Genomic DNA, 140,377 nt, shown 5'->3' on the forward strand with positions numbered 1-140,377 from the left:
TTCATATTTAACCTAAGCAATGTTTTTTGCTGTTATTAATGTTATTTATAATATTTGTCACAGGAATTCTCCACACCCAAGCATAATGGAGCCATCAGTCATAAATGACAACAATCCATTTTTAAGGTATGGTGGTAAAATCCCTTCTAATGTAATATAGCTAGTAATGGGCATAATTTTTGTTATTATCGTTTCATCAAAGCAGTATTAATTGGTATATTATTATTGTCAATGTTATTTAAAAATTACGTCTCATGCAGTGCCTTGTAATGAGTAGTGTTTTTGTATTGCTATTATTGTTATTTTTTTATCAAATATGTGTACATTCTATATAGCATAGTTCATCTAAACATTGTTTATTGTTATTCTTGTTACTGTCATTTATGAATTTTATCATAGGAGTTTATAAATGAGAACAATCTACCACTAATCTAAGCAGTTGGTATATCAAGTCTCATTTAATGCTTGTAATTGTTGTTGTTGTTTTATCCAAACCTACGCATATTCTCCATTGCATTCATATCAACAGTGGTTATTGTTGCTAATAAGTAGTATACTATAATATTTATATATTTTATTATAGGAGTCCTCAACATTTTAACATGGTGGAACCATCAGTTGTAAATGAGAACAATATACCTTTAAGGTAAGCATTTGGTAAATTTTGTCTCTTTGTAAATCGTAGTAATAGCTTGATTGCTTTTACTACAAATGTTAGTAATTTTATTTATACATTTTGTCATAGGAGTTCTCAAAATCAAAACACAGTGGACCCATTAGTAAATGAAAACAATCTAAGGTAAGCACTTATTTATTGATTCAAGAAATTAGGGTTTATAATTGGATATTGAAATTTAGTAGGAGTATGTTAATTCTGGATAGTTGTTTCCCTTTTATGCTAAAAAAAACGTTTTTTGTTACAGGGAGGCTGGAGATCCGGAGATAAACGAGAATAACTTACAGTTGAGTCACTTAATCAATTCACGCACACACACACACTCAACATGAAGATTAAAATCTGATAGCTTAATTAATAATTTTATTATTTCATCTTGTAATTATTTAATAGGCAATGGAACCGGAGGGAGAAGATCATCCGCGCATTGAACTATTTAAGATTCCGACGGCTATCGAATGCGTCGGTTGAGAGCCGAGAGAGCAGGGTTGAGAGGGGCACGGTTATTCCCTCATCTGTTCTACTCCTTGTGTTAGCCTTCCTTATGGTTGGATCCATGCGTTTTGTTTTGTACAATCAATTGTTTTTATTTGGTTGAGGGCACGCAATTGATTAAATTTGTTCATCATGTAGTAATAATAGTACTCCTAAGTTTTGTGGGTTTGCATTGGATAATCATGTGGCACAATTTGTGTGAATGTAATTTGTAATAATAGCGACGAATAACGTCTACGCATGTTATTTGGACTTGGTTTGTTGGACCTATTTTTTACTACTATTATTATTGTTGAAAGAACAATGTACATCTATTAAAAATAGGTATATTTTTTTATCATTTTGGGATATCATAAAAAATAGTTTTATTTTTAAAAATAGAATGTTTCTTTTTATACGGCTTTTTCTCCTCTCTCATACTTTACTCAACTTTTTTTCAATCTTTTTTACTTTATCCGCTTCTTTTTTTCATTTATCTTACTTTACCAATTTCTTATTAAAACTCGTATCGTCCATAAATGAGACTATTTTTTGTGGACGGATAGAGCATTGCATCACCCCAATTTAAGCACTAAAATATAAACTTTTTTAGCCTAATTTGAGCAAATTGGACTGAAGAATATTTCGGGTTCAGGTGCTCCAATTTGTAGGCCTAAATCTAGACTTCTTTTCTAAAGGAATGATTAAGGAATTAAAACAAAATAAAGTATATGTATACCGATTTAGTAGAAATAGAAATTGTCATTTGGCACAGAACTTCGCCACTTAACACTAAGATATGTTCAAATTCATCAGATTTTTTATTAAGATTCCAATAATTTTAGAAGAAGAAATTTAGAAGCAAATCCTAATTGTTCTTGTCAAGTAAATTTATGTAGAGAGACCCCAATGCCAGCTAATTAAAGTAGTGATTTAAATATGTTAATCAAGTACACAAAAGAAGACGGGTTTGTTTAAACAAATCGAGAAATTTGATTATGTTTAGCAAGATATCATTTTGTAAACTAAATTCGTTAGTGTGTAGTATATATATTTGCGGCTTAAATTCCTAATTTCTCTCCAACAATACAATATTTGCCTTCTAAACACAAGTATATATGAGAAACTCAATTCTCCCCTTCTTCATTCCCAATTCTCCCTTTCTTTAGAATTCTATTGATAATGTTTTTCAAGACTAGGTTGGTCAACAAAACCGATCAACTGATCGATTTTGATGTTGAACACGGGTACTGTCCACTCGTAGCTATGCCCGCGGGTGAATCTCAGAGGGTGGCAGTCCACGTTGTACTCAACATCAACTTCAATAGACCAACGTCACCGATCCGTGTACTGATCAATGGCCGGTTTCACGGCATGTGGTTGCATCCGTATCGAATCGCAAAGATGACGCAGATTGTCTTTAAATATCAACACGGTTTGCTGATTGCAGAAGGATCAATCGAGTCTTACTTTGACCGTTTCTTTGGTTGCTGCATCAAGTTAATATACTCTATATAGATACTACACTTTGGCTTTTCTTTTTCAAAGTATATATTGATTAAAGTTTTTAGCAAAATTTATTTGGAATCTGATTAATGTTACTATTGTTGCAGCTGGGACAATAGAACCTAAAGTTGATTGTACATCTACATCTAGTTCTACATCTACATTGGGAACTAGTATTAGGTATATATAATATATAGTACATGTTTAATTAGTTTGATGTATCAAACAAAATTATTATCTATCTCATGCTGCAGCTTTTTTTTGTAAATTATTATACATGTTATATTTTTAAATTCTGAACATATTGTTAATGTTTATCTATCTAACTAAGTATGGAGTATATAAATTGCTTGAATAGTTTATGGAAATTTTCTCATCTTAGCAGTAATGATTCAACAAATTTGATTAGATCTTGATATATGTGCAAAATCTAGATTGTCTTTCCCGACTACTCTAAAACGATTGTGTTTTTTTTTTTCACGAGTCTGGCTTAGAAACAAAACCTTCGGAGAACAACCTCCAGTTGAGCCAACTTATTTAATTACTCTGATCAAGATCTTGATAATTATTAATATTCCTTTACTTATTAAGTTGTCTAACTATATAGGCCCGTGTTACGAGTGCGTATACCAGCACAGCAAATGGCCCAACTCGAACCACAACTGAAATTACCTGATCAACCGACCCCTTCAGAGATTAGGGTTTCCCTTGAACTCCCATGTAATACTATGAATAATGTCCCAAACCAGCCCTAAACATAATGTTTGGGGTGTGCTGAACTTATCAATTTGGTCTATGTTTAGTCAATTTTTTAAATGGAATTATTATGTTTTGTCAAATTTTTAATGGAATTATCAAATATTAACGGTTAACCAATTTTTGACCAAATTAGTGCACGAATCAGCTCTCTAGAGCAATAGAAATTCCATACAATTAATTATACTATAATCTACTAATAATATAAGTTTCTTATAATAGATATTTATTATTATAAAGACATATTAGAGAATATGGCCTGTTTGAATAATAGTAAAGGAATAACTCGGAAACAAGAATATTAAAAAGAGGAATGGTAGTTGAACGCCCTCCAAATTTGTTGGGTGGGAAGAAGAAAAATTGGAACAAGAATACAAGATAAATGGTAGAAATTGAAACTAGAAATGTGGAATAAAGGATCATTAAGTGAGCAGAAAATGGATTATTTAGCAGTCAAAATAAAGTCCATCACATTTGTTGCAGTTTGCACGCTATAATTCCTTGTACACAATATTTAATAAAACTCAACACCTTCGGAAAGATCTTTCGGAGTATACAAAAACACATAAACTAATCAATTGTTTGGAAATTCGATACATGGCTAATCTTGTACTAGTAATTAATTAATTTAATTTATTAAAAAACCAACATGCTGCATATATAATTATCCTATTTATATTTAACATTACATGTATCAATACAAAAAATAAGCGCTTCAATAAGAGTTTGAATGGTGGAAGCTTGAAATGATCAACAATACAATGTGACAATAACATTTTTTGTTTTCATCATACTCTATTGCGCCTCTATTTGTAAAGACATGTACTACAAGCCTACAATTTACATGCTTAAGTACAACTCCAAATAATTTCAATACACTTTCTATGTAAAAGAAATTTCATTTTAATTGAATACTACTATATTAAACATATCTATTTATCATGAATGAAATATCTATTTAATTTTAATATTACTATTAAATATATATTAAATTTATTTTAGAACAGTGTTGTTAAACGGCAAGCAAACTGCAAAGAGAGTTGTTCATTTACCGGCGGCTAACGGCTCTATATTACAACAAAAAATATCTAGAAAGAAGAAACAGAGCAACAATGTTGAGTTCTCCCGCGCCTCCCTCAACATCACCTTCTTCCCCAATTTCATCGACGCCGCAGCTTCCACGGTGAGTAGCCCTACACAATTGCGATCTGATTCACATATAATTAAAATCAATTCATCTAATTTCTAATCGAATTGCTACAATCAACGCAGCTCTCCGTGGAGGAATCGATGCGTGCTAGGCTTGACGTGCGCGATAATCGGCCTCGACGGCGGCGATTTCGCGGTGGTCGGGGAGCAGGAGAGAGCTGTGGCGGTGGATATGCGATCGTCGATGACGGCTCCGAGATGGAGCGACAAGAGAGCTTGCCTGCCGTGGCGGATCAATTCGCTTGAAACGATCGTGCCGGAGAATCTGCCGCGGCGGCGGTGGGAGGCCACTGGCTTCTCTGAGACGGTTAGGGCTGCGGTGAAATCAGGCGCCAAGGGTTGTTTTAGTATGTGATTAACCATGTGTAGAAAATGGTGAATTTTTATACTGTGAATATCAACAAATATAAACCCATTATTTAAATTAATTACTACTGTATTAGTTCCTTTTTTTTATTTAATTGGAACATAAATGATCATATAGCAAGCATCTAATATGTTCCATTGAAAATGAAACATTTTTCTTTTTGAATTGTTCTATTAAAAATAAAATATTTTTCTAAAATTATCTGACTTTATTCTCGTTCATTTACTAATAACATAAAAATATATAAAATTATGTAAATGATAAATTCACAGAATTGGAGCATCAATTACTTTGTAAATAAATATAAATATCATGGAATAAATAAATCCATGGGGTCGAAGTAGTAGTACATTTTTGTAGATGCAGTACAAGACACGTTAGTGAATTAGAATGGGCCGTTGTCTTATGTATACATGAAGCCCATTACATAAATAAACCAGAATTATAGGCCCATAATTGTGGTTCTTATCTTCTTGTTTAACACGTGAGAGATGCCCAAATTTGTGAACTAATAATATCAAAGTTGTTCCATTCAAATCTGTTTCCAACTAAATAAAAATAATTACGAACGATTTAATTTAATTTACAAATATAGATCTGAACTAATATCCATTTTCATGTAAGTTACTTAGATAATCTTAGACGTATGTGTTAGGAATAAGTAATAAGGGGGGCCATGGTGGACCTATTAATTTCTTTTTGATCTTCCATGTACTTAATGGACCTCTTGAACCCTTTGCACCCTGTAAACTGTCATTGTTGATAGGCTTCAAAAATTTTGAATGCTTGAGTTTTTGACTTCAATTTGAATAATGTATCAAGTATATAAAAAAACAATACTTATATTGTTGAATGCATTTAAAATGGTACAAATAGTAAGATTTGAAATGAAATACTACTATAATAACTTTATAATTATAAGTTGAGAATATTTGAAGATATTATATAAATAATTAAGTACTTTCTAAGTTGGGGGAAATTAATTCGGAATAGGGATGGAAGAATTATTTGATCAAAGATATCTAAAGACATAATTTTCGGACCGACTATATATTAGCTATAGCTGATTAATAACGATCACAGTGGTCATAATTAATTAAGTCTTGTTGATAGGAAATAATCAAGGAGAATAAATTAAAACTGAGTTATTTTAGTCTTTGTGGAAGTTTAACCGTTGACTATAGGTTAACCAACAACCCCTCAAAGAAGCAAAAAGGTACAATTATTTCTAATGCTTTTAGAATTATTCAGAGACGCATGGACATATATATACTACTACATGTTTCAAGGTGGGTTGCACACCATTCTGCATTTTCGTTGTTGTCGTCGTCGTCTATTGTCTCTGGCTGAATAAGCAATTTTTCTATTTATGACAGCAGCAGCAGGCCTGATCCGAAGCTTCTATCGACACCAACGAGGCGCGGATGAAGCCACCGAAAAGAGAAGAGTGTGATGGCGAAGATGGTACGTCCCAATGGAGCGGAAGATTATGGACGTGACAAATGCTAACTACATTATTAAAACGCAAATATTCCCGCTAGGCATGTCAACAATTCCTTACACAAATTAATTCAAATACATAAACACACCACACGACAACGTCAAAGCATTTGTATTTGAGCATTTAAGAGATCTTAACCCGAAGGTCCGTCGAGGATCGGAGGTGGAATGGATGTACATGTTGCACTTAGGGCGGAGGCAGAGCTAACGTGAGGTTTGAAATATACAAAAGTTGTATGTTTCAAATAAGGAAGGAAATTGTTTTATCCTAATGAGCAGTGACTAGACTATATTATTACATCATAGTAATTGGATAAGCGCAAATGTAAATTAAAAATCATTGATATCGCAATTGTATAAGAAGTTTATAGATCAAACCTGCTCTATTTCATGACCTTTTAAGACGAATTCTTCTATTCAAATTTAAAACAAAAATAGTACTCATAATCGTAACATATTTTAATTTGGTTTATTCTAATTTCTAAATTGTAATAGAGTTGACATGCTTACCTGGATACACGTAATTAAAAATTTAACCATATCCATAATAATATAATATACACAAATTTAGCTAAAAAATCCCCAACAGTTGCAATATTTTTCATCGAATCAGTTTCTAGTTTCTTTTTACTGCATTTTCTTTCTACATATAGCTATGAGTAATTAAAATTACTAAACACTTCACTCCCACGTGTGATGGAACTTCCTTTATTCTTTCGCAAAATTACTCTCGAATTTGATTGCATTTACTCATGGGCGGCCCGTTTGGCGATCTAAAGACTAGGTTGGTCAACAAAATCGGTCAACCGATCGGTTTCGAAGTTGATGGCGGGAGTTGTCCGCTCCGAGGCCTGCCACCTGGCAAATCTCGGAGCGTGTCACTCTCTCGCATGATCAAGCTATGTAAAGAGCGCGGATCGGCCGAATGGCCAATCCGCGTACTGATCAATGGCCGTTTTCACGGCATGTGCTTGCATCCGAGTCATATCTTGAAGATGACGCGGATTGTGTTCCGATATAAATTCAGAGATGACGGTTCGAGCGTGCCGATTGCTGAGGGAATCGGCGAGACTTTCTTTAACCGTGTATTTGGTTGCTGCATTAGGTTAGTAGTATTCATTTTGTTCATTAAATTAGAGAAAAGCATTTAATTTCTGGAATTATTAAAATTATTTTATTTGGAATCTTATTATGGCTGTTTTTGGTAGCAGCTGGGGCAAGAGAACCTATGTTGAAATAGCCGAAGCTGATTCAACAAGGAGAAGGCTAATTACGTATGTTTTGAATTTTGATGTATTGAATTTTTATATTATTATGAATTATTTATATTTATAATTTGTTACAGGAGAAGGTCTCAACGTCCGAACATAATCGCACCACCAGTCATAAATGGGAACAATTTACCATTAAGGTAACCACTCTGTAAATCTTGTCTTCTTATAAAGTTTTTTTGTTATTATTGTTGTTTATCTAATCATAAATTGCAAACTTCATCTAATTACTCATCTCATCATTGATGATTTTCAAATTAGGACATTTAATTAGATATTGATAATCATATTTGTGTAAAACTCTGATCCGACATTTCCTTTTAAACTAAAAAAGATCATTTTTTTTGTTACAGCAGGGTTCGAGATCCTGAGACAAAGCCACTCGAAAATAGGCTCCAATTGAGGCAAATTAATAATTCCCCAACTTATCAAAATACACACTCAACATGAAGACCAAACCTTCATATTTATTTAATACTATTATTTTTTCATATTTGTCATTATGTACTAATAGGCAAGAAAGCTGGAGGAAGAAGTTCATCCTTGCATTTCCATCAAGGAATATCAGATTCCGATTGCTGTGGAATGGTGGCGGAGTGGTGGCCGGTGGGAAAAGAAGCTGCGAAAACTCGAATTTGTCGGCTGAGAGTCGGAAGAAGAAGCTTCACCGGCTGTTTTCTATTCGAAGAAGGGATAAGTGTAATCGATCCATCCTCTTAGTGCTGGCCTTCCTTTTGGTTGGTTCCGTGCATTTGTTGTACAATTAATTATTTTACTTGATTAAGGGTATGTAATTAAACATAAGATCATGGCTTAGGATTGATGTATAATATCTGTTATAATATATTGATAAATTTAATATTGCATCTATCAGTTTAATTCGATCAAAAGCTCAATAAAATCATCCTATATACTTATCAAATATATAGTGACAGTGTGTGATTTTTATAAGGTACACTGAAAACTTGGCTTTTCATACTCACAAAATGGTGAGGAATTTTACATTTTATTTTATAAAATATAGGGTACGACTTTACTCAAACAATCAATCGTACACGGCTTCGCCGAATGGAACAGCTGAATTATCAAAGATACTAAAAAAACGTTAATTGCATTGACTATTACATATAGCTGATAATTACAATTAACTAATCTTATGAGTCATGGATGATGGGTAATATAATGACATTAGATATAAGATTGAATATTTTTTTTATTAATTTGTGTATTAATAAAAAACATCAATCCCTTCAACGCGGCTAAAAGGCACTTTGACAATTATTCGACATCTCCATTGAGAAACTGAGGGCAAATGGCAAATTCAATTTCTACGAGATTGGTATGCATTTCATTCATTTTATTTCTGGTTTTCAATGTTTCATGTCGGTTATGTAAGGCAACTATTATGGAATTTATGGACCAAATAAATTTCTTTATATTCATAGACCATAGTCCCTTGAGGTGTGTTACTCCCTCTAAAAAAATAGTTTCATTTATGGTAGACACGAGTTTTAATGAGAAATTAGTAAGTATAGATAGGAGAAAAAGTGGATAAAGTATGAAAGTGGAACTTTCTAAAAATAGAAATGAGACTATTTTTCATAGACATTCCAAATAACAAAATGAGACTGTTTTTCATGGACAGAGGATTATTATATAACCAGTGAGGCCATCCACAACGATGTTGCTATACCGTTCCTTAAACTACTATTTGCGGGCCCCACTGTACTTTTTAACTCCATTTCTTAACTAAGGAACGGAACCTGCAACCCTACGTTCCTTAATCGTCTCTTAACCGTTCCTTAAATTACTATTAATTCAATTTCATTTTTTATTTTTATTTCCAACCCAATTCAATTAAAATAAACACATTTCATTAAATAAAATAAACTTACAACATAAAATTCGTAAAAAAAATATAGTTGATTTGAAATGAAAATTGGGGTGGAATTAGAGAGGATTTGAGAGGAATAGATGCGTGTTTGTGAGTGAAATGAGTATGAAATAGGAGTATTTTATAGAGTAAAGAAATAAAAAAAATTGAAAAACGGCTATAAATGGTAACATTGCCGTTTACAAAAAAAAATTATTTTTTTTAACATTCGAATTTTAAAAAAATATATATTTATTGCGTCATCGTGACGACGTCCACTCGCGGGCCGGCGAGTGGGCGTCATGGCCTGGGAGCTCGCCACGTCGCCTCGACGCGTAGCGAGACGTCTCGTGGTGGCGGGTCTCGGGACGGGCTGGGGACGGAACGACCGGCTGCAACGCGTTTCTCCGCGGTTTCGTTCCTCCGGCACGGAACGTGGGCCGGTTACGCCACGCGTTGTGGATGCTCTGACAGATTTAAAATTTGAAAAAGGAAAGAAAAGGAGTATCATAACAAGATTCAAGAGAGAGGGTAGGGTTCGTGTGGTGATAGATTTTTGGTGGTGTTCGCCGAAAATTTGGAGTGTGGAAGGAGTGATTATTTTGCAGATAGTAAAAATGAGTTTTACGGGGGTTTTGATGGGTTGTTTTTCTGCATGTTTGGAAAATTATTGTATCTATATAATTATACATTTATAATAAAACATATAAAATGTCAATAAAATTTAATTTAATTTAAAATAAAAATATGAAAACAACATAATTAAAATAGCAAATGTTGGGTTTTATCTTTTGTTGGGCTTATTTATAGTATTATTATTCCTGGAAGCCCATGTATTTAAACACTTAGAAACCCAGCCCAAATTAAAGAAATTGTTAAACTTCTTACTCCATTACTAAAGAATAAGAAGGCCCTTTTAGCACGCAACTTTCTAAACCACCGATGTGATTAAATCTGTCTCCTAAATTTCCTTGGCGCTATGAAATTTTTACCTTTTCTTAAAATCCCCCAATTTGGTTTAAACTAATTCATAGTATATAAATTCTGTATTGTCAATAGTAGAATTTATTTGAATTAATTTGTGATAAAATCCAACAAATTATGCATTTCCTTTCAATTATGTATACTACATTAATCACAATGCGCATGTTATATCAACAAATATAGTTGTACTTGGAGATTTGAAATTTATTTATTACTTATATGCTATTTTTTACTTTATGTATACAAATGAAATTTTGTAATTTTATAATCATGAAGAATAACACTAACTAAATATCAACAACCTTTGATAGTTTCACTACTGCAAAAGTCAAGCTAGGCGGCACCAGCCACGCCACCACTTTATGAAACATGAGCTTATATCTTACTATTTAGGAACACAAACCCTAGAGAATCCCATCACCAACAAGTTTCTTACTCTTCTTTCTACTTATCAATTTCTTCTGAATTTGATCATGAGTGTGTCTAGCTTGTTCAAGACTAGGTTGTCCAACGCAACCGGTCATCAAATCAGTTTCGAAATCGAAGGTAGGAGGGAATGTGAATGTCCACTCCGAGCCATGGCCGCAGGCGAATCCCAGAAAGTGCGACTCTCCCGCATACTGAAGCTCGATGATGGCACGCTGTTCCGAGTGCTGATCAACGGCAGCTTCCACGGAATGGTTCTCTCACGTGATGACATCTTGAAGATGACGCGTATTGTGTTTAGAGTGGCTGAATCGTCGCTGTTTGCTGAAGGAATAGTGGAGACTCATATCAACCGTTTATTTGGCAGCTGCATCAAGTTAAGAGCTACCCACTTTTTGTCTTTCTTTTCTCAATTTATTGAGTTTGTTCGTTAAATTTCAGAAATACATCTAATTTATGGAATCTTGTTGTCTTTTTTTGGTGGCAGCTGGGGTAAGAGAATCCACCATGAATTACCACAGTGGTTGTATACTTTAGTTTGCATACTTAGTCTCTAAGCAGTGTTTATTGTTATGATTATTTATTTTGTTAAATCAGTTCTCAACATCTGGTGCAACCATCAACCATAACTGACAACAATCAATCTTCAAAGTAAGCACTTGGTGCAACCATCTAATGATTCAAAGTAAGCACTTGGTGCAACCACTGCAGAGAGCCACGAACGGTGGCTGAGGGCCGAGAGCCGAGAGGGAGCCGCGGCGGCGGCCTTCAAGCGGCTGAGCCGTGTGTTCCGCGGCCCACCACTGCAGCGGGTCGCGTTTCGTGGCCCAGCCACCGAATTTTTTTATTTTTGCTTCTTTTTTTTATAAATACACACCATTTTTCCTCCATTTTTCTACCACAATTCAAACACCACTCTTTCCAATCTTTCCAATCTATTTTAATTCAACTTCTGAAATATGGATTCCGACGATGAACGGTACTAAGAAGCGGTAGATCTGGAGTTCCAAAACCTGGTTGCAGCGGTGCAACATGAAGCTGATGAGGCGGAGGTGGCGGCAGAGGCGGTGGCAGTCCCTCGGCCGTTCTATCATCGGCGGTATATCGACTGTGACCATGCCGGGGCTGACCGCCGTTTGATGGAAGACTGCTTCAGCGAGAACTCCCGTTATCCGCCAGAGATTTTCCGTCGGCGATTCAGAATGTCGCAACAACTCTTCGTCCATATAGCGACGTGTTTGGCGCAGCGGTTCAAGTGCTTCAACTTGCGATATGATGCCACCGGCCGACCCGACTTGTCAACGTATCAGAAGTGTACGGTGGCAATTAGGCAGCTTGCCTATGCCGGGCCCACTGACATGTTCGACGAATACCTACAGATTGGCGAAGAGACTGCCCTACAGACGTTGAGGCAGATTTGTAGGGGCATTAAGAATATCTTCAAAGGGGAGTATCTACAGAAGCCAACGGCCGATGATTGCCAAAGTCTGATTGATATGCACGGGACTGTACATCATTTTCCAGGGATGTTGGGGAGCATCGATTGCATGCACTGGGAGTGGAGGAATTGCCCGGTGGCTTGGAAGGGGCAGTTCACTTCTGGTTTCAAAGGCCGACATCCCACGATGATCCTGGAAGCCGTTGCTGACTACCGCTTGCGAATCTGGCATGCGTATTTTGGTGTCGCTGGGTCGAACAACGACATCAACGTTCTACGATCATCCCACCTGTTCAATGACGAGTGGCGGGGTGAGGGTTCGCAAGTTAGATTCATGGCCAACGGCACGCAGTACAACATGGGATACTATTTGGCCGATGGGATATACCCTCGCTGGCCCGTGTTTGTGAAGTCGATCCGACAACCCGTTGGGCAGAGGCAAACCTACTTCGCGAAAAAACAAGAGGGTGCTATGAAGGATATTTGAGCGAGCTTTTGGTGTCCTCCAAACGCGATGGGCCATTATACGGTGCCCGGTTCGATAATGGCACGAAAATGGTGTCTTAGACATCATGACTGCATGTATCATATTGCACAATATGATAATAGCTGACGAAGGATCTGCTGCAGAGCGATGGGCACCGGAAGATGGTGCTAGTTCGAGCTCGGGTATTGTCATGGAGCCCCTGCAAATGGGTGTACCACGTACAAATGAATACTTGATCCAGCGGTACACTGATATGCGGAGCCCAATATCGCATACAACACTGCAGGCTGATTTGGTTGAAGAGGTCTGGAACCGTAGAAGGAGCGCCGCAGAGTGATATGGGTTTTCGGGTTGTTGTTTTTAAACTAGAAAATTTTCGTTGTATAATTTTCCCATTTTAATATAATACAACGAAGTTCTTGTTAAACTTTTTTTTGGTTAGGTTGTGAAAATTTTTTTATTTACAATCCAAATTATTTTATTTTAATTAAAATTATAAATATCATAAATTATAGTCTAATAAAATTTATTGTAGTTAAATTAAAAAATATCATTAAAAAAAGCAAACAAATTAATTTTTATTTTGGAGAGGGCCACATTTCGTGATCCTTGTTATTTTTGGGTTTTACCATTGTGGAGGACCATTGAGAGCCACATTTGGTGGCCGGACCAACTTTGGTGGCCCTTGAATGGACACTCTTAGTATGTGATTAATCATGTGTAGAAAATGGTGAATTTTTATACTGCGAATATCAACAAATATAAACTGATTATTTAAATTATTTACTACTGTCTTAGTTACTTTTTTTATTTAATTGTAACATAAATGATCATATAGCAACCAATAACATTTCCATGTAATAAGTTCCATTGAAAATGAAACATATTTCTTTTTGAATTGTTCCATTAAAAATAAAACATTTCCTAAAAGAGAAATACCATTATCTTTAATTTTTATGTCTCTTACTTTATTTTCTCCGTTAATTAACAAAATAAAATTATATAAAATCTCATATGATAAAAAATAAATATTTGATAAGTAGTGATAGTAATTAATCGGACAAAAGGAGTATTAAATTCCAATGATTGGCTTGTCACAATGATAAAAGTTGGTTCTTATTAGATTACTAACTTGTGTAGGATGATATGGAGCATTAATTTTACAGAATTGGAGCATCAATTACTTTGTAAATAAATATAAATAATTAAATATCATGGAATAAATAAATCCAACGGATCGAAGTAGTAGTACATTTTTGTACATGCAGTACAAGAAACGTTAGTGAATTAGAATGGGCCATTGCTTAGTGTGTAAGAAGCCCATTATATAAATGGGCCAGAACTTTAGGCCCATAATTGTTGGTAATCTTCTTGATTTAACACGTGAGAGATGCCCAAATTTGTGAACTTAATATCAAAGGTGTTCCATTCAAATCTGTTTCCAACTAAATAAAAATAATTACGAACGATTTAAATTAATTTCCAAATATAGATCTGAACTAATATCCATTTTCATGTAAGTTACTTAGATAATCTAAGACGTATGTGTTAGGAATAAGAATAAGGGGGGCCATGGTGGACCTGTCAATTACAACATGCATTACATTATTGTTTGACCAAATATAAAAGTAATCTTGAACTATTTGGATGGATTGATTAACGTTAAAATAGGAGTATTACTGAAATGCATTAATAATGGAGTACAAAATGTGAGATTTGGATTGTAATATAAAAACAATTGTAGTATACCCTAAAATTACAAACTGAGTTTTGTGGCTTTGATTATGTCAATCCTATAATTTGTTTTCTTCTAATTTGCTTGTTTTCGACTGATAGAATTCAGAATTTTAATAATATGATTTTCCTTTTATTTTTCAAGAATCTCGAAATTTGTTTAACGTGTCGATTTCAGTCAGGAACCAATAAAATATTCTATAAATATTTAGCGTGGAGTTAATGACTTACGTGGCAGTTACATATGGAAGATGGGGCCGTCGTGGAGCTGTCACAATTTTGTATAGTACACCTATTTAATATTGCACTTTTAAAAATAAAATAGAGTATCCCAAAATACTTAAATTGCCGTTATTATTCCTGTATAATGAATTTATTGGAACTATATCAAAATAATTCGATTATATAAGTTACATTTACTCCATTTATCTCAATTTTAAAGTCTGTTTATAAATTGCAAACCTTATATCATCTCATGGAGTAATAAATTAGTTATACTCCGTATTAAATAAATAAGTATACTTTTTTTATGGCTTCCTAGGCTATATTTCTGCTTTCACTACTCATCAAGTTTTGATTCCTTAACTATTCATCTGATGATATGATTAACTAAATTACGGAAGATTTTTCAGGAAAGCAATTTAACGTGAAATTTATTTCGATTATTCAAACACAAAAATCTACTCCCTTATGAATACATGCATCACTTGATTCGAATCACAATATAATTGAAATTTTTATATTTTCAGTGTATATTCTTATGAAACGGAAAATGAGGAAGTATCTTTTTCATGATATTAGTTCGTGTATGAATTTAATTTTATATACTACATCTTCTTCAATGAATGTAGGTTTGTAATCAAAAGTCTAGAATACATATTTATCATTCCAGTCTTTAAACTAACTACAGTAAAAAATTAGCATAATGAGATTCCGTTGTAAAAAAATTATCTTGAGTTTAATTATTCTTTTTCTATATGACGACGTTGTCACTTGTCAACCAAACAAATTTTATTCAATATGATTGTTTCACAGCCCAATAGCTTTCAACCTAAATATCTGAAATAAAAACTGAAATTGAACAGCTTTACAAGAGAGTGGCAGAGAGAGATGAACACATAACAATCAAAAGAGCAATCGAGCATGGCCAAGTAAAGGGCAGCCGTTGGATGAAGAAGATCGACGGCAGAGAGGCGCCGGTGAATCTCATCACCATTTTCAGACACGCAAGGAAAGGGAACATAGCTAAAAAAGGTAATATGATAGGCAAAAGGGGTTTCGACACGTGTCGGCATGAGACAGTGCGCAAACGTGCGTCAACTCAATCACTAGTTTCACTTGCAGTTTCGGTTACATTTTGGTTCATTGCAATTTTCACCTTTAGCCCTTTCTTTTATAACAAAGGTACTCAGAGGAATCCATCAATTCTAAAGCCCTATACATGTCTATTTCATTGCAATTATATAATAGGGCGAAATGCAAGAAAAAATATACTCCATCCGTCCACTCATTAAACGTCACACTTTGACCAGACATGAATTTTCAGAAATGTACTAGAAAATGCACTAAAATATTAATAGAATTTGGGTCATATTTTTATACTAATTACTAGTATTAATTTTTTAATAAAATGTGAGAATAATGAATCAGTGGAATATGAAGGTCAATACTAAAAGTAATAAAAAATAAATATAACAAGTATTGACGGACGGACTAAAAAAGAAACTAATAATAAATAATAAGTTTACGGCTCATTCAAATAATGAATAAATAATGGCGGATGGAGGGAATAATGATTAGTCAAATTATTCTTCTTTAATTTTGAAAATTAGTTGGAAAATAATTAACTTTGATGCTCTAGTGAGCCGGAAAGCTTTAATATGGCCTATGGGGGAGTGACATTGCCGGCCAATGCATTATCTAAATCAAAATCCTCCGTAGAGGAAAATATGATAGAATAATAAACATTGTTGTATAGTTTTACCCCTTTTTATGTATATACACCCTATCAATAAACTTTTTTTTTTGAGATCGTCCACAAAAAATTTGCCAATCAATTGTTTTGATTAATTATCTGTCAAATGAGGCAATGCACCCTAGAGAAAATACAACTAACTCGGGTGAAAAAGAATTTGGGTATTGATGGATAAGAACAATATCTAAAACATAGATATTGCATTAGATATTGGTCAAGGAAAAATAATAAATTACACGTAAGTAGCTGGCAGGGGATGAGGTCACGTGACATCAAATTTGAACGTTGGTGTGCGCCAACGCCCAAAAAACTGACGCTTACTGACTATGCTCTTTCGTACCATTATTATTATCACTTCTTCCAACTAATCATTTCTCATCGCACTGCTAAAACATCTCATATATAGGACATTTCGATTTTGCCTTTTTTCCACTATTATTTTACATAAAGATTTCACAATGATAAAGGCTCATTTTTGTCCTTAACATATTACAATTTTTTGATTTTGTTCCAAAATATTATCTTTTGAATTATTTAGTCTCTCACAAATAAAAATGGGCCACATTTGGTCCATTTTGAAAGATTTCGTCAAATATTTGACGGAAACCCTAGGGTGGAAACCAAATTCTCGCAATATGTTGACGTGGTACACGCTGCTGTAGGTGGAATCGATGAAATTCCCCAAATAAACAACTAGGGTTTGGTTTGTGGAGAGCAGAGAGGAGTACCTCGTGACGTCCTTCTTCACCGTCCAGATAATGTCGGCAGCGGATGGCTCGGCGGTGCAGCTGCCGAGGCCTTCGGCGCCGCCGATCCAGACGCCGAAGATGCGGTCGAATTGCCTGCCCTTGCACGTCGCCGTCCACTCGAGGACAATTTTGGCGAAGCTTGAGGAGGGGGAGTGCGGCGGCGGTGTGTAGGCGGCGAGGACCGGTTTTTATTTGTGAGTGACCGAATAAATCAAAAGATAATGATTTGGAATAAAATCAAAAAATCGCAATATGTTAAGGACCAAAATGGACCTTTAGTCCTTCATGATTATCGACAAGAACCAATGATGATTTCTAATCATTCTCCAATTATATTTGTGGCTCTTTTGACTTTTGACTTGTGGAAACTCTTTCTACTAAATTTTCTATACTGCATAATCTACAATTATACTCCCTTCATTCCATGTTAATAGAGTCATTTTTCTACTTTGGGAAGTTCCAAGTTAATTGAGTCATTTCTATTTTTGGCAAAAAGTAATTCTTCCTTTTACTTTATTCTCTCTTCATCTCTCTTACTTTCTTCTCTCTTACTTTTTCACTATTCATTTAACACACTATTATTAAACTCCGTGCCAAAAGGAAATGTCTCTATTAACAAGGAACGGAAGGAGTATACTCCTATTAATTAGAATCATTTTTATTTTTTCTAGGATTATGTGCTTGGAAATTAGTAAATGAATACATTTCCACATCCAAAAGCAAACACTTGGTACTAGAAGAATGAGGTCTTAAGAGCACCCGCAACGCGTGCCGAAACCGTTCCGCGTGCCGTTCCGCCGGAACGGTTTCGCCGCGGAACGCGTTGCGGCGCTGCATTCCGCTCCCGTCTCGTTCCCATTCCGTGCCGGGTGCCGACGGCACGTAACGCGGCACGGAACAAGCCGCCACGCGCCTGGGCGACGTGGCCGATCCCCGTGCGTGCGTGCTTCCCACTCGCCGGCCCGCGAGTGGGACACGTCAGCAATGACGCAATAATTATTTTTTTTATAAAAATCGAATTTTAAAAAAAAAAAATTTTTTTTTTAAACGGTAACATTACCGTTTTTTTAACTTTTTCTTAATTTTTTTAATTTTTATTTTTATTTTCTTATTCTATAAATACACCTAATTCATTCATTTTATACACAACTACACATCTATTCTTCCTACATCAACATCAATTTCTCTCCAATTTTCATATTCTATCTCTTCAAAAAATGTCCGGCGACGGCAATTACGGTGGTGGCGGCGCCGGAGGGTGGGATCTCAACGCGTTCGGCGATTGGGAGACCATGTACAACACACTTGGTGGTTCTGGGTCATCGACGCCGGGCACGCAGGGGTCGGCGACGCCGGGTGGGTACCAACCACCCACTTTCGATGTGGATGCCTACGCTCGAGGCTCCGGCTCGCGGCTTTCCCAGGGTTTGTCCCAGATTCGGGAGGATATCCCCGTTGAACCCACTCAGGGAGGAGGCCGAGGCGGTGGAAGCTACAGGGCTGCGTCTGAGGCACCCGAGGAGGATGAGGAGGAGGAGCCGGAGGATCTGGGCCGGCATCCCTACACCAACGAAGAAACAAAGGCGGTGTACACCGCCTGGCTCACCGTCTCATATGATCCCATCGTCGGCAACCAACAAGCCGCCAAGTGCTTCTGGGAAAAGGTCCGTGATGTCTACCACGAGACTAAGCCGAAAGGGGCCCGGAAGCGCAAATATACAATGCTTCGTGCTCACTTTGGCCGAGTCGATTTACAGGTCAAAAAATTCTGCGGGATCTACTCCACCGAAGCGGCGCACTACCAAAGCGGAGCTTCGGGCGCCGACATACTGAGGGCGGCTATGCGCGCCTTCCATCAGGACACCGGTATACAGTTCAAATATGTTGATATTTGGCAGCTCGTCAAGGACGAGGAAAGGTGGGCCGGTGGTGTCCGCTCCAGCTCGGGATCAACCTCAAAGCGGACGAAGCACACGACGAGCGGCCAGTACTCGTCTGGTGACACCGATGCGCCCAGTGATCGTGGCACGCAGGAGGTTGGGGTTACGGCCGCCGAGTACGAGGGATCTAGCCGTGGGCGCCGTCGTCCGCAAGGGACGAAGGCGGCGAAAGCGGCTAGAGCGAGGAAGGGCCGAGGAGAATCAAGCCAGTCGGCCTCGGGATCGGGCTCACAAGGAGGCTCGAACACACTTATGGTGGCGTACATAACCGCCACAATGGCGGACACTTCCCGCTTCTCGTACGCCCAATACACGGCCTGGTGGAACGGAATTGTGCATATGGCAGGACTACTTGGTCTTCCCCCTCCCCCTAAACCTCAACCGCCTCCGGAGGATGATTCGCCGGCGGAGTAGTTTTTTTATTTTCCCACGTTTAAGTTGTAATTTTTTTTAATATTGTGTGTTTTTTAATGAAGTATGTTTGTTTTTTAATAAAGTATGTTTGTTTTTTAATAAAGTGTGTTTATTTAATTTAATTTAGTTGGAAATAAAAATAAAAATTGAAATAGAATGAATAGTAATTTAAGGAACGGTTAAGGAACGGTTAAGGAACGGAGGGTTGCAGGTTCCGTTCCTTAGTTAAGGAATGGAGTAAAAAAGTACAGTGGGGCCCTCAAATAGTGGTTTAAGGAACGGTATAGGAACGGTATAGGAACAGCGTTATGGATGGCCTAAATATTGCGGTTTTCAAGTGAGTGAAAACAATCCAAAAACCATTCAAAAGGCATTAAAAATTGGCTACGAGATTTTTCAAAAGAGCAAAATCAATTAAGTAATTAATGACTTTCACATAAAAAGAAGGGAAAATATTAAATCGTGATATGATAGATGTAGATGGTATGGAAAAAATGCTAGTAACAGGTAGTGAAGTGGGATCCAACTCGTACTGTGGTAGCTCAAATATTATTCTAAATCGATTTAGTATTATTTATACGTCATTCACCTATCACTAGCTAGCCATACACTCACTATACATATACTACTCCATATTCTCTTCATTGCAGGTCAACCAAATATTCTTACATGGAGTAGTATTATTGCATCATATCTAAGTCTATAGGTAACATTAATATTCTTGAGTAGGTTGTTGACATTCTAATCTTTATAAGCGATCACTATTGTTATTCGTGCCTATTTTTGTCCATCTTTGAGTTCATGCATAGCTTAAAAAAATCATGAAAGAAAAGTTAACCAGCTACGATAGTAGCGATCCAACTTGGGTTTATATTATGTATCAAGTCTCAAACCACTTTATGTCTAGGGTTAGTAGTAATTTACTACTTTCGCCTATATATATATATATCTCCTCTCTCATTACTTCTAATTGTTTTCGAAAATCATACGGTAAAATTACAGACTAGGCATTCCCTTAAGATGTAAATACACATTATATCAAATTGGATAAATAATTAATTTATAAATCTTCTATATTTATAATTAATGATGTCTTCATTAATTTCCCAACGTCCTAATCTCACTATCCATCGTATATTCATATTTGTATGGATGATCCACTGATTAACATATATAAAGTGTACCCATTCCAACTACTCCATCCCTCGCATGATTCTCATCCTCACATTACACAAAATAATATTATTATTATTATTATTAATTAGTACTATATTATTTACATGCAAAAACAAAAACAAAAATAATACTCCCACTCCAGCAAATAGAAAAAGCGCGTGCCGTACAACTCAAATTCCTCATCAAAATCCATGCGCCGATAAATGCCGGATCGCCGTAGCAAGAGAGTACAACACCTCAAAGCACAGCCACTCTCTCTCTCTCTCTCTCTCTCTATCTCTCTCTCTCTCTCTGCTGAGAAGAAGAAACCTTGAGCAATAGAAAACCAAATCATTTCCTTACCCAAATGGAGCAACTCAAGTGCGTGTTCCAAGACGGCCCGATCATCGTAGGCGCCGGGCCCTCTGGCCTCGCCGCCGCCGCCTGCCTCCACCGCAGCGGCGTCCCCTCCCTCCTACTCGAGCGCAGCGACTGCATCGCATCTCTATGGCAGCACCGCACCTACGATCGCCTCAAGCTTCACCTCCCCCGCCAATTCTGCGAGCTTCCATTCCTCAATTTCCCTAATTATTTCCCCAAATACCCCTCCAAGCACCAATTCGTCTCCTACATGGAGGATTACGCCCGCCATTTCTCAATTCGACCCAATTTCAAGCAGACAGTGCTCTCGGCCCGGTTTGATTCAGTCACGGGGCTCTGGAAGGTCCAGACGATGGATTCAATTTACGTTTCTCGGTGGCTTATTGTGGCTACTGGTGAAAACGCCGAGCCCGTGATTCCAGAGATTCACGGGATAGGGAAGTTTAAAGGGCCCGTGATTCACACGAGAGAGTACAGGTCGGGCTCGGAGTTTGCGGGGAAAAAAGTGCTCGTCGTCGGCTGTGGGAATTCCGGGATGGAAGTGAGCTTGGATCTCTGCCGCCACCGCGCTTCTCCCTCCGTCGTCGTCAGAAATTCCGTGAGTAATTATTCTACAAACTTTTTATTTTAATTAATTTTTTTTATAAATTAAAATTTTTAATTTTTTATTAGGTTCATATATTGCCGAGGGAAATGTTGGGTGTTTCGACGTTTTCAATGGCGATGGTGTTGCTGAAATGGCTACCGTTGAAGGTGGTCGATAAGTTTCTCCTCCTCGTTGCGAATTTCGCCATGGGGAACACGGCTAGATTGGGCCTCCGACGCCCCAAAACCGGCCCTATTGAGCTCAAAAACGCCACCGGAAAATCGCCCGTGCTCGACGTCGGCGCCTTCTCTCTTATCAAATCCGGACAAATTGAGGTACACATTCCCGTCTATTTTCATTTTTTACTAATAATATTTCAATATTACCGAGCTCCACTAGTAATATTGGTCTTGTACTATTTCACCAAGTTCGCATTAAAACTCGTTATCTTATCATATATAGGTCGTTGAAGGAGTGAAGGAGATAACAAAGAATGGTGCAAGATTTTGTGAAGGCAAAGAACGGGAATTCGACTCTATAATTCTTGCTACGGGGTATAAGAGCAATGTGCCGACTTGGCTAAAGGTATTAAGATTATTTTTCAAATTTTTTCATAAAAAAAAAACAAATAATTATTGGTTTATTTATTGGCAATCACACATCGCTTTCGGCCTTACACATACAGTGGGCTACAAAACGTTTTCTTAGAAAAGAGTAAATTTGATGCCATTTGTTTGGATCATCCTTCCTTCCTACCAATGCTCACAAAAATAGTTTTTTTGTTCGCATTTTATGACATGTTACTGTCACTCAATATACACATTCTGATTTTTAATTTTATCTCTATTCAATTTGGAAATTCTTGTGTAATCAAGAAACTGAATCAGAAAAATTAAATGTCATAATTACTTCCTAGTACTTGATTCCATTTTATTTATTTGGAGGAGATTATTAATCTAATTATTTTGGTGAAACAATGTAGGGAGATGATTTCTTCACAAAAGATGGAATGCCAAAGACACCTTTCCCTTGTAGTTGGAAGGGAGAGAACGGATTGTATGTGGTCGGGTTCACGAGAAGGGGGCTTCTCGGAACATCATCCGATGCCGTTAAAGTTGCTAAAGACATCGCGGATCAATGGAAGAAGATTGATAACAGTAAATATTCAGCAAAAGAATTGAAGTTAGATATATTGGGTAAAATTAGAGAAAATCTCGATCGCGAAGAAACTTTTTAAGCTTTTTTTGTACTTTTTGTTTTGTAAATCATTCAGTTTTGTTTGGGGGGGAATTGTAAGAATGGCGATGTTTATGTTTAATGGTTCTTTTTTCCAAAAAAAACGATGTATGATATAAAAAAATGTCTTTATTTTAGCTCTTCATGCAAAAATTATAGTACTTTATTCGTTATATTAGTATAACAGGTAAATGGAAAATAAATAAGTAGAGAGAATTGGTTGGTAGGGAAAGGACAAGAGGAAATCCAAAATTTGAATCTTACTATATGTACAGCTTTCAAGGACAAAATGAATTGTCGACTTCATATGGTTAAGAAATAACTTTGCACATCATTTATTGCCTGTATAGACAAAACAAAAATAAAAAACTATGTCGAGGCTTTACGATTATGGGATCTGATTAGAAATTCGTGCGACCCATAGTCATATGCATGCAAATTTTATTCCATAAATATAACGACATTATTGTTCAAGAAAAAGTTATGGTACTAGTCAAATGATGGGTTATTGACATTTAATTTTTAATCTAGATTCTACACTTTCTTAAAGAATAAATTTTCCAAAAAAATCTGAATCAGTCCCACTTGTGCTTAAATTCTTTTATTACATGAATATAGTATAATATACTGCCTTCGTTCATCATGATTATGTGTAATAAATATAATGTGATGGAAGAAACTGATGGCTTATGTGATAGAAAGAATAAAAAAATTGACATAGATAGGGATAATATATTGTGTATTATGAGAGTAAGGTTAAAAATATATTTTCTCTAAATCATGCCGATCAATTCATTAGCCTTTACCAAAGTTAGATATTGGTTATCTAAAATAAGAGCAAAATTACAGATTGCTACTTTCGGAATTTAGCAATTTTTTATGCATTTGTTTTTTCAGTGAACAAGTACAGTTTTACACGCAAAAAAGAAAATCTAAAGAAATTTGCTTTTTCTGAGTTAATGATTGCAACACGATTACATCACCAACCTCAAAAACTTTTTTCACTTTTTCGATTTATTTCTTTTACAAATTAATTAGTTGTGTATTTTATATCCAAAATTACACGCATATCATTACAATACCATGCATTGATTAAAAGGCCGATTGCACCTTATATAACCTGTTATTTAAATCTCAAATTATAATTCGTTAAACATGTAAAGCACGTCTCTATTCGATCTCCTCTTTTAATTTTACTAATAACAGTATGAGAAATATTGAAATATTACAGCGAAAGTCAATCCCATTTGTGAAGGCCATTTCCATTCCTTGACTAACATTAAATTTAGTGTGAATTTTGCACCATTTCTCCACCACCTGAACTCTATTTCAAAAAATAACTTACTAAATGGGAGTTGCAAAAATGAATGTTATGAATCATGTTGATTAACTTTGACCCTTTGTATTTAGTCATAAAGTAAAACTAATCCAATTACATAATTCCTCAAAGACACCTGTTTATCCAGTGGTTTTATAATTAAATTGTACAGTAGTTCTGACTAAATGTTAGTTAATCCAATCTTGTACATTAAGTTCCAAGTTAAGAGGAATTTAAAATCCTAATTAACAAGTGTCTCATGACAACTAGTGGTAGTACTAATTTATTTAGTACTACTACTAAGTAACATCGGAGTATTATAAATAACTAAAATGAAAATGTGCTCTCTCTCAATTTGTTGTGGTAATGCAAATAGTAGTGTAGCATGATGCATGCTGATTATAGATACAATGATGGGGTTCTGACAGGGGATTGTTAGAAAGCAAATAAGTTAATCACCAACTAAACCCATTATTATATAATCTATGAGGTGTTTTGACACTGAAATTCAATTACGGAAAAATTGCCACAATAACTATGAATTTTGGTCAATTGGTGGACTAATAATAATGGTCAGAATCTCGAACGATGTATCACTAATAAACATCACTAAGTTATCTTAAGGAATAATTGTTAGAATTCTCAAATGTCAAACTCACTCCTCCAAAACTAATCTAGTTAAAATTAGTTTACTCCTCATCTCCCACTCCTATTAAGAGTCATATTTTATCATTTGGATTCATTCTCCAATAAGAATCAAATTTCATTTTACCATAAATGGTAAATAGGTTTCACGTTACACTAATTCACTTTACTCACATTTTATTATAAAACTAATATAAAAAATAGGTCTAATAGTACTAATTTTCCAATCTAATATTTAATTTTGTTACTCCCTCCATCCCAACTAAGTTGAGCCGTATTTCTATTTGGGATATCCCAACTAAGTTGGGTCATTTCCTTTTTTAACAAAAAACAAAATATCCAATCAATCTTATTTTATTCCACCATCTACTTTACTCTTTTTTTTATCTTTCCTACTTAATTCCTCTTTCCAACTTTTCAACACAATTTCATAATCTCAGTGTCCAAAAAAATTTGTCTCAACTTAGCTGGGACAGAAGGAGAATATACAACCAATCTATGTGACCAAATTTTGAACAACCAAAAACTAGTTTGTTTGAGAAAAAGTGATTTATTTATGCATTTAATTATAACATATGGGCGCATATATAGTACATTTAACGTGCATAATATTGTGGTCATATATTAATGATTTGTGTATAAATTTTTTACTTTTTTGAAACCATAAAATATAATTAATGCATACTTTAATTCAAATTTAAAAAGTAATATAGAGGTAATTCAAATATAGAAAAAATATATAAAATGAGACTAAAGAGTAATAAGCCTTTTAAATATGTCCATTAACTACATCTATTATTTTAATAAAAATTAATACATCATATTACTAATAGTATAAGGCCATCTGCAACGCTGTCTCTTATCCGTCTCTTAACTGTCTCATCCCTTAACTATTCATGGGCCCCACTATACTTTTCACTTCATCTCTTAACTAAGAGACAAAACCTGCAACCCTCCATTTATTATCCGTCTCTTAACCATCTCTTAACTTACTATTCATTCAATTTCATTTTTATTTTTATTTCCAACAAATTCAATTAATAAAAACACATTTTCATTAAATAAAAATAAAATTACAACATAAAATAAAAATACAAGTTAAAATTTTAAAAATAAAAAAAAAACACATAATTAAAATCCTAAAAAATTACATAATTTAAAATACAATTTTATAGAAATTAAAAAAACTACTCTGTCGGCGAATCATCCCCCGATGGCGGTGACGGTGCACTCAAGCTATCTGGAAGCGGAATACCAATTTGTCTTGCCATATACTTAATTCCGACAAGATGAGCTTGATATTGTGGAGCCGCCACCGCCATAGTTGCCGTCGCCGGACATTTTGTGATGGCAATTGGAGAGGTTAGATGGAAATTGGAGAGGAAATGGAGATGATTTGGGAAGAATAGATGTGTATTTGTGTGTGAAATGAGGATGAAATAGGAGTATTTATAGACTAAAAAAAAGGAAAACGGTTGAAAAACGGTAATATTACCGTTTTCGATTTTTTTTATTAAATTTGAATTTTTAAAATAAATAATTTATTGCGTCAGCTTGACGAAGCCCACTCGCGGGCTGGCGAGTGGGGGTCACGCATGGCGCCGGAGCGCGCCACGTCGCGCGAGCGCGTGGCGAGACAGCCCGCGATCCGTCTCTGTGGGACGGGCGTGTCGGCGAGGCCGGGACAAGACGGGACGCTGCAACGCGTCTCACCGTCGTCTCATCTCGGCGGAACAAGATACGAGCCACCCGCGGGACGAGTTGTGGGAGGCCTAACCATCCACAACGTTGTTCCTATACCGTTCCTTAAACTACTGTTTGCGGGCCCCATTGTACTTTTTTACTCCATTCCTTAACTAAAGAACGGAACCTGCAACTCTCCGTTCCTTAACCGTTCCTTAAATTACTATTCATTCAATTTCATTTTTTTTATTTACAACTCAATTCAATTAAAAAACACTAATAAAAAAACAAACACACTTTATTAAAAAACACACAACATTAAAACAAAGTTACAAATTAAACTTAAAAAAATAAAAAGCACACACTTAAAATCCTAAAAAAATAAAAGTACACACTTAAAATGATCCATTAGTTTGATTAAATTTGAGAGAAGAAAAACAGAATTGATTTGAGATGAAAATTGGGGTGGAAATAGAGAGGATTTGAGAGGAATAGATGTGTGTTTGTGAGTCAAATGAATATGAAATAGGAGTATTTATAGTGTAAATAAATTTTAAAAAATAAAAAAAAATACAAAACGGATAAAAAAGCGGTAACAATACCGTTACAAATATATATTTTTTTTATTAAATTCGAATTTTAAAAAAAATGAATTATTGCGTCACCGTGACGAAACCTACTCGCTGGGCAGCGAGTGGGCGTCACGCGTGCGCTGAGAGCCTGTCACGTCACCTCGGCGCGTGGCGGAACGTGTTGTGCCGCGTCAACGACACCCGTCACGGCATAGGCACGGAATGGCGACGACACGGCGGCTGCAACGCGTACCGCCGCGGAACCGTTACTCCGGAAGGCATAGGCACCGCAACGGCACAGAGTTGCGGGTGCTCTAAGATGCGCGAGGAATGACGTGAGAGTAAATGAAGAGGGAGGTTGGAGAATTGAATGTGAAAAAATAGAAAATAGAAAATAGAAAATAGAAATAGTGTGAGATGACACGCCACGCCTTATTACATTACAAGCGTCACTCTCTGACATTTTTTACTGACCGCCATTTCTTCTACTGTCCTCACATCATTGCACGAGGGTCTCTCTCTCCCTTCTGAAAATTCAACTCCAATTATTACTTCATCAATTAAATTGGCCTTAGACCATCCACAACGGGACTCGCCGGCGTCTCGCGTCTCGTCTCAGCGAGACGAGACCCCGGCGAGACGCGTTGCAGCCTCCATCTCGTCCCGTCTCGTCGCGCGTCTCGTCGCGCGACTCGTCTCGCCGAGCCAGGAGACGAGCTGGCTCGCCACGCGCCTCGGCGACGTGGCGCAGCCCGGCGTCGTGCGTGACGCCCACTCGCCGGCCCGCGAGTGGGCGTCGTCACGTGCTGACGCAATAAATATTTTTTTTTTAAAAAAAATCGAATTTAAATAAAATAAAAAAATTTGTAACGGTATTATTACCGTTTTTTTGTTTTTTTTGTTTATATTTTTTTTGTTTTTTATTAAATTTTTTACTCTATAAATACTCCTAAACCCATCCTCATTTACACACAACTACACATCTATTCTTCATATCATCTAAATTTTCTCTCAAATTTTCGCTGAAATTTTCATAACCCAACTCAAGATGTCCGGCGACGGCGAGGGCAACTATGGCGGCTCCGGCTCCGGCGGGTGGGATCTCAACTCATTCGGCGATTGGGAGAACATGATCAACACATTGGGCGGTGGAGGTTCGTCAACGCCGGGGACCCAGGGTTCGGCGACGCCGGGGGGGTACCAACCACCCAATTTTGACCTTGATGCATATGTTCGTCCCAACGTCCCGCGGTTTTCGCAGGGATTATCCCAGATCCGGGAGGATTTTCCAGTTGATCCCACGCCGGGAGTAGGCCGAGGCGGTGGAGGTGGCCGAGGCAGTGTACAACCCCTGACGGGCGAGGACGAGGAGGAAGAAGAGGAAGAGGATCTTGGCCGACATCCGTACAACAACCTCGAAACGATGGCGGTGTACAACGCCTGGATCACGGTCTCGTACGATCCCATCGTCGGGAATCAACAAACCCGGAAGTGTTTCTGGGAAAAGGTTGTCGAGGTCTACCACCAAATAAAGCCGAACCGCTCCCGCAAGCGCACAGTTAAAATGATCCGCTGTCACTTTGACCGAGTCGACCGACAGGTCAAAAAATTCTGCGGCATCTACTCGGCGGAAGAGGCGCGCTACCAAAGCGGCGCCACGGCCACCGACATTTTGACGTCCGCTTTGCGCGCCTACTACCAGGACGAGGGACATCAATTCAGATTTGTTGATGTTTGGCGCGCCGTCAAGGACGAGGAACGATGGGCCGGCGGTTTCCGCTCCAGCTCGGGCTCAAACTCGAAGCGCACGAAGCATACGGCGAGTGGCCAATACTCGTCTAGTGCTGGTGCGTCTGGTGGTGACACTGCTGAAGGCATCAGCCAACATGATGCTGAATCCCAGGAGTTTGCGGGTACGGTCGGCGATGCAGGAGGATCCGCGAGTACGCGCCGTCGGCCGCAAGGGACGAAGGCGGCGAAAGCGGCTAGAGCAAGGAAGGGCCGAGGCGAATCAAGCCAGCCGGCCTCAGGATCGGGCTCGCGAGGAGGCTCGGACACACTTATGGTGGCGTACATGACCGCCACAATGGCGGACACTTCCCGCTTCTCGCACTCCCAATACGCGGCCTGGTGGAACGGAATTGTGCATATGGCAGCACAACTTGGCCTTCCGACTCCCCCTCAACCTCGACCGCCTCCGGAGGATGATTAGCCCTTCCGATTAATTTTTTTTTATTTTGTGTGTTTTTTTATTTTGTGTGTTTTTTTATTTTGTGTGTTTTTTTTATTTTGTGTGTTTTTTTATTTTGTGTGTTTTTTAATTTTGTTTTAATTTTAATAAAGTGTGTTTGTTTAAATTGAATTGGGTTTTAAAAAAAATTATAAATTAAATTGAATGAATAGTAATTAAGAGACGGTATAGAGACGGTTAAGAGACGGAGCGTTGCAGCCTCCGTCTCTTAGTTAAGAGATGGAGGAAAAAAGGACAGTGGGGCCCTCAAATAGTGCTCAAATAGTAGTTAAGAGACGGTTTAAGAGACGGTATAGAGACAGCGTTGTGGATGGCCTTACTCCTATTTTTTTCTCTATTTTTTTTTATCAAATCTACGTCACTAAATTTTGTAAAACTAAAATTAGTTTATTTGAAAAAAATCAGTTTATTTATATATTTAATTAAAATATATGGATGCATATATAGTACATGAAAAGTGCATAATATTGTGTTCATATGATTTATATATAATTTTTTACTTTTTTGAAATCATAAATATAATTAATGCATACTTTAATTCAAATTTTAAAAACAATAGAAATGAAATTCAAATATAAAAATAAAAAATGAGGTTAAAGGCTAATAAGTCTTTTTAACTTATCTACTTACTACATTTATTATTTAAATATATAATTAATACATCAAATTATTAATATAACCTTATTTTGGTTGTACAAAATTTGATTGTTTATCCATCTCATTTCATCTCATTTCATCTCTCGCAGTTTACCTTTATTTATTTTTATACTAATAAATTTATTTAATTAAATCCGAGTACTGTTAATTTATATACATAGGAAAATAATGTTTATATAATTTGTAGTGAAGCACCTGATCTGACGTCGTCCTGTATTTCCCTCTAGTCTAGGTTGATGTCAAAACCCTTTCGCCTTTCACTTCACTGACATCTTTTTTTCTCTACTACAACTCCACACTACTTTTTCTTGCTTTCCATTTCTAAATCCTATAAAAAAAATCTTCACAGAATTTGTTGACTGCTAGTTACGTTTTACTCTATTTTATTTTACTCATAATACTTTTAACATGAGGCGAATTTGATTTTACAAAGGCAGTAATAATTTTGTTAATGGCACTCATAGAAAAAATCGATTTTTTCTTCATCATTTTCAAAATTGTTTTAATTAACTTTTGTTGTTAAATAAAACTACTCCATTTGTCCCTAATAATTTATCACTATTTAACCCGCCATGAATTTTAAGAAATGTAATAGAAATGAATTGAAAAAGTTAGTTGAACATGAGTCCTATTTTTATATATTTCCTCTGTGCCATTAAAAATGAAACATTTAATAAAATGAAAACAACACCATTTCTATATTTTCTTTTCTCTGACTTTATTCTCTTGTCATTAACTCAGTACAAAACAACCCTACATAAAATTTCGTTCTAAAAAGCCAAATGTTTAATTTCTAATGGAACCGATAGAGTATTAATTTTATAATAAATGTGATTGAGAATGAATTAATGGAATACGATGTCCATTATAAAAATAAAAAAAATTGAAATGTGAAAATAAAAATTTAGAATAGACAAAAATAGAAATAAGTAATAAATTTTGAAGAATTCAGCAATAGTTGTTAGTGGGATTTTCACAATCCCATCAATGCAAAATCTCAACTAATTTTAAAACATTTAGTTATTTATTCAAATTAGCACTTATTTCCTTTCTGGGCATCCCAAGTTATTTGCACTCTTTCCATTTTTAGTAAAAATTATCACCTGCAGCCGCAATTGTTGACTTTGCTATACACTCATTCCTTAATCTTCGTGCCGAAAAGGAAATGTGCGAGTAGTCCGGGATGGAGGGAGAATATTAAATTGAAGACAAATGAAATTAATCGATCTGGGTATGAGTGCCCTGAGCGATAGTTTTCTTGATTTAATAGTGCTGTCTTAATTTTGGCCTATATAGAGTATTGAATTCGAATATTGATAGAGAGAAAATCATTTTAAGATTTGGAATTTGACTGGATAATTTATTGGCAGGAGATATTATTCTGATTTTTTGATAACCCCCCACTTACTAAATTGTCAGGTTGATTCCTGCTTACGTATGAATATCAACATAAAACCAACAATAATAAACGAATTAATGCCTTTCTATTAGCCTCAGAAAAAGTTGTGGAGAAACCCACCATTTATAAAGAGTGATGCAATCAAATTTTATACAACTAAGATAAGATTATATTAATAATTTGATGTATTCATTATATATTAAAATAATAAATGTAAGTATGTCGACAAGTTAAAAAGACTTATTAGCCTTTAACTCATTTTTATTTTTATATTTGAATTTCCTTTCTATTATTTTTAAAATTTGAATTAAAGTATGCACTAATTACATTTATTGTTCTAAAAAAATAAAAAAAATTATACACAAATTATAAATATATGACCACAATATTATGCATTTTCCATGTACTATATATGCATCCATATATTTTAACTAAATGCATAAATAAACCTGTTTTTTTTCAAATAAACTAGTTTTTGGTTGGTCACATAGATTTGTTGATTTATAAAAGGAGGATTTAGGGATTGCACAAACGGAATGTCATGAAAGAGACTTGAATTTAACCATAAAAAGAGTTAAAATTTTATTTCTTTGGTCGTTAGAACAATTACTACTAGTAAAAAATTAGTTCAAATTTTATTAATATATATATACTCTGGAAAAACAATTAATTTACATAAGTACATAATTATATATAGGCAAGTTTACTATACATAAAATCAAATTAATTACCTCGTATACAAAACATACTTACCGAACTTATGTTAAATTAGAGTATTACTCCAGATCAACAATAGCACGAAAGACCAAATTTAACATAATTTTATAAAATTAATTGGCCAACTCCAGTATCGCACAACCCCACCTAGCTAGGTTGTGTGTGTGAAAGTATGTTAAATTGTGTGGAAAAGTGTGTGTGTGTGTGTGTGGAATGAGTCATACTAATCAAGAAAACAGTAGTTGGGTAGTAAGTGGCATGCATGCCATTTTGCCATGCATGCATTTCTCAGACGACAAATCCTCATTGTATCTATTTCCTGTCAATTTCTTCTTCTTCTTCTTATGTCGATAAGATTTTTTACATACATGACTTTAATTATAGTTACAATCTTGCATCACAAATTTCACTTTACTTGTAAATTTACGAAATAGTGGTGTTTTTTCGCCCCCGAGAACTTGGACTAGCCGCGACGGGGGCATGAAAAAAATTTGCACTAGCCACATTATGCTATGCTTTCTAAGTTTTATCCGAAAATGTTTTTTTTTACGTGATTCAGATCATTGATAAGTGTTTTTTCATAACGATATCCAACGAGACTAGTTGCCGCGTGTTTTTGGGTAGGGCCCACAAGAAGGCAGAATAGGTGTAGGAAAAAATTGAAATTCCATTTTGTTTGTAAGGAGAATTGGGTCCACATTTTAGAAGAGCAGTGGAATGTAGCTTTACCAACTGCAATGTATTGACTGCCTAACAAAAGAGGGATCAATGTGTGCTTCTATATGAGTATGTGTACCTATTAGTACCTCTGCTGCCTTTTAATAGAGAGACAACTCCTAGGATTGTCACATCCTTTTCACACAATATCTCATTTTTCTTATTTTATTTTAATTTTATTTTATTACTATGCTACAATAAATATTTTGAGAGAATTTCAAATTTTAAAATTTTTGATCTCAACTGTAAGATGCTATAGTGTATACACATGGCAACAAGGGGTACACTCTACGGCGATACAACGAATTCGGAAATATGCAGGAAAAAAAACAAAAACTCAATTAAAGTCTTTTTTTTTTTCTTGAATTTCTTCAAGCTTGTAGCTTTTAAACGAATTTGGTACATTGCAAGGTCTTTTATGTATCAATTTACGTCAAATTTGAATAAATTTTGAACTCATATGAAAACTTACATTGGAGTACTACTTTTATCATTCTAAAGTCATTTTTTTTATTAAATTAAAGTTCCATATATGTGTGTACATAATTTCTAGTGATGGGCCGAAGATCCAATAGCAATTATTGGGCCGAGGCCTTTATTGGGTTAAATTCATCATTAACATAAGAAATTTGAACTTTTATCTATATAATTGGGCCGAGGCCTTAATTGGGCTCACCCGAAAACTAAGGAAAATAAAGGCTTATATTTTAACGTGAAACTGAGTATGTTTGTGGATATTTGTTTTAAAAATTCCTTTAAAAAAAGTACTATTAGAATGATTTAGAATCATATCGAGAATCATGATATATAATTAAGTTGAGTTTTATCGGAATTTTAAAATAATCATGAAATTAGAATGAAATACTAGTAGTAAGTTTACAAAACTACACATGGGAGCCATGCTTTATAAAAAATATGGGGCTGAAACAAATTTTTTATTGGAAATTCGCCTTTTTTTCCCTAATAAAAACAGGCTTTCATTGATATACATACAAATCTGACAAATATCGTCTAAGAGATTAAGTGATAGTATATCTAATACAAGTATCACGAATCCTAACATTATCTTTTAATCCAAAAAAGAAAACAAAAACGAATGTTTTTTTATAAGAAATTTCATTTACACGCTTATTATTAATACCTGCGGAGATTGCCTAGCAATGATTAGATTTGTTCGTCGCATTTATTACTTTGACCCACCAAACATGTGGAAACGCAAAGTTTGTTAAATTATAAATTTATAATCCACACGAGATTTTATTCTCTAATTATGATTATGGGTTGAACAGCAATCTCAATTTTTTAAAATTGGGCAATAATTTATTTTTTTGAAAAAAGGTCTCTTATTTCAGCTACGATCCAAACAAAACATTATTTTAGGTAAAGACTAAGGAAAAGGAGGTTAATGGTGGTGGGTAGGGAAACCACAAAGAAAAAAGGCATCATCGAGATGTCACTCCATTGATAATTTACTTTGTTATATTCATGATATGATTGGATTGTGACATACTAGTAGTATTTATTTTACCATGGAAATTCTATTTCTTCATCTTGGTTATTTGTAATTAGTGGATGTTTTACTTTTTTGGACTTTTGTCTTAATCAAGACGTTTGTTTTCTAGTGGTTTGGAGACAAAAACAAATAATAAGATACAATTCTATTTTATTTCAATTGTCAAGCCTCATGTCATGAAGTCATGACAACTGAGTTTTTTTGAAGATGTTAATTGTAATATCATAAAATAAATACAAGCATATTATAATTGAATCTGAATCTTAACATGTAAACCAGTCTCGTATAAAACTATATATGGGATGATTGATTAATAAATTTGGATTTATCTTTTTTTCATTATTTGCAATGTGAGCTTACTTGATGATGGAGATTGAATGATGCAGAGCCTTCTTTTTTCTCTCAAATTCATCTCTTAAGCAAAAATCTTAGTTCTTCACTTGTTCAAGAAATTTCCAATTCTTCACAATCCTTCAAACTATAACAACTTAATCTTTAATAACGTCAATTTAATAAAAACTTAATATAGTATTCAGCAATTTTGACAAAACTAATATTATTAAAAAAGATAAGATATTGGCAGGGACGCAAGCCTTCTGCACTTGCATCGATGCTTAGAGCATTCACAACGGCGAGCAGGACGGCGTCCGTCCATCCGTGCCAGCGGCACGGAGACGCTGTCCGCCGCTGCGCTCGCGACGCTGGCACGGCGCTGCTCGATGCATCAAGCACGTCTGTGCCAGCAAGCAGGGCGACGTGGCGCGTTTCTATTGGCCGTTAGCATTTTCTTTTTTTTAAAAAAAATCGAAAATAATACCAAAAATTAAAAAAAAAACTATTTTTGGATTCCCAAAAATATACAGATTTTATTACCATTTTTTGAATTTTTTTTTGATTTTTTTTTAAAAAAATTAATCCCAAAATCATCTATAAATACACACATTCATCATCCATTTGGGCGAAATTCGATCACGGGTAGTGGGTTTTTTTAATTTTATGAATTTAATTATGTAGTTTTTACTTTTTAGGATTTAAATTATATAATTTTTAATTTTTAAGACTTTAATGAAGAAAATTTTAAATTTTAAGATTTTAATTATGTAATTTTTAATTTTTTTGTAATTTGTAATATTATTCCGGTTATTTTTAATGCATTTTAATATTGTGGAAATATTTTTATTTAAATTGAATAATAGAATCGTGGGACCTTGAGCATGTTCTTTCGAAAGAGCACGGATGTGGGTGTTGTGCTCTTGCCTAAGAGCAGGGAGTAAAAGTGGATCCAGGCCCACATCCGTGCTCGTTGGCAAGAGCACGGATGTGGATGCTCTTAGATACCAATAATAGTTTCATCAGCTATAAAAAATTATTATTAGAAAAGTAATTGTCATAAATCATACTACTAATATTTTATAAAAACACAACGGAAACATATATCTCTTCCCTGTATATTGGAGTATTAATTTAACCATCATTCCTAATTAATGTTAGTGATGAAAAATGTTTGGGCTTATCTAGTAGTAGTAGAAGTTTTAATCAAGTACAGCAAGTCGCATCGCACTGTGTGGACCAGCTAATCACGGAGAACGCACGTGAAATGTTATGAACCATTCTCACCTATTTTATATTTTTATGTTGGTAATGCATTTCACGAGTCACCAGCAAAATCTTTACATACAACAACCCAAGTCATTTTCTCTGACTTAAATTGGCTCGATTATTGAATAAATAGGTAAAATGGGAGATTATGTTTGACACTCAAATACTACTATAATTTAGTATGCATACTAATCACTATTTATGTTGTGACATTTTTTTTGTAGGATCATTCATATCTTAGTGAAGTCTATTTCGAGTGACATATTCTTTAAGCGGAGAATAATTATATAAATAGGTTTTTAAGTTTATTAGACCAATTGTTTTTGTCTATAAGATGCGTTTGGATTTAAAATGAAATGTGGTGAAGAAAATATGAGGTTCGCGTGCACTAAAAAATTGTACTCCCATTATTGAATATTGAAATGATTGGGGTAAATTTCATTCTAACGATTTTGTTTAATATTTCTATTTGACCAAAACATTTTGATTTTATAAAAAATGGGGGTTAGAACCTAAAATGTATATCTTGAAAAGAAAAAACATATTGAAATTAAGAATATTTTTTCTCCTATAAAAAGCGGCTAAGCCTAGATAAAAAAGGAACTAAAGCAATAAAGAAACATCAAATCTATCATATAACAACCAAATTTTCATTTTGACGGCAAACTGTCTAAAACATAACTACTCCCTAGAAATTATAACATGATGATTGATGCAACATAAAAACAACATCAAAGTTATCTCTTTGTGCACATGTTACCGTGGCCTGATGATTTATGGTTACGTTGAAATGTCCCATGACCACAACGACCCTAATAATACTATCATTCTCCACTATTAACTTAGAACACTATCTCCAAGAATAATTTCTGAATGCGAGTTTGATGAATGGAATGAAACGAAAGCATTAATATTAATGACATTAAATCACAGTCTCTTTACAAGTGAAAATTGGGTGAATAAATATAGCATATACTTGTGATAGGAAAAAAAATGTTATAGTCCTCTTCATTTCAAAAATCCCCTAAATGCCATGGAGGGCATTTTTGGTCATTGAATAATCACAGTATTGGTACCTCTTCAATCTTGCAATTTTTTTGGACATATATAAAAGCACATTTTCGGGTAATTTTTTTTACATTTCTAATACTAGTTAATTAATATTTTTACAACACAAAACATTTTCTTTGAATTATAATTCACTTCAATTTTTTCAATAATTATTTGAATGACGTATAAATTGAGCTTTATAATAAAATGTTACTTTAGTTTACTTTAAGAATTTTATTAAAATGTTACTTACAAGAGTTCACATTAATTTACGCTAGATATAATTTCACTTAAATTTAATCACTATACTTAAAAAATATTTTTTCACTATTACTATATTTTAATTAACGTAATTAAAATATTTATTTTTCACTTAAATATTTAAGTAACATTTTTTAAGTAAAAAATTACTATAGTTCATTATAATAATTTTCCTTCTCAAATGTAAAAAATTTAATTAAATTTTTTAAGTAAAAATAAATCCCACATGCAAAAATAATTTTCTATAATTCACTTTAGTATTTTTATTAAAAGAAGTTACTATTATATTTTAATTTTTTTTGTATAGATTGAGTTTTATAATGAATAATATTTAATTTTAAAAATAAATAAAGTATAATTAAATTATTTTAAGTTGTAATTATTTTTAATCACATAATGACAATAAAATATTTGAAGTAACAAAAATTACAAAAATAGTATACTAGTATTTAAGGTAAAAAATGTCCTCAAACATTAAAAATTCACATTTTTTGTGTCTGAGGTTATTTTAGTCTTATCGTACCAAAAATGCTATAAAATTTCTTTATGGACTATTTATGCATTTTTCGACAAGATCAGAGACTATTAGGTTAGTTCACTCAAAATATTATTGATATCATTATTTCTATTGTAATATTTATTGCCTAAATAAAATGAGTATATTTGGACCAAATATTAAGTTTATCTAAGACACCAAACTAAGCCACGTTTTCGTGCAAACCAAATGTAATATTAATCACACCATGTGGTGCCTTCAAACACTTTACAGCATCCACATCGGCGAGCAGGGACGTGTCCGCCGCTGCGCTTGCGCCGCTGGCACGGCAGTGCTCGATGCATTGAGCACGTCCGTGCCAGCGAGCAGGCGACGTGGCGCGTTTTGATTGGCCAATGACATATCCGTTGGAAAATCATTTTTTTATTTTTTTAAAAATAAAAAATAATATCAAAAAATATATATTTTTTCACAATCCCAAAAAATGGTCGTTTTTTGCCCGTTTTTCTTTATTTTTTTGTTTCCCCCCCCCCAAAAAAATCATCTATAAATACGTACATTTATTATCCATTTTTCACATCAAATCATCTCGCATTCATCTCTCATTCATATTTGAGCTACAAGAAGACTCAATCAAACACATTTGAGCGAAATTCGGCCACGAGTAGTGATTTTTTTTATTTTAGGAGTTGAATTATGTATTTTTTATTGATTAGGAGTTTAATTATGTAATTTTTATTTTTTTATAATTTTAATTATATAATTTTTATTTTTTAGGATTTTAATTATGTAATTTTTAATTTATAATATATTTTGTAATATTATTCCGGGTATTTTTAATGTATTTTAATTTTGTTGAAATGTTTTTATTTAAATTGAATAATGGAATGGTGGGACCCTTGTGCTCGTCCTTGCGGAAGAGCAAGGATGCGAGTGTTGTGCTATTGCCTAAGAGCAGGCAGAAAAAGTGGGTCCGGGCCCACATCCGTGCTCGTTGGCAAGAGCACGGATGTGGATGCTCTTAGTCATTTTATCCTAATGTCTTACTGTTAATAATTTATACTCCTATAATGTCATTTTAATTGTTTGTACTGTAATTTTAATACTTCGGAATCATTATGTTTGACTAGGACATTTACTTATTTTTTGCATTTAATTTGTGTTTAGATTATTCCATGAATTGATAATCATAATTAGTGCTTCGGTTTTTTAATAAATGTCAATGAAGGTTCACTTTATTACAAGTATTTTGTATTTTTATAAAATACTACTGTATAATAAATTTAATAGTGAGAGTGAGACATAAAAACTGATCGAAAATAGATTCAGAAAATAAAACACCGAAAGACCCATATAAGCTATATTGTAGTATTGGCTTGAATGAATTTTTCTAATTAAATTGTTATAAATCTTTTATAGCTTCCAATTCTAACTATATGTGGTGGATATATTCTAATTCTAATAAGTATCTTATTAGTTTAATTTTACATAATTCTTCATTAATTCTAGCCTTGATTGTAGCCTCTAATACAATACGCAGTAATAAAATCTCCTTTCCAACAAAAACCAGAGGATAATGTGAAATGGGACTTCAACACATACTAAAATGATTCATGCGGTCATAACGGCCGGTTGATCATACAAAGAATATTTTTTTTATAAATTTTGATGAAGATAGTAAGAAATATTAATTTTATTTAATATTAAATCTTTATACAGTAGTATTACCTTTGTTTTATAGAGAAATGATTTGATTAATATATGGCATAATAATAGGTGAATTAAATATTGTCATGGACAAAAATACTAATTTTGAATTGGAAACGCAGGCAACTTTATATGTCGATCAATTATTTATACAATACTGATGCACCTAAGTGTAAAGTAAACTAACCATGTCTGTAAATCGTTACTTTTGACTTTCTTTACAGTAGAGGAAGTGTTAATTAAAAATTAAAAATAAATAAAGGACAACTCTATGTTTTTTTCTTTTACAGAAAAAGAAATAATAAAGCATGACTCTTTTGAATATTATTCCACCTATATATAAACACACACAAATTCCTAATATTTCCTCTGTATTCGCTTTCTCTCTCCCATTCGCAGTTTCTCTCTCTACAAGTACCAATTCCCTTTTCCTCATTGGGTTTGGCAGAGATTCATTCCTCTCAACACACTGCAGCAGTAGAGAGTGAGAGTGAGTGAGAGAGAGAGATGATTACATGGCACGATCTCTACGTTGTGCTAACGGCGGTGATTCCACTCTACGTGGCGATGATCCTCGCCTACGGCAGCGTGCGGTGGTGGAAGATCTTCACGCCGGATCAGTGCTCCGGAATCAACCGATTCGTCGCAATCTTCGCGGTTCCGCTGCTGTCCTTCCATTTCATCTCTAAAAACGACATCTACACGATGAATTTCCGATTCATCGCGGCGGATACGCTGCAGAAGATCGTGATGCTGGTGGTGCTGTCACTGTGGGCGAATCTCACCAGCAACGGCAGCCTGGAGTGGTCGATCACGATTTTTTCCCTCTCTACCCTTCCGAACACGCTGGTGATGGGGATTCCGCTGCTAATCGCGATGTACGGCGAGTACGCTGGGGGTTTGATGGTGCAGGTGGTCGTGCTGCAGTGTATCATCTGGTACACGCTCCTCCTCTTCCTCTTCGAGTACCGCGGCGCGAAGATGCTGATTATGGAGCAGTTTCCGGAGACTGCGGCGTCGATTGTCTCCTTCAAGGTGGAATCGGACGTCGTCTCTCTCGACGGGCAGGATTTCCTCGAGACCGACGCGGAGATCGGCGGCGACGGGAAGCTTCACGTCAGGGTGAGGAAATCCAGCGCGTCGCGGCGGTCGTTCTCCGGCATTACGCCGCGGCCATCGAATCTGACCGGTGCGGAGATTTACAGCTTGAGCTCGTCGCGGAATCCGACGCCGAGGACCTCCAATTTCAACCACTCCGATTTCTACTCGATGATGGGGTTCGGAGGTAGATTGTCGAATTTCGGAAACTCCGACACCGGAAGGCTGTCGAATTTCAATGTCGGTGATATGTGCTCGGTGCAGTCGTCGAGAGGGCCGACGCCGCGCCCCTCCAATTTCGAAGAGAATTGCGCGCCGGGAGGGCTGATGACTTCTCCTAGATTCGGATATTATCCTCCGCAGCCTGCGGTTCCAACTTCATACCCTGCTCCCAATCCCGAAATCGCCTCCGCCATGCCTAAATCCGCGAAATCTCACCACCAAGCAGTCAATAACAAGGCTAATAATCACGACGCTAAAGAGCTGCATATGTTCGTATGGAGCTCGAGCGCGTCGCCGGTCTCCGAGGTCGGAGGCGGCGGCGGCCTCCACGTCTTCGGCGGGAACGATTTCGGCGCTTCCGAGCAATCCGGGAGGTCGGATCAAGGCGCGAAGGAAATCAGGCTATTGGTCACCGATAATCCCCAAAATGGGGAGACCAAAGGTGAATCAATTTTGGTGCTATTCAATTTCAAGCGTGATTTACTGGATATATTTATTTAGTTTCTATTTTTATCTATGTAAAACTGCTGTGTCAGCAAGGTGTTTGATGATATGTCTGTATTGGTATTTTTTTATGCATTGAAGCCGTTCCGCAAGGTGGGGAGTTCGTTGGGGAAGACTTCAGCTTCGGGCGAGGAGAGAGAGATCACGGAGATGATAATCATCATGTGAGAGAAAAAGACGTTCCCCACAGGCTGTCGAAGCTGGGGTCCAGCTCCACCACCGAGCTCGACCCCAAGGCCGCCGCTTCAGGCGGCGCCGCCACCAACAAACACATGCCGCCCGCTAGCGTGATGACACGTCTCATCTTGATCATGGTCTGGCGCAAGCTAATCAGAAACCCCAACACCTACTCCAGCCTCATTGGCCTCATTTGGTCTTTGGTCGCTTACAGGTAATTTACAACCAATCAATTTCAATGTAGTAGTTCTAATTGAAGATTGATGAACCCTATTTTGATTTTCAGGTGGGATGTGCACATGCCTAAAATCGTGGTAGGGTCGATCGCCATTCTCTCTGACGCCGGCCTTGGCATGGCCATGTTCAGCTTAGGTTACTATTATTACTCAAATTCACCGGATCAAAATGTAGTGTTTATCCAAAAAGGGGCCGAATTAATTGAGAGCGGTGTATGGGGCCCTTGTATGGTTGCAAATTGATTTTGATTTTGATTTGATTTATAATCAACAGGTCTGTTCATGGCCCTTCAGCCTAAGATAATCGCCTGCGGTAACTCGGTGGCGACCTTCGCCATGGCCGTGCGGTTTCTGACCGGCCCCGCAGTCATGGCCGCGGCCTCCATCGCCGTTGGCCTCCGCGGCAGCCTTCTCCACGTCGCGATTGTGCAGGTTAGTGCATCATTCATCATATCCTCAATTGTAAATTAACATGTAGAAATGAAAATTGGAAATTTGAAATAGGCTGCGCTTCCACAAGGAATAGTCCCGTTTGTTTTTGCCAAAGAGTACAATGTTCATCCAGCAATTCTCAGCACTGCGTAAGTTAATCGAATCACAGTCTCGCAATTAAGTTAAATGTTGGGGATTAATCTTAGATTTGGGTTAATCTTGTTCAGGGTCATTTTCGGAATGCTGATCGCCCTCCCAATCACTCTGGTCTACTATATTCTCCTAGGACTATAAGATTTTAATCGAGGAGGAACAAACAAACGGTGTCGTTTCATATAATTTTTGACTTGGATGATGATCCCCTGCTTCCTGGTATAAATCCGAAGTGGAAATGGAGGGAAATACGGTGATTGGTTGGCTGCGGAGGGGCGCAATGCAGAGGAAAACAGGGGTATTAAAGAAGGCAGAGATAACCTAAATTATTATCTTAGTCTCGTCTTTTTGCAATGGGATTTCAAATTTAATCTCTCTTTTTTGTTTGTTAATATTTTTTTTTAATTTATCGTTTTGTGGAAGGGGAGAAGAATAGTTCTTTTCCTGTAGCTTTTCCATTTGTTTTGATCATTAATTTACTGGTTTGTTTAGGGCAATTACTTTTGCTGTGTTTGTGTTTTGTCGTTTATTTGACACCGTGTAAATTACTTTTAGGATGACTAATGATAATTATTCCAATATTTGGCGTGTTAATTACTTCGATATGATGATAATGATATGTTGTACTGTTCGATATCCTATCTTCGAATAAAGTTGAACTTTTCAAATCTATAGTGAACTTTCCACTTTGTGTAAAACATCTCACGTTTATCATTTATAATACCCAGTAATAATTACTATATCGTGAAATAAAGCACAATTTGATCTACTATAGTATATTTTCGAAACTCAAATTGACTATAGTTCATAATTGTTGTAATATTAACACTTGGGAAATATTTCGAGCATTAGAGAGTTCATGTGGCATACCTTAATTAGATAATTTGTGCAATCATGTAATAATAATAGTACGTAATAAATTAAGAAAGAAGATAAGCAAATGAAAAAGGGAATTCCTCTTTGGGGGAATTGATGTTCCACAATCCTACCTTGTGAGCCCCTTTGCTATTGAGTGGTCTATAGCCATAGCCCATAAGGTGATCATGGTGGTGCCTCAACAATTCCTAATCTTTTTTCTTCGATCATACATGAAGTGGCTTTTAATGCAAAATCGATAAAATATCATAGAAATATAGAGTAAGTAATTTTTATGGACGAGCAACAATGACAAACTACGACTATTGATTATGAATGAATTTAGTAGTACGTGGGAAAATGTTTACACTCTGACATGTCAAATGGCAATGCGAAAATTGTAATAGTACATTTTTTTCCATCATCTTTGAGAAATACGTATGTGTTAGATTAGTTGCTAGCATTATTTTTGTTGTTGTTGTTGGTTTTTTAATGTTTGCTTTCTTCGACGATTTGTATGCTTCGAACTTTCCTGGTCGCCATCTTTTTTGGCCCCGAGCATTTTACTAAATGAAAAAGGCGCAACTTTAACACACGCACCAATGTACCATAACTAAATGTCGAGATTGTTCCCCATTTCACAAAAGTACAAGTGCTACGGTTCGAATACATAGTGTTCTTTCACAATAATTGTAGAAAAATAAACTCAATCGAAACCCTTTTCCCCCCACATTTTATTTGATTGGGGCACATTGCATGTTACTTGGTACTGTATGTGTACATATACATACATTAAATGCAAGAAGGCGTGACAGCATACATATGTAGACAAAGAACACTGGATAGTTGTTATATATGTTTGTGCTGTGTTTGTTGTGTGTGTGTATTTTGTTATGTCAATTCTTGGCTCAAACGTTAGTGAATTGTTTTAGTCTGAGTTTACTCACTACCATTTTCGACTGTCTTTTGTTTGTCCTTGTGCTTTACAGACATTATGGTCCCTCTCAATGTCTCTACATTTTGCTTTATCTCTCACACAATTTGCAAATCATTAATCTAATTCACTATTGGAGTTTCGATTGATGTTTTTGTTGGACACTACAATGGAGTTAGAACATAATGCAATTAAACCTCCAGTTAGATTAGACTAATCTTCAATAAATCAACTTGACTTGACAAATTTAGGTATTCTTAATTTTCCTTGTGTATATATATGATCAATTATCAATCCAAACTTGGATTGAGAGAATATATGAACATTATAATTGTGGATATTTTCTTGTTCAACATTATGTTTTGAGTGTATATCATAATGTACATTTCTTGTTTTGTTTTCTGAGTTATGCAACTATACATCATAAATTTGCACCCCCAAACCAAAAGTTCTGGATAACTCATTGCATATGTACGTATATATGTACGAGTGTGTCTAGCACTACTTACAAACTATTTGGCCAATGAGCTCAGGGGTTCGATCCCTTGGCCACGTGAATGAAGCAAACTATTTGGCTAGTCCCCTACCGTTTAGTGCACTGACCGTTGGGATGAGACGAGGCATTAGTCATCTAGTTGTCGACAAGAGGATACATCTAGAAACCAAAAAAAGTAAACATCAAATTAGATACTTCCTAGTGTTCAAAATTGGTATGATTAATCAATAATAAAATTAACAAATGATTCAAATATATGTTTATTATGGAATTATCATATAATCTAAAACAACTGAAGCAGCTTATACACACACACATGTAGGAGAAGAGACAAATAACAACAACCTAAAAATCTTTAAAAAATTAATTACTACTACATGATATTAATAATGTGTGTATGTGTGTTTGAGTGCATGTGGGTCGGATGAATGAATGCATGGCGACAAGCTATGCGCATGGATGCATGCATGTGTCCATCGTCGTCGTCTCCGTCGTCGACCACCTCCACCGCACCAGCTGTTTCCTCGCCCGTACACTTACCGGCTATAGACAAAGGTGGCCTCACCTCATGTGGATGCCCATGTCATGTTCATGTGTATTATTTTCTTAATTAGGGTTTTCTCTATTCCTTTTTCTAGAATTCATTGATTGAATGTCACAAACCATGCATTATTGAGAGGATAGGGTTCCAAGTTGGTGTCACAAATAAATTTGGCAGAGTTTTAGTGGATTTTTGCTATGTAGTGGGGGGGGAGGGGGCGCCCCCTAAAATATAAAGTAAAAGTATTGAAATTAACTACTCCATGGCTATGTCTCCATATTATGGTGAAGAATATCGAATTAGGCAAGAAATATGTATGGGCAATTGAAGCATTGCATTGAGAGAGAGGGGGAGTCCCCACATTGCTTCTTTTTCTAAAGTTGAATCTAAAAAATATTTAATCTTGAACTATAAAAGAATAAGCTGGACATGTGTTTAACCAAAAACTTTTTGGGTTGTATATCTTATTATAGATTTATATCGAGTCTAAAATCGTACACCACGTGTGTTTAATATATTAATTGAGTGTAACATATAGAAATATATACTCTTATAGTCTCATGAAAAGAATTTTCGTTTGAGCTAAAAAAAGAGATAGTAAAATATAGTACTATTAAACTAAGAAAGGATAAAATAAATAATTTAAAAAGAGTAAATTAGACGAAATAATAAAGTAGGAGGAGATTACATTTGTTAATTTTTGTTATAAAGGGAAATGAATTAATTATAGTAGGGGTGAGAGTGTAACAAAGAAAGATATAACACTAATAGATAGAGGTAGACTAACTTACAAGGAGTATATATCAATTTGAATTATTTGACTACTTCATGTGGCAATTTTTTTATGATGTAAGTATATACGATCATTATTTTGCCTAGTGGCAAAATTTTTTTTCGAAATATCGTTATATACCAAAAGTGTCTTTTTCGTTATATTCTTGGGATATCGCTTGAGATGCTCAATGTTACACACATGCATGTCATTATAATGACACGGTGGTAATTTAAAAAATATTAGTAGCCCTCAATTTTTTTTAAATTTTTAGTAGCCCTCAAATTTATGATGGAAGAAGTGTTTTGGACCAATTACATTTAAGCCGTGGCCAAAATGATGAATATATGATATTTCATTATTTTGTAAATGCCTAAAACCAAGATGGCAATACCATATGTATGAATATATATATATAGAGAGAGAGAGAGAAAAAAAAGATGAGAGAGAGTGTGTAGGGTGAAAGGCGGACATGGGGTGGTGTGATGGTCTAATTTGGACCACTAAAGGTGGGTTTGATAAGGAAAATAGAGGAAAAAAGTTGCATTTCACAAATTCAATTTATGATCATACAGCTTTCATTCACATCTTGGTATATGCACATCTCACCCAACCTATGGGCCCTTTTGTTGCGTTACGTTTTTTTATTAAATTATAGTAGTAGTACTATTTCATTACTTATCTCATAACTTATATTCATTGAATATTTATAATTATACTAGTATCTATTTAAGCCCTCAAAAATTAAACGAAATGGTAATATTTAGCAGTAGTATTTTAATAAGGTGGTCTCCCGTGAGCGTGCACAAGGAGGAAGAGGAGGAGGAGGACACGCACGCACTAGAGTCTTTTTTTTCTCCCTCTTTTAGTTAGTCCTCTAAAATAAATGTATTTCAGAAGCGTTAAAACACAAAACAAAAAAATGTGAAAACTTATGCACCTTTGCTACAATGGCCCAAGTCCATATAAATAATCTTGGGCCTTTGAAAATATGAATTTAATTGGGCCACTTTCGATGACTTTGATGTATATTGTCAGAATTATTTGTCTCTTATGGATATCACTAGTAAAAAAACATTTGTGTATTGATAAAACCATTCACTATTTCTAGAAGCTCGATCTCTCCTTAGATAGACCGGAGACAAACTATAACCGGAATTTAATAAAACTTACATTATTTCTTGAAGCTCGATCTCTCCCCCAATAGATATTTTGTGTTGATTTTGTTAGGTCTCTGTTATGCCTATCAAATTATTAAATGAGTGTTTACATTTTAGGTCCAAATTATTAACCCAAAAGATAATTTTAGCCCAAATTTGTGTGGGCTTGAGGTAAACGGATGTTTGGGGTTGGGTAATTAAATATTTTGGGCTAGGGATATAATCGGTAATGTATTTTTCAACTTAGTTTTATTTAAATAGTTATGTGTATACAAAACATTAGAAATGTAGTTTAATGGACTTTATAGGCCCGTTTGTCTATTTTCTGCAACAGCCAAACTTTATCACAAAAAAAAAAGAGTGGATTAAGCATCATCTCTTTATACTCAGTATATGATTACACATATGGCATTCAAATTAACCCAAGAAAACTACACATTCTTAGAATATCTGATTTTGCTAAAAAGTAAATGTTTATCATAAAATGTACACCTACTTTCACTATTTTTTATAATTACTAACTTATTCAACACATTGTATTACAAGTGTAGTGTATAAAAGTGAGACCTAGATTATATTAACTTCTTCTATTAATTGTTATATTATGTGACAAGTATAAGTGTGACAGTATTTGGTAGACGAATGGAGTATTTTATTAGGTTAGACTCTGTGTGGTGAAATTCCCTAATATTGTCCATTCTTTTTCCTTTGTAATTCAATGTTCCTTTTCTTTGGGCTCTACTTATCGGACTAGATTCATTTACATATATAGTACAATAATCAACCAACTGTAAAATTGACATATGTATTAATAAGTCAAATATACAAAATGATTTGAGTCTTTAGATATTTATTTTATTAATTTAACTAAAAGAAACTATGTAGTAATTACTAATTATTTCCACCATGTCTGTGACGTTAGCCTTGTAATTTTATTTTCTAATTCTTGAAGTACTAGTTTGACCAGTACACGTGAGCTAATATTTCTAGTTTCAAAAATAAACAAACAATTTGATATTCATGATTTTTATTTTTATTTTTAAATTAATATATGATTTAAAAGGGCAAAGTTGATGCAAACAAGGACTCCTTCTGTCCATTAAATATGAAACGTTTATTTTTTCTACACATATTTTGAAAAAATGATAATAAATAATTATGGTGAAGAACAAATAAAGTAAAAAAGAGAATAATGTAAAGGGACTTTCCTCTACATTATTCCCCCTCTTACTTTATTTTTTCACTACTTTAGTTATTTATTATCATTTTTCCAAAACAAGTGCACAAAAGTAAACGTTGCATATTTAATGGGACAGATGGAGTACTATGTAATACCTTCAAAATTTGTGAGAAGTTTAACTATTTGCAATACCTAAGATGTGTGTGTTGAACAAATTATACTCTTCTATAACGGATTGATTTAATTATTTGCTCTTCCCCAAACTTGATATTTTTATGATTTAGAAATTTAGAATGACCCACACTCGCAATAAGAGGAGCATATTTGATAAATTATCGTTTTAGTAGGCTAGTTTATTTGATCGAAACAATCATTTTTTAAAAAAAAAGGGTAACTTTATATCACAGCTGTGGTGGACAAATTCCGCTTTCATATAACTGTTGCAAAATAAATATAACATGAAAGGTCAAATGTATTAGAAAACCTAATGCTATAGATAAAAACAAATTAGATATGACTTCAAACTCGAGTCAAGAAATATGACATTATCTATTTTGTTTTGAGTCGAGATCAACGAGGGTGTTTCGGGAATTACATATGTAAACTTATAAACTCATTAAATTTATTTTTAAAAATGATTTAGTAGGGAATCAATAGCTCGAACACAAATATCTTTAGCACTACATTATTTGCAGAACCTTTATCATTATTCACAATCGTTAGGCACTATCCACAATGCGTCTCGCTCCCGTCTCGGATAGACGAGACGCCAGCGAGACGCCGATGCAGCCCTTCGTCTCGTCCCGGTCTCGTCCCCTGTCTCGTCCCGGAGGGTGGGTGGAAAAATTGCCCTGTGGCGTGGAGGGTGTCATACACGAGCGGTCACAAAGGCACCCACCCCACCGTTATACTCGAGGCCGTTGTCGACTACCGGATATGGATTTGACATGCGTATTTCGGGGTTCCCGGATCGAACAGCGACGTCAACGTGTTCAACCAATCCGACCTCTTCACCGAAGTTTTGAATGGTAAAACGCCGGCCATCAACTTCATCGCTAACAACCGGCAGTATAAAATGGGGTACTATCTTGCCGACGACATCTATCCGAAGTGGCCAACCTTCGTGAAGACGTTCAACAGGCCGATGAACGAAAAACATGCTCTTTTTGCGCAGAAGCAAGAGTCTGCTCGCAAGGATGTGGAGAGAGCGTTCGGGGTTCTCTAAGCTCGATTCAACATTATCAAAGCCCCGGCTCGTACGTGATTTATGGAGAATATGGTCGACATCATGTATACGTGCATAATCTTGCACAACATGATTGTCGCCGACGAAGGACATGAGGCGGGAAATTGGTTCGACCCTGAAACCCCGGGAAGCTCTACCGCAAGTAGTCCGCCTCGCAGTGGAGTGCATCTGTCTATGCAAAAGCGGTTGTCTGTTCGGGCAAGGACACGTGATTCTACCGCCCACGCCCAACTCCAGGAGGATCTAATGGAGCACATTTGGGCAAAATTTGGCAACCAGTAGACGCACATGATCGCCATTAGACAACCCTTTCTTATGCTTCTTTGAGTTTTGAGATTTTAAATTTAGAGAGAGTGAGAGTAATATTTTAAATTATGCATTTTTTTATATTTTTTTAGGATTTTATTAATGTGATTTTTTATTTTTTTAGAATTTTAAGTTGTAATTTTTTTTATTTAATGAAGTGTGTTTTTATTAATTTAATTTGTTGAAAATAAAAATAAAAAATGAAATTGAATGAATAGTTAAGGGAAGAGATGGTTAAAACTTAAAAGATGGAGGGATGCATGTGTTGTCTCTTAGTTAAGAGATGGGGTGAAAAGTACAGTGAGGCCAATGAATAGTGAAGAGATGAGACGGTTAAGAGACGGATAAGAGACAGCGTTGCGAATAGCCTAAGGATTGATATTATTGACATACTTTTCGTATTTCCCATTTATCTTGTTGTTTAATTCATTGTTATTTACAAATTATAATTAAATTGATTTACAAATGAACAAAATTACTAAAATCACAATAAAACAACGAAAATTATATAATTGAAATAAATAAATAATTATATATTTTAACCGAGTATCATTTGAATTCGCCAATTCAGTGATAATAATTCGATCATGTAGCTACAAAGGCTTGAGTTCTAATGAAATCAATGTAATGAAGGAATATATTAAAAATTACATTAAAACAACAAAAGAATATACTGCTATTACAATTGGCATAATTGGTAAAAAGTTACGAATTTCGGTAGGACATCTATTTGAATTCAATGGTATAATTTGACCACTTAAGTCACCGAAGCTTAAATATTGTAGCGATTGCATTGAGTTTAGTGATGTGTATATAAGTTGGTCGAGATTTCTATATGAAGCAATGACAAAATTATCAAACAATACAATAAACTAAAAAAAGAATTTAACTTCATATTATGGAAGTAAAATAAGGACAGTGTGAAAGCTTGAAAAGTGATAAATGAAAGTATTTATAAATAGGAAAAAAAAATAAAAAAGGTGATTTTGCTTTAAAAAAACTAAAGCACACTATACGTAGTTTTGCGATTGACTAAAAAGGAATGTGCTCAAATACACATGTGTAAAATGATTGTCTTATTAAAACTATGTAACTTCGTGTGAGCGTGTTCATGCTCAATTCTTCATTAAGCACCTCGTTGCGAATTATCTTAAACACGAGAAAAAGAAGGAAAAGAAATACTTCATTCGTTCCAACTAAGTTGAGTCGTATTCTTTTTTGGGACGTCCTAATAAAATTGAGTCATTTTTCTTTTTGATAAAAAACAAGACATACAATCACTTTTACTATATTTCATCATCTAATTTACTCTTTCCTTATCTCTCCTACTTTTTTCTTTGTCCTATTTTATTTTACTTTCATTTAATCTATAAAATACAATATCTTAATCTCCGTGTACCAATTTAGTTGGGATGGAGGGAGTACTACCCAACTGACCAACTCCAACAATTTAACCTACAAACCCCAAAGGGTAAAAACGTAAATAACATACTAGAATAAAATTACGACAATCTAGAAATGAATGAAGGCAGCGGCGGATGGAGGTGGGGTCGAGTGGGGTCGGCCGACCCCACCGCCATCCCTGGTGAACTGCCGGAATACTCCTCCCAACGGCCCCCGACCCCACGGCGTTCGGAACTCTGCCCCATGATTCATCTTCAAGCTGCGCGCAGCTTTTGCACCTTCATTGTTATTTCCTCTACTGCTAAATCTTTTATGCGTGGGTTTAGGTTTGAGCCTTTTCATTTATTTTAATTAAAACGTGCAGGGAATACTTTCTTCATAAATAATTTATCTCTATTATAATGGTTAATACTTTCTTTACAAATTACAACTAAGATTGCTCGTAATCTAAATTAATTTTAATTCAAATTAAGGGTTTGAGGCGTAGAGCATAGGCTGTGCAAAAAAAGATTCGGTGCATTATATTATAGGAGTATAGTTTATTGAACATCTTGTAGTCATGTTTTATTAATTAATTTATTTTATTATCGTAGTAACCGATAAATTTTAACCTAATTTTAATAGATATTCCTTCCGTCCGATAAAAATATGAATATTTAGAATGAAATGGAAATTAATGTACAATTGTTAAAATAAGAGATAAATGGAAAGAAAAAGTAATTATAGTATTGTTAGTGGAGAATGTGGCTCATCTACTAGAAAAGGAAGTTACGAAATACTATAAAAGGAGATAATTTTATGTGACATTCCAAAATGAAAATGTATTTATTTTTATGGGACGGATGAAGTAATATCTATCTTTTACTTTTAGTTATTGATTTTAGTTACCTTCTATTTTAGATTAATAGATACTCCATTCGTCCCACAGTAAAAGTCATATTTTGTCATTTCGGCCTGTCATACAATAAGAGTCACATTTCACTTTTGTCATAAATGGTAAATAGGTCTCACATTCCACTAACTCACTTCACTCACATTTTATTATAAAAAATCAATATAAAAAGCGGGCCTCATGTTCCACTCACTTTTCCTACCCACTATTCTTTACATTTCTTAAAACTCATGTCTACATCAAATGTGACTCATATTATGGGACGGATAGAGGATTCATTTTTTTTAAAATCTCGAGTTTCCATCAACTCTTCTAATGCTAATGGCGAACAAAAACAACAGCAACTAGAAGATATTTTCGCAACTAATTTTGACAGTTTCATAATATCGTAGAAGTACATATAAAATAGAGATATTTCATTTATAATGTATCTTTATAAGTATATATATTAGTATATTTTATTATTTCTTTCGACCCCACGGCATTTTATTCCTGGATCCGCCATTGAATGAAGGAATGCGAGATTACCAAAGCTGAAAGGGTTAGAAAATAAATATGACAAAATACGAGCCCCCCAGTCGAAAGCCTGTTCCAAAAGCAAAAGGCTAAATAAAATGACATTCTCACCCCCGCACCCTCCAGCGCCTCGGCGCCCCATAGGGCTATAATAGTCATTCAATACTGGCCTCCCCTGCAACAATTGGTCAAAACAGTAAATTCGAGAAACTAAAAGGGTCTTGCGAGTAAATTCATGTCCGATAGCCATTATGATATCTGCAACAGTACCTCTTCAATCCCACCAACAAAGCTAAATCAGAAATAAAAAGAGAATTTCTTCTTAGTTTTCTGCAAAACCGAACAGCTACTTCTACTGCTGCTTTCTTCAATTTCATTTCATTCCCCTAAAAAACAGCGAGAAAATATAAAGGGAAAATAAAGAAAGAGGGAAGAAGAAGAAGAGGTTCTTCTTGTTTTCTTCTTCATATTTTGTTATGGCGTTTATAGGTAATAATCTTTGTTTATCTTCTTTTCAAGAGATAATTATTTTCGCGGATGTGTGTTTTTTTCAACCTTTTAGTGTGTGTTAACAGTTCTAATTTGGTTTTGTGGAGCTTATTTTACACTTCTATTAAGATTTCGTGGTTGCTGTGTGTTGGAACTCAGTTCGTTGGGTGTATTTTAACCCTCGGTTATACAAATTTTGTACATCTTGGGAGGAAGTGAAAAAAGATTGAATTTTTATCGTAACTGGGGTTATTTTGAATTGGGGTTTGATGCGATACTATTTGTTTCAGATGATAGAGGAGGGAGAAATTGAAGGAAAGATTGTTTCCTGGGGATCTGACATTTGTGTCCTGCTCTACTGGGCTGCGAAAAAATGTCTCAAACCAACTGGGAAGCTGATAAAATGTGAGTTTTTGTTCACTTTTTCACTACTCCTTTTTGCCTGAAAGTTGTTCTTTTTGGTGGTTTATGTTCCTACTTCATCGTATTGTTCTTGCTGTTTTCGTGAAGGGTTTCCGATTTTTCAGGTTGTTTTACTAGGTCAGTTGATTTGGGCAAGTTGTGTAGTCTTGGAGAGTATGTATGCTCTTATTTTGGGGTGAGGTCAGGATGAATTTAGATTCCCCCAATAATAGGGTTTGCATTTGTAGTGTAGCTGAGGATGATGGCTAGTGTTCTGTTCTCGGATATCGTTTAAGTGTTTTTCTCTTTTTGTTGGATATGTAGTTATTCATGATTGAATTCTGTCATTTCTGGCCTACATTCTTAGTTATAGATTCATAGTTGACCCTTTGTTTAATGCATATCCTTTGATTTTTAAAGATTGTGTATGCTTCGAGTAAAGGTATTTGAAGTTGTTTCTCGACTCTGGTTGTTTTCAGGTTGGATGTCTATATTCACGATTATTTAGTAAAGAGGGATTTGAAGAAGACTGCTCAGTCTTTCCAAACTGAAGGAAAAGTATCATCTGATCCTGTTGGTCTGTACACATCACGCCTAATGTAGCATGTTTTGTTTATGTAGAGATTCTAATTATTTATTTTTTGCTTGCTTCAGCTATCGATGCTCCTGGCGGTTTTCTCTTCGAGTGGTGGTCTGTCTTTTGGGATATTTTTATTGCCAGGACAAATGAGAAGCATTCTGAAGTTGCTGCATCTTATATCGAGGTTAGCTACTAACTCGATACAACAGTGTTATATGATGATACTCCATTTTTAGTCTATTGGTCTTCTTGTAATATAAGCACCTATTTATTGTTCTTGACTTTTTAGTTTTTACTAATTTGGTGCTTGATTGTTGTTATTGCACACTTATCAAGAGTTAGATAGTTCTTTAATGTTTAATAACTCTCTTGTGGTTGAAATCTTGTGATTTTTTTCCCGAATAAATCAGACTCAGTCAATGAAGGTGAGGGAGCAACAGCAGCAGCAGCAGCCACCACAGTCGCAACACCAACACCAACAACAGCAGCAACTGCAGATGCAGCAGCTTTTATTGCAGAGGCAGGCTCAGCAACAGCAACAACAACATCAGCAACAGCAGCAGCAACAACAACAGCAGCAGCAGCAACATCAGCAGCAGCAACATCAACAACAGCAACAACAGCAACAGCAACTGCAACAGCAGCAGCAGCAGCAGCAACAACAACAGGCACATCAACAGCAGCAGCAACGGCGTGAGGGTGGCCACATTTTGAATGGTTCGACTAATGGGATTGTTGGAAACGATCCTCTCATGAGGCAAAATCCTGGCACTGCCAATGCTTTGGCAACAAAGATGTACGAAGATAAATTAAAGCTCCCTGTTCAGAGGGATTCCTTGGACGATGCAACCTTAAAGGTACAAGACTAAGTCAGGCTTAAGAATGAACCACTACTATGAAGTCAGTTTCTAACACTGTGATATTTGCTTTCAGCAAAGATTTGGGGATAATGTGGGCCAGCTTTTGGATCCTAACCATGCTTCGATCTTGAAGTCAGCTGCAGGAGCTGGCCAGCCGTCTGGGTAGGATAAATATCATATGGATACTTTTACTTATGGATGCTTTCTGACCAGTGGTGAAATTTATGTTTCAGGCAAATGCTGCACAGTTCTGCTGGTGGAGTATCTCCGCAAGTACAAGCAAGAAGCCAGCAATTTCCTGGCTCTGCACCGGTCAGTATATTCATTGCATCTCTGTTTAGATTTTTTACTTGTATCTTAGTTTTGTTTTATGCATGTTTACACATCACCAGGAAATCAAAACTGAAATGAATCCTATGCTCAATCAAAGAGGTGCTGGCTCTGAAGGCTCACTGATTGGAATCCCTGGTATGCTCTTATTGTTCGTCCTGCTTCCAAGTAATATTTTTTGTAAGGAATTATCGCTGTATTGTGGTGAAGAAATTTTGGGAATTTCTGTTAGTGAATCCATTTAAACTTTAAAGAAACTAAAAGGCGAAATCCTAGACCACAAGATGGAAGCTCCATTTTTTATTGATCGTATGTGTTATAACTAATGGTAGTATTCTGCATGTTTTAGGGTCAAATCAAGGTGGTAACAATTTGACGTTGAAGGGATGGCCTTTAACTGTAAGTACATTATAGTTTTGACACATTGGTTAAACTCCCTTTTAAGCAATTTATGTTATGCCGAGGTTGGATACTTATCTATCCTTCTCTTCTTATGTTCTGTTTGTTTCTTGGCAGGGTCTCGATCAACTTCGTTCTGGTCTTCTCCAGCAGCCAAAGTCGTTTATGCCAGGTCCTCAACCCTTTCATCAACTACAGATGCTGACACCTCAGCACCAGCAGCAGCTTATGCTTGCACAGCAGACTCTGACTTCACCATCCGCCAGTGATGTAGAGAGCAGAAGGCTGAGGATGCTACTGAATAACCGAAGTATGTCTATGGGGAAAGATGCGCTCTCTAATTCAGTCGGAGATGTAGTTCCTAATATTGGATCCCCACTGCAAGCTGCGGTTTTGCCTCGCACAGACCCGGAGATTTTGATGAAGGTATCTATCATTGACAGTTGTTTCTTACGTCATTTAACATTATTCAAAACAGGTAAGTAATGGCATTATTTTTATTTGATATTGTTGTATAGATGAAGATTGCACAGATGCAACAACAGCAACAGCAGCAAAGCAATAACCAAATGCTACAACAGCAACATCCACAGCACAGTCTCTCGGGTCAGCAACCTCAGAGTTCTAATCACAATCTCCAGCAAGACAAAATTATGGGTGGCGGAAGTGTTACGGGTGATGGTAGCATGTCGAATTCATTCAGAGGGAATGATCAGGTCTGTCATTTTAAATAGTAGTACTTCATAGTAGTTTCGCCTGCATCAATCTGTGATCTCTTACGAAAGCCTGAATGCAGTGCTTAATAAGTGCATGTTATGAGTGTTGTTTTAGTGAATTAACACGGTCTTTCATGCGTTTGTTTCAAGGCTTCTAAAAACCAGACTGGAAGAAAACGAAAGCAGCCTGTGTCATCTTCTGGACCTGCTAATAGCTCAGGAACTGCAAACACGGCTGGTCCTTCTCCTAGTTCAGCTCCGTCGACGCCCTCTACTCATACACCTGGGGATGTGATGTCGATGCCTAATATGCCACACAATGGTAGTTCTTCGAAGCCTATGATGATGTTTGGATCTGATAACACTGGTACCCTTACATCACCATCGAACCAGTTGGTGAGAACTGTAGCCGCATCCTAGTTTTTATGGATTAAGTTTGTTCGATCCTGAAGTTTCTCATCAATTTGTTCGACAGTGGGACGATAAAGATCTCGCGCAAGCTGACATGGATCGTTTCGTGGATGATGTTGAAGACAATGTAGAGTCTTTTTTATCCCATGATGATGCTGACCCACGGGATGCAGTTGGCCGTGGTATGGATGTTGGCAAAGGTAAGTTGAAGGTTTCTGCAGCTTTCACTATATAGAGTCCCCTTGAGGAATGAGGCTTGGAAGACATTCGTCTCCTGTGAAATTAATATGTTCTGGCCCTGTATTCAGGGTTTACATTTGCAGAGGTCAGTTCTGTTCGTGCTAGTTCAAGTAAAGTCGTGTGTTGCCACTTCTCATCAGACGGGAAGTTACTTGCCAGTGGTGGTCATGATAAGAAGGTATTCATTGGAATTGAGAACGTATACTCGTGATTGAGATGACTAGCTGTGCACTGATATGCACCTGTTATCGTTTTTGTCACTACGATAACAAGTCATACTAATTGTGCAGGCTGTTTTATGGTTCACGGACACTTTGAAGCCAAAAACTACACTCGAGGAACACACTTCGCTTATTACTGATGTGCGCTTCAGCCCTAGCATGGCCCGCCTCGCCACATCATCATTCGACAAGACTGTCCGTGTCTGGGATGTGGAAAATGTTAGTCGAATATATTCTTCTTAAAAAATTTGTCTTCTACTAAGATTTCTGTTCTGACTATCTTCGTATTGCAGCCTTCGTATTCTCTTCGGACCTTTACAGGGCATTCGTCTGGTGTTATGTCATTGGACTTCCATCCGAACAAAGAAGATCTTATATGCTCCTGCGATGATGATGGCGAAATAAGATACTGGAGTATCAATAATGGTAGCTGTGCACGAGTTTTCAAGGTACCCTACAACGAAACGACAACCTCTTTCTCCGCTTTGCCTTTGTCTTTACTTCACAGTCGAATGTTGTGTCTTTATTCAATGCAACAAAGTTTCTTGACCTCCCTGTCTGGTTGGATTAGGGTGGAACTTCCCAAGTAAGATTCCAGCCCCGACTTGGACGGTATCTTGCAGCCGCTGCTGAAAATGTCGTGTCAATACTGGATGCAGAGACACAGGCGTGCCGGCATTCATTAAAGGTACATACCTTGAGTCGAATAATTCCTTGCATTTTCGTCGTTTTCACCTTTGTTCTAATCTTTGAGTACAGGGCCACACGAAACCTATCCATTCAGTCTGCTGGGACCCTTCGGGAGAACTCCTGGCATCCGTAAGTGAGGATTCTGTGAGGGTGTGGTCGATGAGATCCGGGAAAGAAGGGGAGTGTGCGCACGAGCTTAGCTGCAACGGCAACAAGTTCCACTCTTGCGTTTTCCATCCTACCTACTCCTCGTTGCTCGTCATTGGCTGTTATCAGGTAACTAACTCGACTTGTTAAAATTGTCGTTGCTCATAACGTTGAGATTGACTGGGGCCATGTTGGTTGTGTGACATAACAGTCTCTAGAGCTATGGAACATGACTGAGAACAAGACGATGACCCTCTCCGCCCACGATGGGTTGATCGCGTCGTTGGCCGTCTCCTCGGTGGCAGGCGTGGTTGCATCGGCCAGCCACGACAAGATTGTTAAGCTGTGGAAGTGATGTATTTTGTCTGATTTTGTGATTTTATTTTGAATTTTCTTTTCTTGATAGGTTGTTATGGGAAACAAAGTTGGTAGGTTTAGAAACCAACTGTTAATCTGTCATGTTGCTTTTGCTACTCACTAAATTTCTACTGTTTATGTTGGTTCGTCTCTCACAACTTTTGCTGCTATTTTTAGTAATTTTTTCAATTTTCATTTTAATGTAAAATAGCTTCATTTTTTCGATATCCAAAACAACGGCTACTTGTATGGTTGTATTGCAGACGTCTCTCTTAAAAAGTTAGTTAACTTTTTTTTCCCGTCTGTCAAATTTAATCTATTTTTGTATTTGTATTTTTTTTCCTCATTTTATGTGATTAACAATATGGATTTTATAACTCTATTGCACAACTTTAATTATTTTTTTCTCTTTCCCTCTTATGATTGATGATGTTTCCGAAGTCTCTATGGGACGAGTGGAGTAATAATTGTGAAACATTTAGAACAATACTAGAGTTCAATTCTTTAAAATACATTTGAATGTTTTATTACCAAAATTAGTTAAATCTAGAACTATGGGATAATAATTGTAATAACACTATTTATTAGCACTAAAAATATCTGCAAGTTTACATGGTAGATTTAGTATAGCTAAAGATCAGTACCGGGATATCGAACACAAGGAATAAGATTGCAACTGACTATCATATACTAAGCTTCACATACTATTTAAAGACACGGAGTTTTGGGTTTTGGTTTTATAAACTAGACACAAATAAAAAAGTATAAAAAAATAAAATATACAAAGCAGACTAAAAAATGTAGAGTTTTAGGATACAACTACTACGACCTAGTGATGATTAATCTCATAGAACCTTTACCTTTATGTATCTCTAGGATTATTAGGAAAGTCGCGATTCTAGGATAAGCCATCTCTCGAATGCACTTATCCAGTAGATTGGACTCTAACTATCAAAGTCTCCTTCCAATAGATTAGATTCTAACTTCTTAAGTTCCTAAAACTCAAGCCCTCACAAAGGGTCCCCTCTCTCGAGTGCAGATAAACCTATGTGTTGTACTCGTTCCTTTTACCACGTAAAACTAGCTATCTCTCGATTAATCTAGTTAGACGGACATAGTTCTAAAGTTGGCCAGACAAAAGAACAATAAAAGCACAAGAACAAGCAAAACAATCACAAGAGCTAGAAAAAGGTTCAATTCAATAAATCAAAACATATTCATAATAGTTTTCACCAAAAAATCTACAAATGATGTTTAACTACTCATAGACAAGTAGTAAAAACAAAAATAAAAGTACTAGACATGAAAGAAATTGATAAAAACCCAAGGTTGAATCTTCAATCTTCAGTCTTTTCTTGCCTGGATCTGCAGAGCTCCGCTCTAATGGAAGATGGATGAATTATGTGTAGAAGATAGAATGGAAGAATGTGTAGAGGGGGAAGGATTGAAGGCTCTGAGATAAATATTATGAATTAGGTTAGAGGTATTTATAGGTGGGGAAAAGGTTTATTTTTTGATAATTTTCGTGGCCTTCAAGAAATGGGAGAGATTTGGCTTCACAATATAATAATTTCTTTTCATCCGTGAATTTTCGCCTAAATTCCCGCCAGCTTTGACTGCACTGCGCAATGTTCGTAGAATACTCATAACTTTCTCAACAGAACTCCGATTGAGACGTGCGAGATATCCACACAAATATCTTTCGAAGACGAAGAGAATGGTATACATTAAGAACTTATTGGACTTCACATTTGCTAGAAAAATCAGCTTGAACTGACGTTGCTGCACTTTGGCCTTTTTCACATTTTTCTATCTTTTTCTATCATTTATAAACAAACACGTCAAAAATACCAATTGTATAAAATATGTAATTTAAGAACATAATTTGCATGATTGACATTTAAAACAAGTCAAATCTAGTCCTTAAAAATATGCAAAATCCGTGTTTGTCAAATCATGAAATGTATGAATTTTGGAATTTTTGTAATTATAATATGATTCAAACTTTTTACTAATTATAGGATGGAGATACATGTTATGACGATATGCATATTTGAACTTGCATGATACTCCTATTATTTTTAATTAGTCAAAATGCGAATTATGATATGGTATCTAATAAGTCCTTATATTTTATCAATTCACAAAATAATATTAAATTTTTATTTTTTGTAATACTATGATATTATCATTTTTTCTTTCTTCAATATTTTTCCTCTCCTATTTACTCACTTTCAATTGTAAATATCTTAACTACTTTTTTTTTTCTCTTATCAATTTTGCAATTGAAATTCATCATCTACTATGGGAATTAAGTTTTAATGGTTGATGGAGGGAGTATAATTCAAAAGAACTGGTTATTGATCAAATTTAAAAGGCAAGTCCAAAACTTTAGTACTAATATATACTTGTTCAACCATTAAAAATAAATCTGAAAGAGTGAATCATTGAACGTAAGATGAAATTCAATTGTTTTGAAACAAAACTCATAAATCACAACAAAAGTAAGTTTTACTCAAAACATTCACCTATAAATAGGCGCTACCGATTTTTCCTCATTAAAGAACAAAAAAAATGGACGAAGAGCTCAAAAAACTATAACCAAATGTATATTGAAACTCAACTCATTAGATAAACGGTTTAATCTCTAGCAAACCAGAGTTTGAATCATCTCGAGTGTGTGTATCGTTGTATATAAATAAAAACATAATTATAAACAAATGTGATGAATTTCTCCTAAAAAAGATATAGAAAAAAATGGGGACTCAGATGAAATATGTCATCAAATGCATCAAAGCCAATTATGAACGACGAGCGAACCAAATGATATTATCTTCATTGTCCCCCAAATTTCAATACTTTGATTTAACCAAAAAATACAAAAATCAAAGAAGAAAGGGGCAAAGAGAAGAAAGAAAAATACCCAAAAAACTAAGACATACAAGAAGGGAACTAAGCTGAATAAAATGAGTGAGATAGTACAATTATGTGGTGGAATTGAGTTAAATAGAGGTGTCATTGCGTTTCCTCCAAGTTGTGGATAATAAATAAATAGTCAATAATGTCACTTTATTCCATGTTGTGATATAATATTATTATTAATTTTGACGAGAATGATGTGATGGCTGGCCAAATACACCTCTTCCTTTTTCAAAGAGTTTTCATGCCACTATGCATATTCAATTTTAAATGTTAAGTGCCTTTTCTCTTTTGATAATTTACCATAAGTATATATGAATATTGTTTGGAGAAAAGAAATACAAATTGATATACTAAATTCATATAGAGATGTGTCTTGACTCTTGATTGAGAAAGGTGACAGATGACATAATAAACAACATAAACTAACGTATAATGATTAAAGTGTTTGGAGTATTATTTGTTTGGTAAGAATGATTAAAGTGTATAATATTCTTATCACTAATATTTTGTTGGGGAAAAAAACAATCCTTTACAAAATAAAAACATTAATTATAATTTATGAAATTATGTTTATCACCTTATAATGTTATGCCTAGCACAAATCTTAATTATATCAGATAAGCTTTAATCCATTGCACCAAGCAAAATGTCATTTTTGTTCGTACAATTTCATTCCTAAACGAGTTATCTACTTTATTAAACATGCGCTAACGGGAGTAGTACATTACAGTAGTACTATAATATTATGCACTAGTACCAAATGGAGCTATTGCACACACATTCCATATTATGTCTTCACATTCTAAAAATTGGTGAAGTTAATTTATTTTTGTGATATCAGTCAATTTAATTAATAATAATAGTATGATATTCAATATTTCGAAGATTCTTTAATTGACACCAAAACTTTATAGGGTTCAAGACAGCAGTATAAAAATATGTAGGACGTGTTTGTCTAATATACTAATCACACTTCGATTTTAGCGAAATTTGTAATCAGCATTCAGCCAACTCTTGCAGATCTGCCAAACAGCGCTTTAATTGTTTCTCCAAAATAAAATATCAATTTTTTAAATCCCGATTCATTTCTACGACATTTTTTAAATCAATTTCTAAAAACTAAAATAATTTTTATAAATTGATGATAATTTAAATTTTTATATGCTAGGAACTGGTTTCCTCCTCCATCAGCTGCAAAGTCCACACAATGGAAAAAGACGAGGTAACTTTGATGAATTTGTTTGTTTGCATATACACCATCCAGTTTGTTTACTCGATTCATCAATGAAGATCTCTTTCATTGATCAATTGAATTTTACGCTTGTCCAAACATGTACAGTTTCTAGAATTTCCTACTTGAAATATCCGGTTGTGGGGAACTGATTAATTTAGTCGGAGAAGAAAGTTACTCGAAAAATTCCAGCTATTGCGGTAGAAAATTAATTGATTCGGTGAAAAATAGGCTGTATGTCTCTCTTGTTTAGTTGTGATCGTTGATCTAGGCTAAGCATACAGGAAAATGTAGTTCATTCACTCCATTTGAAGAATTTGGGCCTTGTATGTATTTGCTGCTGTAGCGCTAGAATTAGATGGCAAGTATTGCAGAATGTGGTTTAAATGATTAAGTCGTGATTGTGTTTTGCTTATTATTGGGATGAACAGGGGGATGATGTTATGGAGGAAGTGCGAATTCTACGCGAAAAAATCGATAAAGAGTGCCCTAATTCAATTGGAAGGAGACTGGTTTCACTTTTGGGGTCTATGAAGGTCATTTCACCTCTTTATCCTGTTCTTATCTTCTTCTCTAATAAGTGATTAATGGATCACAAAGTTCATATCCCTGAGCTTAAGCTTGTATAATCCTTTTTTTTATTTCTGCAGACGTTTCATCACTTTCTTTGCAGCAGTTTCATTGCTAGGGCAAATTGTTATCTATGGCTGACTTTTACTTTTTGTTTCTTAGGAGCTTGAGAAACAAGAATTAGATTTCCAGTCCCAATGCAGTTCAGACTGTTCAAGATTGCAGAAGGAGGTTGATGAACTTGATAAGATGTTGAATAGTGGTGCAAATTATGTAGATTCTGATGCATTTCACCATTCTTTTCAAGACTCCAGTGAGAGACTTGAGTCAGTAAAGAAGGTTAGACGTAAAGCCTTTCCGCCTACCACAAGTAATAGATGGATATTTCATGAGCAATGCTTTAGCATATTTCTTGTCTTTGGGTAATCTCAATGAAAATTGTTGTATTCCTATTTTCTTTCTTTCAGTAGGAGACAATTTTTGTCAATCTGACATTTTGAATGCTTTATTTCTTTTGTGAGCAGTGGGAGATTTTACTTGTTATTTCACCCACTCTAAACTGGGTGATCTTTTGCTTTGATCCTGTGAATTTTTTTCCTCATTTGCTCTGCTTTGCTCCTAATCTTGCGATCTTGTCTTCTGCTAATTCTGTCTTCATTTAACTCTTATTTTATTTATGTTTTTCTGTTCAACTTAACTGAGTGCTGGTAAGCATTCAGTTTAAAAGCTCAAACTGATGCTCTCTCTCTCTCTCTCTCTCTCTCTCTCTCTCTCTCTCTCTCTGTCAATTATAGGAACATGCCACAAAACTAAGAGCGATTTTGTCACTAAAGAGGCAGCTTGACGAAGTACCATCACAGGCTGAACTAATACAGTACCCTCCTAAGCATCTCTTTCTACCACTTCAGAAATTAACCCCACAAAATTCTTACTTGCTCAGTTTCCATCATTTTGTTTGAACTTCTGATTAATGATTCAGGTACGAACTTCGACTTTCTGAACTCAACACTCAAATTCAGGTAAAGAGTTGGCATTTTGAAAATATCATGAGCATTTATATTCTCTGTGTTATTGCTTACATATAAGGCTGAACTGCACATAGAATTGTTTTTTTTTCCCGTAGAAAACGCTCCGACAAACACGGAAGCACTATGATACGTATAATGCTTTGTTGGAGATTAAAGATTTGATGCTCAAAGAAACATCCTTGTTGAATTCAATTAATTTGCAGGTAAAGCTTGTGAAATTAGTTCATCTTTTGTTTTCCCTCAGCATCCCATTTTGTGCTTGGTCTTAATAATTTGCTTGATTCAGTTTCATTGTGATTGGTACATTTGTCATGTTGAATCTGCAATTACTTCTAGTAACTGGCCTCTCTGAAAGTTGCCATATTTGCTCAAGCTATTTCAATAGTGTGTTGATAAATTAAAGTTTTGAAAAATGACCTCATTCAGTCAGTTTCCCCCTCATTTGCTACTACTTACTGAGACTAAGTTCAGTTTAACATGCTATTAGTTCCGTTTATAAGTACTCAACATGTCCATATATGTGGTGTGTACAGAACTACAGAAGTCATCAAGAAGTTTCACAAATTGTGTTCACAATCGAAGTTGAAGTTACCTAGAATTCAATGTTATTTAAGGATGTGAGTCTGTGACCCACTATCTGTTAATGCACTGGCAATGGCTAATGTTACTAAACTACAGACCTACGTATTCCACTATCTCATTTATCTATAAGGAGCATTGCTATGGAGGGAGGAGGGAGGACCTACAGCTTGGATGTCAGAGATAGTAAACAGTTTTTACAATCAAGTTTTAACCCATCAAAATGCTGATTGGATGAAAATTTTGGAATATTTGAAGTGTGCGGTAGGCTTTTAGATGAAAGGAAATAGCATGTGAACTACATACCATTAATCTCCTTACTGAAATTATGTCCCCATTAGCTTTTCTTTACGTAAAGTTTGTTGTTGAATTGTGATGGTGCCACTCACATTTATTATATGTTTGCCCTTGTAGTTCCAAAATGCTATTACTAGTGCTGATGGAAGGATAAAACTCACAAACTCCCTGGAAGGAATTTTATACGGGACTCAACAGGTATCCATTTCGTATGTGCATTTCTACAAAAACTGAAATTAATCTAACCATATAACTTTAATTAGCATCTTCAAGATTTCATTCCATCCACTACTATCTTGGGAAAGTATATTCTAGAAAAATGCTTTGAGAAGGTTCATGCATAGTATATTGATGAATTTGGAAAAGTGAGAGCTGGAAAGTTTGACTCGTTGAGTCGATAACTTGATTAGACATTTTATTTTGAGACGTGTTTTGGTTACTTGTAATGAAATGACAGATTAAGAGAGTCTTCTGCTTATGGGCTTTAGTTGTCGAAAATTAGGATATGTACTCTTGAGAATAATAATATCCCAAGCGGGAATGTGTATTTTTTGTGCACTTAAGGAAATTTATATTATAAAACAGAGTGAGCAGTGGGAACTCATAAAAATGGTAACTGTAGATGCAAATAGTAGTGTCACCAGACTCACCCTTCTGTCAGAACTTGTGAAACAAAAGTCTCTTTATAAGTTTCAATAGCCATAAACTTGATCTATAGAGTGACAAATGTTTCATATTGCTGTTATCATCTAAATTCTGCTGTCTGTTTCAGTTCATGATCACAACTCTTACAAAATTAAAGTTCTAAACCTCAACTCTAATCAACAGTTAACCTTTCAACACAACATAACTTGCTAATGTGAAAATTGGGTAAGAATTTGTTGAGATGATGTCGTTTCCCTTTTCACCTTTCAATGTTCCTTGGTTTCTGGTGTTCACAACAGTTAGTTCGCCTAACTACTCTGCTTTCTAGTGATATCCTTATGCCATAATGTTGCAGAAACTTGACAAGGTGCAATTGACACATGAATTAGAACAAAAGTCTTGCAATACTATTAAAGAAAAGTACACCGCTGCAATTTCAGAGCAAAGACGGAGCTCTTCTCTCGTGAAGCTTTTCCAGGTATTATATTCCTCCAAATTTTCACCTCCCAAACTAAGAGATCCTTGATTATATCTAGTTCGTACCCTTTTCATTTTAGATTATCAGAGTTCCCAATATTGTCGTATAGTTCAAGATCGGTTCGAAATTTTTTTGGCAAAAGATGCATATAGTTTTGTCCCAAGTGTGCTCACTATTCCTACTCAGTCAAAGATATATACGCAAATGATCAAAAAAATGTTATCCATATCTCATAAGCAATTAGTCAATGATTCTTCTGTTTGGATAACATAGCATGTTTTTAATGCTCCCCATTGCACTCTCTCGTGCTTTGATGACTCTAAAGCAACTCTTTTGTCTTATGTTGACCAGTTTCCTTTTTTTCAGCTAGCTTTGATGTCTTATTTAGAATTCTCAACTAAGTTTTGAATCTTTTGATCAGTGTTTGTGCTTATGCTACACCTATATATATTTTCAGGAAGAATGCGCAAGGAACGAAAGGCTTCGATCTCAAATGCATGAACACGGGATATCATAAATCATTTTCCTCTGTATTTTCTCGTCTTTCAACTTAAGCACATTTTCGAATATGATAAGATTTTGATTTTATTGTTTAACAAAGTGATCTTTTCATTTCAATATTATCACCATTGTTTGTTTGTGTAGAGAGGATGGACTATTTTTATTGATTTTTTAATGATTGATAATGGCTTAAACAAGCCTAATGCAGCCAAATTTCCCTACTCTTACATTAATGAGGATAGAAAAAAAATTACAATACTCTTGAAACTTTTGGTTTCTGTTGAGTTGATGTTAACTAGTTGTTAGAAGAAGCCAATCCACCCCATGTTTTTCTCAATAGTTTGGTAGTGTGAAGACAAAGCTAAAAAGACTAAAGTGATCAATTTTGGAACTATTAGTCATGAAGGTTAATTAAATCGATTTGAGTACGTAATCGCAGCTAATTAATTCCCCAAAAAATTTGTCACTACTTAAGCATTATCATCTACGCTTGTGGGTAGCCACTAGGTTTGTTTTTTTGTATGTTTGTTGTAGATTGTTAGTCTATTTAATTTCCATTAAGGCAGCTGATTAAGTGAATCAAACACAATAATGTTTAATTTCCAATTTTCATCGCAAGTAATATTTAAAAAGTATATCATTCTCAACAATAATGTTCATTAAATAATTAATATATAGTCTCAAATTTTAATACACTCTCCTAATGTTAAAAGGTTTGCAAGCCATAAATATAATGATTATTAACATGTGGCACATTTATAAGCAAATACATATATAAACCTAAATAAAGAAGAGAGCCAGATAGGTAATTGTAATATATACTATCTTTTTGTGTATGTATGTTAAAATTAAAATATCTATAAATTAAAATTGGTCACTGAATTTCCTAATCTCTCCAAAGGTGATAACAAATTAAATGGACTTAATTATGAAGTAATTGACAGAATCCTACTAGAATGGCGGAGAAAGTAGTTTTGGGACCAGCAATGAGCTAAAATTGTACTACATGATTCATGAAAGTTTCCTAAGTAACAAAAAATGCAAATATAATTTTTTGGATTTTTTAAATTTATATCACAATCAAACTAAAAATAAACACAACAAGCATTGACCATTTTTTGACAATTTACTTTACATAGTTCTACAAATTATATCAAATCTATGCCAATTTCTAGCTTGCTAGCTCTTTTCTTGGTAAAGAGAGAAATGCACGAGTTTCACGCAATACTTGTTACAAAATGAGGTCTTCTTCAAACTGCTAAATTAGTTCAACATATAATTAGCAACCTTATAATAAATAAAATGTGACCACAACATCAATTTTTCTCAAAAAACCTAGTCAACTAAATGGAATGACAAATTAATTTTCAAACCAACTAGCATGAATCCAAATTAATAATCAAATTTGAATAATAGAAAGAGCTTTTTCAAGATGCTTGTTCTTGAGGCCGATGTACTCCTTAACCGTGATGGCCCGGAACCGGGGTGGCCCGGGTAGCTTAGGCAGCGGGGCCAGCACGGAATCAGCCGGAGGGCCATAGAAGTACGCCATGGTAAATCTATGGCTCATCTCATTTGGGACAACACGATGGTACATATTGTGGAAAGTCGCGTTGGACAAAATGTGCATGAGGTCACCAATGTTGACGACTAGGGCTCCTGGGGTTGGTCGGATTGGAACCCATCCAACCCCCTCTTGCATGATTTGGAGGCCATTGGTGTCGTTCTGATGCAAGATAGTTAGTAGTAATGAATCGGTGTGTGGTGCTAGGCCGATTGCCCGGCTAGGGTTTGGGCAACTAGGGTACGAATTGAGTTGCAACGCACCATCTGATTGATAGAGAAATGACGATGAAAGTTTTTCATGATCTTCTTCGTCCACTCCCAATGCCTTGAGCATGACGAGCAAGATGTTGTAGGCTAGTGATTTCATCTTCTTCTGGTACTTGTCCATCGCATCACTGTACAAACAAGTACGAATTTCAGCTCGAATTTTATTTGATAATAATTCAAATTAACAATTAAAATTAGGATGAGTTATTGTTTCAATTTTAGCATTCATTTTATGGGTTGCTGACTTTTATAGATATATTCACTTTTTCATAAAAAACAAATTTTTAAAAAGTGGACTTGAAAAGGGGTATGTATGATGATATGGCTAGCCTTCAATGGTGGCAAGGATGTGATATTTGTCGTACATAAAATTAAAATATTTGTAGTGCGATTCTTGAAGAACACAAACAAAATGAAAAGCAGTTAGAATAATAATCTAAATAAGATTCTATTAACAAAAGGAGAGAATATTAAATATTCCGATTTCTTCAAAAATAAAATTCTCTGACATATTATCAAATCTTTAAATTAAAAGATGCTCAAATGCATATTCTTATACACAAGAACATGACTCCAGGAAGAAGGGAAATCATATCCGATTTTCGAGGATTAAAAAATATGATAATCCAATGATTAAGATCCCATTTAGATCCAATCCATCAATCACACCCCCAACTAATTTGTGTTGCATTTGAAAAAAACACCCACATATTTACGTTTATTTAGATGCAAACTCTAGCTCTACGTCAAACACTCCATTAATAAAACAAAATTTAACTTTGAAAAATACAAAGAAATAATTTCATTTCTTTGTAATTTTATTAGTATACTAATGGGTTTTGCGGCAATACATAAACGAAATACACAATCCAAATATTTTGTGAGGAAAACCCAACCCAATCTTGTCTCTAAATACACACAAACACAATTTTCTGCATGCGTGTGTAAAACTGCATATTAATAAAGCCAAAAAATGTTAATTTTGGAAACACCAAATAGTGTAAACTTAAATAAACATTATATATAAAATATAGTAATAGTGCATGAACATACCAAAACTCTTCATAGTGATGGGGCCAAAGCAGCTTGGCATGCTCCATGGCTGACCCCATAATAGTAAAGCCTTCATGCCACATTAATTTTGTGAAGAACGGAGAAATCCGGGCCACGCCGTACCCGGTCACCCCGTTCTGGGCCCGGAGCGCCTTCAGCTTCTGGTAGGTAGGAAGCTCGAAGAGCCTCCGGGCATGCGCCTCGACTACCTCCACGAGGTCCTGAGAGACCTCGTGGTTCGTCACCTGGAACACCCCCCACCACCGGCATGCATCTCCCACGAGCCCCACTGCGTCCGGGGCCCGCAGGTCGATGACCGGAGGGGATGCTGGCTCCGCACGTGGCTGGCGCGCCAGACACGTGCGGTGGTCATTACCTGAATCGCCATCGTCTGTCCAGACATGGGACTCAGGAAGTTGCAGGATTGACCCGAAATCGAGTGGGATTATATTATTGAGATGAATGTTGGTGTCTTTGTAGGCGTTTGAGAGAGATGTGGTCATTTTTAAGGTGTGGGTTAGGGTTGGAAATGAGAAACCTTTTTATAGTTTTATGTCACCATTGTTGTGTGAGTGTGATAAATTTGGGAATTTATTTAGGGAGAAGAAAAGTGGAAAAAGAATGATGATTTAGATTTGGTTTTTTGGATTTGTGATTTGTTGGACACGTGGCGTTTGGACGGCTGTGGACTAGGTGTTGTCGTGTAGTGGTTTTGGAAGTTTGTGTGATTGTGAATCTGTGATGACCACATTCAAATGCATTAACATTTAGGACATTTTGGTGTAACAAAAATTGGAGTTGTGGTATTTTGTAAATGAATGTAAATTTGAATTTATTGTAAACATTAATTCTGCGCAATATTACATTAATTTAATGCTATTTTTATGACCGAGCCTTCTTTATCTGTATATATTCGTGATCAAATGGATAATTAATTTGTTTCACATATAGTATAATAAATTATAATTATATAAAAAAAGCAAACTATAATCCCACCCTAAGACGTATTAGTATAATTTAAGTCAGTAGACATTTTAAGCATCTTACTAATTAGGTCTATGAAATCATTGAATGAAAGTGCAATTCAATTAGTAAGATATTTATGTTAACCGATAGTATCAATATTATGAATACAGATGCACACATTCAAGTTTTTCTTTAATTATTATGGAAGTGTTGGTCTTTCTTGCGCGACAACCATGATATATGCAATAGATAATTAAATACATATAGTAGGACAATTTTCGACACGAATATGCACTAGGTTTTTGGTAAAGTCATTGGATTGGTGTTCTTATGAGATTGACCCGTTAGAAATCCGATAACTTTTTATTGAGTTGGGTTTGAGTAAGTACTTTAATTTTATTCTCTAAGCTCATGTAAATTAGGTCTAAATCATGTAAATCAGGTTTTGTCGTGTAAAATCATATTTTAATAATGTAAATCATGTTTTTATCATGTAACATGACGTTTTAATGCGTAAATCAGGTTTGGGTTATTATTGTGTCGTGTCAAACAATTTATATTGTGTCGTTAACGAGTTCATGTCATGTTCAAGTTGATCCTATAACGACTCAACTCGTACGATTTGTCACCATGTAACTAATGCTTAGTCTCATTATATAGTAATAACGATTCAATCCGCATGATTCTCATCATATAACTAATGCTTAATCTCGTAATAAATTTTAAAAAATTGGAGCAAATGTAAAACTAATAACAATAATTAAAGTATTAAAATATTATTCACTCAGAATAGAAGGAAAACGTTTGTAAGCTCAAGAATCCAAGATACATAACTAATTAATTAACCATATGTTTGGTTTAAAATCCAATATGTATGTATGTACATAATGTGAATAATTATAAAATATTTTGGGATGTGATCTAGTATGAAACTGTATTTATTCACACATATATTGTTACCCTACAAAAAAATGGATCAAGGTTGGTGTGATGCACATAGGCTAAATTTTAATTGGTTGGTGTGATGCGCATAGGCTAAATTTGGATTCAAATACGACAAATATAAAAACAGTACCATGGAGAAAGTGTAGTGGCATGGCTAACAATATTATATTCCAACCCCATTATCTAACAATCGACGAATCGAGTTTTAGAATATTGCAATTTTTAAATGTATGAATTAATTATTAATTTTTAATATAATTGTTTTTCTTCTTTTCGAGATAATTAATTTTCCGTTGTTCTATTTAAGAAAAGTTACAATATCCAATCCTGTATATTGCGTTTTGATTCATTGTGCTCATTGACTAGTTACTGATTGGCTGATTATTGAATTCAATTTCTCATTTTTAAGAAACAAAAATTAAAAGCATGGGGTGAATCATTTCATATAATCATCGTGATTATAATGTTGGTGGATTGATTCAACTTTAAATTCATGACCTGTGTTATTTATATTAAAAGAAAAGGAGGAAAGTTTATTAAGGTAAATTAGTTAAAATTGGTGAAATCAGCATCATTTATATATTTTTATTTTTATTTTGCTGAATTAGCCTAATTTGATTCAATCAATTACGTAGTTATTTAAGTTTATTCCTTTATTTCATCTAGAAATTTAAATTGCTATTTCGTGATTTAAAATGTAATCAAAGTGTATAAAATAATGATTTCACTAGACATTGGGCCATTTCTCATTCGATGACAAAAATTTATGTATGAATGAGCATAGCACTTACTTAGTCAATCCCACAATTAAAAATCGCAGTGTCGGCAAAGACAAAAAGTTCATTAATCAAATTATCTAAATGATTTGTCTAACTATTTTGTAAGTATGCAAATTATATTGCGATTTGTTATATTTATTTGTAAATAAGAAAATGAATTCCTGGATTGTTTTATTTAAGAATAAGAAAATTGAAGGCTATGCACCCTTTAATTTACTGATTTGGCAAAACATTAAACTTATTTCTTCTATATTTTGGGCTTAAAACTACAGACTTATCTCATTGTGATAGTATGGGCCTCAAGCTCTTTGACAATGCTTTTAATCATATATTTAAAAAAACATAATACACATAAACTAAAATGCAAAATATTATACCAAGAAGAGTGATGAAAATTAAGTCACCTAGCATTTATTCTATTTTATTTTATTTTATTTATTTGGGTGTACAACAAAAGTAGACAGTCCACGTAAAAACTGGTGATAAATTTTCTAATTAATTTGCTAAAACATTTTTTTCCTTCACTAAAAATGTGAAGTCTAAATGAAGTTGCAATAGTTACATAGCTAATGATGCAATATGACTGATTGTCTTCTTAACTTAAATCAATCAATCAACAAATCAAACATAAACCTCAAACTCAGCTTCTTCTCTTCCTAGATTCCATCATCAAACCAAATGCAAGAAATTTTGATGAGATTCCCTCTCAGATTCTTGGGTGATGGATCTTTCTAGAAGTTTCCATACCGATAGAGACGAAGACCGAAAAATACGTGACGTCCTGGAAAAGTCGTTCAGTCGGCAGATGCAAAACCACGGTGGGTGTCACCTTTGTCGGATGGGCCACCATGCAGCTCCCTCAGCATAGCAATGCCGACGTCACTGTTGCTGCTAGGTAGGCGGTTTTCTCCTGTTGATGGCCTGACTGCTGAGTTGGGTGTGTAGGTTGTCGACCAAGATCCTCCGTTTGATCCGGCCAACGCCATTATCACATCCGCCTGATGTGGATCACAAGAAACAAAACTCAAGAACTGCAAAAAACATAAATGGATGATAATAACAAAGTTTCTAATGCGCAACAAAATGAGATTGTTCTGAACAGTGCTGACATGGCGTCCGGTGTTCTTGTTGAAGAGAAAGACTACACATGAAACAGAAACAAAAAAGGGTCTCATAAAAGGCTAGATCATCTAGAGGAGAATGAACGAGCACCAAAAACCAACTTCATCGGCCATTCATTCTCATCAACGGCAAGCTAGACAGCATTAGTACTCATAATATTCTAAAAATTGGAATCAAAGTAGTTTGAGGCATAGATAAGGCAGAGCAAGCGAGCAGAAAATGTCGAGGGAGTGAATTCTATAGGAAGTGAGAGACCAAACACTTAAACATAATGTGGAATCATCTCTTGAAACCCTTCTCCAATGCCATACTTTCTTTTGACACTTTCTTGAAAGTTGAAACCGTAAATAAGTACAGAGAGGCCATTGTGATTTCTAAATCAGTCATCGGTGTCTAAATCTTTTCTCAGACAAGAGGACTTCTATCTAGTCTTCTTTCTATGTTTTCCCTGTTTTAAGCTACCAATAGCCACGAGAAAATGTAATGAGATGTTCGTTGTTTCAGTTATGCGACAAAGTCATAGGTTTCAACTCCCTTATAAGCCATAAAGGCGAACATGATGGACCCTAAATATGAGTTATCTAAATAGTGACGCTAAACTAGAGACGGTAGGGCAACCATATCATTCTAGGGACTAATTCAAGAAAATGCTTCTTGACACTTACAAGTTCAGAGAAGAGGAGTTCATTACACTATTAGGCTGATCAAGCTTATAGAGTGAGAGAGACTTTATTGCTGTGACATCATTTATTCATTCTGTTGATTTCATACTGAGAAATGCCCTTGCTCGATCATATTACCATTACGACATACAGTTCAGCTCCCTTCATCAACATCCCCAATGAAAGTCTATCACACCACAAAATAATCTAATCTCATAAACCAATTTCTCACCAAATTTTCATAATTCTGGTATAACAATGTACATGTGTTATAATTGTATGTTTCAATTTCTGTTGGCGATAAAATTTATGATCCATCTTCACTTGAATGGAAAAATCAAGTTCTAAGGTTGACAATATGGTATTTCATTCTCAGTCAAAGAATCATACAAAACAAAAAGTATCCCACTTTTCCCAAATACTGCAATAGAAGTTTCACAAGAGTCTCAAGGCAGGATTAGCTCCCAAGAAGCATATAAAGGCACCTTATTTGGATGAACATTGTCAAAAACATGCGCTTGACCTCCATAAAATATTGTCATTTGACGACCAGCAGATTCTGTTCCACGCCGGCTGTCATGAGATCAATTAAAACATAGTTTATCAACCCTGGCTCGATAGAAAAACAGAACCTGAGTCCCTGAACTAACCTGGGCATAGTAGAAGATTCCGGTTCAGAAATGCAAGTGCCGGATTTACTTTTACCACTGCGTATAAGCACCCCTGCAGGCTGTCTCCCGGAGATAGCACCAGCTGCATTGAGCGAGCTCAAAAGTCCGGATCCTTTGATTCCAGTCCGTGATCCTTCATCAGCAGCCGTTTGTGACATTAGAGAAGGACCAATGTTTGTTTCTTTAAACCTATTCGAATGAGCATGATAACCAAACGGCATGACCTGTCCAGTACGTGGAGGATATTGCATTGCTGGCCCCGAGTTTAGCGTTGTAGCTCTATCCCATTTGGAAGGATTGTTATCAGTTCTACCACCACCGGTTGAAGTCTGAGATATAAAAGAGGCTGAAAGTGGCCTCATTTGATGCATACCAAAGGAAGCCTCCTCATCATGTGGGCGTTTAGGCCGCTCGCCCCCTGAATAGCGTAGTAGCTGATATGGAACAAAACTCTCAATATTAGAGTATGCTGTGAACCACACGAAAATTAACCTCAGCCATCATAGACTGCAAAACTTGTTATACGTGTAAACTGATTGTGGCAAAAAAGAGGAGATGAAAGGAACAAACCTTAGTTAAGACCTGGCTGTCTGGCGAATCAGTAGGCCCTTGTGGAAATTTATCCCTTGACGACATCATGAAAGAATCAGAGTTGCTTCGTTTGTTGTTCATGAACCTATTACTATTTTCAGGCCCGACAACATCACCTCTTGATCCATAAAACGGTATTCCTTCCAAGTGATTGCTGACATGTCTTTCTAACATTACTGATGAAAAAAACCATCAAACAACAATCTTTTCAAGTAGTCATCAAGAAGCATGGCATCATAGAACACCAAAGATGAAGACCATTCGATTTATTCAAGTTCTTCTGCATGCTAAGTTCACGGAAAGAAAGCCAATAAACACATGCTAATGGACACACATTTAAAGTGGAGCTAAGCTTTTTCCTATAATACCATAAAAACAGTTGTACAAATGCAATATATACCAAAATAAGTAGCACAATGACTCCACCAATGACCTCACACACGAAACAACTCCACTCTCAAAATAACCAAATTCACAAGTGAGCTGCATAATTCAAGACTTCAACAAGTAGATTTACTCTAAGTTAACTCCAAATTAAACTTGAAACAGAAACATAAAGTCCGTTTATCATCTTGTGAGTGAAAATCCAGACCACACTCACTCTATACACTGGCCCAAACAAATTCGAGATAAAATAGCAGAAATATATCTTTCTAACATGATTGATGAACAAAACTATCAAACAACAATTTCTTCAAGTAGTCATCAACAATCATGGCATCATAGAAACATCAAAGTAGAACACCATTCAATTTAATTTCAATTTTTTCAAGTGCTTCCATATGCTAATTTCACAGGGAAAGAAACACAACAAACACAAATTATTGACACACATAAAAGTTGAGTTTTAAACCATAGAAAACTGATGTCAAAATGTAAAACTCCATACAACAAAAGGAGATGCCCAATGAACTACTCCACCAATGACCTCACACAAAACAAAACAACTCCACTCTCAAAGCAAAAATCACAAAAAAGAGAGAGATGCATGATTCAAAGACTACTACAAACATACCTACCCAAAGTTAACTACAAACTGAACTTGAAATGGAAACATAAAAGCTACTCCACTACTATAGTCTATATAATGTTACAAATGAAAATCCAACGCACACACACTCACAGCATCACACACATACAATACACTAACCAAAACAAATTGTCGATAAAATAGCACAAACTCGTAGAATTCAAATTTCAAAGCATGTTTGCCTCCAAACAACTAACTAAATTCCCAGTTCCCACACAAACACAAAGGTAAAAACAAAAAATGGGTAGTAAGTAAAACTTTCTCCTCACCAGAGCCCAGATCAGAAGTGGCGGACGGCGACACGTCCGGTGCCGGCCGGACACCGCCAGCCGGCGGCGGAGCAGAATCTTGGGGCTGTCCCTTATCGCCAAGAAAATCATGAAAAGTTGTGGGCTTCACTTCGCTTTCGCCGCCGGCACTAATAGCAGCAGTTGCTCTGTTATTTTTAGAGTTGCTGTGAGCATGAGCCATTGAGGGCTATACTATATATGCCGCATCTGAAGTAAAGATTGCATTTTTAGCATTTCACGACGCTATCATCACCGCTTTGATGAAGCCCGGAGCTCAAGCTAGTGGAAATTTCAAAGGGATTGTGGCTGTGGTTGATGGGTTTCGAGAAAGGTGAATTCTTTAGCGAGGAAAGAAGTGCAACACTTGAAGGGAGCACGAATTTCGTTGAAAAGAGAAAGAGAGAGAATTGTTGAGCTTTACTTTATTTTTCAATTTTTCTTTGAAGGTGAGAGATTGCAGAATAAGGAAAAGTATTTTTCTGGCATTTCACAGATACAGATGTGCTTTCTTCTTTTGTTAACAATATCTTCTGTCTCTACAACAAAACTTATTAATATTAATTCCCACTAATATGTAAAGATAAATGTTTAAAATTAGCTTATACAGTATTTATAATTTGAATATTTTTTATTCTAACAATGGTAGTATGAAAAGTAGAAATTTAAATTAAATAGCATTACTTCAAATTAATATTCAAATTAAAAATGTACTTATAGATGTTGGATTGTGGTAGTAATATGCAATTTGTAAAATAGGAGAAATAAAGAAAAAATGAATAAAGTTGGAGATAAAACAAGAAATTGAGTAAAGTGGGAACCAGAAAGGAAAAATAGTGAATATATTCTATAAATAAAAACAAGACTGATTTTGTGAATTACACAAAATAATAAAAATGAGATTAATTTTTAGGGATAGATTATTTATTGTGAAATTTGAAAATGAACAAAAAAGATTATAAAGTGGCCTTTGGGGAGTGCAGTAGGCCCTGAATCTTTTCTACAATGATTGTGTTGGGGAAATCACGTGAATTTTTTAATTAATTTAATCTCCTATCCAAGAATTCAATTATAAATTATATTGGAAGAATAAAAATGAAATTAATAATCAAAGGATATATCATTGAACTTGTGAAAAGTCCCATCGTTATCATTTCATGCAATAACAACTTTAATTATGGAGCATGTTGGAGTTTGAGTGGCCAATGTTATTTTTAATATTAAACCGAGTGGTGACAAAATTAGTGAGCTTCACTAGTTTAATTCCTCGGATTTTAATAATGACAAGGCAATAAATTATGGAGTATTTATAACTGGACTTACAGTCATCGAATTAATGGTTTATATATAAAGTAAATCTGGAAAGTAAATATACCAGATTTGTATTTTTAAATTAAAGATTCGAATAGGGAGTTATCGTATAAATATTACACTTAAAAGTTAAACCTTGAATAACAAATGATCAATAATTTAGAGAAAGAGTGTGCTATAAAATTCCTCTCACTCTCTCTCACACATACACACGCTAGTGTGTGTATCTTCCTCTCTCCCTTCCTCATATACTCTGTGTGTGTGTGATTTTTTTAGCTCCATAGAATGTTGACTGCACATTTTCTCTCTCTTAGTTCCCATCTCTTTCAATCAACCCATTACTCAGTCGTCGTTTTCATACATTGGCCGTCGTGCTTTTTTGGGGTTTTTTAATATATTTGGACACAGAATTTCTATGGCTTTCGGTTTTCAAGATTTTATCCCAAGATTAAATATGTAATATGTATAGTTTATAAGTTTCAATCTCACAATTCAATCTTAGATAGATAATCATGAGATAATTAATCATAACTAATCCTTTATGACTAAAATAATCTCACAACTCAATCATAGATTGTATATTACTATTATTTTATCTAGGAAACCGAATACGACCTATATGTATTATGTATGCAACTTATTCATTTTCTACATTACTCCACATATTATGGATGAAGTTAGTTGTTTGATATTTTGAATGCTCAAGCATAAGAATTTTTAAATCTTAAACACTTAATTATTCATATTTAGATTTATTCATTCCACAATTTAAAGTGTTACTTTAATTCAATACAATTGAGAAATAAGGAAAGAAAAGGAGTGGAAGTGGATGATGAAATATGGATTTTTTTAATAAAATGTGCGTGCAATATTTTAAAAAACAAAAGAAAAATGCATAAATAATTATCACTATATTATTACATTAGATTTAGACTTACTAAGCTACTACAACATAAATGACGATAAGGAATTGATCAATTGCTAACTTAACTTTTAATTTATATCTACAACTAATTTAAAACCATAAGATAGGTAGAGATCTAGTGGTCTATAAATTTCTATGTGTAATTTTATTTTATTATTATTTAAATTTAAAAAGATTAGAAAACTATCAGAATTAGGATTTTTGATCAAAATGTCAATATATTGTATTAAACATATCAATAAGATTTATTGAATATGTCAAAACAATTTAGCATTGACATTTTATATATATTACATTAACATTTTATGATAGTTATATTGACATAAAGGCAATACTTGAAAAATACGAAAATTGAAAGAAAAAAAATCAAGTTTTGACATTGGAACATATGCAAATGAGATCTCGTTAGAATCCTTATAAAATTATCTTTAATTTGATGTATGTTGTGTAAAAAAATAATTTAAATTGAGATAGCTATACTCATTTAAAATTTTGGGATATTACTTTTTGTTAATTGACCCATAATTGACAATTTTTGTACACTATGTAGTGTTCGGTTTCCAAGATAAAATAATACCAATATACAATCTAGGATTGAGTTGTGAGATTATTTTAGTCATAGGAGGTTAGCTATGACTAATTATCTCATGATTATCCATCTAGGATTGAGTTGTGAGGTTGAATCTCATGAACCAAACACACTACAAATTTAATCTCGGATATAATCTTGCAAACTGAACACCCCATATATTGATATCCATTACTAAATGATCTTGTGTCTTGATTTAATGATCCAATGCATATAATTTAGTTGTAGTTAGCAATTTAAGAATTAGTTAGCAATATAACACACCCCAATGACTACATTATAAATTATGCATTAAAGTGATTTACACTCAAATACGTTTGTACGTATATTTACATACTACAATCAAGTATTCAAGCATCAATCCATGTTCGATAAACATTTGATCTTAGCTAATCAATGGGGCAATGGCATTGCCCTTTCATGTTGACAAATTATTCGTCACATCAATTTTTTCTCTTTAAAGCTCTTGACTTCTCATTTTCAATTATTTCAAACTAAAATCAAATTATTGGACACTCGAGCAATAATTAGGTTTAACCTCTACAACCAAACAAAGACAAAAAACAAAATGAGCCACATTTTTATTACTGCTATGATATAAATATAGAAATGAGTGCTACAAATGTCTCTGCTCAAATTATGAAACATGCCCATGATCAGAAAATGGGCCCAACAAATAATTATTCTTCACATCTCAATAATGAAACAATAAAACCTTAACTCCGGCCAACAAAAAAAAAAGTCGTAGCTTCTTGTCTTTGTGGTCCAGTCCAAATCATGCCCACTTCACTAAACATCAATTTATACAAATTTCATCATAATCATAATTCATAAGTTAAATAGGAGTAGTAAGGACATTAGCAATGGGGCGCCCTATGGCGCGCCGCGTCATCAGTTTTATCCTCCTACCCCCGACCTGCAATGGGGCGCCCTATGAATTTTCATTTCATTTCATTTATAGAAAATTTAAATAACACACAAAATTAGGAAAAAACTTCATTTCATTTATAGAAATTAATACATTACAATACGAATTTAAAAAATACGCAAACTCAGCGACGGCGGTTACGGGCCCACACTTCTTCAATCATGTCGTTCATGAGCTGAACATGGTCTTCTTGGTTGCGCATTGAGACCTGGCTAGCTAGAACCTCATTGAAGCTCGGCGGTAATCCTCTAGCGGGGGGCTCGGTCGCCGTGCTGGACAAGTGAATGAGAAACGAGGTTTAAATAACCATAAAAAACGCGTGCCATCGTCCGCGACCATCGTCCGCCAATCCCACAATGGCGAGGACGATAGGCCATCGTCCGCGCTATAGGGCACGCCCTATGGATCGGCCGCGGACGAAGGGGACGGATGATGGCGGGCACCCACAATGGGGCATCGTCCGCGCCCGAGGACGATGGACGCCATAGGGCGTGCCATCGGGCGCCCCATTGCGGGTGCCCTAAGTTACTAAGTAGTATTCTCACCGTCCTAAAATATATTAATTCTTTCCCTTTTAATTCATCTCTGAAAAAATGATTTTTCTAATTTTAGAAATTCATTTTCTCTTTAATGAGATAAGACCCATTTTCCACTAAAAATACTTTAAAAAAAATTCTTCCTGTCTCTCTCTTACTTTGCTAAATATGCATTAAAACTCGTGTCAAACCAAATGTTCATACTGGACGTAAAGAGTATAAGAATTTCCACATTTACCAAGTATTCTTGGCCTCAGAATTTTCTTTTGCAAATTGCATTCAATCATCGAATGTTCTCCACTAGAATTATCATCAATCATCAATCTTGAATCCGGTATATAACACTCCTTACTCGATTTATTTAATAAATCGAATAAATAATCACGTTTCAGTACAATTTCATACAAACATAAAAACTCTAGTATTTTTTATTGCCGCAAGATCTTACATTTATGTTTGTAGTTGTCATAATATCCATATATTTGGAATTCCCAAATGCAACAATTCTCTATTATCTACCTCTACCAATACTGTGGGAAATTTTCCACAAGTTTTATGAACTTATCTGAATTATATATGTATTGCAGTGTGACGTTCTCAACATTTTTGTTGACAAAATATGCAAGCTTGATTCATCATCTCCTCTGGAAGTTCAAGTATTTGATGGCAACGGCAAAGGTGGCAGCGAATATAGCACAGAATCCGGCTACCACGAAAGCAGCAAGGGTCAAGAAATCATGTCGGAATCCATACTGATCCTTGAGCAGTTGCTTCACAGGTAATGTGTTGACACCATCACTCAGCCTCACCGGATCACTCTGTCTCCATATTGAGATGTTAGCAGTCCATACAGACTCCATGCGATCGGGTTCGCCCAATAGTACCATCTCCACCATATCGGAATCCTCTGCCAAAACACATGATCATCACAAGAAAGTTAATTCTCGTTTAAACGGGATCAAATGACTTACCATGAAGCCGCTGAAGAGGTTCCACATCATGTAGAAGGGGACAGCTACGATGGCAACCACGTTGTGGTTGGGGGTGATAGAGATGGTCATCATTCCAAAGAAGGTGAAGTAGAGCAATGTGAAGTTCATGAAGAATATGTACCATAGAAACTTCCACACGTTCCACTCGAACGATGCCATCAGGTAGAAGATGGTGCTGTAGATGATGGACTGCGTGCAGACATAAGGGAACTCCACTGCAACCTGCACGAGCACGCGTGGGTTAGTGCAGCATTATGCGGTGAACTGCTCATTTTATCAGACGAGGGGGCAGGGAGAAGGCCGTGCCTGGGCTAAGGCGAATGGCAGTGCAGAATACATCCCAGCAGCTCTTTCCCTATACGAAACAAATCTTTCAACGTATACCACTGGCTGCACGGATGTTGCGTTTGTGATTCCTATGAACAAAACAGCTGCGTACATAGACCCCATAGCATTGGATATATCCTGCTGGGTTTCTCTGTAGACATTAAAATCTCCATGAGTTACTGATTTTGCAGTTGGGAAAGTAGAATCAAATCAACGGGATGTGAAAGAGACCAAGAGAGGTAACTAACCTTTTGGATCCAAATTTCCAGCAGATTGATCCAAACATCAAGGAAATGATCACCGTGTAGAAGAAGCGAACAGCAGTATACTGCGGGTTACGCCAGTACGAGAGGTTCTGCTTCCAAACGCATGCCAAAAACTGACCAAAAAATGAGAGTGAGTATTTGCTAGGGAAATTCAGTTCAGTTGTATCCTTATCTGGTTTGGATAAACTCTCAACCAGAATCTTGTTTTGCCTGAAATGGTGACAAAAACTAGATAATCACTTATACTCTTCAAAAGATGAGCCGAGTATATTTACTTGTTCAAATCTGATTGACGATATATTTCTGCAAAATCCAAACTGAGGCGATTTTCTTCAGCCGGAGAGGTCACTTTAAGGATCCAAGCAGCAGGGTTATATCCAGGTCTTATTTTTTGTACTCCTGGAATAGCCTAGGAGAAAACACACAGACATACATAACATACTGATTTATGAGCCAAAATTAGGATAGCATTACAAATTTAGACATAAATTAGTGGTTCGGAACAAGTGTTACCTCAAAATAGTCAATGACTTTGATAGATTTGTCCCCCAATGGACCAGCATAAATGAGCCGCCCGCCTCGTTTCATGAGTAAAAGCTGGAACAGGAGGGATGATAGATTAGATATATGTGTCAGGGGAACCTCAGAAGAAGAAAACATGACAAAAAAATCATACAACAGAACAGAACCTCATCAAAAGATTCAAAGATATCAATGCTAGGCTGGTGTATAGTACAAACTATAGTTCGACCCGCATCAACGATGTTCCTCACAGCTCTCATCACAATGGCAGCAGACCTGGCATCAAGACCTGAAGTAGGTTCGTCCATGAAAACTATTGAAGGATTGGCAACAAGCTCGACTGCGATTGTAAGCCTTTTCCTTTGTTCTACTGATAAGCCTTTCACTCCTGGTACCCCAACGAGTGCTCCACGTAGTTGAGTTAGCTCAACTAGTGCCATAACCTCATCTACAAATGTCTGTAATGGAATTCAAAAAAATACTATAACGGCAGAGAATATACACAACAAAGGAAATGAATGGTATGTAACCCGAGAAATTACTCTTTGTATCGCGAAGTCACACTGAGAGGAGAGTCGGAGCCAAGCAGAGTATACAAGTGATTCACGAACAGTCAGGCATGGAGAATGTACATCATTCTGTTCACAGTATCCAGAGACCCTTGCAAATGTTTTCTGATTCTTCGGATATCCAGAAATGTACATCCTGCCTTCAATATGTCCGCCAGTTTTCCTACCAGCTAAAACATCCATGAGGGTGGTTTTACCAGCACCGCTGACACCGACTAATGCAGTTAGGATACCAGGTCGGAATGCTCCAGTTACACTTACCAGTAGCTGCAGCTTTTCTTCCTGTAAGCCCTGTCCCTTCAATTCCTAAAGCACAATAGAGCTAAGGCTGGTCACATATCCTAAAAATGCAGGTTTTCCTTTGCAGTGACCTCATGGTAAAAAAGCTGTTTACGTACAAATGGAACATCAACGTAGTAGTTAATATTACTAAAACACATGGAAAGAGGTTTGAATGGGAGAACTATCCCTCTCTGCTTCTCGTTGCTCTTTCCTGAAAACCAGTGAAGAAGATGAAAATAAGATCACTCTTAGTGGCAGATCATGAAGCGGAAATAATAGAAACCGTGAGTAGAGTTCTTTGGAATACCAGTGTATGAGAGTGACTGCTGCAGAAACTCTCCAAAAGTCATGATGTGAGATTCAAAGCTCTTTCGGGGACCAGTAAAAGAGGGTGAACGTTGCAAAAACTCTCCAAAAGAAAAGATGGAACGTCAACTCTCTTTCCCCTTCACTTTGTCATGACAATCCTCCCTGGAAATAACAGCTTGCTGATTCCCAAGAGCTGCACAACAATTAATGAGATGATTAAATCTCCTATTAACTCTTTGGTGATATCTTTCAGGAATGGAACGTACGATTTAGGCAAGTCAGAAACAAAGTGAATAGAGTGTTGAATAATAAGGTATATCCAAGTAATGCTCCAACTCCGATCCAGTACCAATGGTCACTTGGAAATAAACTGCGAATCTTCAATAGCATTTCTCCCAAGGACAAATTAGTGCCTTCTCCAGCTTTCTAGCATCAGGAAAAAAGGAATTGCTCTATAATCCAAAGTCGTTCAGTTTATAAGTAAAACAAGTCATCAAAAGGAAGAGAATAGCCTTGTGCAATACTACCTTATCCCAGTAGTGGCCAAGAAATTCATTAACCGAAGCTGCACTTTGGGCATACCCCATATCCATCAAACTGGAATGCTATCTGCATGGAAGAAAAATTCCCAAAACAATCAAGAATGGTAGTGTTAGCATATTATGTAGTATGATATTAACATTATTAAGTAATCAAGTAATATGCAAAATGGCATCACCGAGTACCTCTTGAAAGTATGAAACCTCCAAGGACCATGACAACCAACATAGCAAAGGACCCAAATGTGTTGGCAACCACCATATTTCGCCCTAATGATGCCATCACACGAAAAAGGCCTATTGACATCTGGTGCAAAGTGAAGTATAACAAAAACTGAAAAATGCATCTGCATTACAAGCAAGTTAGAGTTAAACGTGAGTCGAACTGTCAGACAAAGCAAAAAAAAAAAAGTTGGAAGATCACGGAATAAAACTTGAAACATACAAAACAACCTTCTTATTTGAGGATCAAAGCCAATGGCATAATACGTAACTGCTACCCAGAGAAAAGATTCTAAAAGTGAAAGGGGAATACTCAAAAGCCAAGAGGGGAGAGTGTAAATCCAACATGGGTAGAAACGCAGATCTCTTTGTTTGTATAGAACAGGAAGTTTAGCTATCAACATCGGGACCTCCATAAATCCATTAAAAAGAATCACAACTATTGCAAAGTAAAGGGCACCAAGGTAGATGCCTCCATCATTCACAGTATTATGATGCAATGTAGTCCGAAAGAACACGCTCATCATCATAAGAATAATTAGGAGGAGCTGCAAAGAAAATAGTTTTGGTATAAGTCTATGCAGTCCAAACCACAAGCAATAGTGCCAAATAAGATGCAGATGCTAGAGAAAGAGGGCAACACCCTCATTATATGATGATTAATATGCCATTACCTGAATTAATTTGAAAATGAACACAGGAGAATTCTGCTTCAGAAGTAGCATCTGCCATGATAAACTGGTCCTTAGAAGCTTAGCCCTACTTATACCGTAAGTTTTGGTAGACAGGGCAGATGGATGGCTGTAATTTTTATCAAATGTGACGGCCAACTCCTGTGCCAACGAACTGCCGACATGAAAGGATTGAAATCCTTCTATAAACTTTGAAGTAGGTACATATGTGTATCGTTTGTCCTTGAACCATTACTGCTCTCGATCCTTTTCAGATAAGACCTATGCATGAGGTTAACGATGTAAGTTCCAAAGCAAGGAATCAAATGAGCACGGTTCTGAGGGAAAACTTGAACTTAAAATGAGTACCTCTTGTAGGAAGTCAGCGACATTTTTCATGGATGGACACTTGAAACCCATAAAAGTGAAAAAAAATCAACTGCATCTTCACAAGGCGCCCTTGACATACTATTAGCCCCTCACTAAAAAGAATTACGTCATCAAACATCTTGTATGTCTCAGGATCCGGTTGCAAGAGGGATACTAATGTTGTACCATCAAGTGCATGAGTTGTGTGCCGAAGATAGTTGATAATCTGATGCGTAGTTGAGCTGTCTGGTCCCGTTGATATCTCGTCCAAGAAAAGTACCCTAGAAGGACCCACAAGCAGTTCAGCTGCCGATGTTTATAGGTTAGTAATTCAAGCTGAGATATTCTGCATCAGCGAATTGAGCTCAACATAGCTAGTAAGAGTATATACCCATTGTAAGCCGGCTTTTTTTGCCCTCCAGATATTCCTTTAAGCATTTCATCCCCCACCAATGTATCAGCACAGGTATGCATTCCTACTGCACCAACTATGGTCCTCAGAGAAGTCAGAAGAAAAGTACAAATTACCAAACATTTGAGTTTGCTTAGATCTATTTACAATTTAAAGGCCTTATCTCAGAGGTAAGAAAGTTTAAGCTTTAGTGGCGCACCTTCATGATGTATTACACAAGTACACTCGTCTGTTGCCCCAAAACTATTGCCTAGGAAGAAACTAAGTATTTTTCAAATGTGTTATCGGAAGACAAGTAGATCCTAGCCAGCATCATTAGTGAAAGACAATTTCAGTCAGGAAGACATACCTTGATGAATATATCTAGTTCTTGATCCGGGTAAATGTCAGCAATTTTTTCTCTTCTAAGAAGTTCCATGAGAATTTCTAGAATCCAATGGTTCCAACAAATTCAGATGAAGGATCAGAAACATGTCAGAAAGACTTTTCCTAGAAGTGCCAAAATGAATGTGTAGTTGATGTTACCATGCTTGAATCCTGCACCCTGACAGGATCCTGCAAATTCAAGCACCTCCCTCACAGTCATCTCGGAGATATGTAAATCCTGCTGACTTGCATATGCTGAGGTTCTCAGAGGAGTAAACACTTCTAGACTGTGTCCATTATACGTTACTTTCCCTGACATCTTCAAAAGCAGATGTACTACTTAAAAAGAACTAAATGGGACCAATAGGACGTCACAAGAAATAAGAGTTAATACTCGATGGCATTTTATTCACCAAACAGGGTAGAGCACATAGTAAAGGAGGATTCACTGGATAGGGAAACCCAGCATCTCCACCAAAGACTAAGAGCTCTTTCAAGTTCTCTAGAGTGTTGTCTAGCTCATTCCCATATGTAAACAGTTGAACAAGAGGTAAAGAGTTAAAAAGCTATACTTATTATCTGGTCAGAATGGTGTGTTTCTCTCGTTTAAGCCACTTGTTTGGACAGTCAAGATGAAAGGTGGAGAGAATGGATACATAGTCAGACGAATCTCAGGGGACATATTTTATAGAACAGCAGAGATGATCGTTAAAAAAATAGTCTAAACTTTGTAAAAACGAAAGGAATGCCTAAGTTGCAATTGATAACTGACATAAATTATTGCTTGCACAAAAACTGAAGGCCATCTTTGTTGTTAACTTTGCTAAATGTAATATCACAATCATTGCGACAAAAAATAACACTGCATGATCACCTGCAAACTTGGTGCAAGGCGACCTGCAAGAGCCAGGAGAAATGTCGTCTTTCCAGAGCTAGGAGGGCCGAGAAGCAGAGTCAACCTAAGTAACAACCTCACTCAATAAATAAAAAATTAACTATTTAGGAATTATTTTATTTACTTAAGCTTGCGCTATATACCTTGAAGGTCGTATAATGACATTTACACTGTTTAGGATAGGGAGTTTTCGTCTTCCACCAGAGAAAATCCTGAGCTGCCTCAGGAAGGCCTATTTTCATGCCATGTTTCCATTAAACAGGTCAGCTTAATTTTGAAAACAGAGACCACTTAGCTTATTGGATTTTCGTTCTCTGCATGTTTACCTCAGTCATGTCGAAAATGAAATTACGTATAGTCGGCAGAGCCCTGCTTCCAACATGGACTAAAGCATCCACCTTCAGATTCTCAAACCGAACCTCGACTTTTGGAAATTCCAGGCCTACGCTGCAAAGAACACAAGCAGAATTTGGAATCAATCAGAGAGAGCATAATAAAATCACCACATTGTAAAATTACTATCTAATATGTTCCACACAAAAACGGTATACTAAATTAACACAGGCATATTATCAAACACCTGGTATGCATAATTCTGAAGAAATCCTTACACACCAAATCTCTGCCTAACTCTTCTCAAAATACCCTCCATATCATCACTAACAGCAGCAATGAGCTTATCCAAAACCTGCTTCTGCTCATCACTGCCGATTCTACCAACATCCACCAACGCCAGCTCCCCAGCAGTGTTGCGACAGACGGCGGTTCGCGCGCGATAGAACGTCGGAGACCTCTGCAACGCGGCCATAACAGGCCCATCCTCCTCATCTCCACTAGCGCCGCCGTCGCATAATGTGTTGCTTGGAAACATTTTTTTGCGGCCGCCCCCAAATCTTGGCGACAGAAGCAGATGAATTAAGTAAATGTTTTCATTGTCTGGGAAAAGCAATGGGTCAATTCGCAACGACTTCGGAGGCTGGAAGGAGGTCGTTCAATGCCATTGCATTAAATTTCATTCTCCATCAACCTCCCACTCTCTCTGTAATTGGGGGGCTTTTTTCTTTTCTTTTTTGGGCTGATGATTCATCGCGGATTCTTGGTAGCATATAGCGATCAACAAAAACATTGGAGGGAAATCGTGGTAGATTGAATTAGGTTGGAATTTTTTGTAGGACTTTGGACTTTGGTGGGGTGAGAAAGATGGAAATGGAGTGTAGAATACAGTTAAAGTAGTTGGGACTGTTCATCACAGCAAATTTTCTAAGTATTTTATTTTTTTCAAATGGACTTGAGTTTTACTAATAATTAAAAAATTTGGGATAATATTTTTTAAATCGTCAAATTTCATTAAATTAAGTCATCTCCAATCATTTACATCAAACTCAAACCCATTTTTAAGTATATATCACACAAAAAAAATAATTTTACTACAACCATTTACGCCAAATTTAAGATTTACGCTATTTTTGGGCTTTTGTCTTACAAAACTTTTGCAGTAACACCAAATATGGTGTTGTTTCACAAAAAATATCAAAAATGAGTTTGAGTTTGGTGTATGGTTGGAGAATATTTCTACACCAAAACTCATTTTTGGTGTATGGTTGGAGATGGTCTTATGATCAATAGTACTCCATAAAACAATATGGAGTAAACAATTTTGATTTTTTAAATTACTCCATAAAATTTCAATTACTCCATGAAAATCAGAATAATAAATTACTCCATAAAATTTTAATTTTTTAAATGATCTCCGCATATAAAACAATATCTTTTGGTGGTACACAAATAATTCATACAAATTATATACTGCTATTAAATATAATTACTTTGTTAACTTGTTAAACCCAAATTACATTTTAATCGTTCACTTTATTAAACATAATTTGTTATTTTTGAAACTAGAATATAAATCCTACAATTATATTCAGAATTGTCATTTAATTGGTATCTATTTAATCAACATTCAAAATATAATTTTGCAATTTTATCCATAATAACATTATTTTATTGTCATATCATATGTTTGTCATATTCATTTCAATTTTGACCATTGTTGGACAACTGCAAAAATTTAAAAAGTTACGAGACTTACATAACTCAGCGAAAAGTCATTGTTTAAATAATAGGAGTAGTAGTTATATCCATAAAAAAAGTAAATACATATGGAATTAATATAAAATTGAGAATATGTGAAATTTCCAGTTGTATTTCAGTACCACTAACATTAAGTGGTACAGTAAATATTCCAACTATAATTATCGCCTTTTTTAGGCTATCGGGAAAGTTGCATCTATGTGTAAATATGTAAGTAGGTCTACTACTACAAATCAAATGATAGAACAATTTAATCGATAACAACTACCACTATTATGAAACATTAATTAATGCAAGTATTATAAATGTATATAATTATGCTGCTCTACTGTATTTAGCGGTGCATTATTGCCATGCATCTACATGCCTACTATGTTTCTTAAATTGGCATTAATGATATACTGATAATGACCATTGACTTAGATTGAGGGAAAAAATAGACAAGGATGCACTTTTCAAAACATCAAATCTCAAAATAATACACTACTACCACTACTACTTGTCTAATATCATGGTCCAATTAAAAAGAAAATTGTAGCTAATTTTCGTGAATATAGAGAGTAGATCTTTGTAACTTTTTGGAATAGAACATTTTAAAGCTAATAAAACATTTTAAATTGATAGAAATAAGCAGTATATTTCCATCTACACGTGTTTACTTAAGAAATGACAAATACGAAAGTAGGTGGAGTAGTATATTGTTGAGGGAAAAATAGCAGCTGTCATATTTATTTTAGAATAAAATTTCCACCACCCACTTACTATAAATTCATACTATACATTATCCAGCACATGCACAACAATTTACCTTGCGTAGATGGCAATTATGTAGCATGCATTTATATACTTGAATAGTCGAATGTACTTTACTACACTTTTAAGTGTGTGTGTGTGAGAGAGAGAGAATGTTGTACGAAATTTGAATTGGTTTGCTTTGCTACAATCATTATTAGTACTTGAATATTTCGAAATAGTGTTTTTATATAATTTTATTACATTTTCTTAGACAAATACACCATCAATAACTACATTTTCTCTATTTTAGTTATAAACTAACACTAGTAACTTTTAATATATGCAGCCAAACTTTACTTGTCCAAAATCACATTCTAACAACTATGACGACTAATAATTAAGAGTTAAGACCAATTTGACGCTCTCTCTCTATCCAAATCACACACCTCCACGTGTCCAAATAAATTTAATTTCTTCTAATCATGTGTAATTTAAATTTGGTCTTTGGTCTTCGCCAAATAAAATATAAATAAGAGTAAAGGCCAAAATTGGTCCTGAACATATAGTCATTTTACGATTTTGGTCCTAAACATTATCTTTTGGATTTTTTGGTCCTGCACATATGGACATTTGATCATTTTGGTCCTGCACATATGAAAATTTGATCATTTTGGTCCCCCGTCAACATTTTCGTTAAAAACTAACGGTCAACATTATCTTTTGGATTTTTTGGTCCTGCACATATGGATATTTGATCATTTTGGTCCTGCACATATGGAATTTTGATCATTTTGGTCCTCCGTCAACATTTTCGTTAAAAACTAACGGTCAACGGCCGATTTTTGACTAAAACAATGGGTTGGGTCGGGTCGTGTTTGGGTCGGGTTTGGGTTACACGTTAAGAAAAAAAATAATTATTTTTTATTAATTAAAAAATTATAAAACTTTAATTTTTAGTTATTTTTGTTGATTAAAAATATTATAACGACTAAAACATGATGTTATTATACGATTTAAACATGATATTACACAATAAAATAAAAAATTACCAAATTAAAATAATCATTTTTTAATCAAAATAATAAAATTAAAGTATATTAATATTAAATCTATATAATAAAATTAAATAATTAAAAAATTATTTTTAATAAAATCTAAGCATAATATTTTCTTCAAATTCATGAAAAAATTAATTAAAAAATACTATACTTTAATTTTATTAATTAAAAAATATTAATTAATTTTTTAAGAATATTATGCTTAGATTTTAACGAAAATATTATGCTTAGATTTTAAGAAAATATTATTTTTTTCTTAACGTATAACCCAAACCCGACCCAAACACGACCCGACCCGACCCATTGTTTTAGTCAAAAATCGGCCGTTGACCGTTAGTTTTTAACGAAAATGTTGACGGAGGACCAAAATGATCAAAATTCCATATGTGCAGGACCAAAATGATCAAATGTCCATATGTGCAGGACCAAAAAATCCAAAAGATAATGTTGACCGTTAGTTTTTAACGGAAATATTGACGGAGGACCAAAATGATCAAATGTCCATATGTGCAGGACCAAAAAATCCAAAAGATAATGTTTAGGACCAAAATCGTAAAATGACTATATGTTCAGGACCAATTTTGGCCTTTACTCTATAAATAAATTCAACATTTTATTATACTTGTTGCGTACATATAGAGTAATTTAAGTCTAGTACATTAACATGCTACGTTGTCAGAAATGGTCCAGATTAAATAAAATATCAAAGGAATTGTGGTGATCACCACATTACTAAATAATCTGCCCAGATATTAAGTATTTTAATTAAATTAATGGGTTATAATTATTTTTATACTCTCCCCAATAAAACAAACCTTCACTGCAAAAGTTGGATACAGGAATTTATTGAGTTTATGATAATAATAATAATAATATAATATCCCCATTATTAATTTATTATTGTTTGTTTAAGTAGAGTGATGCGCTGTAAAGCGGCAGCGACCTGTTTGGTCAACACCGTTCGAATAAATTAGAGTGCCCCTCAAATTTCTAGTTTTACTTCATTTCGTAGATCTCGAAGTTTCGCCCAAATTTTAAACTATTCAAATGACGCCTTACTCCGTTGCTTCATTCTCATTATTTTTTAGTAGTATTTATTTTTAAAACTCGTTTGCTAATTATTTCATTCACTGTTTGATTAAACGAAATTCAAGTTAACTTTGGGGCGGTTTTTTTCATATGAGATAAAAATACAATAGGAAAAGTAATAAATAAATGTAAATATAATAAAATATGACAAAAAATAAAGTAATAGTATAGATTAACAATGTCGATTTTGTGATAAAAATAAATCACTAAAGTAATACTTACACCATAAAAAAATACTAGTATATTCAAATAAGAGACTGAGAGCATATAAAATTCAAAAATACTGTAAGTATTGTTGATGGTGCTAAAGTTCCTTCCACTCTCACCCCTTGAATCAATCCATTTCTATGAAATGAATAGAGATATTGACCTTCAAACATTTGAAAAAAAATTGGCCCACAAAAGAATCTAGTAACTATTAGAAATGTCACTCCAAAATTCATAAACTACTAGAAAATGCTACTCGAAAATTCAAAAACTACTAGAAAATGGAGTTAAAAAAATTAAATCATGTTGCTATATGATTATGATCCGATGGATAATATAAACCTGAGATTTCATAAAATTGTTATAAAATGATTGCATTCTTATTCATTTTATCTATCTATTTTTTTTGTCAACTTCACACTAAAACTCATATTGCTATAAAATGATTATTATAAGATTTATTTTCTCTTTGAGTAGCTCATTTTGTGTTTCTAAAATGTCAGCCGTTTTGTAGTGTTTTTGTGTTTTAAAAAGAGAAGAATTGACAATATTAGCGAAATACAAAATCTATATTCGAAGATTCGGAGAGATTTAGGAAATATTTCACACAATGTGACTGGATTAAGGGTGTACAGTCGAAATGTAAAGAGATTCTACTGAAATTTAAATAAGATGTGATTTGAGCAGTTGTAAATCGAGAAAGTAACCCTAACATTTTCAAAGAGATTCGGCTGAAATTTAAATATAATTATTTTTTTACTTCTCGTGTCGCATGTTTGCTATGTGATTTGAGCAGTTGTAAATCGAGAAAGTACCTTAGAACTAATTCAACATATATGTAAAAACGACAAAGCAACAAAACAATAAATCCTAAAACCTAAAACAAGTATAAAAATATTGCTCTAAATAGCATTCAAAATCAATAATAAAATCCAATGCAAAGTTAACACCCACTAAACAAGGACAAAATTTAAAATAACACTCAATTAGCGAAAAAGAACATGCTAGAATAGTAAACCAATCAATATTTTTTGGTGTTCAAACTAAATGAAATTTAGAACCAAAAATCCTAATTGAAAAATGACGAATTAGATATTTCTCTAACTGCCATTTCCAAACATTACTTCCTTTGTCACATTTTGATCTAAAAAATTACTTCATTTGTCACATTTTTGACCAAACACGGTTTTAAGAAATAATTCAAACAATAAGTTAAAAAATTTGTAAAATGTAAGTCATATTTTTATATATTATGGGAAAATATTGGTTCCACCGGATAAAAGTAAAATATGACCAAATTGTGAGACAGAACATTATTAAAAATAAGTGATAAATTTTATGGAACGAAGAGGGTAAATAAATTAAGAGTGAACTATATAAATAGTACCTAATCTTTCACTTTCGCACATAAATGGTACATGATCTTTATTTTATATCGTTTTTGGTACCCCATGAGAGCATCCACATCCGTCGCCACCGCCGTCCGCGCCGCTGGCACAGACGCCATCCGCCGCCGCTGCGCTCGCGCCGCTGGCACGGCGCTGCTCGATGTATCGAGCACGTCCGTGCCAGCGGACGCACATGTGGCGCGCTCCCATTCGTCAACGGCATAGCCGTTGTGTTTAAAATTTTTTTAAAAAAATCGGTATTTAATTATAAATAATGCTAAAAAATAAAAAAAATATTTTCCAAATCCCAAAAATATGGCCGCTTTTTTTCCCTTTTTTTCTGAAATTTTTTGATTTTTTTTAAAATTTTTTTCCCAAAATCATCTATAAATACACACATTCATCACTCATTTATCACATCAATTCATCTCTCATTCATAATTCTTATACAAACTATCAACACATTCAACCTTCACTCAAAACATCAAATGGATTTCACTCATCTCATGGCGGAAGCGGAGCGCGAAGAACAAGAATACTACGAACAACATCGTGCCGCTTACGAAGCATATGTCGCGGCGAATACCCCCGCTCATCCTCCTCAACGCACTAGATCAAATCGCCACTACATCCATCGTGACCGGGAGGGAGCCCACGAAAGGCTCGTTGCCGACTACTTTGCCGGCCATCCGCGGTTTTTGGCAGATTACTTCAGGCGCCATTTTCGCATGTCAAAGCGCTTGTTCATGCGAATTGTCAACACATTGTCCGCACGTGTTGAATACTTTCAAACATGTGTAGATGCAGCCGGCCGACAAAGTATCACGGCGTTGCAGAAGTGTACGTGTGCCATCCGACAACTCGCTACTGGGCAAACGGCCGACATCTTCGACGAGTATTTGCATATCGGTGAGTCCACTGGAATCCTTTGTTTAAAGAATTTTTGCGAGGGCTTTCGTTCTGCTTTTGGAGATGAATTCCTTCGGGCACCCACCACCGATGATTGCCAACGGTTGCTTCTTCTTCACGAATCAGTCCATGGCTTTCCCGGAATGCTTGGCAGCATTGACTGCATGCATTGGAGGTGGAAGAATTGCCCGACTGCTTGGAGGGGGCAACACTTAAGCGGTCACAAAGGTGGCGGCCCAACACTTATCCTTGAGGCGGTCGCCGACTATCGCCTATGGATTTGGCATGCATATTTCGGCGTTGCCGGATCCAACAACGACTTGAACGTGCTCTATTCTTCACCACTCTTCAATGATGTGATGAATGGTGTAGCACCGGCGATCGACTTCACCATCAACGGAAATACATACCGCATGGGTTACTATCTCGCCGATGGTATCTACCCAAGGTGGTCGACGTTCGTGAAGACGCTCCACAACCCGCACGACCCGAGACGGGTTCTTTTTGCGCAGCGTCAAGAGTCAGCGCGGAAGGACGTCGAAAGAGCCTTCGGGGTCCTTCAAGCTCGATTCAACATTGTGAAGGCCCCGGCTCGGCTGTGGTACGTGAATAATATCGCCGACATCATGTTCACGTGTATTATATTACACAACATGATTATAGCCGACGAAGGGCCGAGGGCGACTAGCTTCTACGACGAGGATGAAGCCGGAAGCTCAACAGTAAGGTCTCCCCCACGCCGAGGCGAGCATACGACGGTTGGCCAGGGGATCGAGACAAGACACACAATGCGTCAATGCCCGATACTCGAATCCACAATCAACTACAAGAAGACCTAATCAACCACATGTGGGCGAAATTCGGCAACGAGTAGTGGTTTTTTTAATTTTTAGGATTTTAATTATGTAATTTTTCATTTTTAGGATTTTAATTATGTAATGTTTAATTTTATTTGTCATTTGTAATATTTATTGTGGTTTTTAAATGAATTTTAATATTATGGAAATGTTATTGTTTAGTTGAATTTTAAATTAATTGAGCTCGTCCTTGCGGAAGAGCACAGTTGTGGGTGTTTTGCTCTTACCAGAGAGCAGACATGAATAGTACCGCCCGGGCCCACAACCGTGCCGCTGGCAAGAGCACGGTTGTGGATGCTCTGAATGTGGGCTCGGACCCACTTTTATTAATTTTTTACTCCCTGCTCTTACCCGAGAGCACAACACTCACATCCATGCTCTTCCACAAGGACATGCTCAAGGGTCCCACCATTCCATTATTTAATTTAAATACTTCAATTGCTAAAAACATTTCTATAATATAAAAATACATTAAAATATAAAAATTACACAATTAAATCCTAAAGAATAAAAATTACAAACTTAAAATCCTAAAAAATAAAATTACAAACTTAAAATCCTAAAAAATAAAAATTACATAATTAAAATCCTAAAAAAAATAAAAAATACATAATTAAAATCCTACAAATTAAAAATTACATAATTAAAGGCTAAAAAATACCCCCGTGGAAGACTAGTCATCTGGCCATATCCCCAATGTTTTTCGGAGACCCCGTATCATTGCCAAATGTGAATCAAGTTGCTCGAGAGTCATCCGAAACCTATCGGCCAAATTGAGTTGAGCCAAAAGGGTTCACAACGAGTTGGTGGGGGTTGAGGTGGCACAAAGGGAGCGGGAGCTGGGGCGGATGGAGTCGCGGCGCGACGGCTGTTGGCTGTCGTCTTTTTCCTTCCTTGCGGCCGACGTTGGGAACTGCTCGGGCAGGCGTCGGGGCTACCCAAGTCAGCTCTGGCAAGCTGGCTAGCCACATCATTCTCGCCGGCGTCAAATAGGGATATCGACCTCGACCTTTTGCTGGAGGAGCTGGAGGAGGATGATACACCTACCTTATACTTCGGATGATGGCGCACCTTCTGCCAAGCACTGAGGTACTTTAACGGTTTGTAATGTTGGGATTGGTAGGTCGCCAACGCGGCACTGATGATGTCGAGCTCGCTCCTGACGCTCCCGCCGACCGCTCTTCCTGGATGTAATACCCCTGGAACTTTTGGATTTCTTCGTTGGCTCTGAATATGACATTACACACCATACTCTCATTGCGCTCGATGGTTCCATCCGGACGGTTTTCATTGTACCAGGGAGAGACACGCTACCAAGACCTATCCCCGCTTTGGTTCGTGCCAACTCCGGATCTTCGGAGATAATCAAATAGGCTTTGAATAACTGATCCATCTCCGCCGGATTGTACGGGGTGCGGACACCACGAGGAGTAGGAGTAGGAGTAGGAGTAAGAGGAGTTTGAGAGCCGCCGCTCCCTCCCGATCCGGGTTCGGGTGCCCACCCGTATCACCCATCGGAGGCATCTTGGTCGTCCACCGGGTAAGGCCGGTAGCCACCCGGAACTTGAGAACCTTGGGTTTGAGGAGGGGCCGAGAATTGCGTTTTCGGGCTAGGAAATGGTTGTGAGTCGAACCATTCGTGGTTCCAACCGCGGGAGTCGGAGGGGTGATCACCGAAGCCGGACATTTTTTTGTAAGAGTGAAAGATTGAGAATTGATGAGAGAATTTAGATAAAAATTGTGTAGTGTGGTGGAAATTTTTTTGTGTGGAAGTGGGAGTATTTATAGATGAAAATGTGAATTTTGGGGAAAAAAATTGAAAAATAAATTAAAAGTGGGGAGAAAACTGATATAATTTATTGGGGAGTGGAAAATATATTTTTTATTTAAAAACGATTTTTTAAATTAAATTCGATTTTTAAAAAAAAATTAAAAATGCCAACGGCTATGCCATTGGCCAATCTCGTCGCGCCACGTCAGCCTGCTCAGCGGCAGACAGCGCGTTGTCGTGCCAGCAATCACCGCTGCGTATGCTCTGACAAATATAACTCTAGGTACCAAATTTGTGATTTTGTTGTTATGGAGGATATTTTTGGAAATTTCAATTAAATAGAACCAAAATGTGATTTTTTTCTTCATTTCTTATTTCTTTTTTCTTCTTTAGTTTATTCTTCTTTCTTTTTTCTTCATTTTCTTCTTTCTTTTTAGTATTTTATCTTACTTTCTTCTTTTTTTTTCTCCTTAGTTTATGTTTCCTCTTTTTTCTTTTATCTTCTTTCTTTTTAGTATTTTATACATGCATCTAATTGGATTCATAATATAAATCAATAACAAAACCTCTAATTAAATTAATTATTTAAAGTTATTAAATCAATTGAATATTTTTAATTAAATTATTTATACTCATTTTAGGGTTGAAACACCTAACTAAAAATATTCAACTCTTTATCATTACGAATACAATTCAAAATTTTAAATTTTGATTAAGACTATATTGATTAATTATTAATTGAATATAAAATAATAATAATTATTTATCAATTACTACTAGTTGTTACTATTATAATAATAATATTATTATAATAATTAAATATACTTATAACTATAATTATAATTAAGTATATTTAAATTATATTAAAAATAAATTAATAATTAATTTATAACATCAAAATAATAATATTAATATTAATTAATAATAATAGTATAAAGAGTGAGGAGAATGAGAGAAGATATTATAATATCAATTTTGGAACTAGTTTTGTTAATGCTTAAAATATATTTTATAACACAAATGGAAAACTGAATTTGTTTAGAGGGTATTTTAGGGTGAAAATTGCATCAGGTACAAAAAAATGTGATTTATAAGTACCAAAGATAATATAAAATAAAGATCATGTACCATTTATATAGTTCACTCATAAATCAAATCCTATAAATGATTGAAGAACAAACATACCTAAATTGAAAAGGTGATACATTCCTTCCATACCATTAGTACACGTATTTAATTATTGATACATCCCTACCATTTATTTCCTCTTTCCTTAAGTTCCATTTTTATTTTGTACTTTGTTTTTCTTGTTAAGGTATTTCAGGGACTAAATATTTGACCATATTGGGTTAATTCAAAATAGAAAGTAAACCATGAAATCGGAGAGGGCGTGGTCGTAGCAAAAATCAGGAGTGGAGGTAGCGGAATTATATTATTTGGAAATTAAGAGGTTTTGAACTATGCCTCAGCCCGCTCTTATACAACGCTCCTCATTATAAATATCCTCACACACATTACACGCACTTCTCCCTTTCCTCCACACTCACTCAACGAGCTCAGTAAACCTATACATACATTTTGAATTTCTGTATCGACGCATTTCGCTTGATGATCGATCTGCTCAATTCGTGAGGCTAACGCTGCTCTCCAAAGCTCTGTAGCTGCAGTAGCGAGCTTGGTCCTCCGATTTTCTGTGTTCGTCTCTGTTTTTCTCGGCGTTCACGGAATTTATGCATTTTTTTGTGAATATTTATATTTTTACGTTTTTTTTGTGCTGATGTTTTTGCTTTGTGTGAGTGTTGTTGTGTTTATGAGTCTTGTTCGGTTTTTAAATGAACATGTTGCTGCTCATTTTTTTTCCGAGCATTTTTTCGCTCTGATTTTGAAATTTTGAAGTATTTTGCATAGATCTGAGTTGGAGGCTCGTTTTCGGTTTTGCATTTCTGGTATTAGCTTGCGCTTTGAGGAGCTTTGTTTTCGCTAATTTTGTAGCTCATTTTGTGTTTGTAAAATGTAGTTATATTTGAATATTTGGGGAGATTTTGGAAACATTTTCACAATGTGACTGGATTATTAGTGATTAGTTGAAATGAACAGATTCTACTGAAATTTGATTAGAATTAGTATTTTTAGATTTGATATGTTATTAGAGAAAGTAGCCCTAACATTTTGAAAATTTATAGCCTTTGCTTTCTCATTTGTAATTTGAACTGACATTGACTTTAATTTTGGTAAAGTTTGAATTTGCGTCCATTTGCCTTTGTAATCAACTTTCTAATCAGTAACAAATGTGACACTGGTGCCGATTACCACAAGATTTAGTAAATTTACTTGTTTTATGGGTTTGTGCCTAAAGCATGTAACGATTAAAGGTGTGTGACTTCAAGTTAAAACGAGTTTAATTTGCTTCAATGCCGATTGTAATTTCGCTATGAACTGAATAAAAGCTCAGTTATAAAAGGCATTAGCAAAGGAATAAAGCACCAAATGCTAATCTGATGAAATATTTGAATTTTGGACTGTGCTTATATTGATAGGCTACGTTTATAAGGAGATTTATCTTGTTTTTAACATGCATTATTTTTAATCCTTGCAGCAATCATGAAGGCATGCTAATTTGGTTCCAGAGACTCTTATTCAATGAAGCATGCAGTCATGAATGACGAGAATAGGTCATCCAATCTTGGGGAGCCTACTGCAAGAGTCACAAGAGCACGAGCGAAATTATTAGGCTCATCAAGTGGATTGCCACCACTATATCCTTCAGCAAAACAAGATGACAAACGGGTCTCACGAGCAAGCTTGAAAAGAGCTGCACCTGACAAACCAGCAGAGAGTTTGGCCGCTTGTCGCCCACACAAGAAAAGGGCTGTTCTTAAGGATGTAACAAATGTCAACTGTGGAAAAGTGTACATAAACTGCATTAATGCAGTGAAAGGTCAGGTGAGAATGATACCACCGGAGGTTCTCCACCTCTCATATTTCACTTTGTCATTTTCTTCTCCATTCTTCGATCAATATTTGTGGAATACTGTCTCATAAGTCATTGCATTGGACATTATCAGCCTATTAGGCAGGACAGGAAAGGATCTTTACAGAAGAAGGGAAAGGTGGAACCTGCTTGTTTGGTTAAAAAATCCGAGGGTGTGGAAGTTAAAGTTGAAAACATAGTGGATGAGATACACGAGGTAAAAGCGGAGCGATCCCAGGATGTTTGTCCTGCTGTAGACTTGCCAACTGAACCAACTGAAATTACAAAGGAAGAAGTGTCAGCTGCAGCAGATTTGGTTCCTTTGAAGATAGACATCAAAATTTTTCCACCATGGGGTCCATCTGATAGAGGTTAGATTCTGTACCTAGATTCTCAATTCAACTCTGGATTCTGGAATGTTAACTAAAACCTAGTATATTGTAATTTACAACAAATTAAACATGTCGATATTTTTGGGAAACTTTTTGACAACAGTACTGTATGTGACATGCCAAGAGATTGGGTACTTACATTCAATACTCAAGAGATTCTTGAAGCAAGGCACTTGGAGAAGATCAAACTAAAATAACTGAATATAAAGTTAGCTGAAACTGCAGCTGTTTAAGTAGTTTGATCATTTATACCCATGGAATTCTATGTATTCATTATGGTGCTCAATACTTACCATAATGTGCAAATTTGACATTTTTTGGCTGACCATGCAGACGAAGGTGTGCTTTGCATAAAAGAGGAGAGCTTGGAAGAAAGGGGAGTTATTGATATAGATTCAAGACACAGGGATCCGCAGATGTGTAGCCTCTATGCAGCTGATATATATACTAGTTTATTTGCAAGACAGGTTTGTGCAGATTGACTAAATGTTATAAGCCTTAATTTGTTTCTGCTATTGTCTGAATTTGTGGGTGGCTCAGCATGGGATTATCAGAGGCCTTGGTGATATTGCTTCCACAAGTTTCACTTTCACAGTCCATTTAATTGTCGATTAGGATGGATTATGTGCTTGATTCATCTCTGGTTCTTTCAAAAGTTTAAACTCTTCATGATGTGGATGGTGTATAAAATATTTTCTTGTAATTAGGATTGATTGAGAAACTTCTTATCCATTATTAATTATGTCCGTTCTTCTTCCAGGTTGATCGAAAGCCTTCACCAGATTACATGGAAAAGCTGCAGCTGGACATCACCAAAGGCATGCGGGGTATTTTGATTGATTGGCTTGTTGAGGTAGTTTGCTTACTCTTATACCAACTGAGCTCTTATCTATATATACTACCACCATCTCTCCTTTGACTTAATTAAGATTTTCGCGTATGAACTCTATGTAGGATCGGTTAGATGTTTATTTCAATTTCACAGAATATACAACCAGATTTAATACATCAATCCCTTTTGTAGTCTTAGGCAAAGATAAGGAGAGTCTCATATCAAACAATTTAGTGAGGGAAACAAAAGTCATTTTCAGAGTTTTTTTTTTCTTCCTTTTTTCCCCTTTTTTTCCCTTTTTTTTCACTTCCAAGTCATTTTATGTATACTTCCTCTTTCTCAGGTTTCGGAAGAATATGCGCTGGTTCCTGATACTCTCTACCTCACTGTAAATCTTATAGATAGATACCTGTCTGAGAATTACATTGAGAAGCAAAAGTTGCAGCTTCTTGGTGTAACATGCATGCTAATTGCATCGTAAGTTGTTCACCGTTTTATATTTACTTTAAGGAAAAAAACACACAACAAACTTATGGTTTGTTTTTTGTTACATGCAACCATATTTCATTTTCTTTTCTAGGCACCATTCATGTTAAAAAGTGTTGGTGGTCATTAGATCAGTTTTCTTCAATTATATCAAGATAGTGAGTTTAGTAAGTCAGGAGATTTTGTTCTCATGTTTTGTCAACTTTGTATACTGATATATTTACTGCTGATTATCCTGTAGGAAGTACGAAGAAATTTGTGCACCTCGCGTGGATGAATTTTGCTTTATCACCGACAACACCTACAAAAAGGAAGAGGTGCTCATTTCTCCTTAAAATAACCATTTCCATCTTGCATACTGATGCAGAAGAGGCTGTTGAATCGTTTTCTCTATTGTTAGTTTTATCTTGGCGCTTCCTTTAAAAATAGGCAAGATGATGCTCTTGTACCAAAATTTGACAACAGCATAGCAGTCCTAATCTATTCTAATTTCAAGTTTCAACTTACAAAATCTCTCATTCTGCGTATGCTAAAATTGTAGATGTGCATTGACAGGTGGTGAAAATGGAAAGCCGAGTTCTGAACCTCTTGAGATTCCAAATATCCGTGCCCACTCCGAAGAAGTTCCTCAGGTATGCACGGCTTAACTCAGCAATCTTTACTTGTTTTACTTTCACACTGAGAGCTGACTGTCTTTAAATTTTCATGTGCTTGTTAACTGAAGGAGGTTTATTCAAGCAGCACAAGCTTGTTATAAGGTAGATAAAAAGCCTCTGAAGTAGTTGTTAGTTTCTATCGAAAGAAGTTACTTCAGCTTGACGAAACTGCTCCCATTTCTCAGGTTCCTTCTGTAGAGCTGGAATTCCTGGCAAATTACTTAGCAGAACTAACTCTCATCGAGTACGGTTTCCTCAAATACCTTCCATCCCTAACCGCTGCCTCTGCCATATTCCTAGCTAGATGGACTCTGGATCAGTCGGAAAATCCATGGGTTCGTATTCCTAACGCCACTCAATCCTCTCATTCCTCCCATTTTCGAGTTCAACTATCAAAAACCAATAAAATCACATCTTGCAGAACCCGACTCTGGAGCACTACACGAGGCACAAAGCTTCAGAGCTGAAAAACACAGTTCTAGAATTGCAAGACTTGCAGCTAAACACAAAAGGAAGCATGCTCAACTCCATCCGTGAAAAGTACAAGCAACCTAAGGTAAATAAGACAGAATCCTTCCATCCACAAACAAGTTAAGTTGCAGTTCGCATTCATCTAACATGTTGTTTGTGACAGTTCAAATGTGTCTCTACTCTGCGGTCACTAAAATCTGTTGAGTTGCAATTCTAAGCATAACAGCCTCGTCTACTGATAATATTTACTGCAACCAGCTGACTTGGTGAAGACCAGCCTCACCCCCAGCAGATAAATGGACGCCGTCCCCATTCTTTACTTGTACATCTTGCAGCATCTGTTAATCCCACCCATTGATTTTGTAAACCAATCAGCTCTGGTGTTTCCAGAAAGGCTTTTGTAACGGCATGAATGTAATGTGGAGCTACTGCTATTTATAAAAGCACATAATGTCTCTCATCTATTTTTTTTTTGAGTTGGTTGTGAGGATTATCGTAACTTAGCTAAAAAACAACTTAACTGTATCTTCTTGCTTCTTGAATCTGTCGATCAACATCTTCGTCATTACATCAATGGTGGTAAGTTATTCCTAATAAATTTGACTTCTCTCTCATCTCCAGACTTCTGCAAAGAAAATTTTAAAATTTTAGGATTGGTGGTGGTGTGATCTTTGGGTTTATGAATTTGAATTGGGGCAATCTTTGCACTAAATCTAACCCATTTCATCTCCTGAAATTTCATAGTCCAAGACTCCAATCCATGTTACATCAAATAATATAAACCTCCACTGATTTTTTTCATACAGGTCTTGGATATTTAAGGTTGAATACTAGTACATATTTTTCATTATATTCACTATATAAGTACAAGATTCGAGGAGAAAATGAATTTAGTACTATTACTAGTTTGAAATAAAAATTTGTTCATCAATTATTCATTACTATATGATTTAGAGTTTAAATTCAATTTAACTGTTTTTTTGCAACAGGTCTGTCTCATAAATGGGCATCGATTTTAATAATTTTGGAGATGGGTTGTATGAAAGAGAGGTTATAGATGAGTTGAGAGATATACAAGATAATAATTATAATTAAGTTGGCCAAAAAAGGTAGGAAAACAAGAAACAAAGTGAAAAGAAAATGACTAACAAACAACAGTTAGTTCAGCAAAAATATGAACCAAGGCAGAGACCCTTCCCATGCCCTTTCTGGGGAAGAGAAATAGCCATTTAAACATTGAAACAGCAGATTCTGATTAGGGTTTGTAACAATAGGCTGGGCGTCCTTACCATGCCAACGGAGGCGATTCCGACACGGCTCCTTCCGGTTTCCCCCACCACAAAAACCCCCAAGGAATGCAGAATCATCAACTCCCACTCTACACCAAGCTTACCAGAACTGCAGTCCTACCCGTCACCGGCAGGAGACTCGCGGCATTCTCCAGACGCTCCCACACTTCCTTACGTCTCTCCACCTCTGACTTTTTGCGCGCTTGGTCTTCCTTGTAATTTGCAATGCAGGCCACAATCAACGCGTCGTCCATCTCTGCCAGCATCCGTTTCACGTTTAGAGTCAAGTTCAGGACAGCCTGGTTCCAGTGGTGCTCAGCGTTTCTTTCCAGAGCTGGGAACACTATTGGCACAATGAGTTGCCGGTTGTGCGCGATTAGGTTCACGACTTGATCGTTGTTCCACAGGAAAAGAGCCCTTTCGGCTACCTGCATAGTCACCATTGATGTATAAAGACGAGCCTTGCTAAAATAGAGAAGCTCTCAAGAAAATAAATGAGGGTTCAGGAGCAAACAACGTCGTGTGAAATACACCGACCAGCAAAAACATATCTCGATCAAAACAACCATTCCTGCAAACTTGTCCTATGAGTCTACACAAATTAAAGAGTTGCACTAGAAACAAATAGTATTAAGCATAAGTAACTACACCAAACAAAACAATCGATATCGTGTAACAAGTTGAACTAGACTCCAAAAGCCAACGAAGGAAACCATTTACCTGAAAATGGTAGCTATTAATGCAGTGCCCAAGACGCCAAAACAGAGGAACCATGACCTTTTGAAACTCGGCCATGTTAATTATTTCAAGAATCTCCTCCAACTGACCCAAAAACATCACCTCCTTCTGGCTATTCGTGACGGGCCAATATTTCAAAAGCCCCTTAATCACACAACCAGCCAGCTTCGGCTCCTTCTCAATAAACTGGCTCACACAATATGACAGCTGCTGAAAGTAAACCGCCAGTGACTTTGGCTTGTGCAGAGGAATCAGTACCCTTGAAAGAAAGATCTTGTGTTCCTCCTTTAGAGGCAGAGCGAATCCGGTGATCACACTCCCAAAAATCTCTAACAACTCTGCAATACCATTATGTTTCTCCGTCTCAAACACGAATCTGTAGAACACACTGTTCATACACTTCCTTATAAACGGCCGATGAACCATAAACTTCCCATATACCCTATGAAGAATCGCCTTCAAACAGTCCCTTTCCCGGGGATCCTCTGAATCAAACAAGTCAATGATTCTCAGAATAAAGGTGCAATTGATATACTTCTTGGCGACTTTGGTTTCCAAAGAGGGTGAAGTCACAAACTTGAGCAGGAAATCATACACTATCTGTAAGTGTGACCAGGCCAGATCAAATGTTGGCTCGTCATCATTGTCATTCTCACCTGAACTCGAGCTACTAGACCGAGTACTAGGTGGGAAAACACGAAACAAGTTAACTGAGCACATCTTGCAAGAAGCTAAAATCGCGGGCTCTGTGAATTTTGGGGGGCTCTGTGATACAAAATCAAGCAGCTCGAGCAATGTGGCTCGTTTAAGCTCCTTTTCTTGAACATTCTTCATGGGATCAGTGAAATCAAACACTACACAGCAGAGGCTCAGCTTACTTATGAAAAGATTCATCTTCTCCGAGCTCGGAACGTCCTTGAAGGCTAGCAACGGCTTGATTCCAGCAATCACACAGGCCGGAAAGACTGCGGCTGAAGCTTTTTTCGCAGCAGGGCCGCCAGCAGATGACGAATTCAGCCCCGGGCTAGGGTTTCTTGGAGAATCAGAATCTGATTTCTGGGATTTCCGAGGCACTTTACCAAGTATTTGTTTCCACATTCTGGGTTCTCGAGGATTTATCTAAGGAAAAGCTCAAGAATATAGCTCTAAGGAAAAAAGATTGAAACTTTAGTGCTTCAAATTAAAGGCATTTTGGAGTAAAGTGTAGGGAATGAAAGAAAACCTAACCCACAAACATAATAACAACCAATGATGATAAAAAAAATTGGGCACCTGAGAAAAAACCAGCCTAAATTGAGAAATATCCAAAACAATCGCATAAACTACACAAAAATACGAGATCTCTACACAATTTCTAACAAAAAAGCTATAAATTCATCAATGCACCCCCAGAATTCCTCAGCTGCACCCAACCAGAATCCAATGAACAACCCACCGCAGCAGAAACCATAATTCAAAAGTGAGAAAAACTGAATCAATCCTTCGAGGGCTAAAAAAGCCGAAGAAATCAACAGATAAAAACCTAGGATTCCCCAAATTGAGGAGAGGGGAAAATAAAAGGGAGGACAAAATTGCAAAAACCACAAACGCACATTATGCTTAGATGGGGGAAAAGCTGGGATCTTCAGTTACACATATACATTGTGTTATGATATATGTGCAATAAAGATGTATGTGTTCGTGGATGCCAAAAACCTAGGAAATTTGCCATTGATGGGCTGAGAAAGAGAGGGGCGTCGTCAATAATTTCATCACGATTTTTGTTTTTGCGGTTGTTTGTTTCAAGAATTCAAAATGGAAGGGAAGAAAACAAATTGGGAATTGGAAAGAAATGAGAAATGGAAATGATGATGCTTGCGCTTTTTCACAGTGGTTCAGAGTGAAGATCCACCATCACCACGACATGGGATTTCGCCTTTTGGTCCATTCTTTTTTATCAAATATTTCCTATTTTTCATTTTATTACAAATTTTGTGATGCAAATTTTATTATACTCCGTATTTTCATAATTTCAATAATAACTTTTTTTATAGAATCACTATAATTTAAGTCTCAAATATAGTTGCAAATATAACTAGTCTTTAAAAAAATACTCCATGAAAGAATATTAATTCATTTAAGAAATTGTAAATGTGGCATGTGCCAAGATTGTGGGCTCTCAAAAAAGGAACTTTATCATTGGAAATTTGTGTCTCCAGATATATAGGCAACCTATTGATAAAATGTCATCCGATAAAATAGTTCATCTATTGCAGCAAAAAGGCGATTCCGTCGCCTTGGCGGCCCCCACACTCCGGCCCGACATCATGTGAGGGGATTCAATCAGGGTACGCAGTAGCCCGTTAAGGGGAGGCTTTAACCCACTGGCTGCCAGAAGCCCATCTCTCAAGGCCTCACACTTGTGTCATTTATGAAGACATTGTCATGTTTATGAAGACAGTGTCATGTATCTTGCATATTTGGCCACTCTTGAAATATCATGATTGTTAGGAAGTTGATACTAATTATTTCACCATGCTATTTCAAAATTTGCAGTTACACGACGATTATCAAGATAAAAATATTTGATCCAAAATTGAAGCAATAGAACTGATAAAACCATTCTGGTTTAAATTAAGAATGCTCGGTTCCAAAACGAAAATCATAATCATAGATCAAAATTGTTAGTTTCAATCAGTTACCATAACATCTCTAAACTATACACATTTTTCTTCAATGAAATATGTAGAAGTATTTTTTGGGTCAATATACCTACAACTTTTTGTCTTATGATCAAATATGACAAAATACAATTTTATACACTACTTTATCTTTTAACACATAATATCAAAGTTATAGTAATAAAATGTGAAACAAACTCCATCTCATATAAATAAGATCAATGGATGAGTTGAGTCCTACCTACTACACTAACTACAAGGGTTAGTACTATTATATGAACATTTTCCTTTCTTATGTATTTAAGGTTATGACTTGAATTTTGGAGACATGTATAAATAGGCTAAATTTTTAAAAATACAAAAAATATACTTACATGATCTTTCATAAAAAATGTAGTAACATCTAAGGTCTGAAAATTGATATGGATAGCTCGAACTATAACGTGAGAATTCTAAATATAAAAATCGCAAACCAACTTATTTTCGTGATAGAAGCTCTCATCATCTCCTCAAGAAAACATAGAAAAATAATAAATGCAAAACTTGTTAAGAACAAGACTAACTTATGTATAGGTCAAGAAAACATTTAATACAACAAAATATAGAATATGAGGATTAATTATATTTTTCATTTAAAAGTGGAGTAAGTGCGTAATGACGTTGATCATTAAGAATGTACTTAATTACTAATTACCCACCTAACCATACTCAGGGGTAAAATAGTCCTTCTACATTGTTTTTCAAAAATTTTCCATATCGAACGGCTCAAAATAAGAAAAATAATTAGATAAGAAAAATCTGACGTCATAAAATTATTATAAAGAGATGAGGAAGAAAAATGAGACGAAGAGTCGTAAATACTCCGAATGTAAATAATTGCAATATTTGGAAAATAGGAAAAACCCAACTGTTGAAGAAGCTTGAATGACCCATCAACAAAACGAGCTTCCATCTACCAGAAAATTTGGCTCTGATTCTCAGCCTTCGTCAAACCCTAGTTTGAGTTGATTTATACGGGTGAGTAATTAGATTGTTAATTTGATTAGTTACTAGTGTTAGTACATAGGTTTTGCACATGTTTTAATTCGTGAATGGTTAATTGATTAATGGCTTCGTTTTACTTCTCCAATTCTGTACGGTCTTGATTTTGATTTTAAGTTTACTATGTGTTTGGACTGTGGGTGGGTATTGCGGAGATGGTCAACGATCTAATGGTTCAAAAAATATCAATTTGGGGTTGTTGGAATTAGCTGGGGTTGTTGGAAATTGAAGTAATTCTGCTACTTTCTTTGGTATTTTTGGTGTTATTTTTAGCTTGTGTGATGGTTTTTTGGTCTCAATTTAACTTTTTTAGGTAACTGGAATTGTATAGACTAATTCTATATCTATTTGTGGAATTCTGCTTCTAATTCAGAATAGTTTGAAGATATAAGCGTTGTTCTTTGAGCTATTCAGATACAGTATAATCTTTCTCCAAAAGCTTTTCTACGGTGATTATTTGGCTTTGTTTTGATTGAGAGATGTAATTTGTTTACGAGTGTAATGAATGGAACGAGTTAGCTTCTAATGTTTATGCTTTATGTGGTGTGAACAGATAAGGTCAAACAACGCCCTTAAGCTCAGAGATATTACTGCTACTTGAATTTCAGCATTGTAGGAAAGGATCTGAAGGTTTTTACTGGGCGGTTGTCCCATGTTTCCAGAGTGTTGTCTAGGGTTGTCAGACTTGAATGGATTTTCCCATTCTGGGATATCATCATAAAATTTTAACTGACGAAACCGATTTGTTGATGGAGGGAGCTAACAGTCGCAGTGATACTGAACACGTTATTGACATAACAAGCAGTGGTAGTGCTTCTTCATCTAATTCATCCCATGAAAGGCCACCACCTGGTTTGGAACAGCAAAGGAGTGAAGACCTGCCATCTACTAGTGCTAGGGTTCCCCTTTATCAGCCTCAACCTTTTACTGCCAGTGGGTCAATCTCAAGGAATTCACTAAGTCGAAGAGGAAGTACTCGCAGCCGACAAAGAAGTCCATTAAATTCCGGGTTATGGATATCGGTTGAGCTTATATTAACAGTCAGCCAAATTATAGCAGCTATTGTTGTCTTTTCCTTGTCAAGAAGTGAGAAACCACATGCCCCTTTGAGAACATGGGTTGTTGGATATGCATCTGGCTGTTTGGCAATACTTCCTCTTCTATATTGGCGTTTTAAACATCGCAATCAAAGTCAAGAGCAGGACTCATCTCAGAACGGACAAGATGCTTCCCTGAGCAATAACTCTGCTGTTCCTTTCTCAAGGAGATCAATAAACAGAGAAGACAGCTGGACAACTGGTACAACAACTAGAAGCACTCAAAGTAATGAATTGCTGAATTCGAGGTAATGGTTGTTATATTTCAGCATTTAGGAATGCAATGCTATGTGACTTGATTTTGAATAGCAGCTATGGAAAAGTTTACTGATCCTTATATGGTTGTCATGATAAAGGAAAATTTAGGTAACATGTCATAGAGAAGCTTACATGCTGGAATTATTATCCCCCCCCCCTCCCAAGATTTGTTCATACAGATTTTTGTTATTCAATGGATATCAGGGTTGGGGGTGGGGTTGCTAAAGATACATGCTGGAATTATTAATTTTTATTTGTTTTTTCTTCTGGTTGTTGGTTGGGGAGGGTATTCTGGCTTTATATTCGAGCTAATCTGTTAATACTACAATTTACACATGCGTCTTCCATAACATAGTTGTAGCGTTGGGTATCTTTTTGCCAGTCATGTACTGTGAGAAGAAGACATGTTGACTCTTGGAAGCTGTGTCACTTTTTCTATGTAGAAACTAGGAGTCTTGTGAAAACTTTCTTGTGATATTTCAAGTGCTTGCACATAGGCAGCTTAATATATCTGCGCTTACTGTGTCAGGCTTAAGGTATTTGTCGAATATTTGAAGCTAGCTTTGGACTGCTTCTTTGCCGTGTGGTTTGTCGTTGGAAATGTATGGATTTTTGGAGGCCACTCGTCTTCTGCTGAAGCTCCAAATTTATACAGGTACTGCATGAGAATATTTACTTGCTAGAGCTAGTATGCATGGAAAAATGTTTCTTATCTAATGATGCCGACTGGTTTGCAATTTTTCTACTTGCAGGTTGTGCATAGTGTTTCTGACCTTCAGCTGTATTGGATATGCTATGCCGTTTATTCTGTGTGCTACGATCTGCTGCTGCCTCCCCTGTATAATATCAGTCCTGGGCATCAGAGAAGATTTTACTCAGAACCGTGGAGCTACTCAAGATTCGATTAACTCTCTACCAACCTATAAATATAAAATGAAGAAAAACAAGAACAGTAAGGAACATAGCTCTAATGCAACCGAGGGTGGGATAGTGGCTGCTGGAACAGAGAGAGAGCGCGTAATATCAGTAGAGGATGCTGTAAGCTTCACATATCTCCATCTTAAACAATGCGATTAAGTTTCTCATAACTCTCGCTCTTGATCAGCGATTTGGTTGTTGATACGTTATCTGCAAATGCATATGACCTTTGTTTTATTATGCTCTCCTCAACAGGTTTGTTGCATTTGCTTAGCGAAATATGTCAACAACGACGAGCTCAAGGAGCTACCTTGCGCTCATTTCTTCCACAAGGACTGCGTGGATAAATGGCTGAAAATCAACGCCACGTGCCCACTCTGCAAAGCCGAGGTTTGTGATACCCTTTTCAGCTCGCTCACTGCAGCAACTGCCAGCCTGCAAAACAGCACCATGCTGTATCGGTGAGGAAAAAAAACGCAAAAAAAAGAGCTCGGACGAACTTGCAAATTGTTCGTTCACCAACTGTGCATAGTCGATCTTGAGGAGGCCAAGACCCGGAATCCTATCTTGTGGTTTTCCGGCCGAAATCGCAATTCTACTGTTGCAGTTTGATCTATAAGTGTTCTTTGCCTAGCATACTGTGAATTGTGAAGAACATTGCCATGTATTTCAGGATGGGATAATGAATTTATGTAATTGTAATGTAATATTGATACATGTTCATTCACATACTAAAAACTGCCAAATTATTGAAAGGGTAATGATTTCACAATTCTAGAAAAAAAATAAAAAGCAATAATTGTACTCCATTTATCGAGCTAACAACTACTCCTAGCAAATTGTTAAGATTGTACACTTCAAACCTTTGTCTTTCTAATATTTTTTCTTCAATTGTCCACTATATGGAAGATATATTTTTCTATTACGATTTAATTTGAATTCCACAACCTGAGGCTGCCACGTGTGATTTCCTCACCCTAAAAACAAAAAAAATATATATATTTCTTTTTTTTAAATAAAAATATTACAATCAATAGATATAGTACCATTTTTTAAAAATTTTGAATAGTCTAAAAAATTAATAGTATCTTTTTATTTTAATAATTTTTTTTCTGATGGATTGCATTTCATTTTTCACTAATTTTATACTACTAATATTCTTAATCATTGTTTTTAGCGTTCTTCTGTTTAGTATACATCAAATTTGTGACGAAGATTAAGATTTTTAACGTGTCATCGTCTAATACGAGTGCGACTACCAATAGCGCTTTCTCGATTACCATAAATGGCACACATATCAAACATATTTGCATTTCTTTTTTCAGGGCTTCTTTTGCTCTCGCGCGCGTACACACACACACACACACATCTGTACTTGCGAAGGAATGCTTATATCCATCACTCAGCTGTTTCGTCGTCTTCATCCTTAGATTCGCTTTTTCTACCTCCATTAGGTAAAAAGCTCTAATTCTATCCCATCTTTATACATCTGCTGCATGTGCCTGAAAATGCCTCTCTTTTTATGCATATCAGTCGGTCGATATCTAGGAAGATTGATTTGAATTTGGGTTTTTTTCGTCGGTTGTTAATGTCGGGATAGGGTTTTAAAAAAACTAATGAATCTTTTGTTCTCAGTTTTGACTTAAATCGAATTCATTCTTGGATTAATTAAGTGTAGTAATACATGAGTGTATTTCTCGGCCATGAATATAATATTAGGGCTCATTAGGTGGTTCAGATTCGTATCATTTCCCATTCGTGTTTCTGCATGTTCAGGTCACGCGTTGCATTTGTTTTTAGTCGGTTTCTTGTTTTCATTTTCGCTTAATTAAAAATAGCTACTCCCTCCTCCACCAATACAAGGCCAAGGCCAATTTGTGGCCAACGCCAATTTGACTGAGCATGAGTTTTAAGAAATGTGGTAGAATGTGTGTGGAAAACGTAAAATTAGTAAAAAAGCAAATGAGACATTTATTGGTGGACGTAGGGATCTACTATGTTTTCTTTCTTTCATTGATTGTTTAATTTTTTTTCTCTTTTGTAATGTTCTAATTTTCATTATTTAGGTAATATCTTGATTCACTAGATTGCTTTTCTGATTGTGATTTATTGAATACAATGTGCATGTGGCCGATTATGGACTCTTACTAAGACACATGCTATTGCATGTGCAGGTTGATTTGGAGTATCAACAAATCAGTTACATCTATATTTGTGGTTTTTGCTTATGTTATTCATCGTTGGTGCATCATGTCCAACAATTTGGTTTCTGAGCACCCAATCTCAGGTAGGCAGTTGGTTCCGAATCTTCAGATGGAGCATAGTTCTAGCTCTCCAGAATTTCCTATGAAAATGGTATCAAGCATTCCTGAATCACACCATTTCTATGTACCAGCCGATCAAAGTGGTCTGTTAGAGTCATTCTCCAGCTCTGGGTTCGGTACTCCAATGATGTCTAATAATATGTTGGGCCATAATGAATCTTCAGGTGTTAGTATGGGATCAAACCCAGTTTGGACGTCAAACCATATAGGTCCCAAGCATGCAAGTTCGCCGAAAAGCATAGCTGCACAGAAGGCTTAATTCCCATTTAAACGGAAGGCTGAGGCAGAACCTTTGGCAAACAGTGCTACTTCTCAGCAGTTGGCACAGCCTCACAAGCGGCCAGCACATGTGGGATCTGATGCTAATTTCCCTGGATTTATGCAGCCTTCAGCACATCAAAATAAAACTGCACAATCACAGTCTCGATTGAGCTCTCCAGTTACAACTGCTCAACCTATCAAGAAAATGATGCGGAATGACTCCATGTCTGGCAAGTCTGGCTTACAACAGCGGGGGCAAACTGGAAAGAGGCAAACTGCTCAAATCAAATCAGCATCCAAGGCTCATTTGGATTCATCAGGATGAGTAAGGTCCAAAATGAGGGAATCTTTGGCTGCAGCATTGGCTTTGGCTTGTCAGAACCAGGCGAATGCATTGCTAACTGAGAGAAACCAGAGGGATACGGATAATCCCATGGACTCCCGGGATTCTCATTTCTCCAGTTCTAGTGAGGGTGGTCAGGTTCCTGTTTCTCGTTCTGCAGAAGTTTTCCCTTCAAATGAATTGACTACACTTAACAAAACCAGTGGTTCTAAGGTGTTGCAGTACAGTTTACCTGATGAGGATGTTCCATTTTGCGAAAACTTCTTTGCTAAAGATGATCTTTTGCAGGGCAATGAGATTTCTTGGGCATTTAATTTTGATATGCATATGGAAGAGGGTAAGGAAAGTCAGCATACTGAAAAGTCTTTGAAAGAGGATGCTCTAGGGCACAAAGAAGGGGTTGAAACTTTGACACCAGAAGACTTGGCTTTTAAAATTGAAGCTGAGCTGTTTAAATTATTTGGTGATGTGAACAAAAAATATAGAGAGAAAGGCAGGTCTCTTTTGTTCAACCTCAAAGATCGTAACAATCTGGAACTGAGAGAAAGAGTCATGTCTGGCAAAATATCTCCGGAAAGGTTATGCTCAATGTCAGCTGAAGAGCTTGCTTCTAAGGAGTTAACAGAGTGGCGTATGGCAAAAGCAGAAGAGTTGGCACAGATGAAAGTTTTACCTGATACTGAGGTTGATATAAAACGTTTGGTCAGGAAAACACACAAGGGTGAGTTTCAGGTAGAGGTGGAGCATGATGATCTCATTGCTGCAGAGGTATCTGCTGGGAGTTCTTTTTTAACACGACCTCACAGGAAAAAGGCTGTCGAGTTTCAATCTCCTTCCGGGGCTAGTGATAAAGATAAAGAGAAGGTTGCAGGCCAAGCGAGCAGTTCAGAAGGCCAGGATTTCTCGGGCAGCCTGATTTTTCAGACAGATGAAACTGATCCAATGCAAGGAATGATGGTGGATGAACTGAAGGATGCTGACTTGCCACCAATCGTTTCGTTAGATGAGTTTATGGAGTCCCTTAATACAGAACCTCCATTTGAGGATCTATCTGGAGATGCAGGGAAGAAGTCTCCTGTACCATATGATCCATCTAGAGAAAGCCCAAAACGTTCTAGCAACCTTAGGGCTTCTAATCAAGCGTCAGATGTACATAAAGATGCTAGCGCCAAAGAGGCTTCTTTTGTCAAGAAACCTGACATGATGAAGGATTTGAGTGTTAGTCCTGTGAAAGAAACAGTTTGTCCTAGTTATGTACGGAATGCTGATTTGGTCTGGAATGGTCTCCTTCAGCTCAACACATCATCCTCTGTCACAGTTGGTGGGCTGTTTTACAGGTATGCATAATTGAGGTTGTAAACCGCAATCTAACATTTCAATATCTTTGCTCTGATCTTTACCTTCATAATTAACAGTGGTGAGAAGACATCAACAAAGGAATGTCCTGCCTCTCTTGAGATCAAGGGCAGAGTTAGACTCGATGCATTTGAAAAATTTATCCAAGAACTCCCCATGTCGCGAACACGTGCAGTCATGGTATATAATTCTTGCCCCCTCAAACGCTGCTGGGTATCGGCTTTTTGGCTGCAAAGAAGGCATTGTGGCCTCCCAGCACTGATGCCTAATTACCTTAATCTTTGTCTAGTAGTACTAGTTTGGATGTATAAAAGCAGAAGTGACGAAATATTCTCCAATATATATCAATGTTTTGTCACATGTTTTCCCACTTTCATGCTAATATTTTTGTTAGTCTTGAAAAAAATTTACCTTAGCTGTATAGATTCCACAACAATTGCTAGTTATAATCACCTTTAACATAAACATTAAACAGCAGCCCTTCAGGGGTAAAAATCATCGGTTAAATGCAGGTTGCTCTTTGTTTAAAGTTGATTTAATTGGCGTGTTCAAGATTTAATTGATGAACTGATTATCTGTATTAAGAAATCAGGATATGGATTCTTGAACGTTGATGAACATGTAGTATGGCACTTGCCACTTGTAGAATATTGGGTTTTGTAAAGAGGCAGTTGATTTCGATTGATTCTGTGTAGCAAGAGACTTGTTCTGGGGAAAATTCAGAGAGTTGCTGCCCTGCCTTGTTCTATTAGGCTGTTTAAATATAGCAATGAATTTGCTAAATTCAGAGTGTTGCTTTATCTTCTTGTTAAACTGCTTACTAACTAAACCATCCTCTCTCTCTGCAGGTTCTCCACTTCATTTTGAGGGACAAATCATCCGAGGAGCAGCGTTCTAACCTCTCTCAGGTAACTCTCTCTCCCCTCTTTTCTGTCTAGAGTGCTGTTGGGATATTATGCGGATGACGATTTTCTGGTGCAGGCTGTGAAAAAACACAGCTTGAAAAAGCAACCCTTTGGTGCCCCCACTAATACCCTAACTAGGAAACCCCAGCAGCCACCGCTGGGCCAGGACGAAGACAATGACATCCCGCCCGGGTTCGGCCCCGGTGTGGCAGCGAAGGACGGCCATGATTTACCTGAATTCAACTTCTCCTCCAGTCACTTCACTTCTCGAAAAGGGCTACAAGACCGGTTGAGGATGGGAGAGCTTATCAAGAGATATGGGCAAGAGATATAGTATTAATACATGGCATCATTTTATACCATCTTTAAATCCTACTCCTATCACCTAAATTTGGTACTACTACATATAATTGAAAGCATAACTCGAGTATGAACTTTTCGGGTTGATTTCTGTTGATGGTTTATACTTTTTTTTTTTAATCATAATTCTATTCCTTGGATACTTGGAGAGATCATTGGATGAGAATTAGCAAAAACTATTTATAGATGATGACTTATGATATTCGTTTACATAGACGATTATGGAAAGGATAAGAAGCTATGTATACTGGGACTTAGTCCATCCACGATGCACCCACCGTCTTGGCCATGAAACTGTACTTATCTGCAGCTTCAGCGATCTGAAACAAGCATCGTCGAAAAACCAACTTGGTGAATAAATCAAAGAACTTGGTCACTTATATCACGAAATTTGGCTAATTGAAAAAATAATAGTATACCAATTTCCTTGTTGGCTTTCCGGCTCCATGTCCCGCCTTACGTTCTATGCTTCCGATGATGGGATTAGTCTGACGACTAGCTTTGCCGACGCTATTGCACAGGACATGCTGCATTGTCTGCACACCAAAGTCATTTCAATCTTTTAGGATTCTTTGGTAGGTAAGATGTAGTCGATTAGAGTCACTATCTTAAGTTTACTATGCTACAAATTGATTGTTGAGTCAAAATAACTCATTAATCTTCGATTTATCTATTCTACCAAATATAGCGATCAAATTATTATTTCATGTCGATTTCATTAACAAGGTAGCACTGGCCGCATGAAACTTGAGCGAGTGCAACGGTACAACTCTGTCATCATGGTCCGCCGTCAACACCATCGTTGCAGGATATTGGCTCAAAGTATTAACCCATGGTCTCCTCACATTATGCAATGGAGAGTACCTTAAACACCACAAATATATTTGGTCATCCAATTTTTGAGTCCACTATAAATACATGTATATTAAATTAAAGGGAAAATTGGCAAAATAATTTCGTCAAATTCTGGTTCATTCCAAAATTTTAAAAATAAGTAAAAAATTTTTTTGGATTTTATCATAAATTGCGGTATTCGACCATTTTTCTAGCTATTTGTACGTAATCAACGAGGCATACTTGAGTAACCAGTGGAACTCCTCCTCGTTATCCGAACATCCGAAATCTGATGTCCACGCATGCCCTATTTTCGGAGAATAGAGTAAATGAGAGAAGCTAGCAAAGCATAAAAGAAAAGAAAAAAAATCCATGAACCTCACCAATAGTAAACTTGTGAAACCTGAGCATATCCATAACGCCAACGTGAGGAAGAGCGCAAGCAAACAAATCAGGTCTCTGCAAGCAATTCAACCCATGTTTCATTCATGTCCAAACAACAAGATATTAGGGAGATTTACTGAATGTGAACAATTGGATATCCTGAAAGGCGTGAAACACTTTCAGATCAAATCAATTTGGTGGTTCTATCAATATTTGATCGGATACAATTCAGATTTGTAGAAGATTCGTCTGTTGATTCTGTGATCACAACTTTGAACCGAAAATGATCAATAAGAAGAGGCCTGAAACGAAACGTCGTGTCTCTTCGGATATTAACCGATTTTATCTGTTTTTCAAGGGTTTTGAAAATTGCAAATTAGTCCTTCGACTATCAGAAATTACATTTCCAGATGAATTTCTACACAGCTCGACCCCAGCCAGGGGCTCTGCCCCTTGGACCCCGCTACTCGGGGGCGTTACCCCCGAACCCATGTCTAATCATAATGAATTCAAACAAGCGTGCACTCTGCACTTCCAAACATATATGATGTCTCATTATGATAATATTGATCAATCAAGTTAATCCAATTACACTAAAATAATCAACACAAGATGCATTAAATTTAAAACAAATGTTGGAAGCTAAACAAACCTGATTAATACATGCCCCAACAAGATGGCCGCCGTTGCTGCCACCTTCAATGCAGAGCTTCGTGGAGTGCGTATAGCCGGCAGAGATGAGGTACTCGGCCGCTGATATGAAGTCGTCGAACACGTTCTGTTTCTTCGAAAGAGTACCGGCTTTGTGCCATTCTTCTCCGTATTCTCCCCCTCCTCGTATATTCGCAACGCACAACACCACTCCCAAGTGTTTCGCAATCACACTGCGGCTTACATTGATACTTGGAGTGAGGCTCGTGTTGAATCCTCCGTATCCGTATAGCAAACACGGGTGCGATCCGTCCAACCGCATCCCCTTTCTCCCCACGATAAACATGGGTATCTTCGTCCCATCATTACTCGGGTAGAAAGCCTTAACACACAGTTCAAAGAGAATAAAGTAAGACAGAATAATGCAGGAAAAAAATGTACTTTTGCCTAAAACATAAATGACTCAATTATCATTGAAACACCTCAAAAATGAAAAAAAATGACTAAATTAACAAGAAACAAAAGGAGTAATATTTACTTGTGTGACATGAAATTGGCTCCTATCAAAGCCTGGCACAACAATTTCTCTAAGGATCTTCATCTCAGGGACGTCGGATTGGAGGTTGCACGTATATATAATCCCCGGGACGACAAAACTAGTGAAGCCAACAAACGCAATGGAGTCCTTGCGCCGCGCAGAGATTCTATACTGTCCCGATGTCAAGGGGCAGGCGCTGCAAAAGGAGACCCGTCTCCAAATCCCTGAGCTGCAACACATTCTTCACATCACTCAAATAGCTCACCAGAATCTGCGTCCGGTTCACAGCCACAACAGACTGAAGCACATCTTTCGCGTCTTCTCCAACGACATCCCTCCAGCAACTCGGATCGCTGACATCAACTCGAATTAGCTTGTATCTCGGGGCATCCTTGGTCGTGTGGAACGTGAAGACCGTGCCATCATTAGCTACATAGTCATAAACAACATCAAATGTGTCAACAAGTTTGACAAAGGGCAATAATAATCCATTGAGGTCATTCCTTAGCGCTGAGACGTCGCAGTAGTAAAGTGTGTTGGTCGGATTGCAATCCTTGAACGTGTAGAGAAGAACATACTGCGACAAAAAAAAGTATTAAACATTATATTAGGGGTTAATGCTGCAGCAACGCGACGCACCTTTCCATCCTCGTGACCGAGGCTGAGTGCCTATGCTTGGGATTGTGTGGATCACTCCAGCACAGTATGTCTTCGGACTGATCAGTACCGATGAAGTGATAATAGAGTTGATGATTTAGATTCGCATTCGTCTCTGCACCACCATCCCTATTAATACGTATGTTAACAAATGATCACTAAATCTTTTCTCCGGAGTAATAAACAAAAAAACACAACACAACACGAGCATAGGTTTCACTTACGCGGGCGCTGGATACCGAGTAGAAGAAACCTTTACTGTCATGAGTCCAACTAATACCGGAAAATTTAACCTGTCACAAACATGTGTTAGCAAAAATCAAGAATAGAAAATAAGTGAGTAGTTTATAGTAGTATTAGTATTACCCAAAGAAGAGTATCAGGCTGTAGTATCTTGTCTTGAATTTGCATCACTTTAATAGTAACCCAATCACTTCCACTGTGAGTAATGCCATATGCTATGTATTTAGCATCCACACTAACTTGAAATCCATTCAAACCTACAGTGCCATCCTCACTAAATGTGTTTGGATCAATTAAAACCTCTGCTTCTCCATCCACATTATCCTATTTACAAAAATGTATAGTCAATTCTAAATCCAAATATTTGTAGTAAATATTCATAGTAATAGTGAAAATAATTTTATGGTACACTATGCGTTTAAAAGTATAGTTAGGGATATTTACTTAAAATATTAATACTCTTCTAAAATATATGAGACTATAACAATGAGACAAAGTTAAAATAATATGGTTAAAATTTCTATTTGAAGCCAACAATTAATTGAATGGGTCTTGTTCCGTGTGTCGCATAACTGTTTCTATAGTCTACTATGTTAGCCTATAAATGCAATATTCAACCTTCTTGATTATTTTTTTATTTTCGGAATGTACATTTTTATTTGTATAGGCAAAATGATGTCATCCACGGTTTAAATTTATAATTTGACTTATTGTGGATTTTTAGAATGTCAGGGGAAGTTGGGAAAAGTTTACGCAAAGTCATCTACAATTTAAAATTTTGAATGAGTCTCAAAAGTTTATGCACTGTCGTACAATCTAAATTTTTGAATGCGTCTCAATTTATGTACTTCTTCAACCACAAAAATAGTAGTACTCCATAATGCAATTAGTAAAGTATAATTAAGAAATAATTGAAAAAAAAAGTGGTGAGAAATTTCTATTAAAATAGTAGTACTCCATAATGCAATTAGTAAAGTATAATTAAGAAATAATTGAAAAAAAAAGTGGTGAGAAATTTCCACAAATAGAATGAGACTAATTTTGATAGATGCACCACGTATTGAAAAATAAGACTATTTTAGGCTTTTAGCAAATAGTGTACTAGTTTTATAATGAAATATGATTATAATAATTTAGTAGAGTATTTTGAAACTCATATACAAAATGAAAAAAAAAAAAATTCAGTATAACTTTAAATATGGACACCCAAAGTAGCAAAATGCGATATTATTTCATGGACGAACCTGGATGTATAGCACCCTTTGCGGCTGTAGACCGGAGTTATGAAAGTAAAAATAATGATCTCCCGCCCTAAACAGAGCATCATATCTTGGGAAATCATATACTTGTGTCAACTTTTCGCTAAGATTTTGCTTGGTTTTGCCTTCCGAAAGTACGCTTTTCATCAATTTATTCTGCTCTTCTACAAATTCTTTCGTCTCCTCACTATCACCATCTTCCAGCCTATCACACCAATTAATACTTACAAATAGTTTGATAGGGAAGATAGATAAAGCAAAACATAAGGACAGATAACTCGGAGTTATCTACCCTAGCAAACGGATCTTTAACGTTTGCTACAAACTTTCAAACAAAATATGTATGCATTATTAATTACCATCGATAAGGATCGCGGACCGTGACTCCGTGGTAGTTGTCGGCCACGGAGTCATCGCGACGAGCGGTCGGATACCATAAACGATCGTCGACGGCGGGAAGCGATCCCATTGTTTGGTGGAGTTTTGATGAAGAAAGAGAAAAAAACTCAAAGGATGTTGATGAAAACACCAGAGTTCTGAGGTGATGTTGGGTTGTCTATGTGGAACTAAATATATAGTAGTTGTAGTATTCAACTGTCAACAAAATGTTGTCATATTATCTAGAAAATGTCGACATGTATTTCAAAAATGAGAGAGAATATGCATTTTCTGCTCCTTTCATATGCAGATGAATATTTTATGTTGCCTGCTTCAAGATTCTAGCTTATCGATATTGAGTTGTGAAAATTGTAGAAATATGTGCCTATATCATGTAACAAGATCGTCATGTACAAGTACGGAACCAAGAATTAAAATAAGTCAATCGGTTAATATATAATGGACTACTAATAATACAATATTTAATTTTATGTATAGTATTTTTATAATTTTACGAGATGCTAGATGATAACTGTTTTTGACAGATGGCATGAAAATAGTCTCATTGTCAATATTCTTAAAATTTTGTCTTACTTTTACAACTAACATATCAATCATACATAGAATACATATCAAAATTATTATAATAAATGAAACATATAGCTAGTATATTTTCTTAAAAATAAAAATTACTACTATACAGACTTGTTCCTTCCCGAAAACAACGTAAATATAGAATTAAATTCATAAAACTACATAAATGCAGAATTAAATCGTGTATACAGACTTGAGAAAATATATGAGAGTAGGCTAAGCCCAAGAAACCATTAAATTGCATAACAACATAATTAATGGTCCAACGCCTTAATAAAAGCCCAATGTCTTCCCCAATAAAATAATAATGAGGGCAGACTTCTGAGTTCTGACAATCTAGGTGTGGGGCAACAACTTTGTCTGAACTGGATCTGATCATGTAACAATTTTTCTTAGATATACTATCAATTAAAATGTGCTAACACCATCAATATATTAGTAGTAGTAGTAGTAGTTTTTTTAGTAGAGAATATAAAGTTGTGATGGCATCAGCTGAGGCAAATCTACAAAGGAGATCCCCTAAATTTGAAATTGCCATTTTTGAAAAGTTCAAAAATTTGACATATTGTGATCAAATGAATTACTCCCATTTTCATGAGCCAAATATAGATTTGACTTCTTTTTTTGGAAAGATGCTAACGGCATTTTCTGATAGTGCAAAGACACCAAACTTCTATTTCTGTCCTATCAACGTCCCAACATAATGGGTTTTCTTCAAAATGAGACAGATTTGGTTACATTCCACTAACGAAGCCTGCTTGGTTCCTTCGTATATAGTGTACTACAAAATAATTTAAAAAATGAATAAAATTACATATATATAACAAAAACAGAATCTGAACAAATGGATATATACAAAAAAATAATATAGTTGTTAATGCAATGCATTTGACGTAATTTGTAATGATTACATCAAGAATTCTTACAAATCTGAGTCAGAAATTTGACATTCCATGAACAAGAATTGAAATCTCACCACTTTGTCAAATTCTGACGCCTACTCAACTTGATAAGAATGGCATTCGCCATTCATTCTGCTATAAATACGAGTGCTGGAAGAGCCATTCGTATATTCGAGCTTGCCTTCTTTCTTCTTCCCTTATATCCTCATAACCTTGCTACATGGCTATGATGGCACTTGTATTCGGTCTTCTTACAGCTACCCTTCTCCTGTTTGGATCTTTCGGGGATGCTGCCCCGTGCGCGGATTGTTTCTCCCAGTCGAGGGCTGCTTATTACCCGAATTCTGATGACAAAGGAACAGAAAGTGAGTTTCCCTGACAACATGCATGCATTGCTAAAATGATACCTACAAATGATTTTATTAACTTAAACTTCCTATGAAATCTTGATTGCATTTGACACAAAAAATATGCAGCCGGACGATGTGGCTATGGTGCGTTTGGGGCGACAATTAACAATGGATACGTAGCTGCAGTATCAGATCTATATCGAGACGGATTAGGATGTGGTGCTTGCTACCAGGTGAATATCATCACAAGGAGAAACAAACATAAATGTTCTGACAAGTAGTTGTTACGCGATTGTGAAATGTCTCGTATTTTTCAGGTCAGGTGTACTAATGGCAAGTACTGTTCGGATAAAGGAGTGAATGTAGTCATAACGGACCACGGTTCCAGCCATGATACTGACTTCATTATGAGCAGGCGTGCTTTTGGCCGAATGGCTCAGAACATGGATGCAGGTGCATCTCTTTTAGCATTGGGCGTCGTAGATATTGAATATAGACGGTAAGTTTACAAAGCCTCAAGAGCATATATCATGTCCAGTTTCATGTATCTCGACTCTCGGTATGCACACCTAATTGGATGATCATGCTAATAGCTCATTTATGTAAATGCACAGGGTTTCATGCAGCTATCCGAACAAAAATATTACGATTGAGATAGACGAAAGCAGTAGCAACCCACATTATCTGGCATTTGTAATTTGGTATCAGCAAGGCATGGAAGACATAACTGCAGTGCAACTGTGTGAGGTACCTTTTAAATCTCTGAATACGCATTCTTCAGCGATTCTCGATTCTGTTAGGATGTGCAGTACTCTGATTTTCACTGCAGAGAAGAAGAAAAAGTTCTCAGATCAGATGTAAAGGAAATATTAAAACACTAAATATATCCTATTCGAAATACAACTTCGCGTTTTATATGCAGACACAAAGTTACACGTGCAAACTATTGGATCGGAGTTATGGAGCAGTATGGACAGCTACCTCGCCACCAAGTGGACCACTTTCAGTAAGGATGCTCTTGAGAGATGAAAATGGAGACGAGAAATGGATAGTTCCGGTCAATGACATACCCGATAACTGGAAAGCAGGAGACATATATGACTCTGGAGCACAAGTTATTGCCTGATCAAGCAACTGTCAATTAATCTTCATATTGCCTAGCTCGTTGAAATGTTATTGCTTTTAGGCCTTCAATGGATTCTATTGTTCAAGTAGGAACCAAAAAATAAGTTGCCAATTTATCTATGTATTGGATTTATTTTATATATGAGTGTTAAAAGTAGAAGGATATTATGCCTTACAAGATAAAACATTTAATGTGCAAATTGGATATGCCTGTCAAGTTCTTCTAAGATGAACTAATTATTACCAACATCCCTTTTTCTCAAGTTCTTTCTATTGTCCATTCTTTAGTAGTTTTGCAAGACATCTATGTCTGTCAAGTTCTTGTGACCCGTAACAACAAAGTAAACTACTAAGTGCACAACAGCGAAAAAATTCCGATCAGACCATAGGACGCGAAGATACGAGCTAGGACAACGTAACACTTGGAAGATGACTATCTAGTTCTAACCAACCAATCACTCAAGGTAAAATAACAATTATAAGCAAATTACATCAAAAAGATCATCAACAATGACTTTTTCATTTGGGAAGCAATAACAAGGTGTGACTCAACCATGTAGGTTATCTTACAAGGATAAAAGGCACTGGTTATATTAGAGGTAGCCTTGTGGAATTTACTTTCTTCATGGAATTTAAATAAAAATGCGTAATCTTCAACAATAATATCACAGAATCCACAAAAAACAACTTAGAACAAAAGCGGCACGGTAAAGGTATGGTTTTTGGTCATACCGTACGGTACGGTATGCGGTATGGCCATTTCGGCGCGGTATACCGTACCGTTCCAACCCTAGCTCTTACCAGCGAGCACGGTTGTGGGCCCAACCCCACTTTTTGTGCCAGCTCTCTGGCAAGAGCACAACACCCACAGTTGTGCTCTTCCGCAAGGACGAGCACAATTCAATTTAAAATTCAATTAAACAAAAACATTTCCATAAAATTAAAATTCATTAAAAAACCACAATAAATATTACAAATTACAAATAAAATAAAAAAGACATAATTAAAATCCTAAAAATTAAAAATTACATAATTAAAATACTAAAATTACCTAAAAATAAAAAATTACATAATTAAACTCCTAAAAATTACATAATTAAAAGCTAAAAATACCCCCGTGGACGACTACTCATCCGGCGGCACTACCCCCAATTGTCTTTAGAGGCCCAATATCATGGCCTCGTGCGACCGAAGTTGCGAGGGAGTCACAGTGGACCTATCGGCCATATTGAGTTGGGCCAAAAGCTGCCACAACAAGTTGGTGGGGGGTGGAGGTGGCGCACATGGAACGGGAACGGGAGCGGGAACTGGAGCATCGGCGGTTGCAGCTGCAGCTCGACGGCGGTTGGCCGCCGCCGCCTTCTTCCTTCCTTGCGGTCAGCGTTGGGAACCCTCAGGCCGGCGTCGGGGCTACCCAAGTTAGCTCCGGCGAGTTGGCTAGCCGCTTCTTCGGAGCCGGCGTCGGATAGGGATACCGACCTTGACCGTTTGGAGGAGCCGCTAGAGGAGGATGTTACGCCTCCCATATACTTTGAGTGCGTCCGCGTCTCCTGCCAAACGTTGAGGTACTTGAACGACTTGTAGTTCATGGATTGGTAGGTGCTCAACGCGGCAGTGATGATGTCGACCTCGCTCCTGCCGTTCCCCGCATTCCGCTCTTCCTGGAGGAAATAGCCATTGAACTTGCCAATTTCATCGTTGGCTCGGTAGATGGCGTTGCGCACCATACTCTCGTTGCGCTCGATTGTTCCCGGCGGCCGGTTTTCATTGTACCGGCGAGCTATGTGCCACCAAAAGTGATCGCCGATTGGTTCATGCCAACCACCGGATCTTCGGAGATTTCCAAGTACGCCGTGAACAATTTATCCATCTCCACCGGAGTGTGCGGTGTGCGTACACCGCGAGTAGGAGGAGTCGGAGTTTGGGAGGGGGCGGTCGGCCTAGGCTCCGGTGTCCACCCGTATCGCCTTTCGGGGGCACCTTGGTCGTCGATTGGGTATGGTCGGTAGCCACCTGGAACGCCCGAACTTTGGATTTGAGGAGGGGTCGAATATTCCATTTCCGGACTAGGAAACGGTTGTGAACCGAACCATTCGGGGTTCCAACTGTGGGAGGGCGGAGGGTCATCGCCTTGGCCAGACATTGTTATGTCGTAGGAGTGGAAGAAAGATTGAGAATGGATGTGAGAGAATGAAGATGAGAATGAGAATGGGAATGGAAATTAGAGAGTGTAGATGAGAATTGTGTAGTGTGGAGTGAATTTTTCGGGGGTGAAAGTGGGGTATTTATAGATGAAAATGTGTATTTTTTTGGGGAAAAAAATTAAAAAAATTAAAAAAAATGATGGAAAACGGTAAAAAACAGATATATTTTGTTTGTGAAGTGGTTTTTTTTAATCGGTTTTTTAAATTAAAAACCGATTTTTAATTAAAAAAAAATTCAAAGACAATGGCTATGCCGTTGCCCAATCGCGTGCTGCCACGTCAGCTGCTCGCTGGCACGGGCGTGCTCGATGCATCGAGCAGCACCGTGCCAGCGGCGCGAGCGCAGCAGCAGTGGAGCTCATCCTTGCCAGTGGCACGGACAGACGGACGCCGTCCGTCCGCAGTTGCATATGCTCTAAATAGCAAGAAATTCATCAGAAATTTTCAGCATTCATCAAGACTCAGAAGTAGATACACAGCAAGAAGAGAAGAGGTATTGTATGATACAGCTGATCTAACAAGCAAGTACCAATTGAAAAGGTTTCTCGATATATATAAAAAACAAAACTAAAAAATGTTCAAAATGCAAAATTATATTCGAAGTTCGTCTACTGCAAAACTAGAGGGCAAGAGCTCGGAGTTTTATTAACCACAGAAACCCATCTATCTCCATTTGATCCGAGCTCCATAGCTCTGACTTTTTTCTTACCGGATTGGCTGCTGGTTATAATGGTTCTTCTCCTTCTTTTTGGCAGCTGCGAGTTTTGCACTGCGTGCTGCAGCCTCCATGGCAACAGCTCTTGCGGCAGAGTCAACCTCCTTGTTCGATTTCTTTTTCTTAGCGGAAGCCACTTTCTTGAGCCGCTCCTTCACATCAACAGCAGAAGATTCTCCCTCCACTTGTTCAGTCTCGTCTTGTTCGTGGGGAGCATCTGAGGTATTGGGCTGGTCCTGAGGTTCCTTCGCCTCTTTGGAGGCCTTCTTCTTTTTCTTCTTTGCGCTCTTGGATTCTGCAGGTGCAGCACTATCTTTCTTCTCTTCAACTCCATTCAGTTGCACCTCTTTCCCGTCTTTGTTCACATCTGCAAGAGACCAAGATCAGACTTGTATTCCTAGTAATTAGAGAGGGGCAAACTGAAGATGCATTATTTTTCCACACACACTGTGACAGGCTCCAAAAATGCGTGCAAAATAACAAAATGAAGAGCCGGGAAAATCAACGGCAGCACACACGATTTTCATGCTCGGACCAGCAATTTCACATAGATGATAAGGACACATCAATTACCATTCGTCTCATCTTCAGCTTTCTCTTTGGGGTTTACTCCAAAATCGGCTAAAATGGCCTCTAATTCAGCAAGCTCCTTCTTCCTTCTCTCCTTCTTGGAAAGCTGTCTTTCTGTCTCCCTAGGTGCTGGAGATTGTTCAACCTGTGTTTCAACTAATGGTTCAGAAGGTTCTCCGACCTCCGTTTCATGTTCAGGCTCCTCTTCTACATCATCATCACCTTCATCAAGAAGCTCATCTTCGCTCTCACTTTCCTAAATTTTGGATGGAAAATCGAGATAAAAATTTAGTCATACCACAAACTCAATTACAAGAGAGGAAGAAAAGGAATCAATATAACATAACTCAATGAGCAACATGCTTATTTGCAACAAATACCATACTCTGCAAACCTATGAAGTCATGTAACATCTCTAAATAGCCATTACATATCTACAGATGAGCTCTTGCAGAAAGAGCCAAGAGCATAATAGCAATCAGTAGAAATTTGCAAGTAACAAGGATAACGAAAGAGACATAACCCAAGTGATTACATTACAATTAGTATAAATGTGCAACTGACAAAGATATCAAGCGATAAACCCCAGGTTAAAACAGTAAAATAGAACAAGAGAAAACTACATGCTGAAAAGCTACAGTTTTGATCAATAATGATCTTACTAGTCTGAGATTGTTTGATCATTATACAACCAACCTGTAGATACATCCCATATGATGCTGAACAGGGAGAAGATTATTGAATCGGGGAGATGTTAACAAAACAAAGCAAAGGAAGATCGACCAAAACACTTGTCTACAGGTGACACAATAGGCTACTCCAACTTTTTTATAACAAACTAGATACATAATCACATAACAACGTAAATTTGAGGGAAAAACAAGATTACACCCACTTTTGGCATTATCAGTTTAGTAGGAAGAAGATAAATAAAGTTGATGAAGCATATCAGGCAAGTTGCATATTAAACAGAAAGCCGCAACAATAACCATTCCTTAGAAGAAAGGATAACTTCTCGTGTTGAGAAACAGGCACAATTGAAATGCAATTGGCAAAATCATTATTTGCAAATCTTCAAATAATACATCTCTGATAAAAACACCATTTTGTGCAGGTGTGAGGAAAAGGGATCATGCAAGAATTCAGAAATCATTTGAAGTCAGCAAAGAAAATAATGAGGGACATTAACATGAATATCATCAAGTAGGTAACAAGAACTTAACTGTAAAATGACAAAAGATGCCCAGTAAAGAAAAGGAAACCAAAGCAAACATTTAAACAAACAAATATTTTCATATAAATGACAGACAACAACTAAGCTCTTACAATTAACCTCTGCTAGTAAAGTGTGTCGTTTATCAAGCACATTGTTAACTAGACAAAAGTAAAAGTGGCAGCTACAAAATGACAACAAACACCAAAGAATCACCATATGTAGGAAATGATATTTCTCAACCTTATAATACAACAAGCGCAAATTTAAATTGGAACAAGAAGTGTTTATTTATGCATAAAGCTAAATGCAGGACATATTTAAGAAAACACCAAAGGATCAATAAAAACATAGACATAGCAAAACATCAAGTCGTTGATCACCATAAATTATTAAGATGTATAGAAGTTAGCAACAATGAATCGTGAAACTACTAAATAGACATTCATTATAATTTGTGAAATAATAGTGAGCAAAAAACACCATATAGCTCATGCCTTATACCTCCAAATGATTTTGTTTCTCAGTTTCATCCACTTTTTCCACACCAGAACCACCCCACATCGCCTGGGGAGGAGCCGTGGTGGCATAGTAATCATCGTCGTCCTCATCATCCACATCCGCCCACGACTTCACTGTCAGAGGTGCTGGAGCCCAGTAGACCGGCTTCTCCTCCCCTTTCTTTGATTTTCCAGAAGCAGCACCACTGCTCTTACTCCCCTTATCAGACTTCTTCTTCTTCCTCAAAGTCTCCAGCGCCGCAAAAACATTGGTGTTGCTCGCGGTAAACGATCCCTCATCCCTCCTATTCCCACCTCCAACCATTTTCCACCGCCAGAAAAATCAAAAAACCCTCGCGAACGATCGAAAATCTCAAGCTCAGATGAGACAAATTGCCGATTATTTTCGGGACTGGATTTCCCGAAATCAATCAACAATCACTGCTTCCAGAACAACAAATGAAAAAACAAAACAACACGTAATTTGATAAAATCCTAATGGAAAAAAACAATCCAAACTATAAGTGAGTTTATTAATCGAACAGAGTGTAGACGGACGAATATCAAATTTCCCGATTAAATGTCGCAATTGCGATTCTCCCCAATCCAACAGGTCCGATGAGCTCGAAAATGCGATTGCGAAATGTAGGATACACACAAAAAATAGGGTTTCGAACAGGACAAGAGGCGCAGCTTCTAGGGTTTGGTGTGTCAAATGCGTTACGTTATCTGCCGATTGCAGTTGTGCATCTATATCCGTGTATGTTAATAGATACACAATATATATATATGGAGAGAGAGAATGAGAGAGAGAAATATATATATATATGGAGAGAGAGAATGAGAGAGAGGAGGAGAGAGATGACGACAAAAGGAGGAGCTTCTGGTGCAGATAACGTGAGAGAAGTTAAAAACTTAGGAGTGGTTTGGTTTGGCCTTTTTGGTTTCTCAAGAAATGGGATGGCTCTTGTTAGTGATTCCCTTTTCATGGCAGGAGAGAAATATTTCTATTGTTTGGTTTGACTTCAATGCTTTCTATAGTTCAAATTCAGATGTTTGGTTTGAATTTTAGGCAATTAAAAATAGCTTGTAATACCAAAAATATCCTCATATATTATTCTTATTTTCAATTTTATCGTCATCTAACCCAACAAAAATTTGATTGAGGAGCCGTCAATGACAGTCTCCTCGCGTCGCAACCTCTTCATCTTTTGCCTCTTCGCAGGCAACGTTAAGTAGCGATTTCAGTAAAAGAGCTATTGAATTGCAGTAATTGTAGTTTGTAATCTGAATCTGAATCATAAATTAGGGCTTAATTTGATTTGCAATTATTGTGTTCATCCATCCACAATTGTAGTTTGTTCCATTTTCATCGATTATTCCTAATTTGTCACCATAAATATGAATCTGGAAAGTTTAACCACAATATTCAGCTGGAATATGCAGCACAATGCTAGAAATAGTCAATTATGAGAGTTGAATGGAAGAAACACATATTATTGTTACAAATATGAAACTGTTTAATTGAAACCCACAAGATAAATTTGTGGGCTTCACTCACGAAATTAGGATTCAAATACACAGGTGGAAGCTTACCTTGGTAGTCGTGGGTATTTAACTCGAAGTCCCTGAAGAAGCCGGTGCTAATTGATGATTCCGCGGAGAGAAGACGAGAGCAGGCAGCGGTAAAAAAATGTACAGAAAGGGAGGTGAAATGTTACGTGATTGAAGAAGATGAGGACAAATAGGTCATTTCAGTTTTCCAATGAAGTTAACACTACGAGGCAGAAAACTTTCTTTCAAAATTTGGGAGATACCCTAACTAATGAAATGGGCATAAATGAGGCGGGCCGGACTCATTAATGGAGGCCCTATTGAAATGGTATTCACCAAACCAAACATGAGAAAATGTTAGTTTTTGGGCATTTAATACTCTTATTTGCCAAACCAAACACCTCCTTACTAAATTCAAATTCTCTCAGTTGTTTTTTGATTGCATTTCTTTAAGAAATTCATTATATCCATGTTTTTTTGGCCTTTTTTTCAATTCTTGGTGTTCGCTGCTACTAATTTAATCTATAACACTCGTAATTTAAATTTCATGTCACTACAAATAATAGATTAAGATAAATGAAACACAGCAAAAAACATATGAGGAAGCAACCAAGTATTATAGCACAAACGCAAAATTAAAATATACTTAGATTTTTCCATTACACTTCAAACCGAAGTTCTTCTCTTGAACTTCACCTTATAGTAAGAATACACATATGAAGCTCGTGAAAAATAGCGTTTCCTGATTTACAAAATAAAGAATTTTACTACAAAACATTTTGGAAAATTATACGGCAGACACACGGCGATGAGTTATCTTCCTGTGTGAGAAGATAAAATGGCTCATCACTAGGCCACGAAGAAAAGGAATATTGTGAGGAAGAAAATCAACACAAAGAATATCTTGATCATTAGCCACCGATTCGACGAGATGCTATTGAGGTACTTGAGCAGAGCGCCTTGTGCTCCCTCCACATTTGCCAGTGTGTCTTCCATGTTTTCATCGATCCTATTAAGATGGGGTTCACGTGAGAACAATGACATCTAGGCATGCATTCATAAATGCTAGTAGATAATATGATCAGAAATTTCAATGCATAATTGACTGCTTTTAGTTCATGCTAAAGCTACCTGATAGCAATCTCTCCTTGCTGCGATACAAGAGTAGCCAACTGATTGAAGATACTTCCCAGCTCATGAATTGTAGACTCCACATTTTGAAGAGCCTCAGCTCTACTTTGCATGTAGCTGTCCTGTACGGGAACAATTTGCTGCTGTTGGTGTTGATTTTGTTGCTGCTGCAGCAAAGGCTGGGACTCCCCATCGACCTGATTCCTGTTACAAAATATAAGCTGTGTAAGTAAACTAATCTGCGTATACATAGGCAACTCGGTTAATTCCAAGTTTTTCTGCTCAGTATTAAGTCCTAAATGGCATCTGACTAGAACCACGTTCAAGACCTTGAAAAACTATTTATCAAATACTAACAATTTCAATCAGCAGAAAGTTAAAGAGGGAATATGGCAAAAAAAATCAATGTAGGCCGTGGTGGGGATACCAACTGGCTGGAACTGTGTGTTCTTACTTGGGAAATAACTGGGATGAAGTTTGTGTGCCGTCAGACCATGGAAGAGGTGTGGCAGCTGAGTTACTGGTCGAAGCCTTTGCAGCCAAAGGACGCTGGCGAACAAAAGGATTTGCATGGCTCTTGGAAAACAACTGCCTTCTGTTGTCATGAACCTTGAGGTTCTGTTGAAGACCAAGAAACACAAATTGTGTTAGTAGCTATCCAGGAGGCCAGGATTACAAAGGTTAGTGGTGAAAGCATTGAGATATGGATTCACCTCTGTTCGCATGGTTAAAACTTCCTTGAACTCCTTTGTGGTGCTCATCAAACGATTCTTTAGATCATCGACAACCGTAGTGGAATGAGTTGTGGTGTCACTGGAGGTGTTCTCATTGCGTGAATTGGAGAGAAACTGGAGATCAACTACAGCAGAGTTAAGAGCTGTTATATCTTGCTTGATGAGTGCAGTAAGCTCCTGGATTTCCATGGTAGGATCATCAAACACAGATGTCCTCTTTGCCACTGCAAGAGATAAACGCGTTACATTATCAATTCAAGCATGCCAATCGAAAGACCAGACACAGGAACAAAGCATAGAATGACAAGCATTGACCATAAATGTATGTGATGAACTAGCCTATACAATCATAATTTGAAGGATAAGATGGTCAACAATCTCAAAATCAATCATTCCATCAAAGTAAAAGGACGATTAGCTTGGACTATTTTTATTTATCCATCCTATAACTGAAAGTAAACATGCATGCCCCCGAAAAGTATAAACACCCTTTATCATATGCATAGATCTTTGTCCAAAAGAACACAGCCATCCTCTAAGAATAGACAAACTACGATCTCTTAGAGTTTGCTTATTCAAGCACCTAGAGTAATCATTACAATTATACGAATGATCTCATGCTCCTAAAAGTAGTAAAAAAACAAGGGGCATATATACAAACTTGTACAATTAACATATGAACTGCAGAAGAACTCATATAACATGATAAACTAAAAATACAAAAACATAGCCAACAAGCATTTGATCATATTTAGTTAATCAACAAACAACACGTTGCAACATCTATTAGCCCGATAGCTCGATAGCTCCTCCTAATTAACGATAAATCAAATCCCAAACACTTCATACATGCAACAAAATAATTAGTATATATGCAATTCAGACCATATGCATCTGATAATAACTTCTAAAATTCAGCAAATGCAAAGCATCAACTCACCAACAACAGCCTATTTCTCGATAAACAATAGCAGGATAAGCTACAATTGAATCACTCACGCTTCGCCAGCTTAGCTAGCTTCTGCGACGTCTGATGAATCCCAAACCCAATTTTGGATGCCCTCCGGTTGAATTCCGATTGCATCGCCACCGCCGACCGCGGCGGCTCCTCCCGCTTGGATCGGCTGCTGCTGGGGCCATTCTGCAACGATACTGACTTCTTTGCCCTCTCCGCAATCCCTAAAAACTCCTGCGTACGATCCCTAATAGAGGCATTGCTCTTCACCGACATTGTGCCAGATCAAATTATCAACACCTCAATAACATATATGCTCGATCCCGATGGATTCAAACTTTAGGGATCGAGAAACAGGAATTCGGAAATTTTAGCCTGGATCTCAAACCCCAAATGGACGAAATCTGCTAAGCCCTAGATCTACGAGAAGAGGGCAGAATTGATTGAGGTGTATCACACTGTTTATTATGTGTGTATCGTATTTTGTAGACGTTTCCACCTATGTTTACTTCCCTTTATTTTCCACCATTTGTTTAAATGTAATGAATACCTTTAAAATCATGATCATTCATATTAGTAGTACAATTTTTTTTGTTTGATTGAATCCAATTTTCATGATTTCTAAAATTGCTTGTTTACTTAAAAATTCTCAAACTTAAAAAAGACATTGTTAGATTGCATATAAATTGAATATAAATAACTTCTCTCATAATAGACGATTTTTAAAATGAAAAATATGAGTGGAGACAATTTTCCCAAAAAAATGTAAAATTTGCGGACGTAAACTATGAAGTCTTAACATTTAAAATTTTAAATACATCAAATTTACACGTATTATAGTTTTGCGCAATGATTTTGAAATAAAATAAACAAAATTACAATTTTTTCGAATCTCTTAAGAGTTGCTCAATTCAAATCCGTCATGTGTCTTAATTTTAATTTTTCCATAACCCCAATAGATTTTCTAAAATAAAAGATAAAGAACTTTGATTATAGCATGTAATAATATCACATAGTAATACAAATTAATAAGTGTCAACTATGTTTTTTTAGTCATGTATTTTAGTATTTTCCATTTATTAGTAATATATTCACTTATGTGGACATAGTATATGATCTCATTGAAGACCTCTCAAGTTTCATCCGTTGTGTTATGCATACATCGGACTTAACAATCATGAACTTTACAGATTGCACATAGAGTTCGGGAGTTGAAAATCAAAATATGAAGCTTAATTCATTTGAAAGTAGTTTGAGTAATCAACCGCAATAAATCAATGATGGATTTACATAGATTGGATCAGACTCCAATCAATATAAGAAATTATGGAGTTGTGCATAAGTGTGCATTTAAGAAAAACAAATAAGAAAACTAATGTAAACATGAAAGAAACATGACATGTACTCCCTCCGTCTCGGGCTACTCGCCCCTTTCCTTTTCAGCACGGAGATTAAGGAATGAGTGTATAGGAAAGTCAAAAATTACGACTGTAGGTGAAATTTTTTACTAAAAATGGAAAGAGTGCAAGTAACTTGGGACGCCCAAAAAGGAAATAAGTGCAAGTAGCCCGGGACGGAGGGAGTATTAAATACAAGAATGATGAGTGCATCATAAAGTAATAGTGATAGATTCTAAACAAAAGGCTTATATAGATAAAATGGTTATCATAAACGTTTCATATGTGATTCTTTTTTATTCCTTGAAACGTAATTTTAACTACCTACAAAAGCTGGTAGTCAACATCTTCATCGAAAGTCTAACAAAATATGCTAAGGCAACACACAAATTTAGCTCGACAAAACAGTAACCTGATTAGTCCACACTTGATCAACTCATAAACCCAGATAGAATTGACTTAGAACCCTGTGGGGTTTTCATTTGTGCAACTATTTTATATACCCACTTAATTGAAATCCTCTTAAAAATGTTTTAGACATTGATTTTTTCTGATGCCATGTCTTCACTTTTATAAGAATAAAAAGTAAGTACCTAATATTCATTATAACTGATAGTTTTTAGCTTGAGTAGTCAAATGAGATAGTCCAAAACCAAAATTTTAGCATGACCGATTAGAAATTAATGGACTGCCCGCAATATATATATTCAGATGGGCCTAGAAGCTGAGAACCAGCCCACACAAGGAAACCCTATATTTTTAGGGTTGGAGTTCATCCTCTCTCATTAAATCTTGCTGCCGCCGTGCCTCTCCGCCATCGACGATTATCCAATGGTGCGTGCCGTATTTCTACGTTGTGGACATGTTTAATCCATCGTATTTTTGTCATCGCGTTAGAGAGACTATCGATATGTCTAATCTCTTGCGTATTTGCTATGTTGTAGGCTTCAGAGAAGAAATTGTCGAACCCGATGAGGGAGATCAAGGTACAGAAGCTGGTGCTCAACATCTCCGTCGGAGAAAGCGGAGATCGTCTCACCAGAGCTGCTAAGGTACCGAGCACATTGAGCTCCCGCCGTCGGGGCTTTGATTTTTTTCAACAATTTGTTGTTTCCGAGCTGACTTGTTTCATTTTCTGTACCAGGTGTTGGAGCAACTCAGCGGTCAATCTCCTGTTTTCTCCAAGGGTATCTTTCAATCATATTTTAATTTCTATTTTTTTACATTTTTTTCAAGTTTAAGACGCGTGAATTCTTCAGTTTTATGTTTATGTTTTACTGATTGTTTTGGTATAGAAGTTTTAATCATTCTGCGCAGAACCAATAAATATATTAATTCACTGAATAGCATCTCCATTTCTAGAGTAGTTTTAACACCCAATTATTATTTCATGTTAATGCAATGAATAGAAGATTGTATTTGTAGTAGTACACTTCTGAACATGTTTGACAAGAATCTTATTTGTATAGATTGAAGCTTAAGCAAATGATCAAATTGAAATGTTTGCGTCTCAAGCTGAGTTCTCTTTCTTATTTTGTAGCAAGATACACTGTTCGATCTTTTGGGATTAGGAGGAATGAAAAAATTGCTTGCTATGTTACTGTGAGAGGTGACAAGGCAATGCAACTCCTCGAGAGTGGCTTGAAGGTCAAGGAATATGAACTGTTGAGGAGAAACTTCAGTGAAACTGGATGCTTTGGTTTCGGTATTCAGGAGCACATCGATCTTGGAATTAAGTAAGCAAATCTGTGATGTGAACTCATCTTCTTTTAGCCAAGCCTTCCATGTAGACTACACTTATGTAGTCTAAAGTTTTATGTTTTCTAGGCTTATAGTAGTAGATTCACTTTAAATTTGGTTACAGATTCACTGTCAATTTGCATATTGGTGTTTGTCTTTCTGTGATACATATCTAGTTGCTTGTTTGTATTTACTGTATTGAAAAATGAAGATTCCTAACATGTTGCATTGATAATTTATAGGTATGATCCATCTACTGGTATCTATGGTATGGACTTCTATGTAGTCTTGGAGCGCCCTGGTTACCGTGTGGGTCGTCGCCGTAGGTGCAAGTCCCGCGTTGGAATCCAACACCGTGTCACCAAGGAGGACGCAATGAAGTGGTTCCAGGTGAAATATGAAGGTGTGATCCTGAACAAGGCATCTAACATTGGAGCTTAGACTGATCATTATCTTTTATGGTTTCATTTATTTTACCTTTTTTTGCTAAAAGTTTTGTAGAATTTTATCAGCAGACAGGTCTTGCTTCATGTTAAGATTGAAATTGTGTCTTAAATTTCATTACTGGTGTTTGATATGCTTATGGATGTTGGTAATGATTAATGTCCAGATTGGTTTTATGTCATTAAGTATAGTAATTTAGTATTTTGTTGGATATCAACAAAATGAAGCTAGTGTTTTTATTTTTAATTGAAAATTTAGTTGTCTTTTCATAGCGAAAATCTGATTCTCAGAGTTCAGTTTTGATACAGTGGTCCAATAGATTAGTCGGATTTCGGTCTCGAATATTATGGATTTATTATATACTAACTAATAAAGCAGTGTGCTGCATGATTGGTGTAACCATAGTTATTCTTCGTTTTTACCCGATTAATAATATTAATAGGTGAATCTTAAATGTCCAGGATTACATGCATTGCACGGTTTCCATACAAGTTAATACTTTTAGAGCAATAGCAATAAGAAGAGCCATGTCTCTGCAACCATTTATCAAATTAACAAATATGAAATTTGTAATGCAACCATTTATCAAATTAACAAATATGAAATTAAAAATTGGACAAAAGCTGAAGAAAGTTTGAACATACAAATAAAGTGGAATAAGCCGTATATATAGACGAAATAATAATAATAATAAATGCGGCTCGGCTCGGCACGCAATAGGCGCTAAGAGACCGCCTAGCACCACTAGCCCAAGCCGAGCTCTCGGGATTTTCTCTGTCCTCTTCTCGGCAGGACAATAGGCGCTCAGCCAACCGCCGAACCGCACGCCGGTGGCTGGGCCGCCTATTGCTATCGCTCTTAGTTCGTATACATCAGTGTGACTAGAATATAAATTTATAATGCAACCCTTCGTCCATAAATAAAACTTCCATTTTATCTTTAGGTTTTATGAAATGTAAAAAAATGTTGAAGTGTAATTCTATCATATTATTATTATATATTCCTTTCTTGATGTCCATAAAAAAATAATCTGAGAAAATGGGTTTTAGTAATAGTATGAAATTGGTAAAGTATAATTAAATTGGTAAAATATAAATAAGAAAGAGAAAAATATGAAATTTTATGAGAGAAAGATAAAAGATGAGCAATAAATTAAAATAACTTTTTGTTTTTAGTATGAGATTAATTCAGATGGATGAGCGTAATAAAATGATATATTATTTTTTGTAGATAAAGAGAGTACTAATTTTATAAAACACGGATTAGTTAGCAAATAGCATAAAATTCATTTAACTGCAAGGAGCAAGCAGACATTTAAAATGCAGTCGAGCTCGTGGGCCCAGACATGTAAATTGGCGCGTCATTAACTTCCTCAATTTGAAACCACAACGGTATTCATCGCAATTTCGCTTCTTCCAAAGGTTAATTACGTCATTCACAAATTTCAATGAAATTTTCTGAAACCACGTCACTTTTTTCTAGAGTTTAAACATCGAACAAGTTATCCGTCAACACGTACAAAGAGAGCCTCAGCAACTGGATTTTGATAAAAAAAATTTGGTACTACTATTTTTTTACCTTTAAGGCTTCAACACCAACCTCCAGATCTCAGCCGTCAAAACTATGAATCAACGGTGTATATATGGTCACGTGGGACGCTTGAATAATATAATTTCCCCTTAATTGCAATCCCTTACAATTTACAAACCCTAAAATTTTCCCTCTCTCTTCGCGGAAAAAAATAAAATTAATAATTTTGTTTTTCGAAAAAAGGAAAAGGTTTTGGGAAAAAAACAAAATAGACAAAAAAGAGCAGTGAATCAAATTAGGGCTTCAAATCAAAGCTGGAAATTTCTCCTTTTCCCCATTCTCTCAATTCCTTTCGAATTAGAACTCTCTCATGCTCTATCTCCACTTCTCTAATGGCGTGG

The 140,377-nt window shown here is 36.2% G+C and overlaps 18 protein-coding genes and 2 pseudogenes across 25 annotated transcripts in view; 13 read left to right on the forward strand and 7 right to left on the reverse strand.

The window, feature by feature from the left end:
- The window catches only part of LOC121783862, a 5,694-nt gene extending 4,268 nt beyond the window's left edge, over positions 1-1,426 (forward strand). For 2 of the 3 annotated variants that reach the window (XM_042182037.1, XM_042182039.1), the window contains exons 6-10: positions 64-126; positions 584-646; positions 746-799; positions 924-962; positions 1,070-1,426. In XM_042182037.1, the coding sequence (XP_042037971.1) occupies positions 64-126; positions 584-646; positions 746-799; positions 924-962; positions 1,070-1,274 (424 nt within the window). In that variant the 3' untranslated portion in view covers positions 1,275-1,426. The remainder of the gene's footprint in view (positions 1-63; positions 127-583; positions 647-745; positions 800-923; positions 963-1,069) is intronic. The other variant, XM_042182038.1, reaches the window with a different exon arrangement.
- Positions 1,427-4,375: 2,949 nt separating this feature from the next.
- On the forward strand, positions 4,376-5,074 carry LOC121784053. Its single transcript, XM_042182236.1, has 2 exons — positions 4,376-4,595; positions 4,685-5,074. The coding sequence occupies exons 1-2, from the start codon at positions 4,525-4,527 to the stop codon at positions 4,974-4,976; spliced, it is 363 nt and encodes a 120-aa protein (XP_042038170.1). The 5' UTR covers positions 4,376-4,524; the 3' UTR covers positions 4,977-5,074.
- A 2,085-nt stretch (positions 5,075-7,159) lies between these two features.
- LOC121784501 lies at positions 7,160-8,566 on the forward strand. 2 transcript variants are annotated; one of them, XM_042182647.1, is made up of 5 exons: positions 7,160-7,593; positions 7,700-7,762; positions 7,834-7,899; positions 8,113-8,163; positions 8,274-8,566. In XM_042182647.1, the coding sequence occupies exons 1-5, from the start codon at positions 7,241-7,243 to the stop codon at positions 8,524-8,526; spliced, it is 786 nt and encodes a 261-aa protein (XP_042038581.1). In that variant the 5' UTR covers positions 7,160-7,240; the 3' UTR covers positions 8,527-8,566. The 2 variants fall into 2 exon arrangements, with proteins under 2 accessions (XP_042038581.1, XP_042038582.1); XM_042182648.1 differs by having other exon boundaries at positions 8,116-8,163.
- A 12,699-nt stretch (positions 8,567-21,265) lies between these two features.
- LOC121783874 (probable indole-3-pyruvate monooxygenase YUCCA4) lies at positions 21,266-23,202 on the forward strand. Its single transcript, XM_042182059.1, has 4 exons — positions 21,266-21,913; positions 21,988-22,236; positions 22,364-22,486; positions 22,884-23,202. Exons 1-4 carry the CDS (start codon positions 21,302-21,304, stop codon positions 23,136-23,138), a joined length of 1,239 nt encoding a protein of 412 aa, XP_042037993.1. The 5' UTR covers positions 21,266-21,301; the 3' UTR covers positions 23,139-23,202.
- A 16,880-nt stretch (positions 23,203-40,082) lies between these two features.
- Positions 40,083-43,138, forward strand: LOC121784943 (auxin efflux carrier component 7-like). The gene is made up of 6 exons (XM_042183224.1): positions 40,083-41,484; positions 41,628-41,937; positions 42,010-42,095; positions 42,234-42,391; positions 42,464-42,540; positions 42,619-43,138. Exons 1-6 carry the CDS (start codon positions 40,230-40,232, stop codon positions 42,683-42,685), a joined length of 1,953 nt encoding a protein of 650 aa, XP_042039158.1. The 5' UTR covers positions 40,083-40,229; the 3' UTR covers positions 42,686-43,138.
- A 9,980-nt stretch (positions 43,139-53,118) lies between these two features.
- On the forward strand, positions 53,119-58,846 carry LOC121785002 (transcriptional corepressor LEUNIG-like). Its single transcript, XM_042183323.1, has 19 exons — positions 53,119-53,335; positions 53,626-53,740; positions 54,217-54,314; positions 54,392-54,501; positions 54,728-55,174; positions 55,251-55,339; positions 55,411-55,489; positions 55,570-55,645; positions 55,857-55,906; positions 56,024-56,332; positions 56,425-56,622; positions 56,773-57,018; positions 57,098-57,233; positions 57,342-57,451; positions 57,564-57,713; positions 57,788-57,943; positions 58,066-58,182; positions 58,254-58,460; positions 58,543-58,846. Exons 2-19 carry the CDS (start codon positions 53,709-53,711, stop codon positions 58,684-58,686), a joined length of 2,754 nt encoding a protein of 917 aa, XP_042039257.1. The 5' UTR covers positions 53,119-53,335; positions 53,626-53,708; the 3' UTR covers positions 58,687-58,846.
- A 3,731-nt stretch (positions 58,847-62,577) lies between these two features.
- On the forward strand, positions 62,578-67,082 carry LOC121785382 (coiled-coil domain-containing protein 93). Of its 2 annotated transcripts, none has more exons than XM_042183789.1 (9): positions 62,578-62,832; positions 63,273-63,377; positions 63,574-63,750; positions 64,206-64,285; positions 64,391-64,430; positions 64,535-64,642; positions 65,433-65,513; positions 66,316-66,438; positions 66,896-67,082. In XM_042183789.1, the coding sequence occupies exons 1-9, from the start codon at positions 62,818-62,820 to the stop codon at positions 66,953-66,955; spliced, it is 789 nt and encodes a 262-aa protein (XP_042039723.1). In that variant the 5' UTR covers positions 62,578-62,817; the 3' UTR covers positions 66,956-67,082. The 2 variants fall into 2 exon arrangements, with proteins under 2 accessions (XP_042039723.1, XP_042039724.1); XM_042183790.1 differs by lacking the exon at positions 62,578-62,832 and adding an exon at positions 62,914-63,075.
- A 1,111-nt stretch (positions 67,083-68,193) lies between these two features.
- LOC121784502 (gibberellin 3-beta-dioxygenase 1-like) lies at positions 68,194-70,328 on the reverse strand. The gene is made up of 2 exons (XM_042182649.1): positions 69,826-70,328; positions 68,194-68,900 (listed from the first exon to the last, which is right to left on the reverse strand). The coding sequence occupies exons 1-2, from the start codon at positions 70,326-70,328 to the stop codon at positions 68,339-68,341; spliced, it is 1,065 nt and encodes a 354-aa protein (XP_042038583.1). The 3' UTR covers positions 68,194-68,338.
- A 2,656-nt stretch (positions 70,329-72,984) lies between these two features.
- LOC121783223 (protein TIFY 8-like) lies at positions 72,985-77,398 on the reverse strand. The gene is made up of 5 exons (XM_042181234.1): positions 76,861-77,398; positions 75,541-75,737; positions 74,950-75,404; positions 74,785-74,872; positions 72,985-73,513 (listed from the first exon to the last, which is right to left on the reverse strand). Exons 1-5 carry the CDS (start codon positions 77,060-77,062, stop codon positions 73,310-73,312), a joined length of 1,146 nt encoding a protein of 381 aa, XP_042037168.1. The 5' UTR covers positions 77,063-77,398; the 3' UTR covers positions 72,985-73,309.
- Positions 77,399-81,569: 4,171 nt separating this feature from the next.
- LOC121784880 lies at positions 81,570-89,126 on the reverse strand (annotated as a pseudogene).
- A 10,395-nt stretch (positions 89,127-99,521) lies between these two features.
- On the forward strand, positions 99,522-104,295 carry LOC121784835 (cyclin-A2-1-like). Its single transcript, XM_042183078.1, has 12 exons — positions 99,522-99,711; positions 100,613-100,959; positions 101,082-101,358; positions 101,713-101,846; positions 102,140-102,232; positions 102,555-102,688; positions 102,939-103,014; positions 103,253-103,329; positions 103,422-103,455; positions 103,539-103,688; positions 103,775-103,909; positions 103,988-104,295. Exons 2-12 carry the CDS (start codon positions 100,657-100,659, stop codon positions 104,039-104,041), a joined length of 1,467 nt encoding a protein of 488 aa, XP_042039012.1. The 5' UTR covers positions 99,522-99,711; positions 100,613-100,656; the 3' UTR covers positions 104,042-104,295.
- Positions 104,296-104,323: 28 nt separating this feature from the next.
- Positions 104,324-107,766, reverse strand: LOC121784836 (serine/threonine protein phosphatase 2A 57 kDa regulatory subunit B' kappa isoform-like). Of its 2 annotated transcripts, XR_006046843.1 has the most exons (3): positions 105,834-107,766; positions 105,114-105,541; positions 104,324-104,449 (listed from the first exon to the last, which is right to left on the reverse strand). XR_006046843.1 is itself a non-coding variant. In XM_042183079.1 (2 exons), exons 1-2 carry the CDS (start codon positions 106,947-106,949, stop codon positions 105,203-105,205), a joined length of 1,455 nt encoding a protein of 484 aa, XP_042039013.1. In that variant the 5' UTR covers positions 106,950-107,766; the 3' UTR covers positions 104,860-105,202. The 2 variants fall into 2 exon arrangements, 1 of the variants encoding a protein (XP_042039013.1); XM_042183079.1 differs by lacking the exon at positions 104,324-104,449 and having other exon boundaries at positions 104,860-105,541.
- A 1,594-nt stretch (positions 107,767-109,360) lies between these two features.
- Positions 109,361-112,580, forward strand: LOC121784837 (E3 ubiquitin-protein ligase At1g63170-like). The gene is made up of 5 exons (XM_042183080.1): positions 109,361-109,528; positions 110,106-110,897; positions 111,437-111,562; positions 111,660-111,945; positions 112,081-112,580. The coding sequence occupies exons 2-5, from the start codon at positions 110,242-110,244 to the stop codon at positions 112,288-112,290; spliced, it is 1,278 nt and encodes a 425-aa protein (XP_042039014.1). The 5' UTR covers positions 109,361-109,528; positions 110,106-110,241; the 3' UTR covers positions 112,291-112,580.
- A 576-nt stretch (positions 112,581-113,156) lies between these two features.
- LOC121784834 (PHD finger protein 3-like) lies at positions 113,157-117,401 on the forward strand. Of its 2 annotated transcripts, none has more exons than XM_042183076.1 (6): positions 113,157-113,279; positions 114,000-114,112; positions 114,221-116,090; positions 116,169-116,289; positions 116,958-117,017; positions 117,091-117,401. In XM_042183076.1, exons 3-6 carry the CDS (start codon positions 114,748-114,750, stop codon positions 117,346-117,348), a joined length of 1,782 nt encoding a protein of 593 aa, XP_042039010.1. In that variant the 5' UTR covers positions 113,157-113,279; positions 114,000-114,112; positions 114,221-114,747; the 3' UTR covers positions 117,349-117,401. The 2 variants fall into 2 exon arrangements, with proteins under 2 accessions (XP_042039010.1, XP_042039011.1); XM_042183077.1 differs by having other exon boundaries at positions 114,314-116,090.
- Positions 117,402-117,540: 139 nt separating this feature from the next.
- LOC121784833 lies at positions 117,541-122,464 on the reverse strand (annotated as a pseudogene).
- Positions 122,465-124,001: 1,537 nt separating this feature from the next.
- LOC121783901 (expansin-like B1) lies at positions 124,002-125,536 on the forward strand. Its single transcript, XM_042182083.1, has 5 exons — positions 124,002-124,179; positions 124,291-124,397; positions 124,482-124,663; positions 124,779-124,911; positions 125,087-125,536. The coding sequence occupies exons 1-5, from the start codon at positions 124,035-124,037 to the stop codon at positions 125,288-125,290; spliced, it is 771 nt and encodes a 256-aa protein (XP_042038017.1). The 5' UTR covers positions 124,002-124,034; the 3' UTR covers positions 125,291-125,536.
- A 2,387-nt stretch (positions 125,537-127,923) lies between these two features.
- LOC121785366 (neurofilament heavy polypeptide-like) lies at positions 127,924-132,248 on the reverse strand. Of its 2 annotated transcripts, none has more exons than XM_042183765.1 (4): positions 132,088-132,248; positions 130,496-130,932; positions 128,782-129,034; positions 127,924-128,575 (listed from the first exon to the last, which is right to left on the reverse strand). In XM_042183765.1, exons 2-4 carry the CDS (start codon positions 130,814-130,816, stop codon positions 128,199-128,201), a joined length of 951 nt encoding a protein of 316 aa, XP_042039699.1. In that variant the 5' UTR covers positions 130,817-130,932; positions 132,088-132,248; the 3' UTR covers positions 127,924-128,198. The 2 variants fall into 2 exon arrangements, with proteins under 2 accessions (XP_042039699.1, XP_042039697.1); XM_042183763.1 differs by lacking the exon at positions 132,088-132,248 and adding an exon at positions 131,050-132,055.
- Positions 132,249-132,680: 432 nt separating this feature from the next.
- LOC121785267 (syntaxin-32-like) lies at positions 132,681-135,354 on the reverse strand. Its single transcript, XM_042183655.1, has 5 exons — positions 134,910-135,354; positions 133,890-134,134; positions 133,631-133,794; positions 133,177-133,380; positions 132,681-133,054 (listed from the first exon to the last, which is right to left on the reverse strand). The coding sequence occupies exons 1-5, from the start codon at positions 135,139-135,141 to the stop codon at positions 132,895-132,897; spliced, it is 1,005 nt and encodes a 334-aa protein (XP_042039589.1). The 5' UTR covers positions 135,142-135,354; the 3' UTR covers positions 132,681-132,894.
- A 1,632-nt stretch (positions 135,355-136,986) lies between these two features.
- LOC121785427 (60S ribosomal protein L11-like) lies at positions 136,987-138,627 on the forward strand. Its single transcript, XM_042183845.1, has 5 exons — positions 136,987-137,096; positions 137,207-137,314; positions 137,407-137,449; positions 137,803-137,998; positions 138,245-138,627. The coding sequence occupies exons 1-5, from the start codon at positions 137,094-137,096 to the stop codon at positions 138,441-138,443; spliced, it is 549 nt and encodes a 182-aa protein (XP_042039779.1). The 5' UTR covers positions 136,987-137,093; the 3' UTR covers positions 138,444-138,627.
- A 1,621-nt stretch (positions 138,628-140,248) lies between these two features.
- The window catches only part of LOC121784662, a 7,094-nt gene continuing 6,965 nt past the window's right edge, over positions 140,249-140,377 (forward strand). The window contains exon 1 of the mRNA XM_042182857.1: positions 140,249-140,377. This exon is cut by the window's right edge and continues 21 nt beyond it. The gene's annotated coding sequence lies outside the window, so the exon portion shown is untranslated.

The sequence above is a fragment of the Salvia splendens genome, chromosome 21, assembly GCF_004379255.2.
Source record: "Salvia splendens isolate huo1 chromosome 21, SspV2, whole genome shotgun sequence".
In the NCBI taxonomy this organism is placed as follows: domain Eukaryota; kingdom Viridiplantae; phylum Streptophyta; class Magnoliopsida; order Lamiales; family Lamiaceae; genus Salvia; species Salvia splendens.

Bases quoted from the DNA above. Each gene is read 5' to 3' on its own strand.
- LOC121784053 (XM_042182236.1), top strand. From the start codon at position 4,525: ATGTTGAGTTCTCCCGCGCCTCCCTCAACATCACCTTCTTCCCCAATT. The intron at 4,596-4,684 runs GTGAGTAGCCCT...CAATCAACGCAG, and splicing joins TCGACGCCGCAGCTTCCACG to CTCTCCGTGGAGGAATCGAT.
- LOC121784501 (XM_042182647.1), top strand. From the start codon at position 7,241: ATGGGCGGCCCGTTTGGCGATCTAAAGACTAGGTTGGTCAACAAAATC. The intron at 7,763-7,833 runs GTATGTTTTGAA...AATTTGTTACAG, and splicing joins ACAAGGAGAAGGCTAATTAC to GAGAAGGTCTCAACGTCCGA. The intron at 7,900-8,112 runs GTAACCACTCTG...TTTTTGTTACAG, and splicing joins GGGAACAATTTACCATTAAG to CAGGGTTCGAGATCCTGAGA.
- LOC121783874 (XM_042182059.1), top strand. From the start codon at position 21,302: ATGGAGCAACTCAAGTGCGTGTTCCAAGACGGCCCGATCATCGTAGGC. The intron at 21,914-21,987 runs GTGAGTAATTAT...ATTTTTTATTAG, and splicing joins CCGTCGTCGTCAGAAATTCC to GTTCATATATTGCCGAGGGA. The intron at 22,487-22,883 runs GTATTAAGATTA...GAAACAATGTAG, and splicing joins ATGTGCCGACTTGGCTAAAG to GGAGATGATTTCTTCACAAA.
- LOC121784943 (XM_042183224.1), top strand. From the start codon at position 40,230: ATGATTACATGGCACGATCTCTACGTTGTGCTAACGGCGGTGATTCCA. The intron at 42,392-42,463 runs GTTAGTGCATCA...AATTTGAAATAG, and splicing joins TCCACGTCGCGATTGTGCAG to GCTGCGCTTCCACAAGGAAT. The intron at 42,541-42,618 runs GTAAGTTAATCG...AATCTTGTTCAG, and splicing joins CCAGCAATTCTCAGCACTGC to GGTCATTTTCGGAATGCTGA.
- LOC121785002 (XM_042183323.1), top strand. From the start codon at position 53,709: ATGTCTCAAACCAACTGGGAAGCTGATAAAAT. The intron at 55,490-55,569 runs GTCAGTATATTC...ACACATCACCAG, and splicing joins AATTTCCTGGCTCTGCACCG to GAAATCAAAACTGAAATGAA. The intron at 58,183-58,253 runs GTACATACCTTG...CTTTGAGTACAG, and splicing joins CGTGCCGGCATTCATTAAAG to GGCCACACGAAACCTATCCA.
- LOC121785382 (XM_042183789.1), top strand. The intron at 64,286-64,390 runs GTACCCTCCTAA...TTAATGATTCAG, and splicing joins TCACAGGCTGAACTAATACA to GTACGAACTTCGACTTTCTG. The intron at 64,643-65,432 runs GTAAAGCTTGTG...TTGCCCTTGTAG, and splicing joins TGAATTCAATTAATTTGCAG to TTCCAAAATGCTATTACTAG.
- LOC121784502 (XM_042182649.1), bottom strand. From the start codon at position 70,328: ATGACCACATCTCTCTCAAACGCCTACAAAGACACCAACATTCATCTC. The intron at 68,901-69,825 runs GTATGTTCATGC...TTGTTTGTACAG, and splicing joins CATCACTATGAAGAGTTTTG to TGATGCGATGGACAAGTACC.
- LOC121783223 (XM_042181234.1), bottom strand. From the start codon at position 77,062: ATGGCTCATGCTCACAGCAACTCTAAAAATAACAGAGCAACTGCTGCT. The intron at 75,738-76,860 runs GTGAGGAGAAAG...TTTTTTCATCAG, and splicing joins CACTTCTGATCTGGGCTCTG to TAATGTTAGAAAGACATGTC. The intron at 75,405-75,540 runs GTTTGTTCCTTT...GTTCCATATCAG, and splicing joins ACAGCCAGGTCTTAACTAAG to CTACTACGCTATTCAGGGGG.
- LOC121784835 (XM_042183078.1), top strand. From the start codon at position 100,657: ATGAAGCATGCAGTCATGAATGACGAGAATAGGTCATCCAATCTTGGG. The intron at 102,233-102,554 runs GTAGTTTGCTTA...CCTCTTTCTCAG, and splicing joins TGATTGATTGGCTTGTTGAG to GTTTCGGAAGAATATGCGCT. The intron at 103,689-103,774 runs GTTCGTATTCCT...CACATCTTGCAG, and splicing joins ATCAGTCGGAAAATCCATGG to AACCCGACTCTGGAGCACTA.
- LOC121784836 (XM_042183079.1), bottom strand. From the start codon at position 106,949: ATGTGGAAACAAATACTTGGTAAAGTGCCTCGGAAATCCCAGAAATCA. The intron at 105,542-105,833 runs GTAAATGGTTTC...GTGACTATGCAG, and splicing joins TTAATAGCTACCATTTTCAG to GTAGCCGAAAGGGCTCTTTT.
- LOC121784837 (XM_042183080.1), top strand. From the start codon at position 110,242: ATGGATTTTCCCATTCTGGGATATCATCATAAAATTTTAACTGACGAA. The intron at 110,898-111,436 runs GTAATGGTTGTT...TTACTGTGTCAG, and splicing joins AATGAATTGCTGAATTCGAG to GCTTAAGGTATTTGTCGAAT. The intron at 111,946-112,080 runs GTAAGCTTCACA...TCTCCTCAACAG, and splicing joins TAATATCAGTAGAGGATGCT to GTTTGTTGCATTTGCTTAGC.
- LOC121784834 (XM_042183076.1), top strand. From the start codon at position 114,748: ATGAGGGAATCTTTGGCTGCAGCATTGGCTTTGGCTTGTCAGAACCAG. The intron at 116,091-116,168 runs GTATGCATAATT...CATAATTAACAG, and splicing joins GTTGGTGGGCTGTTTTACAG to TGGTGAGAAGACATCAACAA. The intron at 117,018-117,090 runs GTAACTCTCTCT...TTTCTGGTGCAG, and splicing joins AGCGTTCTAACCTCTCTCAG to GCTGTGAAAAAACACAGCTT.
- LOC121783901 (XM_042182083.1), top strand. From the start codon at position 124,035: ATGGCTATGATGGCACTTGTATTCGGTCTTCTTACAGCTACCCTTCTC. The intron at 124,664-124,778 runs GTAAGTTTACAA...GTAAATGCACAG, and splicing joins GTAGATATTGAATATAGACG to GGTTTCATGCAGCTATCCGA. The intron at 124,912-125,086 runs GTACCTTTTAAA...TTTTATATGCAG, and splicing joins CTGCAGTGCAACTGTGTGAG to ACACAAAGTTACACGTGCAA.
- LOC121785366 (XM_042183765.1), bottom strand. From the start codon at position 130,816: ATGGTTGGAGGTGGGAATAGGAGGGATGAGGGATCGTTTACCGCGAGC. The intron at 129,035-130,495 runs GTATAAGGCATG...TCCAAAATTTAG, and splicing joins AGAAACAAAATCATTTGGAG to GAAAGTGAGAGCGAAGATGA. The intron at 128,576-128,781 runs GTAATTGATGTG...GGTCTCTTGCAG, and splicing joins AGCTGAAGATGAGACGAATG to ATGTGAACAAAGACGGGAAA.
- LOC121785267 (XM_042183655.1), bottom strand. From the start codon at position 135,141: ATGTCGGTGAAGAGCAATGCCTCTATTAGGGATCGTACGCAGGAGTTT. The intron at 134,135-134,909 runs GTGAGTGATTCA...TATCTCTTGCAG, and splicing joins GCTAGCTAAGCTGGCGAAGC to TGGCAAAGAGGACATCTGTG. The intron at 133,381-133,630 runs GTAAGAACACAC...ATTTTGTAACAG, and splicing joins TCATCCCAGTTATTTCCCAA to GAATCAGGTCGATGGGGAGT.
- LOC121785427 (XM_042183845.1), top strand. The intron at 137,315-137,406 runs GTACCGAGCACA...TTTCTGTACCAG, and splicing joins GTCTCACCAGAGCTGCTAAG to GTGTTGGAGCAACTCAGCGG. The intron at 137,999-138,244 runs GTAAGCAAATCT...GATAATTTATAG, and splicing joins CACATCGATCTTGGAATTAA to GTATGATCCATCTACTGGTA.